This window comes from Ochotona princeps, chromosome 18 (assembly GCF_030435755.1).
Source record: "Ochotona princeps isolate mOchPri1 chromosome 18, mOchPri1.hap1, whole genome shotgun sequence".
In the NCBI taxonomy this organism is placed as follows: Eukaryota; Metazoa; Chordata; class Mammalia; order Lagomorpha; family Ochotonidae; genus Ochotona; species Ochotona princeps.
Genome location: NC_080849.1, coordinates 29,980,121 through 30,094,607, shown reverse-complemented (window position 1 = coordinate 30,094,607; position 114,487 = coordinate 29,980,121). Strand labels below are relative to the sequence as shown.

Sequence of the window (114,487 nt, the reverse complement as noted above, 5' to 3'; positions counted from 1 at the left end):
AGAAAGCTGATTTATCCAACCAAAAAATACATCATCCTCTACTGCAATTAACACACACACCCCATCAGCCCTCACCGTGTCTGTCAAATGGCTAGCAAATACCAGGTGCTCAACAAATAAACAGACCTGTATTCATCTCAGTAGACAGCTCAGGACTAGGAGACAAGTGGCAAGAGGGCATAATGAGCCACCATCCTTCATATTATTAATCTACATCAGGTACTATTAAACTGATCTGAGGTATAATTCAACATTTCACAACCTGACAACTTTTAGGGAGTTGAGTAACCCCATCAGGATTCCTCTTGGGAGAGTTCCTTCAGGATCTCTGCGGCATTCTTAGACTCACTGGGAAGGTACACACATTGGCAGATATATCGGGGTAGGGAGAGGAGTGAAAGGAATAATGATGAGAATCATCCAGAAATGGGCTGGACATTTCCAGGAAATACGTACCATTCTTTAAAAAAAAAAAGACCTGGGTGGAAATTCTCTTCCGTCTGGGGCTAGCACTGTGAGTTAAGCCGCCACTTGCGACAGTTGGAGCAAAGGATCAGTCAGAGTTCCAAGCTGCTCTGTTTCCAATTCCAGCTTTCGGTTAATGCTCTGGAAAAGCAGTGGAAGACGGCCCAAGTGCTAGACCCCCTGCCACCCGTGGGGACACTAGGATAGAGTTCCAGGCTCCTGGCTTTGGCCTGGCCCAGCCCTAGCTGTTGCAGTCATCTGGGGAGTGAACCAGCAAAAGTACCATGTCATGGTCTCTCTCCATCACCCTGCCTTTCAATTAAATACATCTTAAAACAATTCTTTTCTTCCATTCAACAGTCCCAAGTATCTCTTTGTGTTTCTTCTCCTGTAATACTGACCTAGACTGGAGAGACAGAAAGCCCACTCTCACGGAAATCCTGTCTTCTGTGCAGTCTCAGCCTCAAGTGAACTCTTTGCATTTCACCGTGACAGGCTTAAACTCGGGTGTGTGTTCTCTGATGCTGCATAAGGCCTGACCTATGCCTGAATGTTTTCATGCACTCAGTGCATTCATAAGGCTTCTCCCCAGTGTGGATTCTCTGGTGCTGCGTGAGAGCTGAGCTCTGATTGAAGCACTTGCCACATTCATTACATTCATAAGGTTTTTCTCCAGTGTGAATTCGCTGATGCTCAATAAGGATAGAGCTCCTACCAAAAGCCTTACCACATTCAAAACACTCATAGCCTTTGTCCCCAGTGTGAGTCTTCTTATGCTGAATAAGGGCCGAGTTCCGGCTGAAAGCTCTTCCACATTCACTACATTCATAAGGTTTCTCTCCCGTGTGAATTCTCCGGTGCCGAACGAGCTCTGAGCTGCCCCTGAAAGCTCTTCCACACTCACAACATTTATAGGGTTTCTCACCACTGTGGATTCTTTGATGTCTAACAAGATCTGAGCTCAAACTGAAGGCTTTGCCACATTCTTTACATGCATAAGGTCTCTCTCCAGTATGAATTCTCTGATGTCTGATCAGCTTTGAGCTCTGGCCAAAGGCTTTCCCACATTCAAAGCATGCATAGAGCTTCTCCCCAGTGTGAGTCCTCGGGTGTCTGTTTGAGTTCAGACTGAGATTCCCTTTACTCTTATTATTCTCAGTGATGCTCTGCTCCATGGGGATTTTCTGATAGAAAGTTTCCAGGCTGATTTGTTGTTCCTGAGAGGTGAATGAACTCATCTTGCTCCTTGCAGCATTTCCCAAAACTTCCTCTCCAATCTGCCCTGAAGTTTCCCCAGGAAGTCTTTCTAAAGATGTCACAGCTGCTGATGCTACACATTCAACAGTTTCTCGTTGTGTTGGCAACACTTTGTCAACCACCATCTCGTCATCTAAAAATGTGAATAAGAAATGCAGTGTCATTTATTCAGGCTGAAGTAAAGGAAATTGTTGTAGCAGACACAGAAATAAACCAAATGAAAATGTATTTATAGGCCTGGTTCAGTAGCCTAGTGGTTAAAGTCCTCACCTTGCATGTGCCAGGATCCCATAAGGGCACTGGTTCGTATCTCAGCTCCACTTCCCTTCTAGCTCCCTGCTTTTGGCCTAGGAAAGCAGTAGAGTACAGCCTAAGGCCTTGGAACCCTGCACTCATATAGGAGACCATGAGGAAGCTCCTGGCTGCTGGCTTTGGATCAGCTCAGCTCCGACCACTGCAACCACTTGGGGAATGAACCAGCAGATGGAAGATCTTTCTGTCTCTGCTTCTCTCTATAAATCTGACTTTCCAATAAAAATAAATAAATCTTTATTAAAAAAAAGGAAAAAAATGTACTTACATATTAACAGGAAAATCCTTAAACTGATTTTCTAATATAAAAAAATTTAGAGAAGTGGTCTGGATTGGTGGGAGGGATGGTGATAAAAAGCAGGCAACTGCAAACTGGCACATGAGATTCCAGGGCTGAAGCTTCTGGTCTCATGTAATGTGCCCGTCTTATTTCTAGATTTCTAGTAACACAACAAGAGCCTACCAGAGACAGATGCAGGAAGTTCAGTTGTTTGAGAGGGAGAAAGCTAAAAAACTGCTAGGTTCTCTCATCTCCCTCCAAAATTCGCTGAGCTTCCATGGATTTTACAAGCTCACAGCACTATGTAAAGCCATGGAGTCGATCACAGGGTCAGACGGGAACCACACAAAGACACTTAGTATCAAAGTCTCACATATTTTCCTTATATTTGTCTTCCTTATTGGAAAGAAGCAGGGCCACAGATGCAATGAAATAACATTTCCATCATTTAATATGGCTTTGGGGAGGTCATGTTTTTACGTAGAAATAAGTATTTCCTCCTAGTATTTTTTGAGTTCGCAACACTTCAAACAGGGCAGACTGTCACAGTGAATACCCAACAAGATAAGACAGACCTGCCCAGCTCTTTCCCCATTCCTTGCCAGATGTCACAGAAGCACACCATCATCTCAGACTAAGGCTGAACTCAAGTTCATACTGTCCTTGGACTTAGTCAGAAATTTAAATAATCAAAGGCTGTGTCTGCTCAAAGAAAATAGATTTTTAAAGATTTAGTTATTTTTACTGGGAAGTCAGATATACAGAGAGAAGGAAAGACAGAAAGAAAGATCTTCCATCTGCTAGTTCACTCCTCAAGTGGCTACAATGGCTGGAGCTGAGCTGATCCAAAACCAGGAGCTTCTTCCAGGTCTCCCATGCAGGTCCCAAGGCTTTGGGCCATTCTGCACTGCTTTCCCAGGCCACAAGCAGAGCTGGAAGGGAAGTGGAGCAGCCAGGACATGAGCCAGTGCCCATATGCAATCCTGGCACATGCAAGACACCAGGCTACTGCACTAGGCCCTCAAAAGAAAATATTTATGAAATAGTATCCTACTATATGACAGAGGTAGGAAAATAAGCACTCAACTGGTTAAAATCAGAGACATGACTAACGAAAAATTTTCTCAAGACAGTGAATATTGTCTACGGCCATACCACCCTGAACGCACCCGATCTCGTCAAGACAGTGAATATTACAAAAAATATAAAATGTTGATGTTATTGTACATGCAGAAAAGTAACAGTTGAGACCACAGAAAAAATTTAAACCTTGGATATACTAATGAGGAAAATAATATTTAATTTTTTAAAAAATTTATTTGATCAGGGAGAGAGACACAAAGAGAAAGCTCCAATCCCATTTCTCTCCCTAAGAGCCAGCAACAGGCAGGGCTGAAGCCAAAACCTGGAGCTGGGAACACAACCCAGACCTTCCACATGAACAGCACAGAGAAGCCAGCCGGCAGTCAGAGTTCCCTACATACCCCCTGCTATTCCTATCTATTCACTGACCTACTTGAGCTGAAACTATTTTAACTGAGGACATGGATTTTTTTTAAACATATTTTTATTGCATTTCATTTTTTTAAATTAATTACATTGCATTATGTGATACATTTTTTATGCACTGGGATTCCCCCCGCCCCTCCCCAAGCCCTCCCCCCACGGCGGATTGCTCCACCTTGTTGCATTTCCATAGTTCAAATTCAGTTGACATTCTTTCATTGGAGGTATTTACCAAGCATAAAGTCCAGCATCTTATTGTCCTGGTAAGTTCAATGGTTTCTTGGTGGGACCATCTTTGGTCTGAAGGTAGAGCTGGCAGAGTATCATCCCAATCAATTAAAAGCCCCAACATAATATTTCCAATCATTTACAACATTATGGCATTAACTGACATGGTATTGATTAACCAATATGTTAATAGGAAAATGCAAGGTTCTCAACCACAACCTGTGACTTCTTCATAGACATTTCAATTTTGGTTTATATTCAACCATGTTCTATACACCTTAAAATGGCTTAGATTGCTATTCAGCTGTCTCATGCCTATTTTAATTTTAGTATTTAGCAGTTTATAGCACTGAAGCATGTTTTCGCTGAACCTGGCTGTTTTTCAGGTGGTCTAACTCTATAATTCTAACAGGATATACGTCAACAGTTTAGGTGAGCATGTTTAGGAGGGGTGTGCAGAGAAATCTTCCATACCCCAGTGAGGAGTAACTACTCTTTGTGTCCCACCCAGTGAGTTATAAGTGCATCCCCACTGACCGTTTCCTGTCTGGTTCTAAGCTTTCCTTGTTGTTCTCTAGGACATGGATTTTAACTGCACATTATCAAATATGATTTTATCCTAATGCTGTGCAGATTTTCCCTCTGCTCACCTAGTCTTACTTTACAAATACAATGCTGCTTTCCTTTAGCTGCTCCAGTGGTCTGAGTGTTTGTGTCCTCCCAAAATTCATACATTGAAATCCTAACAGCCAAGGTGATGGTAACAGCAGGTGATTAGGTGGCAAAGCCCTCATGAATGGGATGAGTCCCCATATAAAATAGGCTTGTTCACCCATTCTATCTAGTGAGGACATACTGCGAAGATATCATGTTTTAAAAATACTGGCCCTCAACAAATACCAAATTGGCCAGCATCTTGATCTTGGACTTTCAGTCTCTAGAACTATAAGGAATAAGCTTGTTTATCAGATACCTGGCTTGAGGCATTTTATTAAAGCAGCCTGAACCAGGTAAGACAACTTGTAAACACCTACAGTTGTCCCCTTCTCTGATGACTGGTCTTGGCTGATGGAGGCTACCAGGGGCATTTAACTAGCAGATGAAAATCTAGCTCCATTTTTCTGTCTGCCTTTGTCTTTCAAATGAGTTAGACAAAAAAAGCACAGTAAATTTTGTCCCTTAAGATGTAAAAAGTAATCTAGCCTAAATGATTTACAAATATATCTGCCTCAAGGCAGGGGACTTGAGATAATTTTATGAAATGAGCTCTAACGTAGTTCATGCCTGGTGCAGAAGGTATTTAAGAGGTTAAGCGTGGGAACGTGGCACACATGGGAAGGCTGTCTGAGAATCTCCCAGGAGACTCGGAGGATGATCAGTACCATATCTCTGGGGAATCCCTAGGATCCAAAGTTTGGCCCTCGGGTCTATGTCCTCACACATCTTCATCCTATCACCATGACTAGATTTACCTCCTGGGGTATATTCTCATTAACCAAGCTCATGAAACTGAGCAGTAAAACCAGAATGAGAGTTAATGGGTAATGTGAGCATCACACAGATCAGACTGAACCAATATATTTACATATGGCTGAGCTTCATGGGAAGTGAAAAGCTTACTTGGCGAAGATACGATCAGAAGGGTACTTAGATCTAACAAAAGTTGAATAAGAGAACGTCACTAAGCCCGATGACCCTGGCAGGAGAATAAGCAAAGTTCATTCAGTTGTGATCCTCGGCATCTGTGACACCCATCAATGTACTGTCTCCCCCGCCCGGTCCTGCAAGGGACACTGCACACTGTGCCTTGCCAACCAGCACACTGCGTGCTTTATCAGGAGCCCCTGGAGGGCTCTGCAGGAAGAAGGCCCTGCCATGCTCCTCCCACTGATTCTCAGCATGTGAGAAACCCAGCAGTGCACACCTCGGTGAGTTTCCAAGACTTCATCTCCACCACTGGTGTCACAGCAAGCTCAGAGCCACCTCCCCTCCACACGGGGGCTTCCGTCTCCCTGCAGAGTGGCTCCTCGGCAAGTTCTGCCCCTCCGACCTTCAGTGTACACTAGTCGGTGGCTGTGGCTCCGCCCTTTCCAACCAGCCCTGGAGCCCAGCCTTGGCCAGGGATGGCAAGGTTTGCTGCCGTGTTCCTCTCTTAGGTGTTTTCCCTTCACCCTAGAGACTCCTTGGATCTATACGAAACAATGCTTTGGCTTTTTGATATACCACTTAGTAGTAAATTCCATGTCATAGTTCATGGTTCTTAATATTAAACTTTCACTGTTTAAGTCCTCCTTTAGTTGCTGTTACTGATACAACATTCATCTCCATCTTAGGAGCTACCCTGCCTCATAGGTCACAAAAAAAAAGTAGAATATTAGACCCGGTGCGGTAGCCTAGTGGCTCAAATCCTCACCTTGTATGGGCCAGCATCCCATATGGGCACTGGTTTGTATCCCAGATGCCCTCCAGATTCCCATCCAGCTCCCTCCTTGTGGCCTGAGAGAGCAGTAGGGGATGGCTCAAAGCCTTGGGACCCTGACCCACACAGGAGACCTGGAAGAAGCTCCTGGCTCCTGGCTTCAGATCAGCTTCAGCCATTGCAGCTGCTTGGAGAGTGAATCAGTGCACAGAATATCTTTATTTCTCCTTCTCTCTGCAACTCTGCCTTTCCAATAAAAAAAAAAAAATCTTTTTTTAAAAAAAAGCTGAATGTGGACCCAGCGTGGTGGCCTAGCAGCTAAAGTCCTCGCTGTGAACGCGCCGGGACCCCGTATGGGCGCTGGTTCTAATCCCAGCAGCTCCACTTCCCATCCAGCTCCCTGCTTGTGGCCTGGGAAAGCAGTCGAGGACAACCCAAAGCCTTGGGACCCTGCGCCCGCATGGGAGACCTGGAGGAGATTCGTGGTTCCTGGCTTTGGATCGGCACAGCACCGGCCGTTGCAGTCACTTGGGGAGTGAATCATCGGACAGAAGATCTTCTGATCTGTCTCTCCTCCTCTCTGTACATCTCACTTTGTAATAAAAATAAATAAATCTTTTAAAAAATAAAATAAAAGGTGAAAGATTTATAAAAAAAAGTTGAATGTTGGTCTTTGAATATTATGGATATTGGTAGACAATTCTATTAGGTAGCTTAATTCTTAATGATACTGGAATTTCAGATTTGTGGCAGAACAAATGGAGGAATATTTCTAGGTCAAGGACCGTCCCTGGGTACCCACCATTAAGTATCTGTCCTGGAGAACCACGGCCTAGACGGTAGCCCTCACCTCCACCCGCAAGCCCAGACAGCTTGGGCTCCTCACCTCTGGCTCGGCCAGCCTGGGGCTCCCCGCTGTCCAGGGCCTGCTGTGGGCTACCCAGAGGCTTCAGTGCTCCCAGGGATATCACTTCCTTCCAGGCCATTTCCTGGCCACAAGCTGCATCCTAGGAGTAATCAAGTACGGGCACTGTGATTCTGAGGATACACAAGAGGAAAACCCCTAGAGTAACAAAGCAGGAACAGAAGCAATGAGAAATTCATTTAGCTGGTTAGAAAACAGCAGGGACAAAAGCTCTAGAGACCCAACTTGCACAGAATCCTGAGAGCCAAATCACTGACCCTCAGCATTTCAACAGGCAAGGAAGCCTACTTCTCACCTGCTGCCTCGGCTCGTCCAGTTCTTTCTCCAGCTCCTCCAGCAGGGTCACGGCCTCCTCTCCACTGGCTGGCTGACGCTCGTGCACCCAGCTCTGCAGCTCCTCCGGCAGGATGGCCAGGAACTGCTCCAGCACCAGCAGCTCCAGGATCTGCTGCTTGGTGTGCACCTCGGGCCTCAGCCAGCGCTGGCAGAGCTCGCGGAGCCGGCCCAGAGCCTCCCGGGGCCCTGTGGAGTCGGAGTAAGCGAACTGCCTGAAGTGCTGGCGGAAGGTATCCTGGCTCCAGCAGTTTCCTTGAACACCAAAGTCTTGTTCCCAAACATATTTCTCTTCTTCCACCTTCACAATTCTAAATCCATCTAGTTCTTTCGGAGCATGGTAGGCCACAACTGTGGCCTCACCCGACATTGTGGGTCCAGAGTCTGAAAAGGTTGCTCAGTGGAGGCAGGCAGGAAATAGAGGCTGTTGTCCCAGCCAATTGCTTCCTCCGGAATTTCAACTCTTCAGGGTGTGCCTGAGGGGGTCAGGGCTCAGGTTACACAATGCAAGTGCTTGGATTTAAATACAGATTCTGGAAGGCCAATTGTCAGATAATGTCACACCAAAGAAAACTGACTACATACACATTTATACATGATTCAGGGTATTTTCAGGATGTGAAATAGAAAATATTAACATGAGGGCTGGTTCCGTGGTATAGTAGGCTAAGCTTTCACCTGTGGGCACTGGTTGTGTCCCCGCTACTCCACTTCCCGTACAGCTCTCTGCTTGTGGCCTGGGAAAGCAGCGGAGGATGCTCCAGGTCTTGGTTCCCCTGTACCCATGTGGGAGACCAGGAAGATCCCAGCTTCTGGCCTTAGACCAGCCCAGCTCCAGCCACTGTGGCCATGTGGGAAATGAACCAGCAGATGGAAGATCACTCTTGTTCTTGCTCTTGCTCTCTGTCTCTGCCTTCCAAATAAAAATAAATCTTTAAAATTAACATGGTCAAAATTAACCTTTTAGTACTGCTGTTAGAAAACATTTGAGATAGTAAATGGTGCTCACAGAAAGCAAGAAAAACACTGAATATATCATGATGTGTCAGAATAACAACTATGATCTTATTAAGTAGTAGCTAGATATTTAAATATTATAAAATATTCCTAACAACTCGATTAAGAACAATCACAATCATGTTCGCTTGCAGAATGAGGCTATGTCCAAATGAGATGCACAGCCAGTCAGCCACAGACCCAAGCTAGGCAACAGGGCTTCCCCAAAGAAGGAAAGTTACACTAAATCCCTACTGTGTGCCAGGCACTTGGCAAATACTATTTTCTTACAGGACTGATTGATTGACTGATTGATTTGAAAGGCAGTTACAAAGAGAGAGACAGAGGAAATGATCTTCCACCCACTGGTTCATTCCCCGAATGGCCCCAACAGTTACAGCTGCACTGGTTCAAAGCCAAGACCTGCTGGCAGCAAGAAGCTTCTCCCGTGCTTCTCACATGGGTGGAGGGGCCCAAGGATTTGGACCAGTTTTTGCTATTTTCCCAGGGATATTTATTTTGTACGAAGCTGGATCAGAAACGGAGCGGCTAGGGCTTAAACCAGCACCTATCTGGGATATTGGTTCAAGCCACAGGCAAAGGCTTAGCCTACCAGGCCATGTATTTGACTAGGTCTTGACAATTACACGTTGAGGTGGCTAGCATCCCATTTCACAGACAAGGAATCTGAGCTTCCTGAGAGTCCCATAATGCTTCCTAGGCCCTAGCTTGGACACCAGCATGGTCACCAGAAGAGCCCAACGTTCCCCAGCTCTAAAGCATTCGCCTTTGTTATCACAGACTGGGTGAATCAGCAGCTTAACCCACCGAACCACAACACACGCCCTTCCCCCAAGAGCATTTTTCTCTTTGTCAGAATATAAATTTTAGAAGGATTATTTATCTGATTAATGCTTGTCCTGTCCATCATTAGGCCATAAGCTTCATCAATCTACTGTAATTTCATCACTTAAGCCTTACAGGGCACATGGTACATGACATAGATTAAAAAAAAAAAAAAAAAAAAAAAAGTGTCACTGAAGTAAAACAAGAATTTCAAGGAGGTAGTGATCAACACCATCAAATACCTAGTAAACACCAAAAAATGTCCCCTAAGAACTTTTCCCGCCACAGAGGGGATCCAGCACACAGAAAGTGCACCAGGGGGCGCGGTGCCGTGGACTAGCCGTTGAATTCCTCACCTTGAACACACCTGGATCCCATATAGGCAGCAGTTCTAATCCAGGAAGCTCCATTTCCCACCCAGCTCCCTGCTTGTGGCCTGGGAAAACAGTCGAGAATGGCCCAAAGCCTTGGGATCCTGCACCCAGAGGAAGTTCCAGGCTCCTGGCTTCAGATCAGCAGAAAACTGACCACTGCAGTCACTTGGGGGGTGAACCATAGGATGGAAGCTCTTTCTCTCTGTATATCTGACTTTGTAATAAAAACAAATAAAACTTAAAAAAAAAAAAAAAAAGTGCACCAGCATCCCCTGCAGTGACTCAGTGGCTAGATCCTCGCCTTGTACCTGCCAGTATCCCATATAGGTACTGGTTCATATCCCAGCTGCTCCACATCCCATCCCAAGCTCCCTGCTGGTGGCCTGGGAGAGGAACAGAGAATGACCCAAAGCCTTGGAACCCTGTACCCACGTGGGAGACCCAGAAGAGGCTCTTTGCTCCTGACTTTGGGTCAGCTCAGCTATAGCCACTGCAGCCACTTGAGGAGTGAACCTGTGAATGGAAGATCTTTCTCTCTCCTTCTCTGCAAATCTGCTTCTCCAATAAAAATAAGTAAATCTTTTAAAAATCTTTTAAAAATCTTTTATAAGATTTACTTATTTTTATTGGAAAGGCGGATATGCAGAGAGGAGCAGAGACAGAGGAAGATCTTCCATCCAATGGTTCTCTCCCCAAGTGGCTGCAAAGGCTGGAGCTGAGCCAATGCAAAGCCAGGAGCAAAGAGCCTCTTCTGGGTCTCCCACGTGGGTGCAAGGTCTCAAAGCTTTGGGCCATCCTCGACTGCATTCCCAAGACACAAGCAGGGAGCTGGATGCGAAGTGAAGCTGCCAGGATTAGAACCAGTGCCCATATGGGATCCTGGCATGTTCAGGGCAAGGACTTTAGCCGCTACACTATCATGCCAGGCCCATTTAGTAAAGCTTAAAAAAAAAATTTTTTTTAACGGGGGGGTTGGAGGGAGCAACCAGCTCTGGAATCAGGGGATCTAGTTTAGAATCCGAGGAAAGCCTCTTCCTGAGTGACATCAGTCACCCTAGGGAATCTCTGAGCTTCCATTTCTGCTCCTAAAAAAAAGGAGTTAACCTGGCTTTATGGACCTGGAAGCCACATAAGCATCTGAGTAGGGGTGCTTGGTGTGTTTTCATTCTGATATTGTGATCTCTGGGATCTCAAGGACACCAGAGGGACCATGCCATCCAGAGCTAGCCAGTTCTTGGAGACAGCTAACAACTCAAGGGTAAGTGCGCCACTCCTGTGCAAACCAACCAATCCAGAACCCACACCCCTACCCGCCTCCTCCATCGGACCCTTACGCCCAGGACCAGACACCAAACAGCCAGGGACAAATCCTACACTTCACAGCCAAAGAAAGTGAGTCAAACTAACCATCCTAAACCTCCTTACCCCTTCTCAACCATCCCTTCACTTGGAAACCACAATACAGATAACTGCCCACTCTCCCCTCACTCCCAAGGCCTCCTGGTATGGGAAACGGTAACAAACCACCTTTTCAGTGGTCTGATTTCACCATCCTTGACAATTGAACCTACGTTTTAAAGGAAGTTGGCCCAGTGTAGGCATCCAGTGAGTGACACGGGGCAAGGAAAGGGTAAATTCTACATCCAAACCATGGATTCTCACACAGGGATTACAAGGTCAATTTGCCAGGGAGGGGTCAGTCAAAAAAAGCAGGAATCCCAATTTTCCTCTCAGTTCAGAGACGGGAGATTTGAGGAGAGGATCCCCGTGTTTCAGGGCTGAGCGCCCATTTCCTCCTGAGGATGCCAACGTGAGAAAGCCAACTTGTCAGCACGAGAAAGAATCCACACTTTGGGCCAGAGGTCTGGATTTGGGTTTCAGTTGTTGGAGGCGTTTTGAGGCTGCTGAGGTGCCAGACGGTCTCGGGGGACAGGCAATTCACTGGCTCTAGGTGTGTGAGAACAAGCAACACAAAGCGAACCTTCGAGACACTCCTGCGCAGCCCTGCCTGCTGCAGCCCCAGCTGACCAGAACACATCATAATGTGATGGAACAGATTAAGGCTGCTTGCTTACTCACAACAGAAAGCACAGTATCCGATGCAACTGTGTCACTCAAATATCTTTTTTTAAAAAGATTTATTTTTATTGGAAAGTCAGATGTTCAGAGGAGAGACAGAAGTCTTCACCCACTGGTTCAATCCCCCAAAAGACTGCAGTGGCCAGAGCCGAGACTGAGCTAAAGCCAGGAGCCAGGAGCTTCTTCCAGGTCTCCCATGTGGCTGCAGGGTCCCAAGGCTTTGGGCCATTCTCTACTACTTTCCCAGGCCACAAGGAGGGAGCTGGGACGTGAAGTGGACCAGCGGGGAGAAGAACCAGAGCCCATATGGGATACTAGCGCTTTCAGACAGACTAGCCAATTGAGCCATCATGCCAACCCACAATTCATTCTATACTAATAACACTACATAGCATAAATTCAGGAATTGTAACTGATGTCATCTGGGCTGTTCTGAAACTGGATGGTAGGACTGGAGTTCATCCTGTCACATGTGCACTAACCATAAAATCAAAGCATCCCTTCCAAGAGGGCCTGTGCCTTTCACACACTTATTTAACATTTACTGAGTGGGGGCCGGAGGGAAGCCACCCACTGCCCGCAGCACCAGCAATTCACACGACATTGGTTTCTGTCCCGGGGGAGCCCGGAGTCCTTGCAATCCGCACCCAGGTGGGACACCAAGAAGAAGCGCCAGGCTCCTAACCAGCTCAGCTCCAGCTGCTGCAACCATGTACTAGATGATGAATAAGACCCGGTCCTTGCCATTCTGTCGCTTAAAGATGGGGAGAGACGGCCAATAACGGGAAGCCTTCATGATCACCTAGCTAAGCTGTAAGCAGAAGTGCTCTCAGTGATGAAGGCTCTCGCCCTGCCCTCGGAGAGCCCTGCGGTGCCTCGGCTGCACCTCACCCTGCAGCGGTTCACACACCCCAGAGGAGAGCACGCGGGGTAGGGGCAGACAGCGCGCCGGAAGGACGCCTGCAGGGCTGCACGCTCCGCCCACGGCAGAGGCAGGTAGAGGGCTGCGAGCAAACGCCGGGGAGCAAGGCTGAGACCGCCAGGGGATGCTTGGGAAAGGACTGCCCAACTCACCCTGCGCTCCGCTGACTACGGCAGACCTCGGGGAAGGACCGCTTCCGCTGCAATGCCGGAAGTGGGAAAAGGGCGGATTCTAACGCTCTCCTCTAGGAAGCCTGGAGGACTGCTACTCAGTGGCAGTACAGCCTTGCTGCCCAAGCAGTTGACTGAGGATTGAAAGGGGAGAGAGAGGTACACTTAATTACATTAACGTTTATGTATATTTGTTTTATGTTTGTTTACGTTCATATGTATGCATGCATGTTTATGTCTGTATTTATCTTTACGTTTATGTTTATATAAATCAGATGCATATTATATATAAATGTATATTATACTCAGATGGGTATACAAGAGAATTAAAAATAAAATCCAAAGTTTATCATTAGGAGGTGGAAAACTTCATCACACTCCCTGTCTGCAGGCTGTGCAGGATCCTAGAGGCTCCTAGGAATCCTGGCCCAGGAGGGCAAGCTCCAGATGAGGTGTAAGACCACACTGCCATGCAGTGCCAGGCGGTGGTCAGCATTTCCCTGTGCAGTTCGCTGCTGTAGGTGAGCCTTGTCCAGCGACAAGAATGTGGAGAGCCAGGCTGGCCCAGTGTGTCCCCCGTGGGAGACAGAGCCCTGTGCAGAAAAACCCAGGCTTGGTCACCAACTCAGGAAAGAGACCAGGGTCCCCCAGGCAACAGGGAATGGGTTGAGTGAATTCAGTTGTAGGGAGTTTCAAATGCCCAGTCTAGAACCTAGAAGTCTATTAAATAGTAGTCAAGGGCCTCACATGATGGCTCAGTGGCTAAATCCTCCCTTGCAAGCACTGGGATCCCTTATGGCCACAGGTTTCTGTCCCAACTACTACACTTCCCTTCTAGCTCTCCACTTATGGCCTGCGAGAACAATAGAGAATGCCCAAAGCTTGGGACGCTGCACCCACATGGGAAACTTGCAAGAAGCTCCTGGCTCCTGAGTTCGGATCGGCTCAGCTCCAGCCGTTGAGGCCACTCGGGGAGTGAACCAGAGGACGGAAGATCTTTGTCTCTGCTTCTCTCTGTAATCTGCATCCTAAGGCAAAAGTAGAAAGCAGCCAGAAGAGATGAGAGCCGGAGAATAAGTGGTTAGAAGTGTGAATTTCCCAAGTTTTCATCTGAAAATATGATTGCTGATGGGAAAGGGCATTAGACTGCAATAGCAGGGGAGAGAAACTTGTGTTAAATAAGCAGGGAATTGTGCAGTACCAAAGTTGGGGGAGAGGGAGAGAGGTTAGAAGAGCCCCTCAGAGAAGGTATATCCATGTGATTCAGACATACTAAAAAGCAGGAGTGTACTATAAACTACCTAAACATCAAAAATGAAATACTGCAGAACAAATCTGCCCAAAGTCACGAACAAATATGCAAAACACTGGAAAGAACTAGAAAATAGTGCTGAAAGATCTCAATCAATGGAAACATATATGGTGTGCATAGATCAAAGTACTCAGTGTTGCTAAGACATCAATTCTCCCTCAGTTTGAACTATAGGTCCACTCCAGTGTCAACCAAAACCCCAGCTGGCTTTTTGTCAGAAACTGGCAAGTTGACGAGAAAATTCATATGGAAATACATTCAAACTAGAACAGCCAAAACAAAGCCAACCTCAGAGGTTTCACAGTACCAAGTTCAAGCCTTACGACAAAGCTGCTTTCATGACAGGGTGCTGTTGGCCTGGAGACCCTCAGACCAACAGGAAAAGTAAAGAGAAACAGAAACAGGCTCACCCGGTCTGGGCGACTGACACACAGCCAGAGGTCGGAAGGAAACTCAGCGCCTGAGACCGATCCGTGCTGTCCTTGTCCCTTAACGATCACAGGACACCTCAGAGTGGCACCTGTTCCAAAAGGAGATTCGTTGAGCTCCAAGTTTTGAAAGATGAAGAAGTCGAAAGAGCGTGTGCCTGGCTACACACATCTTGTAATCTCCCAGAAGGTCACACTTCTTAAAGACACCACCTCTTAACACAAGTGTCACACAAAAACCAAGCTTCCCACGCACGAGCCTTGGGAATACCAACCACAATACACAGAAACACACAACTGAACTCCGCCCCAAACCTCAGGGTCCAAACTCAAGATGGATTATAGACTTACCGTAAGACCTAAAGCACTAAGCAATTTCTAGAAGAAAAAAGAAAAAAAAAAAGAATAGTATCTCTTGCTAACTTAGATTGGCCACAAATGGTGCACACATGACAGTGAAAGCATGGTCTTGAAAAGAAAAAAATCCTGAGAACCTGAGAGTAATTCATCAAAATGTAAGGCTTCAGGTCTCCAAAACCACAGAAAAAAGAAAAACACAACATATTAGCAAAGCATGTGTCTGATAACAGGCTTGTGTTCACATAGGCAGAAGGGTCTGCACAAACATTTCCCTATAGAATGTACACATGGCATAAAAGCAAACAGAAAATGCTCAATCCACTGTTCATTAGGAATAGATGCAAATTGATGCCACTGTGAGGTGGATAGTGAATTAGTGAGCACAGAGGAAATGAAACTTTCACACTCTGCCAATGGGACTATAGAACTGCCACCAGAACCCTGAGAAAACAAGCAGTGTGGCAGTTTTGTAAAATGTTAAACACATACCCACCACCAGAGGGAAAAAAGTTTACATTCTTGAAAAACTTATAGATGAATGTTAGTCAAGTAAAAAAACACACACACACACACACACACAAACACTACAAATGTCTGTCAACTGAACAAACATCTTGGGCCTGGAGTGGTGGCCCAGTGACTAAATCCTCGCCTCCTACAGGCAGGATCCCATATGGATGCCAGTGTGTCCCAGCGGCTCCACTTCCCATCCAGCTTCCTGCTAGCAGCCTGGGAAAGCAGTCCAGGACGGCCCAAAGCCTAGGGACCTTGGGACCAGCACGTACGTGGAAGACCCAGAAGCTCCTGGCTCCTGGCTTCAGATCAGCTAAGCCACTTGGGGAATGAACCATCGGATGGAAGATCTTTCTATTTCTCCTTCTGTCTGTAAATCTGCCTTTCCAATAAAAATAAAAATAAATCTTACCAAAAAAATAGATAAACAAATTGTGGCATCTACAATACAGGGCCAGGAGGACCTATTCCCGGCCCCAGCCCTCACTTCAGGCCTGTTCTGGGACCTCTTAACCCAAGTCACTTGTCACACTGATATCCTCATTTCCCAAGCTGGTTCCGAGGATGCAGGAACATCTCGCCTTGCCTGGGGTCTCCTCCATCCTCACCTCCTCAGCCCGTCCTCACCCTGACCCTATAGGTAGGAGGACACGAGCTGCAGCGCAAGTCGGCTTCTTAGCAATAGTGCCCCAGCGCTTCCTCCATCGCCAAGCAGAGGCGAAGGGAGCCTCCCGGCAACCCCAAGGTCGCGTCCAGCAGGTAGGGCAGCGGGTCTGAGAGCGCGGCTCCGGGACCGGCTCACGACGGCCCTCGGGGCACGGAGTCCCCAGCCCAGGCAGAGGGCCCGCCAGCGCCGGCAGGGGACTCCTGGGCACTTCACTTGGCGGGGGAGGGCAGGTAAAAAAGGACAGGAAGAAAGTTAGAATGGAAGCACACCTGTGAATCTTTTCAAGCCATGCGGGGTCGGGGGAGGAGGGGACGGGGGTGTCTTATAAAGATACATAACGAAAGACACCCTGTGTGGACAGACAACCTACCTTGTCGCAGAGCGCTCTCCTGGTAAGAGTCCCGCATTCACCTCAGCAACCGGCAGCGGGGGCTGCTGGCAGGTCCCTCGCTGAGGCTCCGCTGGGGACAGCCGCGCGGGTGTCAAGGGGTTAATTCTCAGAGGCCTCCCCTCCCCCTTTCTTCCCCCCGACCCGCACTCTGCGCAGGCGCAGTGACTCGCCATAGAGCTGAGCCATCCTCCCGCGTTCCTAGAGGGGACGGCCTCCCTCACGAGCCGCGAGCGTATTTGATAGCGATCCGGAGACCGCGTCCAGGTACGGGTGATGTCCACTCGCGGAAGGCGAGGAACTCGGGTGATCTGGCCTGGCCTGGTCGGCTGGGCTTAGGGTAACACTGGACGAAGGCCAGAGACTCTGGCGTGGGCAGGTGGAGTCCGGAAGCGTGGAGGACGGCGCGCCAGTCAGCCGGCAGCCAGGATCTGTGAATGTTGGGAGAAACGAAGGAGGGAGACAAAGGTGGTGACGATCGGTGGGTTGTGTCCTGTGTGTGAGCCCCGAGGACACACTCTAAAGCGGCCTCTCCTCCGTTTTTGGGTGTCGTGCGCACACCTAATCTTGGAGGTAGCTATCTGGCCTTGGAGTGGGGTGCTCATGTCTGACTGCCGCGTGATGGATGGAAGCCCTTGAACACTATGAGATTTTTGTTTTCTTTTTTGTGTAACAGCAGAGTATGCCTCTGGTGGTCTGGTCTCAGAAATCGCCATCTCTAGTCTGCGCAGTGACGCCCTTCTACGCCCAGTGGTGCCCAGTTGCCTCCGGGTGCAGGAGGAAAGCCTCCAGAGGAAATGGTGCGCCCTGAGGTGACCAGCTGCAGCCCATGGAGATCCAGTCCAATGGCAAGCCTCAGGAAATGCGGCCTCAGTCAGGTGAGGAGCAGTGTGTTGTCCCCAGAGCCAGGTGGCACCCCTGTGCTCCTGGCAGCTGGTGACAGGATGCTGTTAGATTTGCCAAAACAGACCTTGATTATGCCAAGAGGTGCCTCCCCCACCACCCGCTGCACCGGACCCCCTCCTGCCCACGCCCTGGCTGCATTTCCAACTCTAGTTGGCAGGTCTCTCTTTGGGGAGTTAATCCATTTCTGCCTTTACCATGACCTCATTAGCAGTCTCTCTGTGCTTAGTATCTTCCCTTTAAAATCTCTTCAGGTCATCTTATCTACCGCAGGCACATGGTGAGAAGTCTGACAACCTGGGTTCTAACACTAGCTTAAGTAACTAACTCAGAATTCTGCAGTTGCTTTTATAGTTATCCATACCTCAGTGAGTATTTTGAGAATGTGTCTATTATTCCTAATGGAATCCAAAACTTAATGGTCTAAAACCTCAGACATTTTTAAATCATACTGTTTCCTACAGTTCTTTGGGTCATCCTGCTTGAGATGGTTTTTAATTGGGCAGGTTTGTATTTCCAGGTCTTATCTGGAATTTTTTTTTTTTGAAAGGCAAATTTATCGAAAGAAGGAGAGACAGAAAGATCTTCCATCCACTAGTTTACTCCACAAGTGGCCACATCCCAAACCGAGCCGATCCCAAGCCAGGAACTAAACGCTGCTTCTGTATCTCCCATGCGGGAGATACAGGACTTGGGTCACAAGGACTTGGCCCATCCTTCACTGCCTTCCCAGGCCACAGGTTGGAAGCTGGATGGGAAATGGAGCAGCTGGGACACAGATTGGCGCCCACGTGGAATCGTGGCGCTTGCAAGGGGAGGATTAGCTAGTTGAGCCATGGTGCCAGGCATATCACTGTTTATTTCTATTCACTACTTCTAGGACAATGCAAAATCTTTATAATACTAGAGGTTGCCTGAGAATTCATGGAACGTACATATTGTGAAAAATTATATATGGAGCTCAGAACTTTCTGCAGAAGACATCTTTAATTTTTCTAAGAATTCTTTGATGCTCTTGTACTTTAGTTCTTCCTCTTGCACTATTTTTGCCATTTTTTTAAAAAGATGTATTTATTTTATTACAAAGTCAGATATACAGAGAGGAGGAGAGACAGAGAGGAAGATCTTCCGTCCAATGATTCACTCCCCAAGTGAGCCGCAACGGCCAGTGTTGCGCCAATCTGAAGCCGGGAACCTGGAACCTCTTCTGGGTCTCCCACGCGGGTGCAGTGTCCCAATGCATTGAGCCGTCCTCGACTGCTTTCCCAGGCCACAAGCAGGGAGCTGGATGGGAAGTGGAGCTTCCGGGATTAGAACCGGTGCCCATATGGGATCCTGGTGTGTTCAAGGTGAGGACTTTAGCCGCTAGGCCACCACTCCGGGCCCTAACTCTCTTTTTAAAGGCATGTTCTCCTAGTAATGTAATTCTAGGTTGGCACACAATTTCTGTCAACGCTTGAAAGAGGGTGTTCCTTTTTTTTCTGAATTCTCTCATATCTGTTGAAGTCAGGAGTAACTTACCATGATCTTTTGTATTCCTGCACATCTTAAAAGCAGCTGCATTGCCTGTTTTTGTTTTGAACTACTCTTCAAGAATGTCATATGATGAGCAATCTTTGAACAGTAGTAATGTCTCCCTTGGAAGTAAAACACAATCCTGTTTGGTGCCTATTGTAACAGATTTGGGTGATCTGGGATCAAGTGACCCTGCCCTGTAACATAGCTTACTGCAAGAGTCACCCTAATGGACATGGAGTTCAGAAACCTCTGCAAATGCTGCTGTTCTGTCTTGTGTTATTACTGGGAGTAATAAAGTATCCTTTACCCTTCATTTGGGGGTCTTATGGTTTCTGCCAGTACCCATGGCAGTGTAGTTGTCTAATTTGTTACTGGATAGCATTCCAGATTTTTCAGTTACTGAAAGTTTTGGCGACAAGGATGGGATGATGACAGTACCATGGCTTCCTGAAAGAGGAAGTATGGTGGCATAACATGTAAAGCTGGCACCTGCAGCAGCAGCATTCCGTATGAGCACTGGTTTGAATCCTGGCTGTTCCACTTGGTATCCAACTCCCTGCTAATGCACCTAGGAAAGCAAAAGAACATGGCCCAAACACTTGGGCCCCCATATTCATGTAGGAGACCCAGATGAAGCACCTGGTTGTGGGGAGCCATGCAGTACCCTTGGGTGAAGTCCGATCCACACTGTGAACACAAATATCAATATCAATATCAATAGAGAGTAAAGAGGTTTACCTTCGTCAAGCCCCACGTTGGGCGCCACTTGCCGGGGACCTGCTCCGGCTGACTGAGAGCTTGCAAAGGATGCGTGGATCAGCGAGATGATAAGAAGAAGAGATAAGACACGGACCACTATGACATGATGCTCATAATGGACAACTCAGAAAAGTTGCCTTCTTTATTTATACACAAATCATCACAAACTTTTGCACAATATCCAATTGTTTCATTTTTACATCATGATCAAGAAAATGCAAAAAACAATCCTAACATATTATTTACTTTAAAGAAAACATTTTTGGCAAACCATTACTCATTGAAATCTGCAGTGACCTGGCTGAAGCCAGGAATTTCACAGTTGGCAGCACATGCAGTTACATAGTGAGAAATAGTTTACTTATACTCAAAATTAATCTTATACTCAAAATCAATTTCTATTAAACAAAAACTAAGATTGATTAAAATATTAAGAGTACAGAATTTAAAGATTATAAATGAAAGGATCTTATAAAAGCATACAACATAGGTTCTTTGCTAGATCTTATAATCAAGTCATGCATTAATTACCATCACCTTCACCTAGTGCTGATTCAATTGTTTTTTGTTCTTTTGTTAAAGGGCAGTGAAAGGTATCAAGGCAGCACAGCCAATCTACAGAGGGCCTTTACAAGAAACTTCCTTTTATCTATATAAACTGTTTTCTTTCCCTAAATATAAGTGCCAATATAAGACAAAAGTTTTTATAAACTGTTTTCTTTCCCTAAACATAAGTGCCAATATAAGATAGAGATTATAAGCCAATTTGAGGGGGGTTCACATTTGTTTCCCTTTAGAAGATGCCACATATACTTTTGCTTTCTGTGGTGAGAAACTAGAATACGTCATATCATGTGTTGTAACAGTTCGAGGTGCATGGTAAACAAACTCTTTGTACCTCCATTATTGCCATCAGTTGCAAGATATTATCAAGCCATTTCTAAAGGAAAACATTACTTATACTAGGGCAAATTCCAGGACAAAAGTGGGCACATAACAGGATGTTTGGAGACATTGTGAGCTCAATTGTACTATTGTATACTTTTAGCTGTGTGTCATAGCCTTACGTCGCTAAAGATGTTTTTATCATAACATGATTGATCAATTTGAGGTGTCATACTAGTTACAGGAATCACTTCACATTAGCAGAAAAACAACAACAACACCCTCAGGAGAATTCTATGAAACATCGGAGAGGTGATTGAGTGTCCATACAATGGGCTGAGGCAGCAATGAGGTGACCAGAGACATTCCGCCGGGCCTTGTCTCGCTGCTAGAAACTCCTCATAGCCTTGCTAACCAAAAAGCAGTGCTCATCACACACCCATGCCATCTGACCCAACTGCATGGCTCCCCACACCTGGTTCTGGGCTTTGGCGTTGCAGTCATGTGGGGAGTGAATCAGCAGATTGAAAATCTCTCTGTCCTCTCTCTATAACTCTGACAAATAAATAACTATCTACTTATTTGAAAGACAGAATTAGAGAGAGGAGGGTCTTCTATCCAGTGGTTCACACCCCAGATGACCACAACAGCCAGAGCCAGGCCACTCCAAAGCTAGGAGCTTCTTCTGGGTCTCCCAAGTGGGCACAAAGGCCCAAGCACATGGGCAGGCTTCCACTGCTTTCCTAGGTGTAAAGCAAGAACCTGGAGCTTCACCCACAACACCATAGCACCAGCTGTGAGTTTAAAGCTTTTTTTTAAATAAGGGTCTTACAGGATCCTTATCAGATATTACAGAAGTCCCTAGCAATCAATGGCAAACATGTTAACTAAATTACATGGTCAACTGAGCAATGTATAGTTCTCTAAAGTGTGTGGATAAGTAATAATTTGGAAGGTGGTTGCAGACCAAAGGCAAAATACACGTTCAGAGACAGCTGTCCAAGTTGTGCCCTGGTTGCTACAAACTCCCCAGTAAGGGAACATCTCACCAGCTAAGTGACCAGCTTCAGGTTCATCACATTGTAAGGACTAAGAATTAAGATTCATCTTGGATAGGTAGAAGTTTCCACTCCCTTTAAGTGACAGTTGGAGAAACATGTATCTATAGTGAGCACAGAGGGAATCTTTGATCAGTGTGGACAGAAGCCAGGTGAACTGTTAAGAACTTTGGCTGATTTGCTTGGGTGGGGTGTGTGATGCTTAAGGAAGATTAGAAATAGCTGTCTATCTTACTACTCAGTCCTGTGGTCTGTCATGCCATCCATAGGTCCATTTGGAGATGACAGTAGCACAGAGGAACTTAGGCATTCTGGGAGAGAGAATTTCAGACAGAAGAGTACTCCTGTGCTTAACTGTAGATGAGGCTTAACTAGCAAGCACACTCTAAGATCTCTGTATTGAGTTTATAGTGCTGTGGAAATGAGCAACTTCATATGAGAGAATTATATAAATCCTCAAGACCCAGTCCTGTCATATTGGTAAGTCCCTTAGCCTTTTTGTTAACCAAGCAAGAATTTAAGCAATGTTAGCATGACAGTGGTGTAGCAAATACTGTCTTAAATCACCACTGTGCAAAAGATAATGCTCCGGTAAGGCTCTCACAAGTTTCTCCAATTCCAGTGACTTGGGCCTGGCATCTCCTGTCAGACAGCTCTGGTTATAGTTTGAACATACCATTCTGTTAATTTTACTGCAGTGTCATCATTAAAAGCAGATCACCCTAGCTCCTGTACTTCCCATACAAAATACCTATCAACTGTCCAGATGTATTGCTTACAGAAAGGGGGGATGAATTCTTCATTGTTTACCCTCATAACAAATTTCAGAGCCATTTGTGTTACCACTTTGTGGTCTTTTGCTTGACACTACAAATTGCCTTTGTAAACCAAGAAATCAGGTTAAAATGATTTGTGAACCCAATGGGAGACCCGGAAGATGCTCCTGGCTCCTGCCTTCAGATCAACTCAGCTCTGGCTGTTGGGGCCACTTGAGGAGAGAATCTCCTCCATAAATCTGCCTAGTAAAAATAAATCTTAAAAAAAAATTGCTTTTGTTCAGTTCCAAAAGATTTGCAAATCGAGGATTTAGTTAGTAAACAAACACATGTTCAGTCAAGGAAAGGAAGACTATGTTTATAAAGGGAAAAGGAGGAAAAATGTGGTAAGGTGAAGTAACTTGTTTCCAACAATATTCAGTTGGCCTTATTACACAGGCTGTTTGGAATGAATTGAGGTTTGGCTATATCCATGATGGGTTGCTAGGGAGTATAATAAGGGAGTTACCAATAAGCAGTATGTCTTCTGTAAAGTCCCCAGATTGCAAATTATCACAATCTGAGTTCTTTTAAACTCGCTCTTTCCAAATGCATTCCTTACCTGGAATTTAAAGGTTGATGGATTTTGTGACTGTTAAGTAAGTGATGCCTGTAAAACATGAATTCTGAAGCTTAGAGACTTTTCCCTCTCTCTTAACCAAACTGCAGCTACATTAATTTTTTAACAATTATATAAATGTAGGTCATTTATTCCTTAATTGAAGAATTTTACTTTGGTGTAATGGTAATGTCTTCCTTAGAAGTAAAAAACGGTCATGTTCAGTGCCTATTGTAACAGATTTATTTTTAGAAATAGCTAATAAAATATTGGTTTTGAAATACTGAAGCGAAGTATTTGCAACAATTACTCGGAATTGCTGTCTCCACTGACTCCCCATTCCTCTGCTTTTTGATTTTATTTTTTTTTTTTTTTTCATTTTTCAGCTGGAATCACTTTTTGTCATTTTCCTGAGGATTCTAAAGGATTTCCTTAAACTCATTTCTGGAAAGAAATAGGATAGCCCTCCTTATGGGTGAGAAAATAAGCCATACTTTCCAGAATAGAATGTCAAGTTTATAACTTGACTTTTTCTTTTGGGAGCCTGTGAGTGTTTTCACACAACAACTTCAGTTATATAAAAACTCGGTATTGAAGCAATTGCTAGACTAAAGTGCTGGAATCACCACTGTTTGTGGCTTTGTTGTAAAATGTGCTTAGAACACAGTATGTGCTCATTGCTGCCCATCAGCTTAACCAGTCAGTTTAGCACCACTTATTAAAATGAACAGAGAAGATGCAAAGTAACAGAAATACTACATTTTCCTTTTGTTTATTTTTCTATGTGTACTATGATGTTAGCCCAAACAGTCAGTGCTAAATAAAGCTCAAGTTCCTTTCCTTTTTTCTTTCTTTTTTTAAAATTTCCCATAAGAGGAATTTTATTGATGGTTCTAAGTTTATTTCCTGTTTAAACATCAAATGAAATGAGCAGTCACTCTAAGATTTTATTGTCTTCATGACGAAACAGAAGATGAAGATGAGGGCTGCATCCCTTGGCCCTTTCTCTTCTTAAATCTCTTCCCAGTTTGAAATCTTCATCTCTCTTGCCAGGCAGCATTCTCGTGGATCTGCAGTGAGCTCCACACACTCAGGCCTCAGCACAATCTTCTTTGTAGTTTTAGCCTTTTTCTGGAAAACCAGCCTCATCTGGCCGCCCTAGCCATTCCGCTTCCTGCTGTAATGCAGCTTTCCCTGGGCATGGAGAGGATCTTTACCCTCTCTACTGTGCCACTTTGAGATGCTTGACATGCTTTTTAGCAAAGGTCCAGCTGTTTCCAGAGTATTCACCCTGTTTGCAGAGCACTGTTGACATGGAACAGCTTTTCTATTTTATTTGTTTGTTTGTTTTAGACTCAAACTACCTACCCTGTGTGTGTGTGTGTGTGTGTGTGTGTGTGTGTGTGTGTGGTTTTTTTTACTGAATTTTTTTTCATTTTATTTTTGATGATTTTATAGTTGATTAGGGTGGTAAGGGTTGAGGTATATTTTAATAACTTAATTCTCTGATAACTTAATTCAGTCACACTTTCCTAACCACAGGACTAGCTTTTATTATTTCCAGATCTTCTGTGACAAACACGTAGAGCATATCAAGGAAGGCATTTTATCAATGGTTAATGAGATCCATTACTTATTTTCCTATCAAGGTGATTTCCAGTGTTTAGGAGCGTTTCTGAATCGTGCTGGTATTTTATAGCTCCACACTGATGTTTCAGCTGAAACTTCTTACAGTATGGAGAACACATCCCATTTGGATTTTGTTTATTTTTCCAGATGGTGAGACTAAGCCCAAGACTGAAGAAGCAGCTTCCGAAAAGGAAATTATAGCAAAAAATGGAGGATCCGACAGCCCCAAAAAGGATATTCTCCAGGATTCTGAAGACAGAGAATTCTATGAATTTGGGGATGAAGTAAATGAAATGGATCAGAATCTCTTTGAAAGAAGGGAATACATTTGTGAAGAGTGTGGACAAAGCTTTGCTTGGACTACTGGCCTTATTAGGCATCAGAGAACCCATTGGGAGAAACCCTATGAATGTGATAAATGTGGAAAGGCCTTTCGTGTGAGCTCAGCCTTGGTTCTGCATCAGAGAATCCACACTGGAGAGAAGCCCTATCCTTGTGGCTGGTGTATGAAAAGTTTCAGTAGGAGCTCAGATCTTATTAAACATCAAAGAATCCACACTGGAGAGAAGCCTTATAAATGTGACGAATGTGGTAAAGCCTTCAGTCAGAGCTCAGATCTCATTATCCATCAGCGAATCCATACAGGAGAGAAACCCTATCAGTGTAATCATTGTAGTAAAAGCTTCAGCCAGCGCTCAGATCTGGTTAAACACCAGAGAATCCACACTGGAGAGAAGCCTTATTCATGTAACCAATGTAACAAACATTTTAGTCAGAGTTCTGATGTCATAAAACATCAAAGGATCCACACTGGGGAGAAACCATATAAATGTGATGTGTGTGAGAAGGCCTTCAGTCAGAGCTCAGATCTCATTCTACATCAGAGAATCCACACTGGAGAGAAACCATACCCATGCAATCAGTGTAGCAAAAGTTTCAGTCAAAACTCAGACCTTATTAAACATCGAAGAATCCACACTGGAGAAAAACCCTACAAATGCAATGAATGTGGGAAAGCTTTTAATCAGAGCTCAGTCCTGATTTTACATCAACGAATTCACACTGGAGAGAAACCTTATCCTTGTACTCAGTGTAGCAAGACTTTCAGTAGGCTGTCAGATCTTATTAATCACCAAAGAATTCACACTGGAGAGAAGCCCTACCCCTGTAATCAGTGCAGTAAAATGTTTAGTAGAAGATCAGATCTTGTTAAACATTACAGAATTCATACAGGTGAGAAACCCTATGAATGTGAGGAGTGTGGAAAAACCTTTAGTCAGAGTTCCAATCTTATTCTGCATCAGAGAATCCACACAGGAGAGAAACCTTATCCCTGCGGTCATTGTGCTAAAAGCTTTAGTCGCCGCTCAGATCTCGTTAAGCATCAGAGAGTCCACACTGGAGAGAAACCATACACATGTAAGCAGTGCAATAAAAGTTTTAGCCAAAGCTCAGACCTCACTAAACATCAGAGAGTGCACTCTTGACGAAAAACCCTCTCATTGTGACAGCTGTGTGAAAGCCTTCTGTCAGTTCTGACCTTATTCTTCATCAGAGAATTCACACTGGAGAAAAACCATATCCATGCACACAGTGCAGCAAATGTTTCCGTCAGAACTCAGACCTCACCAAACACCAGAGAGTTCACACTGGGGAAAAACCGTATAAATGCACTGAATGTGGAAAGGCTTTCAGCCAGTGCTCTACTCTGATCCTGCATCAGAGAACCCACACTGGAGAGAAGCCATATTCCTGTGATCACTGTAGCAAAAATTGATCTCATTCACCATCAGAAAACCCCACACTGGTGAAAGACCATGTAAATATGTGTATGGGAATGCCTTCAGCATGTGAACAGATCTTGGTGAACACCACAGAAACCACACTGGGAGGAAACCCTGCCAGTGTATTTAGTGCACCTGAAGTTTTAACCAACCCTCTGACCTTACTAACCATGAGAAGGTCCATTTTGGTGAAGCCAGCCTAAATGCAATCAATGTAGGAAAACCTTTTGTGTATACACCAACTTGATGCAGTACTGGAGACACAATATCAGAACAAATCTTACAAATGCTATTGATGAGTATGAAATAAGGTTTTAATTAATGCTCAACACGTACATTAAAAAGAAAACCCACATAGAGAACACTTCAGTTTTTGTAGTGCAAATTCTAGTTGAAGCCATACAGTACTAAAATAAAGGAAAATTGTGCAAGTGGGCTTTTGGTGTGGTATCAGGTTGCCACTTGAAACGTCTGTGTCCCATGTCAGAGTGGCTAAGTTCAAGTGCTGTCGATGCTTCCAGTCCCAACTTCCTGCTAAACAGCACTGGAGTAGCAGAAGGTGAGGGCTCACTTTTAGGTCCTTGCCACTTATGGGCCTCTTAAAATATTAAGTTCCCAGATTTAGCTTGCCCCAAACATGGCTGTTGAGAAAGATTTTGGGAGTGAACCAATGGGTGGAAGAGCTGTATCTATGTCTCTCTTTCAAGTAAATGTTTTTGTTAATGTGGGAAAGACTATACATTGTGTAAAAAACTTCAACGTGAATTAAATTTTTACTGAATATCAGTAGCAACAATGGAAGTGTCTGCCATAAAAGTAAGAAAACTCTGATCTTAGACAACCTATCAGTGTACAGTTGTAAATGTAAGAAATATATAACAATATTCCGTTTTCATTTAAAAGAAGCACTTTTAAGTTTCTCTTGCATATCTGAGTTGCCAGCATACTATCTTTTCATGTTGGAACCATCACTAAAAAATCCACAAGGGTTACTTGAGCATAAGCTCCACAATACTACAATAACCCAAAGAGTCCTGCTAAGTAACTAGTGGGAAGATAGCATATACAGTGTGGATATGCTGTAAAAAAAAAAAAAAGGATGACTCAGCCATCTGCGGCAGAACAGAGCAACACAGAATGGTCCATGACTTAAAACAAATTTTAAGAATTTTAATATATTTTAATATATTTACAGAATTTTCTATTAGGTATTTTTAGATCATGAGGTGAAAATACAAATGGGGAACTGCTGCATTTTGCCCTCATCTCCTGGAACAGAACTCCTAAAACCCTTGTGACTTACTTAGTGATAGAGTAACTATGGTGGAGAGTGTTATTTTGTTATTCATAACAAATCCATTTCAAACACCAAAATTTATGTTACTCAGTAAAAACTTTTCTTTATTGTTTCATGATCAGTTCTACAGGCTCTGGGATTTCCCGTCCCTTTCCCCAAGTTCCCTCCCCCACCCCCACTGATTTCCCCTGTAGTATTACAATGAGTGATCCTTCATGAAAAGTCCAAAGTCCATCATGTTCTTGAGTTGTTTCCCAACATTGTGGGCATGGATAGTGTCAGAGTCCACCATCCTACTGTTAGGATAACTTCAACTGTTTCACTGGGAGTCCATCTTTGTTCTGGATGTATAGAGGCATACTGCACTTTGTCTCCACATCTGAACATACCAGTGTGCTACACTTCCATTATACATCCCCTTAAATCTAGAGCCAGTGAACACAGTTCACAATAGGGAGAAAAAGACAGATTTTTATCAACATGAAATTAATGAACATGCTACAAAAATACCAATGTGTCACTAGAGTGATTTAAAATAAAATAAACCTTGTAGAAATTGATGCTACTGTATAACTCATGTGGCTCTGGAGAAATTACAGTTAAAGTTAGAACATCATTATCTATGAGGTGTAGCAAAAACAGTTTTGAAAGGCACATTTACTATCTCGGGTGTTTACAAGCAATCAAACTGGGTCCTATGGATCAATTAATGAATCACAAGAACTTACTGAGGTAAATACAAATAACTAGGAAATACAAAAGTAAAATTCACAGCAAAAGTAATTTGACACCACAAAACTGCAAATTGAAACAAGAAAGATTCATTCCCTAAGAAGATGAGCAGCACAACCGCTCAGCCATGTTAGCACTGAGCATCACCAGGGAACAATCACTTAAAATCAGTGATGAAAGAAATGGTTCCAACTTTTTTCTCTTTACATACATCATGACATTATTGGCATGGTCAAAAGTAGGGACTGTCATTTTTTTTGTTGTCTAGGTATAGTTAGAAGTTTAATTGGGAAGTCTACCTTCATTCCTTAGTAGAGATGTCTTCCGTTTATTTTCCTTGTTTCCTGGTAGTCTGACCTCCATTACACCTTTGTTTTGGAGTTATATGCGTGTGTGTTCTCCCTTTTTTGTTGTTGTTGCTGCTGCTGTTGTGTATTTTTGATGAAAGTTATCTTACATTAAAGCAAATATATGATATATGACCTTTTGGGATTAGCTTATTTCCCTTATTATAATGGTCTCCAGTTGGGCCTATTTGGCTGCAAACAATAGTATTCATTCTTTTAAATAGCTGAGTAGCATTCCATAGAGTAGATGAACCATAGTTTATCCAGTCCTTTGTTAATGGGCTTCTAGGTTGTTTCCATGTTTTTGTAATTGTTAATTGTGCTGTAATGAATATAGGGGTGCATGTTGCTTTCTCATGTTATCAGGTCCTTTTGGATATATTCCTAGAAATGGATTGCTGGGTCATATGGTAGGTGAATTTTCAGTTGCCTTGAATATTCTCCTTACTCACTTTCACAGTGGTCGAACCAACCTTCATTCCCACCAGCAGTGGAGTAGGGTTCCTTTTTGCCTCACATCCACACCAGCAGGTGTTGTTGGTCATTTTCTGTATGTGGGCCATTCTCACTGGAGTGAAGTGGAACCTCAGTGTTGTTTTTACTTTAATTTCCCTTTTTGCTAGGGAGCTTGAGCATTTCTTCATGTCTGTTAGCCATTTAGATTTGTTCCTTTGAAAAGTGTCTTCATTTCCTTTACCCATTTCTTGCCTGGGTTTTTGCTTTGTTATTATGGTTATTCTGGAGTTCTTTGTATATTCTAGATATTAACCCTTGTCTGTTGTGTAGCATGCAAAGATTCTATTGGTTGTTTTTTTTTTTACTTTGTTGGTTGTTTTCTTTGCTGTGCAAAAGCTTCTTAGTTTGATGTAGTCCCATTTATTTATGATTATACTGATGTATGTATATGCGTTATATTATGTTGTTATTGATGTAGTTCCATATTTATTATGATTTTTCTAGTAAGTCTTTTCCTGTGCATATAACTTGTAGTATATTTCCTACATTTTCTCTAAAAATTTAATGATTTCTGGGTGTAAGTTTAGATCTTTTATTGATTTATATTTGATCTTTGTGTATGGTAAAATACGGGGATTTTGTTTCTTAGTTCTAAAAGCTGCTATCTAATTGTCTCAACAGCATTTATTGAAGAGACCTTCTTTCTTCCCTGGGTTGTTTTCTGTTCTCTTATCAAAGATTAGATGGCTGTACAATCAGTGACTTTTGGCATGGCCTTAGAGAACCACCACAGGGCAGGGGGAGGGTGTGGGAGCGAGAGGGGAACTAGCTCCCAGGGGAACCACCAATGTGGTAAGCATTTTGGAACTTTTAGCTTTCCTAAATCCATTTTGACCTTGGGGTGGGGAGAGTCATAGATTAAGTTCAATCACCAGTGGCCAATCATGCATGAATAATGAAGCCTTTATAAAAATCAAAAAGGATTGTGGAGCTTTTGACATACCCAAACCTGGAGATTCCTTGAGGATGGCATGCCTGTAGAGGACATGGAAGTGCTACAGTCCCTCCCACATGCTTTGACCCATGCATGTCTTCATTGCTATGCTTGTTAACAAAGACAATCCTATTAAAGGGCCAAGATTTGCATAGACATGTCTTCAGAGATATAAAAATATCCAATAAATACATCAAAAGATACTCAGTTTTATTAGGAAAATGGAAATTAATGCAAAAAATGACATACCACATCAAACTAAATAATAAATGTTTAGTATGTGTTGGACCTGGAGTCTTCATGCACTGCAAGTGGGGTTGTGAAAAGTTGGCTGTTTGACTGCTAATGGACTTGGGGTGCTGAAAACATTCCAGAATTAGTGGTCATGCCTGTACAATTGTGTCAAATTAAAAGCCAGGGCTAGCGTATTAAGGCACAACCTATCACACCAGCATACCATATGAGCCCTGGTTTGATTCCCAGCTGCTCCACTTTCCTACCCAGCTCTTTGCTAATGTGCCTGGGAAAGCAGCAGAGGATGAAAATAAATAATTGTGCCCCTGGAACCCACAAGGGAGACTTGATTGGAGTTCCAGACTCCTGGCTTCAACCTGGTGCAACCTCAACCCCAGCCACTGAAGCCATTTGGGGAGTGAGTCAGAGGATAGAAGATGTGTCTTGCCATCTTTCTCTGTAACCATTTCTGAAATAAATATATTTTAAAAGGATACTAAAAACCACTAATTGTATCCTTTAGAAGGACATACTTAATTATGTAACTTGTCTTAGTAAAAAGAAAAAATAATACCAAGACTAAGAGATTTCAAAGTTTTAGAAGTATAATAATGATTTGCTCTGACTCCTGTGATGTAGCTGCTATTTTTAGATATGGGTGAAACAGGGTAAGCAGGTAAAAGCTATTAGCTTGAGTAACTGGAAGGAAAACCCTCGCAGTTTCTAAGATGCTGAAAATGAAGAACATGCTTGGATGGAAAATTAAATGCTTGTCTTAGGGTATGTCAGGTTTCAGATGTCTAATTAGTTGTGCCAAACCTAGTTTCTAAGTCTTTTATTTGTAGGTTCAAAATTTTCTTCTAACACTAGTCACCCTCTGACCGTCTAACATTGCCTGGCAACATCTAACCCTGTGCTTGCCTCCCACCTGACTGCTGGCCTTAGATTGATTCTGTGCTGTTGCTGTGGTGATTGCTGCTAGAGCAGCTGAATGGTGCAATCTGGTGTATGGAGTTGATATTGTGTGGTGAAAGTTCTAACCACAAAGTGAAAGGTCAATCTACAGAAAAATCTTTACTCTCTTCCACCACCATGGAAGCATGACATGCAGTGGCTAATACCCACTTTGTTCAAGAGATATGCTGTGAGAATAAGCAAACACCTAGGCATCCTTTGGGGACTCAAAGAGCTCAGTTAAACCTACGCACATTTTCTGTTTCAATGCTTCACCTCCCACTTATCCTCAGTAATCGTTTAGAGATGCATCATTTTTGTAATTTGTTAGCAATAATATTTTGTCCTAGGTTCTGTTCTCTCAAAAATTCAGAATACAGGCATCTAAACAATACCTAGCAGACAAAGCAATAGAGTCTGAAGTTCAGAAATCTGTTAGGAAATCTTTGGGGATATATAATTTTTGGGGATTATATATCTAAGGACATACAAATAGATGAGATGAACAGTGAATATAGGTAGAAAAAAGAAATATTAAGTTGCTCAATCAAATGGTATTAATTGTAAGAAAAGTGCTAAATTATTTTCCTTACCCTGTAACTTTGCATTTCCTCCAGGAATTATCGCTTCACATGTTTCCAGGATTATGATGTCAAGGGTATTAAACTGAGAATAGTCAGGGCAGGCACAGACAGCAGCACCAGCATGTGCATCCTAAAACTGGGTGTGAGGCAGGCTGGACCACAACATTCGCCAGCTCATACAAGGCCAAGATGGAGGGGTAGGCTATGCTGGGCAAGGGCCTAGCACCTGCTGCTATGTGTGAAATCTGGGTCTGGGAGTGGGCCAAATGGGAGAATGTGGGCAACTCTACTAGTGGGTTATAGCTCCTGTTGGTGATCACGTGGCTTATGCCTGGAGGTTGGGCAAGCTGGGCAAGGTAGTTCCAACAACTGGCAAATGTGTGGGTTAGTTGTGGACTAGGCAGGGCAAAGCAAATCTAAGCTCACCAGCAAGTGCAGAAACCAGGCTGGAGTGTAGGTTATGCCAGGCTAGTTATCACACCTATCAGTTTGCATGAGCCAGGGATGGGACCAGACTGAGCAGGGCCAGGTTGCAGCCCCCACCAGTGAGGGTTGGGACTAGGGGCAGGCTGGGTCAGGCCAGGCTACAGAGTTAAAGGCAAAGGCCAGGACAGGTAAGGGACTATGCCAAGCTGGGTCAGAGCAACCACTGCCACATGCAAGATCTGGCTCTGGGAACAGGCCTATTTGGGGAGCTAAGGAGATGCCCTGACTGGGTTGTCGTTCCCACTGGTGAGCGCGGGGGCTGGAGTAGGGGCTGCAGTCTCATCTGGACATGGCTGCAGTGTCCCTCAGCATGGGTATGGACTGGGCCTGGGCTAGACTTACACACCCACTGGTGCTCGCAAGAACCAGGGTAGGTGTTGTGATGGGCTAGGCTAAGTCTCTGTCCCTGCTGAGCCACGTGTGAGCTGTGCCTGGGTATGGACCAGGTTTGGCTGAACTGTAACACCCAAGAGTAGGGCCCAGCGGCGTGGCCTAGCGGCTAAAGTCCTCGCCTTGAAAGCCCCGGGATCCCATATGGGCGCCGGTTCTAATCCCGGAAGCTCCACTTCCCATCCAGCTCCCTGCTTGTGGCCTGGGAAAGCAGTCGAGGATGGCCCAATGCATTGGGACACTGCACCCGTGTGGGAGACCCGGAGGAGGTTCCAGGTTCCCGGCTTCGGATCGGCATGCACCGGCCCATTGCGGCTCACTTGGGGAGTGAATCATTGGATGGAAGATCTTCCTCTCTGTCTCTCCTCCTCTCTGTATATCTGGCTGTAATAAAATGAATACATCTTTAAAAAAAAAAAAAACACCCAAGAGTAAAAACAAGAATGGGTAAAAGCCAGGCAGCAAAAGGCCACTGTTCCTGCTAGAACAGGTGTACTGAGTAGGGATGGCTCATGGACCCATCAGTGTGTGTGAGATCTGTCAATGGGAGAGGTTCTGATGGAGGAGCTTGGCAACTCCTCTGTCAGGACACATCTGCTGCATGTGATCGCAAGAACCATGATAAGGAGCAGCCTAGCCCAGGCCAGGGAATGGTAACCAGCAGCATACATTTGACGCAGGTCGGGGGCGAGACAGGTTGGGCCAGTTCATATCACCTGCTGGCAAATCTGAGCACCAGAATGGAGTATGGGTTGGGCCAGGTTGGGTCACAACACAAGCCAGTTCACATGAGGATCAGCTGGGCTGGGTGAGGCTGTAGCCTCCACCAGTGTGAGCTGGAATTAGGGTGGGCTGGACTCGGCCAGGCTACAGCACCCACGGGCAAGGTGAAGCAGGTCATGCCAGATTGGGCTGTAGCATCCAACCAGCACACATGAGGCTCAGGAGTGAAGGGGGAAAAGCCAGTAGAGGGGGGTGCATGGGGCTCCCCTGCTGGACCACTACTCCCACTGGAGAGCCCGAGAGCTGAGATGGGGACAGACCTGGCCAGGCAAGGCTACAACACCTGTTGGCCTCATGTGAGCTGGATCAGAGGAAAGCCAGGCTGGGTTGACTGTACCTACTGGTGCATGCAAACATCAGAATGAGTGTGGGTTGGTTGGGCTTTGCCACAGCACCAGCTGGCAGATGCTGGCACAGGGCACACATTTTCCCAAGTTAAACTGCAGAAGCACCTGGAGAGCACAAGATCAAGAGTGGGAGTAGGCCCAGTAGGGAAACATTGTGCACTTCCCTCTTGGGTTGCCACTCCAACTGGTGAGCATGAGAACCACAACTGGGACAAGCATGGTTAGAGTGGCACCTGCCAGCAGGTATGTGGGCTGGTTAGTAGGCCTGGTTTGGTTAAACTAAGCTTCAATGCCCACTGATATGTAAGAGAGCTGAATGGGATGTGGGACAGACTGGACCAGCCTGCTGTACATACTGGCAAGTACAGGAACCCGGACAGGGGGCGGGCATGGGGGGTGGGTTATTATGGGTCGCTCCAACTAGGCTGCAGCTCCCACTGGTGTATATGAAGGCCAAGCATGTGGTGGACAGGATCGGGCTGGGCTGCAACACCTTTTAGTTTGTGTACAAGACAGGGCTGGAAATAGAACTGACCCAGCAACTGCAACCACCAATATGTGAATAAGCTGTTGGGGTGACAAACTGCCAGACCCTGTATTGGCAAGCACACAAAAGAATCAGGTCTGGGATCACCTCAAATGAAGTTTCTCTAGGGATCCCCCCCCCAACTGAATTGCTGGACTCAGAACCTCAACCATGGAGAGAATTGCAGGTTCCACGGCCTGACTGTGGAGTGCATGTGTCAGAGCTGGGCCTTGTTAGTGACTTGCAGCAGTGGACAGCATATCTAAGTACACCTGGAGAATATGACAGGACACTGGAGCCTGCATAGGATACCTGGTACCACAACAGAGGACAGAACAAACTGATCAACTACCTCAGCCAAGTGTTGGCAGTGAATATCTGGACAGAGACTCTTAACATGGACTATGTAAACCAGTGGATTATGGGGAGATCTCACTGTACTTGGAGTGGTGAGATCAGCAGTAATTCTGAATTCTTGAATTACCAAAACCTCATGAGCAGGACCCTCAGAGCATGTCCCACATCGGGGACCCCGGGGTGGTGTTGGGTGGCTGCCCTCCATCCCAGGGTTCAGATGCATCTGGGAGGCTGGATGTGGTTTCTCTGATTGTTTTCCCTCTTCCCTCATATATTTGAAGGGGAAAAAAATGTGGAAATGATAATCTCATTTAAGTTCCTGTAGCTTCTGAACTTTTTCACTCTGTGCAAAAATCATTAAAAATAAAAATAATTTAAAAATTAGTTTTAGAATTTGGCCATTTTAGTAGGTTTGTGCAATAATCTCATGCTTGTTTGAATTTCCTTAACGTACTATGTGGATCTTTTCAAATGCTTGTCATCTGTGTAATAGATTTTCTTCATTGAGGTATCTATCAAGGTCCTTGACACATTTTAAACATCAGGTTGCCGCTAATTGTCTTTAGAGTTCTTTTTGTATTTCTAATGAGTCCTTTACCAGTTCTATTTATGCGTTATCTTTTTATTCTCTTGAAAACCATCTTTGTTCAGTTTTGGTTTTAATGAATTCCAGTTTAATTCTTTTATGAATTTTGCCTTCACAGAATACCTAAGTTATTTTCAAACTTTCAAGTCATCTCAATTTTTTTGGTTATATTCTCAGAGTTTCATAGTTTTGTGTCATTTTTAGGTCTGATTCTTTTTTTTTTAAGATTTATTTTTTATTGGAAAGTCAGATATACAGAAAAGAAGAGAGAGAGGAAGCTCTTCCATCCGATGATTCACTCCCCAAGTGGCCACAATGGCCGGTGCTGTGCCAATCTGAAGCCAAGAGCCAGGAACCTTGTTCAAGGCGAGGACTTTAGCTGTTAGGCCACCGCACTGTGCCCCACCTGATTCATTTTTAATATTATTGTGAAAGTTAAGACTGTGTCTAGATTCTTTTTCCTGGAGATGTCCAGCTGTTCCAACACGATTTCTTGAAAACATCTTTTTTTTGTCCCTATCACATTCATTCCTTTACCAAAGCTCAGTTGACTGTGTTATGTCTGTTTTTGGACTAGTTTGGTCACTGATGTGTTCTTGAAGTTCAACAATTCCAATTCTCCAGCTTGTTCTTTATGTTAGCTATTCTGAGACATCTGCTTTTACATTCTAAATTTTACAATCACTTTATCAATGTTCATAGAAGAATCTGTTGCAATTTTGACTAGGATTGCAATGATTGAATTGATCAAAAATGTTAGGAATGGGGCCCGGCGGCGTGGCCTAGCGGCTAGAGTCCTCGCCTTGAAAGCCCCGGGATCCCATATGGGTGCCGGTTCTAATCCCGGAAGCTCCACTTCCCATCCAGCTCCCTGCTTGTGGCCTGGGAAAGCAGTTGAGGACGGCCCAATGCACTGGGACACTGCACCCGTATGGGAGACCCGGAGGAGGTTCCAGGTTCCCGGCTTCGGATCAGCGCGCACTGGCCCGTTGTGGCTCACTTGGGGAGTGAAACATCGGATGGAAGATCTTCCTCTCTGTCTCTCCTCCTCTCTGTATATCTGGCTGTAATAAAATGAGTAAATCTTAAAAAAAAAAAAATTAGGAATGGAGGGCAGGTCTCACCAGTTTAAAAGCCAATTCTGAGTCCCAATCTAATCAATCGAGAGGAAGGATGGAAATAAAACTACCTAAGAACTAACTGTGAAAAGCACTGTAGGGCCCGGCGGCGTGGCCTAGTGGCTGAAGTTCTATCCTTGAACGCACCGGGATCCCATATGGGCGCCGGTTCTAATCCCAGCAGCTCCACTTCCCATCCAGCTCCCTGCTTGTGGCCTGGGAAAGCAGTCGAGGACGGCCCAATGCATTGGGACCCTGCACCTGCATGGAAGACCCGGAAGAGGTTCCAGGTTCCAGGTTCCCACAGCACCGGCCGTTGCGGCTCACTTGGGGAGTGAATCATTGGATGGAAGATCTTCCTCTCTGTATATCTGACTCTGTAATGAAATGAATAAATCTTAAAAAAAAAAAAAAAAAAAAAAGGAAAGCACTGTAGGTCCTTTAATATCAATGCTGAGTCACTGCTGGAATGTGAAGTATGTGTGTGGCACAGGGAGACTGAAGTAACAAATGGCAGAGGTTGACAGGTCAATTCTAGAAGGCCATGCTAATTTTATTAATGTATATAGTGCATTTAGTGTTTTAAGTCTAGAATCTAAAATGACAAAGGTTTTCTACAGATCAATAAGAAAATACAAATAATCTATGTTTAACCAGACAGAAACCCAATTCAATTATTTTAAACAAGAAAGGGACTTTATTGGCTCACAAAACTTTAAAGTCCGGAGGTAGGGCAGGCTTTAGGCACAGCTGGATTGAGGGCCTCCAGGAAAAAAAAAAAAATCAGAACTTAGATCTTTTTCCACTTGTGTTAGCCTCCGAGTTTCTCCTCAATTCAAGCTTACATGGTTCTTGGTTCCTGGGATCTCCGTAAAGCAGCTTCTTTCAAGTAGTGCCACAAGTTCTGTTGAGGACGCTCATTAGCCTGGCTAGTCACGTGCCCATTCTTCAACTGCTGCGGCTTGAAAGCCGTACAACTTAGGAGACTGTACCTGCTCACGTGCTCACCTAAGCCACAAGGATTGGGTTCCCAACAACAACTAAAGGTTGTTTTCAGACAATGGAGAAAAACATATTGGACAAAAGGAACAACAGATATCTATATATAATCTAACAGAAAAGTTGGCAAAGATACAGTCAACCCATGGTAAACCTGTAAATGACCATACACATGAAAACCCCAAGCTCACCATTAGTCAAGGAAATGTAGAATAAGGAAGGATTCTTTCTTCTTTTATACCCAACAGATGAAAAAGTGTAAGTAAAGCTACGAGGGGGAATGAGCACTTTCTGAACAGTAAGTGAAAATAACAGTTAAAGGCAGTGAACCGTAGCACTTCAACATACACAGCAGCAAATGAGCAAAGACACCTGGTCTGAAATTTATGCTGTCAGTGTGACAGGAAAAAGGGAGCGGGCGTATTTAAGTTAAAACACTGGAATTTTCTACCCGACTCAGCCATCAAGATAAACATATCTAATGATCTCAGAATCTGTTTGCATCCTTCCCCCCAAAAAAGAATAAGCCATAGGACCATTCAAATGTAAGGTCTTACTTATGTAGAAATCATTTGTAATTGTATGCTGCAAACATATGGGAAAGGAACTAGATAGGCCACATAGTAAACTGTGGCAAGTGGAACACAACCGGAAGCATGGAGAAGTCTGCTTTTATACTTGTGCATCAAATAATGTTTTATGTAATGAAATGTAGTCATCATTTCATAATTTAAATATAGCAAATGGCAAAAGCCCACTCACAACACGAAATGTAAATTATAAGAGGTAGGAAAAATGTTCCTCCTAATAACCAATGAGAATAAAACAGATTCTTTCAGACAGGCAAAAACCTCTTAAGGATTCAGCCTTGGTAGCGAGCGTGGGAAAGCAGGCACTCTTACTATCTGTCCAGTTGTAAATCAGTACAGTCGTTTTGGCGGCATTTTTCAAGTCTCAAATGTACATTCTCTGACCTAGCTAATCCTTTTCCAGCTATGTATCCTACACAGATACCCACAGAGCAAAATATGTGTATGTTAACCATGTTTTTATTCATAAAAAACTAATTACCCATCAATACGGTTTGCTTAAATATAGTCATACAATGGAACAGTACACAGCTAGCGAAAACACCCACTGTGTGGGAGGCAAACCTCAGTGCAGCACTTGTAAAATGGATATACATACCTACCTCCTATGATCACTGAGTATTAAGAATGAATCCATGGTAAAAACACTTCAGTGCCTGTGCAACAGTAACATATTTTTGCTTATAATATGTGCACATTTAGGGCCTGGTAAGGTAGCCTAGCGGATAAAGTTCTCGCTTTTCATGCGCCGGGATCCCATATGGGTGCAGATTTTGGTCCCAGTGCCCATGCAGCTTCCCATCCAGCTCCCTGCTCTGGCCTGGGAAAGCAGTGGAGGACGGCCTAAAGCCTTGGGACCCTGCACCCACATGGGAGACCAGAAAGAGGCTCCTGGCTTGGGATCAGTGCAGATCCAGTTGTTGTGGCCACTTGGGGAGTGAATCAACGGATGGAAAATCTTCCTGTCTCTCCTCTCTATATATCTTTCTAATAAAAATAAAATAAGTCTGGGGCCCAGTACAATAGCATTGCGGCTAAAGTCCTTGCCTTGAACATGCCAGGATCTCATGAGTGCCAGTTCTAATCTCAGCAGCCCTGCTTCCCATCCAGCTCCCTGCTTGTGGCCTGGGAAAGCAGTGGAGGATGGCTCAAAGCCTTGGGACCCTGCACCTGTGTGGGAGACCCGGAAGAAGATCCTGGCTCCTGGCTTCAGATTGGCTCAGCTTCAGCCTTTGCGGCCACTTGGGGAGTGAATCATTGGAGGGAAGATCCTCCTGTCTCTCTTCCTCTCTGTATATGACTGTCCAATCAAAATTCAAAAAAAAATTTTTTTTTAATCTTTAAATATATATATATATATATATATATATATATATATATATATATATATATATGTACACACATACTTGTAATCTTTGAATGCTGACTTGAGCCTACAAGGGAACGATTATTTAAAAATACACATATAGGGCCCGGTGGCGTGGCCTAGCGGCTTAAGTCCTCACCTTGAAAGCCCCGGGATCCCATATGGGCGCCGGTTCTAATCCCAGCAGCTCCACTTCCCATCCAGCTCCCTGCTTGTGGCCTGGGAAAGCAGGAGAGGATGGCCCAAAACTTTGGGACCCTGCACCCGCGTGGGAGACCCGGAAGAGATTCCTGGTCCCGGCATTGGATTGGCGCGTACCGGCCCATTGCAGCTCACTTGGGGAGTGAAACATCGGATGGAAGATCTTCCTCTCTGTCTCTCTTCCTCTCTGTATATCCGGCTTTCCAATAATAATAAATCTTTAAAAAAAAAAAATACATATATATGTGCACATCTAGATCTGGAAGAACAAACCAAATTATCATTGTCTGGTAAGACTCTTTCCATAACCTACACAGCATTACACAAGTGCTCATTTGGTGACCACAGAAGGGTCGTGGTTATACCATGGCATGGCAACTCCCCGCTACCAATTCACGAGAGGCTGGAACTCCCCAAAACTATGAATTATCTGAATGGGTACAAATGAATGTCTGGGAATCACAGATAACTAAGCAATTATTTTTTCAATTTTTACGGTGGAGACTTATCCTAACAGGTGATCAGTAAACACCCCATCACTTCCTTTGCCTGTGTTCCACCATCCAGTTTTCGAGGTGGGGGTCTAGTTCCTTTCCTCACAGTCTTGCCTAAGCCGAAGAATTCTTTCTGAACAATGTGCACCTATCAGCACTGCAAAGACAAAAAAAAGAGAGAGACTTGCCAACTTTTGTGTTTTTTCTATGTTCTCACATTACCAAATATCTTTGGCATTTATGACAACTTAATAACATGGATATCTTGTTATATAAAGATAGATCTTACGTAACATGAAATCCCACCCAGAGGGTACTCCTTTCTTACCCACTTGGATATAAAAATTCTGTCATCCCAGGAGTCTTCCAAATATGCCACCTTAAAACCTACTTGGAAAGAAGTCAGTCATACATAAATAATCAACCCAAGATCATTTAACCTTATGCAAAGGAGTTTATAGCTTTATTGGACACTGACTTGTTTTCTCTCAGCCACAAGAGGAAAAAACCCAAACAAAAAGTCCCTACATTTCTTGTATAACTTAAAATACATACCACAACTACATATTTATACTTCAATATATCTTAATCTATAAAGCACATTTCTTATAATTATCAGAAAATCTATAAACAAGCTCCCTTCTGCCTCACATCTCCGCCACTGGCCTTGCAGTTATTACTATGCTTTATTTAATAGGCTCATGCACCTCCCACCTTCCATTTTTCAATTGGATCCAAGTACCAGATATAACCAATATCTCTGGAACTATGTAGTATTTGTATTCACATGGCTCATTTCCCACACATGGCCCATTATATATATATATATAGATAGATATGTAAAAACCTTTTCTCATACTCTATATTTTACCTTCCAGAGTTTTCCACTAAACAGTAGAACCACAGTACTTGGGATTACCAGCCAAGAGGCAAATAACCCTACTACTACGAAGTACTTCAAAGTACATTTTTTAAAAAATGTGTTAAGACTGAAAATTTAAAAAAAATTGTTCAATCAATTCTGGCAGTTAATAAACTAGTTGTTAATAGTCTAGTTTATTTCTTATATGGGACAGTCAATTTAACTTAACATGTAGGCACAACCTCAATGCTACTTGAGTTTGGTTAGTTGTCTTAAAATTTACAAACTTCCGAACTACTTAAGGAGAACTACCTTGGCCTCACCTCTGAAAAAAGTGTGGGAGAGTTGGCGGTGAGCTCTGTAAGTGGCGCCCATCCCACCTCAATGCAACCTACTGATGCGAGAACTTTAGCTCTGGAAATCTCCGAAGAGACCTTCCCCAGTCAGACAGGGAGAAGAGGCTACTCATGCCCTACAGCTCTGCACCAAACACTGTTAAATGGAAGAAACACCTCCTAAGTGGGATTACAGTAACTAGCACAGTGCCTTGTCGGTAGGAAATATAAGTAAATGCATGCCCGCTTTTAACCTGGTGTGCAAAGAAATGAAAACAGTAAACCTGATTATTTGTTGCCCACCTGTCAATGAATTTTATGCTTAACAAAGAAGGAAAAATAGCCCAGACTGTTACCTTTCTATTTGCCCTTCACACTATATTCGTTACAAATTCTTCACAAGTGTTACACTTCTATCTTTCTAATTTCACAATTATTTAACTACCTTTTAGTAATACCTAGAGAAATATTTATCTTCATTAATTAGATGCCTCCAAATTACAAATGAAGTGAGTTTTCCTACAGGTGAATGACTACATTTAGATAAAAACCAGTCAAAGTATTTGCAGTATCTTCCCCAATCTAGATGTCCCAAACACTTTTTGATGTTTTATCAACATCGTTTCTTACCTGAGATCTTAAGGCTCATTTTATTTTGAAGTTTTTAGTCATCTTTTATCTTCTATTTTCTTAAATGCATATTCAAATTATGTAAAAGGAAACAGGGTAAATTCTTAAAAGACAGTTTAAAAGGTAAGTTTCAGATGGATTTCAGATTTTTTTAGTTCTTCTATGCTGCTTGCTTATCAATGTAGAAGGGAATGTATCCTTACAAAAAACATTTCAACGATCAACACAACCTACTGTCTAAAAAAGAAAACTTTGAAGAAAGGGACAGAGCATCAGGCAGTTCATTATCTGCAGAAGAAAACATAAGCATCATGTGGAAAATTTAGTTATTAACACCTGAATTAGACTTAATTTCAGTTTCTAGGCAAGTATGACACCATTTCATTAAGATAAAATAGTAATGGTGAGTAAAGATTTTTAACATTTCCAAGCAGATTTTCTGACAGTCAATAAGGAAAAAAACTATTAGGTAATATTTCACGTTTTAAATTTTTGTCTTCATTTCTGAAGAAAAAGACCTGAGTGCTGATTTTTATTTTTTTAATTTCTTAAACTTTCACAACATTCAGAAGTTTTTCTGCATTGTGTCTTCTCTGATGTCGAAAAAGATTTGAGCTTTGACTATATGACTTCCCACACTGAACACATTCGTAAGGTTTCTCCCCAGTATGGATTCTCTGATGGTTAATAAGCCCAGAATTCTGGCTAAAGGCTTTCCCACATTCCAGACATTTGTACGGTTTTTCACCAGTATGGACCCTCTGGTGCTGCACGAGGATGGAGCTTCGGCTGAAGGCTTTCCCACACTCAACACATCCGTAAGGTTTCTCCCCGCTGTGGATTCTTTGATGCAGAATGAGGGCTGAGCCCTGACTGAAATGTTTTCCACATTCATCACATATATGCTGTTTTTTTCGAGAGGGATTTCTCTTTCTTTCAAACCTGCCCTTTGGGAAACAAGCTTCTCCATATTTAAAAATCTGAGGGACACCTATATTCAGAGTGCCAGGAACTTCATTTGACTCTGCTGCCGAAGGGATCTCCTGCTTGGGAGCGAGTGCTCCATTTTCAGTCCTAGCATCATCATCTGAAACAAACAGAAAATGTGAATATCACTCGTATCCTAGTTCAGGGAAAAAGAACCGTTTAAAAAAATGAACTAAAAATATGTTAGGAACACCTACAACAGCGTTGTGAAAAATCTTTGTTAAAGTTGCCTACCATCAACACAGGAAAAAATGAAATGACTAATTATGAGGTTAGTGAGATAACAGCATACTGGTATAAAAGGTTGTAGATAAAACATAAGCAAGATTATAAACAGAAAGATCTGGACCAAACTTTCTAAGAAAAAAATAGGAAACAGCTGTAATGTTCTTTTGGATTGATAAAGGGAGAAAATACTGATGTAAATGGTAAGGAATCTGCCAGAAAATTGCTATTTCTGAAATGAGTAAAATAAGGCAGGAAACAGTCAACATCAGACTATAAACTGAACATCCATACCAGAAAGAACTAAAGCAAAGCTGGAAGCATTCTTTAACTCAAGACATATCACGAACATACTCTGAGTAAGAAAGATTTTCTATAAAATGCAACCTGCTCTATTTGGAATGTTGTAACACTGAGAAAAAAAGTATTACATGGAAAAAAAGTATTCAATGGAAAAAGAAGCCTGAACTATCAACATGTGGTACCACTACCCACCTAAACTAAGAGGTAAGAATCAAGTCTCACTGAAACATTTCCTGCAGTCTCAAGTCTTAACAAATACAGGCATAGTTCACAAGGCAATCACCAGCACTCAGGAAAGTGACAGAGTAAATGATTAACAAAATGATAATTAGGGAAGAAAGCTAATGGAAGGGGGGTGGATTTGTGAAGCCTGGCAACGTGAGATGTGTGGATGAAGGCTGAGCGGAACAAAGGGCATACTTTTCCAAAGGGTGGCAAAGATGAGACTGATGAAATGAGGCTCATGCAAACATGTAATGTTCACCCTGAAATTAAGCTAAGGGACCCAAACGCAGTCCCAGGTTCCCCTTTGGCCTGGCCCAGTCTGGCCACTGCGGACGGAAGCCAGCAGCCTGAAGAGTTCTTTCCTTGCTTTTCCCTCTTTCTGTACTATTCTGCCACCCAAACACTCAAAAAAAAAAAAAAAAAAAAAAAGCTGAAAATAGCTACAAATTTAGAGAATCTCCAGTGATATACAATACACCAAGAGGAGAGGCTTCAAGTCAGCTCATTATACCAGTAGGATCAGACAGAATTCTGAAAGTAAAAGACTAAAACAGAAGATAAATAAGCAATGATATATGCAAAATATAGAGAGGAACCTGGTCTATCTACATACATGCTTTCTCAAAACAAGGCAGATGCTAGCCAACACGGCAAGGCCTGCAAAGAGTCTGAATGGGAAGAAAAGGCTAAAGATGCTAATCTCTAAGAAACGAAAGATACTGGGCCCGGCGGCGTGGCCTAGCGGCTAAAGTCCTTGCCTTGAACACACCAGGATCCCATATGGGTGCCGGTTCTAATCCCGGAAGCTCCACTTCCCATCCAACTCCCTGCTTGTGGCCTGGGAAAGCAGTCGAGGACGGCCCAAAGCTTTGGGACACTGCACCCGCGTGGGAGACCCGGAAGAGGTTCTTGGTTCCCGGCTTCGGATCGGCGCAGCAGTGGCCGTTGCGGTCACTTGGGGAGTGAATCATCGGACGGAAGATCTTCCTCTCTGTCTCTCCTCCTCTCTGTATATCTGGCTGTAATAAAATGAATAAATCTTAAAAAAAAAAAAAGAAATATTCATTTGCTTATTAAGTTTGCAGTAATGCTTGGTTCGCAGAAAAATGATGGAGAAAGGCAGTAAAGTTTTGCTTGTTTCAGTTTGTTGTTCTTACATTACAAAAAAACAAAAGAAGCGAAAAAGGGGCCAGCGTGGTGGCACAGCACACGAATCCTCCACCTCCAGCATTGGCACCCACATATGGGCACTAGCAAAGTCCCAGCTGCTCCACTTCCAATCCAGCTCCCTGCTAACAGCCTGGCAAAGCAGTGGGATATGGTCTAAAGCCTTGGACTCCTATGCCTACATGGGAGACCTGGAAGAAACTTGTAGCTTCCAGCTTCAGATCAACCCAGCCCTTGCAGCCATCTGAATGAACCAGCAGACAGATCTCCCTGTCTCTCCCAACTCTTCCAAGCAAAAATAAATCTTACAAATTAAGGTAAGCAAATGAACCGCTGTGTCTAGGGACTTAGGTTAAGAGAACCCTGCCCCGCAGCAGCACCGCAATGAGAACCAGCACACAGCACTGGCAGCCTCTCACCACAGTGCCTGAGGGAATGCAGCTCCCAGGACGCCCACTTGAGCTGGTTCTCCACTGCGTCGAGCTCAGAGCTGGGTAATCCTGGAGCTTCTTCTGGAGACACTACTTCCTCTGCCAGCACTTCCCGCCTGCGCCGCCGAAGAGAAACCTGCAGGGAAGATTCGGTTCAGCTGAAAAGGAACCTTGATGAGAACAAGAACAAAACACATGTAAGAGAAACCACGCAAAACCTAGGCAGGTAATTTAAAGCTTGTGGGGAAAAGAGGTTGGCATTTAGTCCAGTGGTACAGATCCCACACCCCTGTTCTAACTACCTGTGCCAGCTCTGCTCTTCACCTCAGCTTCCTGCTAACGTGTACCCTCCGAGGCTGCAAGTGACCACGGCTCCAGTTGGGACCCTGCCACCCAGGTGAGGGAACCGCACTGAGCCCTGGGCTCCCAGCCCCCACCGCAAGCATTCAGTTAAGTGAACAGCTGGATGGGGGCTCTGGGTCTCTCTCTGTCTCTTACACACTTTTTAATGGAAAATATAATTAAAAGGCACTTGTTACTTCAGTGCAAAACTCTTTGAAATCCATTCAGTCAAATTCCCATGAACTTTTTGATGACCCCTCATACACATAGATTGCAAAATTGTTTGGCACCAACATAAAACTATCATTTTCCATTCTGAAATATCTTCTTATTGCAAAACAGCACAATGACAGGAAGCAGCAGGGGGAGGGGAGAAGGCATCAACCTAAGTCTAACTTAGTTGAAAAGAATCAATTTAGCAGATTCGCCTACTACTATGCCAGCACTTCTAACCCAGTGACGTGGCCTGAGGCTCACCGGCTGCCCAGGGTCATCGAGTTCACTCTCCAACTCCTCCAGCACCGTCACTGCCTCCTCCCCATTCTCAGGATGATGCTCTCGAACCCACGTCTGGAGCTCCTTGGGCAGGATGGCCACAAACTGCTCCAGCACGACCAGCTCCAAGATCTGTTCTTTCGTGTGCGTCTCTGGCCTAAGCCACAAGCGGCAAAGCTCTCGGAGCTGGCTCACGGCTTCACGGGGCCCTGGGGAATCCTGGTATCCAAACTGCCGGAATCGCTGTCGGAAAACCTCGGGCTCAGGGAGATGGCCCCAGGGGATGCTCGAGCCCTCTTCACCAGCGGGATCCTCCTCCAACTTCACTCGCAGAATTTTTTCCTCTTCATCTGGGTTTTGGATGATAAGTATGGCGTCTTCTTCCACGGACTGTGCTGACATTCTGATTTACAATACTTTAAGAAAAGACAATCAAGGCAAGAGATGAGCCTCAGGAAAATACTCGCTCTTCTTCACAGGCACCCCTGAAGCACAAGAAAAAAAAGATACAAATGACCAAAAAGCCTAAGAATCTGGACTTACAAGGGAAGTAAACGATGTTTGCTCTTTTATTGGATTAACATTTTAATCAGTAACTTACACCAGGAGCCTGAAACTACAGCTCATGGCCAAAACCAGCCTACCTCTGTAATAACACTTGCACCAAGGGTATTTTTCATATTTTAAAATATTTCATCATATGAAAATGACAGGAAATTAAAATGCCCATGTCCAGAGTAATTTTATTTGTTCATGATTCACATTACAACAGTAGAGCTGGCAGAACCAAGTAATTTCAACAGAAAAGAGAACAGGCCTGAACGACCTAATGGTTACTATCTGGCCCTGCACAGAAAAAGCTACAAGTTCAACAAGCCCTATTCCAATAACCAAATGAACGAAAGCAAGCAACCAGCACAGTGCTTAAGACACCGACATCTGCTGCTGGATGTGACGCTCACTCCGGACTCCAGCTTCCTGCAAACGCAGGCCCCGGGAGGCAGGAGGCAGCAGGCAGCAGCGAGGGTTCCTGTAACAGGCTCCTGATCCTCCCCTGGGAGGCCAGGACCAAGCTCCTGCTCAAGCCTAGCTCCAGTCCAGCTGCTGTGCACATCTGGGGTGGGAACTGCTGGACGGGAGGTCTGCTGCCACCTATCTTTTTGAAAAGAAACTGCAGTAAAGGCTCTTGCCAGGATTCCCCTTGCTTCTTTCCTCTTGACCGCCCCTAGCGCTTCACCGCATCCACTCCAAACTCTTACACCAAACTTTTAGCGACAAACTCATACGGAAATAAAAGAAGTGACTCAACCTTCCTCACCGTGGCCCCAGAACACTGTATTTGCAAGTCAGGACTTAGATCAACCCAATCAATGACCACTTGTTTCTCAGAAGGCATTTCCAGAACTCCTTTGACTTAAAATACACATGAAAACACATTCACTTGCTCCTAACAGATCACAGCATTTTAAAATCAATTAATATTGAAAAGCATTTTGTACAGTATGAAGGTATTACATCATAAATATGTATGAATTTATAATGGTGGGCATTAATCACGACAAATCCCACTAAGAAAAAGCATTTTCGTTGCCGCCTTAAGTTTTTGCAGTCGTCCAGAATCTTGTCCTTACACGGAGGGAAAGTTCTGCCCTATCTCTACTCCTCAGTATTCGCACAGTTCCAACGGTGCCTGAATGTGCCATGCAGCGCCTCTGCATTTACTGAGAACCCCAGCAATCTGAAAAGCACTAACTTAAATACATTCTATTGTAATTGGATCAAGGGGACAACAGGAATCAACGAACACCTTACTAGGTAATACACAGGAGCATAATTAAACTCCCTAAGCAGCGGTGGCCTTATAAACAGCATCGGGCCAGCAGTGTCATTCGCTCCCGTTCCAGAACCTTACTGTATCAATCGCTCAAACAACTGTGTACCAAAGACATGTCTTTTCCTCTGGTCTTACGTCCCAGCGTCAGGAAGCAGAGCGCCGAGAGCGCCTGGGCCGGATGGCAGGTCCTAAGTGATCTCCCCACCTTACAGACACACACAGCGTGCCCTACTCCTGCCCCGACGTCCTCCAGACCCCTCTCGAGGCAGCGGATTTCAGAGAACTACACACAGCCCGCCCCGGACAGCAGCCCCGTGTCTGCGGCCTTTCCGCCCGCTGCGACGGGACTACAACTCCCGACGACGCCCGCGCGAGACGCGCCCAGTCCCCGCCTCAGCCCGAAAAGGCTCCCAGAACCCTCCGCGACATGCCAGGGCCTCGAAATAGAACAAAATGGGCGGTGGGGGAGGGGTCGAGGAGGGTCGCGGAGGACACCGGGGATGGAGGACTCTTCGCGCCCGTCGGAACCCTGATGCCGCTTCCCGACTCCCCCTTCCCGCCCCTGAGCTCCCGGGCTCGGCGAGCGCGGCCTTTCCCCCGCCCGCACCTCCCAGGAAGCGGAGGAAAGCTCTGCGTAGCGGAAGGGCCGCAGACAGTAGCTCGGCGCTCCCCTCCCCAGCCCCGTCCTCCGACTCCGGCCCAGACCTCTGGCTCAGGAACCGCAGTAGCTTCGCAGTCCGCGGCCGACGCAGAAACGCCGCTCCCGACCTGTTTTCCCAGAAACCCCGAGCGCGAACTGCTTCCGGTCTGCAGGCCCGAGGAGGCGGAGAAAGGCCAAACCCCGCGTTGCCATGGAGACGGGCCCTGCGCGGGGGCGGGGCGGGTGTGCTGACAATGGGCGCTTTGAAGCTGCGCTTGGCCCTGAGCCTCCGCTCCGAGAGAGCCGGGAAGAAAAGAGCTCGACCCTTAAGGTCGGCCTTAGTTGCACAAACCGTTTCACATGCATTACCTCCTGTGTACGCAGTAATGCCGAGAAGTGATAGAAGCCAATAGTTATGAAAGCTTGACTACACTGTGCCCGCTGCTGTCCCTGTCATTCTATGTACCGTAGTGTTCATTTTTCATGGTACCTCGCTGGTAAACAAGAATTGAAACCAATACCAGGGCCTGTCCCCTCTGGCTCTCACCAGCCCTGCCACCAAGCGTTGTTATGGCCAGGGTATTTCAGGGAAATCAATATAAGGTTAAGAGCCCTGGCGGTGGTGTCGCAGTGCGATGGCAGAACGTGTAATCATCTTCTAACTCCAAGCGGGCTGTTTTACACCAGAAAATAGCGTGCATGTGATAACAATGTCAACCAGATCGCCTTTGTAAAGGTCCTGTTACTTCGAGGACGTTGCCTGCCAGTAGACTGCATCCCCAACTCTGAACTCTAGGGTCGCGGTCTCGTGGCCCCAAAAGCCCGGGGTCTCCCTGACTGCCTTGTCTCCTCAGGGGAGCCTTCTCCCCTCCAGCCCCTGCCCCGGCCATGTCCCATGTCGCTGTAAGGGGCTCTCCTGGCTGCGTACCGGCTTGGTGTGTAAGGGCCGTGAGGACAGGGCCCCTGTCTGTCCTGTTCAGCACGCTGTCCCCACCTAGTCCCGGGATGCCGTCTGCCTTACATGGAGAGCGCTCAGTATCTGTTTCTGGAACATTTAGGGATGTGTGGCCTGCTGGCTGCCTTGCTGCCCACGCTAGCTCCCAGGTCGGACATCGGAAACCTCCCCCAGGACCCTTGCTGTTTCAGGCCTTCCAGAAGCATCTCAGGGCCCTTCAGCCTTTCATGTCCCTCTGTCAAGTGCCGCTCACTGGATTCATGGACTGGAGAGCAAGTGGTACAGCGCTGCTCTTCACCGTGACCAGAGCACGTCTTTGCCTGCCCCCTGCTGAAGCTTTTTAATTCTTTGGAGACGACCAGAGACCCAGCCTTTTCATGCCCCTGTTTGGCTGCTGTTCCAACACTTCCCCCTTCCCTAAAGGGCTAGTTCAAGGAGTTTTTGTTTTGGTTGGTTTTACGTTTGAAGTTTTTGCATCTAATTAACGTTGGGGGGGAAAAGGCAAACAAATACTTGAAGAAGTTAAAAATGTTTGAAAAGTTTGCAAAACCTTTGGCCTGTGATTCCCTGTTCTGTTCTCACTATTCTTTCTAAAATAGTAAATGTAATCCACAATGTGACAGTCCTCATTAATTTGCGCTTTTTTTCAAGATTTATTTATTTTATTGGGAAGGCAGATGTACAGAGAGAAGGAGAGACAAAGAGGAAGATCTTCCATCCAATGGTTCACTCCCCAAGTAGCCGCAACGGCCAGTGCTGCGCCGATCCAAAGCCAGGAGCCAGGAACTTCTTTCTGGATCTCCCAAGTGGGTGCAGGGTCCCAAGGCTTTGGGGCATCCTTGACTGCTTTCCCAGGCCACAAGCAGGGAGCAGGATGGGAAGTGGAGCTGCTGGGATTAGAACCGGCACTCATATGGGATCCCCGGGCATTCAAGGCAAGGACCTTAACGATTACGCTATCGTGCTGGGCCCATTAATTTGCTTTTTTTAATGATGTATTTTATTTATTTGAAAGAGTTATAGAGACCAAGGGGAAGACACAGAGTGAGTGGGCTCCATCTACTGGTTCACTCTACAGATAGCCTCAATGGCCAGGGCTGGGCCATGCAGAATGCAGGGTCAGGAAGTGGTTCCGGGTCTCCCGTGTGGGTGGAAGGAACCCAGGTGCTTGGTCCGCCTTGCACTGCTTTCCTGGGAAACACTACAGGAGCTAAATAAGAAGCAGAGCAGGCGGGAATTGAACCTCTATGTGGGACCCCAGCACTGCAGGCAGCAGCTTTATCCCTATGCCACAACGACTTCAATGTATTCTTTATAAGGTAGGGACAAACAACACCCACTTTGAAACATTCTGAATCCCTACTAGGTGGGCATTTTCCTGAATGTTGGCCCTTCTTGTCATATTAAATGGAGACCCTCGTGATTCTGTTGGCAACCTCAGGGTAGGGAACAAGTGTCACCGCATTCACTAGGTCAGACCTGAACAGCAGCTGACCTGAGTCTTAACAAAACACCTTGCAATCCCCCTGGGACATGAGAACATGGGGGGCTTACAAGCAGCTACTAACAGGCCCTGTTTTCCAAGGAGGCTTACAGGAGGCACTTGTTCATTGCTTCCTGGGTTCTGGTGAGGCTTTCGGTCCCCCTCCCCTGGGACCACAGTTGTAGACCACAGAAAGACCTAACTGCAGTATGGCTGTAACCCTGAGAGTTGGCAATTCTTGTTGCAGTCATCTGACCACATTGTTTTGGTGTCATTTTGGTGTGTGACAAAAGCACACGCATGAGTAGCCGGCATCTGGCTATGTCCTTTTTTTTTTTTAAGATTTATTTTTATTGGGAAGGCAGATTTATGGAGAGAAGGAGCTGCAGATAGAAAGATCTTCCATCCTCTGGTTCACTCCCCAAGTGGCCACAACGACCAGAGCTGAGCTGATCCACAGTCAAGTGCCTGGAGCCTCCTTTGGGTCTCCCACATGGGTGCAGGGTGCCAAGGCTTTGGGCCATCCTCTACTGCCTTCCAAGTCCACAAGCAGGGAGCTAGATGGGAAATGAACACCTCAAACATGGAACCAGCACCCATATCGGATTCTGGCACGTGCAAGGCAAGGATTTAGATGCTGGTCATTGCATTGAGCCCACTTATGTATTTCAATCTTGCATTGTTACCAAAATTATATACCCATTAATGAATGGTCAAACAATGGATATCTACCTCTCCAGAGAGCTTGATACATATAAAATGAAGATCTAATTATCTTAACTTTGCCTTCTAGTTAGAGGCAGACCATGCAGATTTACCGCACTTCAATAAGGTAGCTAGCTGAGAGGGAAGGCAGGCACCCAAGACAGAGGAGTGAGGTGAGAACAGTTTGCATACTGCAGAAAAGCGCAGACCTTCAGATGTGAGGTTACCAAACCCCACCCGTGAGCCACCTTTCCTAGCATTCTCAAGCTTTCAGATCCAAAGTATCTCCCTTTAGGCACTTTGCATATAGTATTATAACATTTCTATTCTAGCAAATAGGTGTAATGCCCCAGGAATCTGTGTTGCCAGGAACTGAAAACAAAGCCCTGGTAGATGTTGGCATCTTCCACATAAAGCTCTCCCCTTTCAACTGCTAACATAACCAGATCTGTGGGATTTGGAAAGGAAGGCAACAACATTATTACCTGGCTATGGGTAATATGGGCTATGGGTAATTCTTTTTTTTTTAATTTCATTTGTCTAATTTATTGACATAAAGTTGCTCATAATATTTTCAAAATCTTATTATTATAAAAGAGTTACAGAAAGGGAGAGGGAGAGACAGAGAATCTTCCATCCACTAATTCACTCTCCAAATGGCTACAACTGCCAGGGCTGAGCGAGGTTGAACCTGGGGTCCAGGAGCTTCTTCTGAGTCTCCCACATAGGTGCAGGGGCACAAGCTGGGCCATCTTCCACTGCTTTAACAATCGCATTAGTAGGTGGCTGGATCAGAAATGGAGCATCAGGGACACAAATCGGTGCCCATATGGGTTACTGGCACTGCAGGCAAAGACTTCACTTACTGTACCACAGCACCAGCTCCTTCAGTGGTATTTTAAAACTTTAATTTCCAGTTCATTTCAGTATATATTTGTAAGTTGATTTTTGTGTGCTAGCTTTTGCTGCAGACTGAATGCTCATGTCTCCCCAACATCCTTGTGTTGAAACCCTAATGTAATGGAATTAGAGGGTGGAACTTTGGAAAGATAATTTGATCATGAAGTATATGGAACTAATGGGGTATCCAAGACAGTTGATGATGATGATGATGATGTGTGTGTGTGATATGAGGATACAGTGAAAGGAATCCCTCTACAAAATAGGAAGAGGCCTTCACCAGAGACTGAATTAAGTGGAAATTGACCTTGAACTTCCAACCTAGACTGAGTAAGGCAACTTCATATCCTGCAATCTTGTTAAAAACCCATTATTACCCACTAGGGTCTCTGTCGGTAGATTCAGAGCGATTTCTTGTGCTGACAGTCATGTCATCTGCAAATATGGAAATTCTGGTTTTAAACTTCCAATTTGTACAGTGCTTCCTGTACGATTTTGAAGGGGCCTATAAAGAGTCAGCGTCCTTTCTTTCATCCTCATCTTAGGAGGCAAAGTATTCATTCTCCCAAGATCAAGAATGATAGCAACGCCAGTTCTTAAATGGATGTTGTTTATCCATTTGAGGAGCTTCCCTTATCACAATTAGTTGTTGAATTTTGTCAAATACTTTTTCTACATGAACTAATGCAATCATGTGTTTATTTCTCTTTTTATGGATTATCTAGATTGATTCTTGAATACTGAGTCAACCTTACAGTCCTAGGGATAAAGCCAACTTTGTCCTAGTATTTCATTCTTTTTATGGATTGCTGAATTTAGTTCGCTGATATTTTCTGGAGAATTTTTGTGCCTACGCATGTGAAGCTTTTTGGACCATGGTTTTCTTAAGTCATCCTTCTTTGTTTTCAGATTCTTTTGTCACTGTTTCTTCTATCATCTTGATTCTTTTGAATCTAATTGGTAAATGATTTATTTTTCTTGTATTTTTTTAGTAATGAAACTTCCATTAGATTTATTATACATTCTACTTCTCTATTGCTTCCTTTTTATTATTATTATTGTAAAGGCAGATTTATGGAGATAAGGAGAAAGATCTTCCATCTACTGGTTCACTCCCCAAATGGTCTCAATAGCCAAAACTGAACTGATCTGAAGCCAGGAGCCAGGAGCTCCTTCTGAGTCTCCCACATGGGCACAGGGTCCCAAGGCACTGGGCCGTCCTCTAATGCTTTCCCAGGCCACAAGCAGGGAGCTGGATGGGACGTGGGGCCACCGGGATTAGAACCGGCGCCCATATGGGATCTCTGTGTGTTTAAGGCAAGGACTTCAGCAGCTAGGCCACCACAACAGGTCCTCTGGGTAAATTTTTTGAAAGATTTATTTATTTTTATTGCAAAGTCAGATATACAGAGAGGAGGAGAGACAGAGAGGAAGATCTTCCGTCTCATGATTCACTCCCCAAGTGACTGTAACAGCTGATGCTGTGCCAATCTGAAGCCAGGAGCCAGGAACTTTTTCCAGGTCTCCCATGCAGGTGCAGGGTCCAAAGTCTTTGGGCTGTCCTCGACTGCTTTCCCAGGCCACAAGCAGGGCACTGGATGGGAAGCGGGGCTGCCGGGATTAGAATCTCTGCCCAATGGGATCCTGGCGTGTTCAAGGCAAGGACTTTAGCAGCTAGGCCACCACACTTGGCCCACCTCTGGTTGGTTTTAAAATTCAAAGGAGAATGTTGATTTTTGTTTGTTGGAATACGCAGTTATGCTTGTTGGCAGATCTGCACTGCAAAGACTGTGGTTCTAGTGTTAAGGTTTTCAAATTTTTCCCCATGCATCTTGGGTCTATCCTTCAGGTGTGCCACCCAGTGAGTGGGCAGGCCAGGGCCTGAGCAGAGGGCTACCCGATAACTCCACGCTCAGTGCTGTGCTCTGCTCTTCAGGGCCAGCCTAATGCATACACAGTTTGCAGGCAACTCAGACAGTTCGTGTACACCTGCAGGGGATCGCACTTGACCCCTATTCCCTTTGCGCGTTAATGCTTGCTGGCTCCCTGGAGCTTCCTTACTGATCTTTCAGCTTTAAAGCTGGGGTTTAGTTTCTCCACTGTACTATTAACTTCTCCAAAGGCATCTGCCTCCTGGTCCAAGCAGCAAGAGGACAAGATAATAAAAAGCCATGGGAGACTTTTTACAGTATGCTCCTAGCAGTAAAGCAGTTCTTATCAGAGCGAAGGGCTGCCCTTCCTCTCGGTTACAGGAGCTTTCTGTTACTATTGCTGCCACTGGGCTGCTGTTGCTGATGCTACCATAGTATCATCTGGAGGCTGGAGTAGCTCAAAAGGAAATGAAGGGAAAGCTATATGGGATTTCTCCCATTCTCTTGGACTCTGTGGAGCCCTCCTTCCTGCTCCCAGGGCCAGAAACAGACCACTTGTCATATAGCACTATGTGCACTGCTAGGTTTCAGATGAATTTACTCAAGCATAGGAGATAATAGGAAGAAAAAGACAACTCAGTGAATCGTTCATACTCTCTGGGATTTATCTTTGCCTTAGTGGGTGTTAGACGGCAGAGAAAGCTTACTTCTCCTTACCTGGAACCAAAGCCTCTCTAATTTTTGTTTTTAATTACTCCTTCTGCTGAAGTTTCTCTTTTGTTTTCCCCATAACTTTTTTTTAAAAGGATTTATTTTATTTTTATTGAAAAGTCAGATATACAGAGAGAAAACAGAGAGGAAGATCTTCCATCCACTGATTCACTCCCCAAGCGGCTGCAATGGCTGGAGCTGAGCCAATCCGAAGTCAGGAGCCTTCAGCCCCCTCCAGGTCTCCCACACGGGTTCAGGGTTCCAAGGCTTTGGGCCATCCTCGACTGTTTTCCCAGGACACAAGCAGGGAGCAGGATGGGAAGTGGGGCTGCCTGGATTAAATCTCTGCCCAATGGAATCCTGGCGCATGCAAGACAAGGACTTTATCCACTAGGCTACCGTGTCGGGCTCTCCCATAACTTTTTAAGGTGACAATGAGATAACTTATTTCTAACACTTCCCACCCCCTTCTAATTTACATGTTCAGTTCTGCTTACCTTTTTATGTGTTGCTTCATGGTGCACCACCCAGTCACAGTAACATATTGGTAGGAAGTATCATCTCCACCCTGGGCTTTATTTTTTAGAAGGAAGCAAACTTGTCCCAGAAGCAGGCTTTTTCCATCACATTCAGTTGCCTGGCTTAGTGATGTGGCCATTCCAAGAGCCAAGCCGCTTACAGAAGACTAAGATTCATGGGCCATGGATGGTTGATTTGCTATTGTTGCAGTCTAAGAATTTTTTGTGCAGAGTACTTTGAAAACGTTATAGAAATGGAATTAGAAAATAAGTTTAACTTTGGTGCAGAAAATTTTTAAAACCACGATTTTTATGAGGGAGTCTTGAAAAAGTTCATGGAAAGCACATACGAAAAAAATTTTGTGGATTTCAAATTTGGGGGAACCATAATAAGCTCACATGTGATTTCATTTGTCATGAATTTTTTACATTAGCATTTTGTGATATCATGTTATGGTATCCTCATATCCTTTTCAGAGATGTGGTTTTCAATACTGCTAATCACTAGCAAGGCAAACATCAGAATTAGAAGTAAACGGCATGTTATTTTTACATCACTGGAAATAAGAGTTCTAAGTCAAACCACTGAAACTCGAAGACCATCTTACCTGGTAATATTGTAAGCACAAATCAAATGAAATTCTAAAAACAACATCCAATTTCATTTGGAATACTTCCTTTTTCTCTGGAAATTAACCAGTCTAATGGCGGTGCTAATACCTGTGCATTTCTTTCAATATTAGCTCAATGCAGAGTAATTCTTTTAGAAAAACTAGCACTGTCCCTTAGAATGATGTGAGTGTAAATAAATCAAAGCACACAGAAACACTCCTTAAATATTCATTATATGCAATTCAAATAGCTTACTGGTGGAGCTCAGATTATTCACAGTGATACAGAATGCCAACATACAACGTTTATGGCAGCAGCTAAAGACACTTCCCTCAGAATATCTGACTTTGATTCTGCCCTGTAAGAGACTAAGAAATTCTTTCCATTAGTAAGCACTAATCCACAATACATATGCCTCTCAGCATCCAGTACATGCCTCAGATGGTTTAATACATGGATCATTCCTTTCTTTGGTTACAAAAAGAATAAGCCACAAAGACTCACATGTTTTTTAACTGGATGTATAAAAAGCTGGAGTTTTTAAAACTCCAGATGTAATATTTGTACTCACTTCTCCCTTATAATATTTATCAGTTAAGTAGAACACAGAAATTCCACATTTGTTTCTGGAATTGCTTTACACACTAGATACAGGTGGATTTTCTCAGAATGAAATATTTATCCTTTACGGGGAACCCCGCTAGACAAATACATTGTCTATGAGCCACTTCTTCCCTTCCTCTGATGACTTCCACCTCTGCCACTAGCCTCCTTTGGAGGTGACTGTACCATGACGACAAACACAGTAATAACAGGTTCTAGCAAAAATCCCTGGAAAGAGGACATTTTGTTGTACCTGTCAGAATAATTTTAGTGACATACAGGTCTGACTGAACCTGTGGTCATACTTTTAACAATTCATATCCTACAGTGAGAATCTGGATGTAAAACCTACAGACCATAATGGTTATGTCAACAACGGCTTATAACTGACTGTGGCAGACCCTTCAACTTGAACTTTAGTGATCTTTTCATGTGTACAACAGCATCAGAATCGAAAGTCTCATGACGCCTGACCCGTATTCAGGGCTGGCTTAAGCACAATGGGAATGTGAGGACCACTTAGCTATGGTTACCATGGTTAAGGACCTCCTTTTCTAGGTGTGCTGTCCCGCACTTGACAGTTACACACTGCACCTGCCGATCTTATGTGTTCCATTGGTCTTGAATCATTAAGTTTATACAAGTACCCACAGAACAGCCCTGTTTATTATGAAAACATTCCTTATGTTTAGGTTATCATCCCTTAAATACATGTAGGAAGTTCTTAATGCTTCTGTTATTTTAAAATCATATTATAAAGACTTTTCCCAACATATAAAATTGTCCTGAGCCATGAGCAGGCTTCTTGTGAGCTTTTATGAGATTATGTCCCTTTTTCAACAGCTTCCTGACAATAACCCTGGACATTCAGCCTTGGGCTTGAGGTACAGTGTCGTGGGATCCTCAGCCTTCCTCTTCATATTCTGAATCTGCTAAAGGAGACAAGTGGGGGTTTTATTTAAGTACTTAAATGTTTAACCTTTGTAATTTTGGGAGGCAGTATCTGTTTTCACATTACATATCTTCTCTCTCTAGGAATATATAGTTGATTATTTCTACTAATGATGGACACAGTAGCTATGCCTGAGAATGTCGGGGATGCTTATGGGTAGAAACCTGGTATAAGCTTTGAGAGGTGAACTGACACCACACTGCTAAGTAGAATGGCAAATGATGCTGACAAGAAATAGTCTACATTTTCTTCTCCAGCTTTTATGACCCTTAAAAGAAAACCTCAGGATTGCTAGCGCCTCATGTCTTCTCTAATTCTGAGAAAGCTTTAGCTAAGTGCTTCGGTTCCCTGGTGGCACAGACGAGACCTCTCCTTAGTGTGTCGCTTCCTGTGTCTGAGAAGGTTTGAGCTCTGACTGAAGGCTTTGCCACACTCATGACACTGGAAGGGTTTTTCCCCAGTGTGAGTTCTTTGATGCTGGATCAGAACTGCACTTCGGCTGAAAGCTTTTGCACACTTGTCACATGTGTAGGGTTTCTCTCCACTGTGGATTCTCTGATGTAAAATAAGGGCTGAGCTCTGGCTGAAGACTTTGCCACATTCATTGCACTTGTGTTGTTTTTTTCGAGAGGGGTTTTTTGGTTTGCTTTCAAATCCACCATTTTGCTCACTGCTTTCTCCACCCGCAGGACTCCGGAAGGCAGTCACAGGGAGACTGTTAGAAACATCACAGTACGGTTCTCGGCCTGAAGGAATGGTCTTTTGCCTTGAAGCCGTTTTCACACTTACAGTTGCGGTGTCTTCACCTGAAATAATAAATAAAAAAACAATGTCACCATCCCGTAATGGAGTGCTGCCTCACGTTCCAATTGCTATGCTTCTGATCCAACTCCCCGCTAATGTGCCAGGCAAGGCAGCAGACGGCCCAAGTGCTCACTTAGGCCCCTATTACCCTCATGGGGGACCTGAAAGAAGCTCCTGACTTCAGACCAGCCCAGCTCTGGCCATTGCTATCTGGGGAGTGAACCAGCAGATGGAAGATCTTTCTCTCTCTAACTCTGCCTTCCAGATAAACAAATAAATCTTTAAAAAAAAAAAAAGCACAGCAGTTCTGGACATGACTGAGGAAATAACTTGTCTAGGACTGACTATAACTACTGGGGATATTGTTCTATCTAAAGAAATGACAGAAATGAAGGGACCCACAGAGGGACTAACGACAAGTGATCCTGTGGCCCTCTCAAGGCATAGTCAGGGAGATGACATAGAACAGTTAGTAATTAAATATGATATCAAGAAAATTATAGGCTTTTCAAAAAGGATTTTACATTTAAAATTTAAACTATTTAAACAGTTACCAAACAAGGAAATAAAACTAATTCTATCATTTGTTCATATATGACAATTAATCATTTATCAGTCAGTATTGGTTTAAATATAAACTATATAGTAAAGATTCCCATTTATTTTCAAAGATCTTCTTTTATTTGAAAAGTAGAGAAAGAGAGGGAGAAGGAAAGAAAGATTGCTCTGAAGTGTTGGTTCACTCGCCAAATGCCTGCAGCAGTCTGGGCTGTGCCAGGCCAGGCTGAAGCTGGGAGCCAGGAATGCATTTCCGATCTCCCATATCAATGGCAGGAACTAAATTACTTGAGCCATCACCTCTGTCTCTCAGGGTCAGAAGCCAAAGCCGGATGGAATTTGGTACTCTAACGAAGGACGCAGACGTTGCAACCACTAGGCAAAATGCTTGTTACTCAAATTCACTGGAAACATTTTTAATTTTATTTGAAAGGCAGAGAGAAAGACAGTGGTTGACTCCCTTCATGCCTGCAACAGCCCACACTGGGCAAGGCTGAGGCAAGGATGAGGCAAGGATCACCCCATCCAGGTCTCCCAGGAAGGTGGCAAAGACTCAAGCATTTGAGCCATCACAGGTGTTCTCCTATGCTGGCAGGCGTGTACTGGCAAGCTTCTGGAATCAGGAATGGAGCTGGCACTTGATACCAGGCACTCTGCCAAGGGATGTGGTAGCTTAACCACTGTTTAAATGTCTGTTCTCTAAAATCCATTTTTTGATAGCTCATAGTCTAAAGTGATTTAATGCTGAATCACTAGGATCAAAATCCTGGTGACAGTTAGTACTTGATAAGCACTAAAACAATAGAACCTTTTCTAAGATGTATCTCAGCTGGAGCCAGCACTGTGGCTTAGTGGGTTAAGCTGTTACCTGTACCGCTGGCATCCCATATGGGCACCAGTTTGAGTCCCAGATACTTTACTTCTAATCCAGCTTCCTGCTAATGTACCTGGGAAAGCAGCAGAGGATGGCCTAAGTTTTGGGGCCCCTGCACCCATGTGGAAGACCCAGAAGCAGCTCCTGGCTCCTGGGTTTGGCCAGGCCCAGCCCTGGTTGTTGCTGCCAGTTAGGAAGTGAACCAGTGAGTTGAAGATCTTTCTTTCTCAGCCTGCCTTTCAAATAAAATGAAATAAATCTTTTAGGAAAATGTATTTCAGTGCCACATTGTGTTGTAGTCTTGAAAAATGGTTGTTACACTATCATAAAATTCTGATTCTGTCTGCCCTGTATTACAAGATCCTGGGCCTTTGGATTTGTTACAATTTTCTCTTTTAAAAACAGTTGGGACTCTGGGAATACCTGCAACTGCATCGTGGTTCTTGTCAATAGCAGCACTCCCAAACCAGACTTGAAGGCTCATCACTTTGGTAGTCACCAGCTGGTGAGCCGAGATGGTTTCCTTCCACACGCCAAAACACGTCTAAACTGGAGGTGTTAAATTCTTGGTACAAGCCTCATGGGAGTAGGTATTTGTCAAGAGTTTTATGCGTATCTCTCAGTTTCTGTGCTTGTCTTTCCTATAGCTTCTTATCAGCATATTTGTGGAAAAACTCGGACCTTGATAGGCTAACCAGCCAGCCCTGAAACTGAGAATTGGTGCTACGCAGAACAAAGATCTTTGCAAGTGAGGTTTCCTTCTTAAGTGCTGCTCCCATCTCATCCTGGATGATCATCTAGGATAAGGGGCTCAAATATCACTTCATCAGGGAGACCTTCACCACTCTACACATGAGATCCTGTCCCTAGCTTCCGATTGTCTGGTTTTCATTTTTTTATTTTCCCCAGCACATATTTCTTAGTATCTGCAGTCAGACAGATGGTTATGCCAGCCATTTTGCAGTGCTTTTATAAAAGCTGAGACAGCAACAGAGGCCAACTCAGGTATGAAGGAATAGGAAACCATATTCAAAGCACGTCAGCCAGGAAAAGTCATCGCAGCAACAAAGTGAGTCGTTTTGCTGTGGGGTCCCCACAGTCACTGAGCAGTTCCATGGAAAATGACAGGGCAGAGCTGTGGTCTCCAGTCTATACTTGGATCCCCGCAGAACAGAATGCGGAACAGAAGAGGCACGCCTGAGGCCGGGCCAGAGGCCTGTGGCTGGGGCAGTCCGCTGCTGCCTCAGTGTGGGTGTGTTTTCTGTTTATGTATTGGGACTCCACACAAGACTTTATTAGAGGAAAAATGTTTGAAAACCCTGATGGGGATGGTGTCAAGATTTTAAAACAGCTGAAGACTTTGTAAGAATCGATATCAAAGAAACACAGTTAGTCAGAGTGGAATTTCCCAGAGTCAGGAGGAGGTGAGAGGGGACATGGTGAGTCCCGTGCTGGGCTTAGACCCCTCTCCCACAGGACCTGAACTGTGCACCTCACCATTTTGTCTGAAGGACTGCACTTCCCATGGGGCCCATGGGAGCTCCTGCCTCCCAGACTCACAGCTGGCCACTTGGGAACTGCAGAGGGGCTTCCCAAGGCACCGGCTCCTCTCCACTCAGGTCCTTCCTTTGTCCAAAAAGTAAGACCTGGAAAAAAAGATAACAAAGGCTGAAGAAGGGAACTTGAGGGTACTATCACAAAGAGGACACTGTATAGAAAACATCCTGGATGCAGGAAACAGAAGGCAGAGTACCTGGGGGCACCCAGAGCTATGGTTACCAACCTATACCTTCAGGGCCCGGCGGTGTGGCCTAGCGGCTAAAGTCCTCGCCTTGAAAGCACCGGGATCCCATATGGGCGCCGGTTCTAATCCCGGCAGCTCCACTTCCCATCCAGCTCCCTGCTTGTGGCCTGGGAAGGCAGTTGAGGATGGCCCAATGCATTGGGACACTGCACCCGCGTGGGAGACCCGGAGGAGGTTCCAGGTTCCCCGCTTCGGATTGGTGCGCACTGGCCCGTTGCGGCTCATTTGTGGAGTGAGTCATCGGAGGGAAGATCTTCCTCTCTGTCTCTCCTCCTCTCTGTATATCTGGCTGTAATAAAATGAATAAATCTTTTTTAAAAAAAATCAAACCAACCTATACCTTCAGCTGCTCCAAGTGGGAATGCAATTCAGGAAGCTTCCCCCTTGCTGGTACATCCCTGCTCTTGACCTGGCCCGGCTGGTTATTCATCACCCACGGACACCTTCTTACCTGCTCTGTCTGCCTGTCAAACTCTCTCTCCACTTCCTCCAGCAGGGTCACGGCCTCCTCTCCACTGGCTGGCTGACGCTCGTGCACCCAGCTCTGCAGCTCCTCCGGCAGGATGGCCAGGAACTGCTCCAGCACCAGCAGCTCCAGGATCTGCTGCTTGGTGTGCACCTCGGGCCTCAGCCAGCGCTGGCAGAGCTCGCGGAGCCGGTCCAGAGCCTCCCGGGGCCCTGTGGAGTCGGAGTAAGCGAACTGCCTGAAGTGCTGGCGGAAGGTGTCTGGGCTGTAGCTGCTGCTGCTGCGGGGAAGTCCAGAGTCGGGCTCACAGGCCAGCTCTTCCTCTTCCATCTTCACCACCGGAACTCCATCGGGCTCTTGGGAAGTCTGCAGGGGGAGGACTGTCGACTCTTTCCCTTTTGCAGACATTTTGACGGGCACAAGACTGCTAATCTCTAACCCACAAGGTGGTGGCGCTCTCCTGATGGACACTCCTTAAACACAGTGAAACAAATGGAAAGAAGATAAAGGACCAAAGCTTCTTAGAACAAAACGACTAAGAACAACATATGGCTGTAGAGAAAGAACCAGTATTAATCTAAACATACATCACCCTTTCTTTTTTAAAATTGTTATTTTAATTATGTTTACATAGCTGATCCGGGTGGGAAGGATCAAGGATCAGGGGAAAGTGGGCAAGACTATTGTTTACACGTGTTCTTTTTGTCTCTGGGGAAGGAGGATACAATCGGACAGACCATGCCCAGACCAAACCACCCCTTCGAGGACAGCTTCCTCTAAGAGAACCAGAAAGCTAGGGCTCAAGTGATTTCCAATTTATTCTGCAAACCACACCCATGAGGCTAACTAAACAGGAGCCAGAAGCTCTCAGAGAACAGAGAGGAGGGGAGCCCGAGGAAAGCCACCACCATGGAGCAGGTTAAAGAACCATTTAGCTCGGGCCCGGCAGCGTAGCCTAGCGGCTAAAGTCCTCGCCTTGAAAGCCCCGGGATCTACTCAGCTATTAAAAAAAACAAAATGCAGTTCTTTGTGGCCAAATGGGCCAAACTGGAAACCATAATGCTAAGGGAAATGAGCCAATCCCAAAGGGTTAGATACCACAAGTTCGCCTTAATTTAAGAAGATATGATGTTATGCATAACATGTCATGTTATGGATGTTATGTCATATGTAGTATATAAACTAAAATGGAAATGTGAATGGGGTGGTCACAGAATGTGGTTAAGAAATCGCATTTATGGGCCCGGCGGCGTGGCCTAGCGGCTAAAGTCCTCACCTTGAAAGCCCCGGGATCCCATATGGGCGCCGGTTCTAATCCCGGCAGCTCCACTTCCCATCCAGCTCCCTGCTTGTGGCCTGGGAAAGCAGTTGAGGACGGCCCAATGCATTGGGACCCTGCACCCGCGTGGGAGACCCGGAAGAGGTTCCAGGTTCCCGGCTTCGGATCGGCGCGCATCGGCCCGTTGCGGCTCACTTGGGGAGTGAAATATCGGACGGAAGATCTTCCTCTCTGTCTCTCCTCCTCTGTGTATATCTGGCTGTAATAAAAAATGAATAAAATCTTTAAAAAAAAAAAAAAAAAAAAAAAGAAATCGCATTTATTTTTAACATGTTGCTGCTCAATACTATGTCAATTAATTCCATAACGATGTTAATTATTGCTGATAATATGTTAGTGCTTTTATTTGATCGGCATGATACTCTGCTGGCTCTGCCCTCAGACCAGAGAGGGTCTCCCCAATAAGTAGTTGGACTTGACTGGACTATAAGATGCTGGACTCTATGCTTGGCATATGCTTGCTAAGAGGGAATCTCAACTGAACTTGAACTATGGTTACGCAACAGGGTGGTGGAACCCACCATGGGGGGGAGGGTGTGAGGAAGTAGGGGGAGAATCCCAGTTCCTATGAAATTACAACACAATGTAATTAATGAATAAATTTAATAATAAATAAATAAATAAATAAATAAATAAATAAATAAAAAGAAAGCCCCGGGATCCCATATGGGTGCTGGTTCTAATCCCGGCAGCTCCACTTCCCATCCAGCTCCCTGCTTGTGGCCTGGGAAAGCAGCTGAGGACGGCCCAAGGTTTTGGGACCCTGCACCCACTTGGGAGACCCGGAAGAGTTTCCTGGCTCCCAGCTTCGGATCGGCACTCACCGGCCTGTTGCGGCTCACTTGGGGAGTGAATCATCGGAGGGAAGATCTTCCTCTCTGTCTCTCCTCCTCTCTGTATATCCGGCTTTCCAATAATAATAAAATCTTTAAAAAAAAAAAAAAAAAAAAGAACCATTTAGCTCTATCTAGTTGGCCACAAAGCAGGCAAAGAAATACCCTCGTGAGAGAAGTACTTTTGTGAAGAATTTTTTTCAATTTTCACTGTTCAAATTGTATTATTGGATATTAAAGGAATAATTCAAAACCAAAAGCAGTGGCATATTTCTCCATCTTAATGATTCCTAATTTTATTTATTTATTTATTTTTGGAAAGTCAGATTCACAAAGAGAAGGAGAGACAAAGATCTTCTGTCCAGTGGTTCACTCCCCAAGTGGCCACAATGCCCAGAGCTGAGCCAATCCGAAGCCAGGAGCCAGGAGCTTCCACCAGGTCTCCTACGTGGGGCAGGGTCCCAAGGCTTTGGGCCGTCCTCTAATGCCTTCCCAGGCCACAAGCAGGAAGCTGTATGGGAAGAGGAGCAGCCGGGACACAAACCGGCACCTCTGTGGCACCCTGGCGCTGCGCCAGGCCCCAGTGATTCCTGTTTTTCCACTTCCTTCTACTTCAATCTGTAATACCTACACTTGAGTCATTTTGGGGTGGTTTCTGATTTTCACTATTACAACACCGCTGGATGACACATTTGCATGAATGACACTTGTTTTCTCCTTCAGGCATGTTTTAAGGTCTCTGTTTAATGGGGTCAAAGGAGACTGGCCAGTTCTATCTTGTTATATGCTATCAATTTAATTGCAAAAAAAAAAAAAAAAAAAAGAGGGAGTTGAGGGCCTGTGGCTGGCATCCGATCTGCCCACTTCTTCCAGTCCTGGCTGCTACTGCTCTGATCCAGCTCCCTGCTAATGCTCCTGGGGAAACAACAGAAGACAGTCCTAGTGCATGGGCCCCTGACACCCATGGGGAAACCCAGATGGAGCTCCAGACTCCTGGATTGGCCTGGTCAGACCCCAGCTGTTGTAGCCATTTAGAGAGTGAACCACCAAACGGAAGACGTCTCTTCCTCTCAAATTCTGCTTTTCAAATAAATAAGTACATTTAAAAAAAATCACAAAAAAGACTATCAATTCACAATGTTTCTTTTTAAAGATTTATTTATTTTTATTGCAAAGTCAGATATACAGAGAAAAGGAGAGACAGAGAGAAAGATCTTCTGTCCGATGATTCACTCCCCAAGTGACCACAACGGCTGATGCTGTGCCGATCCGAAGTCAGGAGCCAGGAGCTCCTCCGGGTCTCCCATGTGGGTCAGGGTCCCAAAGTCTTGGCCCGTCCTTGACTGCTTTCCCAGGCCACAAGCAGGGAGCTGGATGGGGAGTGGGGCCACCGGGATTAGAACCGGAGACCATATGGGATCCCGGTGCGTTTAAGGCAAGGACTTTAGCCACTAGGCCAATACGCCAGGCCCAAATTCACAATGCTAACAGCAACACAGTGATGTGTCAGGGGAATGACATACCCACCAATTAGTTTATTAGTATTCCCTGTTAATCACTTACCTTAGTAGCACGTATCATATGTATCACTAGTAACGATGGCAACCAAACATTTAAAATTGGGCCATGGTACGTAATATATTTGTACAAGTTCAACAAACGATAATTTTAAACGCTCATCTCTGACCTAAGTTTTCCTTGTTATGCAGCTTGCCATCGGATACTTTCTCTCTTCACCAGGCACTGTTCCAGGCACTGTTGATACCGGGTAAACAGCATGAAGTCTGTGCCTTCAGAACACTCACATTACCGAGTGACACCATCTTAGCCAGCCACACGCTATGATGCGAACAGCAGGAAGCACATATAAAATTCATGTGGTATCAAGCACTATTCTAAACATTAGTAAGAGCCCATGTAGGTCTTCATAAAAGCCATGGGGTTTATTCTTTTCCCCATATTGCGATAATGAATCCTTGCCAACACGGTGGTCACCATGGTGGCCAACAACAGGGCGGGCAGGGCTGCAGCCAGTCCAGGCTGTAGGGCGAGAGGCCAGAGACAGGTGAGACCTCTCTGCCGACCCCTGTTCAGTGCCCTGCCTGCTCAAAGCAGGCCAGACACACACTGGGGACCACCTGAGAACCCGGAATTTCTGCTGGAGCCCACGGCATGCCTGGAAGACATGGGAGGGAGTCTGAAGCCAAAGCAGCCTTCTGGACACCAGCAGCACAAACTGTGGGACCCCATACCTGCGCTCCCGCTACCCGGCACGTCCCCCAGAAATGAAAGAGGTCTCCAGCACGTAGCTGAGAAGAGGCCCGAGCTTTTCACCAGCCCTCCTGCTCCGGAGGCAGGCTGCTCTCTAGGGTGGCCGAGGCCTCCGCGAGCCGGCGGGTCTAGGGACGGGCCTTGGCCAGCGGAGGGGACAGGTGGAGCGGGTCACCGGGGTGCCGAGGTCCAAGGTCGTCCCCCGCACCCTTGTTCCATCCCCACAGGCCGCCACTTTTGCCGACGGCCTAGGGGCCTGAACGAGACCTGGATTCTCACCTTCCAGTCTGGAAGGACGGACCCTGCGCAGTCCCAGGAAAAGTGAACGGCCGGAAGTCGCTTCCGGTCCTGGCGGGGACTGGGAGGTGAGGGGGGGGGGGGGTAGGAGGCCCGCGCGCAGGAGCGGTTGCCAAGGAGACGCGCCGCGGCGAAGGGGAGGGCCTGGGGTCAGCCCTCTGCAGACGGGAACCCGGCCACTGGGTGCCGTGGTTCAATTCGCCAGCCTTGATACTTTTCAAAAGTGCTTTTACATACAGTATTTCGTTAATTTTCTTTAACCCCATAAAGTTACTCCATCTCACATAAGTTAAAAAAAGGTCACTTGCCCACCATGGCAAGAGGGAAGACGGGTGCACTTCCTACCTTGGGTACAGTTTCTCTTTGATACCAGCGTGCCAGATATTGGCATTTAAAGGAACATGTGTGGCATACTCCAACCCCACGTTCTTTCACAGGGTTGCCTGAAGACCCCACATACAGATATTGTCATCCGTACATACGCTTGTATTTCCTCAGATAGTGTTTATTAACTTGAAAGGGAGAGAGAGAAAGAAACAGGGATCATATACTGGTTCCATATACTGGTTCACTCTCCAGTGCGTGCAAGGGCAGGAGCTGAACCTGTCCTAAACCGGGGCCTGGACCTGAGTGTGTGTCTTGGCCTCTCCCACCTGGAAGCAGGGGCCCAGTTATTTGACTTAGTCCACTGCTTTCCCAGGTGGATTGGCTAGGCAATGGAATACAAAACAAAGTTGCTGGAACTCAAACCCACATTCCAATATGGAGGAGAGGACTCTGTTGGTATTTTAGTTGATCTAATATTTTAAATTGAATTAATTCTCACTATGACAATTTTAGTTTCATACTTTTTTTTTTTAAATCTAGGGGTGGGTGCTTGGCCTACAGTAGTGAAGACACCAATTAGGATGTCCACACGCCACCTCTGAGTGCTGGGTTAGAGTCCTGGCTCTGCTCCTGTTTCTAGCTTGCTGCCAGTGCCTGCCCTGAGAGGCGCCCGCAGTAGAGACACACTGGCTCCCAGTACCGTCTGGCCACTGCACAGCCACTGTAGCACTGGGGAGTGAACCTATGAATGGAAGCCTCTCTGGCTCTATCTCTCTGCCTCTCAAACATAGAAATCATTCATTGAAACCTGCCTTCCTCACATAGCTTAGAAAATGCAAACACCTAGGAATACTGGTCCTGCATTTCCTTAGGACAGATACTTAGGACAAAATTTCATATGCCTGCTTTGGGCTGAGCATGTTTTCCGGGTTTGTCCAAGTCCTCACCTACTTTCAACTTCCATCAGCTACCTAGTTCCTACAGGTAGTTGGACTTTGTCTTTCATCAGATTCTCAAAGATGTCTATGACCCAGATCACTTGTGCAACTTCAATGTGTTTACCAATCCCTCAGGTGTCTTGTTTAAATGAACATTCTATCCAAAAGGCTTTAAGTAGAATGGAGTTTTATATTTCTTTTTCTATTGCAAAGTCAGATATACAGAGAGGAGGAGAGAGAGGAAGATCTTCTATCCGATGGTTCATTCCCCAAGTGCCCACAACAACTGGAGCTGAGCTGATCCAAAGCAAGGGACCAGGAGTTTCTTCTGGGTCTCCCACACAGTGCAGGATCCCAAGGCATTGGGCTGACCTCGACTGCTTTCCCAGGCCACAAGCAGGGAGCTGGATAGGAAGCAGGGCCACTGGGATTAGAACCAGTGCCCATATGGGATCCCGGCATGTGCAAGGCAAGAACTTTAGCCACTAGGCTACTGTGTCAGGCCCGAGTTTTTATATTTCTAACATTTTCCCAGATAATGATAATGCTTTCAGCAGCAGCAAGCCTCTAGGAGCTAGCTCATGGCATCTGTCTACCAAGAAACCATCACTTTATGTATTCCCAAGATTACCTTATTGGAGAGTCAAATGAAGCTGCCAGAAAGATTCTTTGAATATCACCCAAGTTACATCACTGTCCTATTGGTAAGTGAAGCCTCTTTCCTCATCTTTAATATGGCTTCTTTGGTGTTTAATAGTGAGTATGTTCACAGTGAGTCAACAGTGAGTATGTACCAATTAAAACTTATTTTAATGATTGCCCAGATGTGGGTGAGGTTTTTAATTGCCAACGTGGCATATGTCTCTGAGGTGTCAGCCAAAAGCACTTAATAAGCAACCTGAAAATGATTCCATATCCCTGGGGTATGGGGAATAAACATGAACTCAGAAGTGTCCTGAAATTCCTGTCTTTGCGGCTGCAGTTGGTGATGTTGTACATTTCTTTCTTTCTTTCTTTCTTTTTTAATAGCAATGCTTGTGTTTTATCAAGTTGGAGAAAAATACAGGATAAGAAGAGTTACCATTAGTAATGAAACAGAGAGATAAACTGAGCTGTGGCAAGAAAAATTTTCCACTTATCCAACTAATATTTGGTATATTACAAACCAATGCTAGTTCTGTTGTATATGCATTTTAGCATAAAAGTGGTTAAGTCAGCCTTCTGAATTGCTTCTGTATTACTGCTTTTAAGAAAAATGCCTGGCCCCGGTGGCATGGCCTAATGGCTAAAGTCCTCGCCTTGAACGCCCCAGGATCCCATATGGGCGCCGGTTCTAATCCCAGCAGCTCCACTTCCCATCCAGCTCCCTGCTTGTGGCCTGGGAAAGCAGTCGAGGACGGCCCAAAGCTTTGGGACACTGCACCCATGTTGGAGACCTGGAAGAGGTTCCAGGTTCCCGGCTTTGGATCGTCGCAGCAGCGGCCGTTGCGGTCACTTGGGGAGTGAACCATTGGATGGAAGATCTTCCTCTCTGTCTCTCCTCCTCTCTGTATATCTGACTTTGTAATAAAAATAAATAAATCTTTTAAAAATGCCATAGTTTTGATGCCTTTATAGGCCTTAACTGACTATTTTTATGATTTAAACACCCAGTTATTAGGTCACCATACAGACGAAAAAACACACACACATAAATACATTGTTATGTTTGGGGTTTCTCTGATTATGAACATACAGGACAGTTTTACTATCAAGTAAGGTGGACATGGTGAGGCTTTCCCATTTCTTCTTCACTTCAGCTCTTCTGATGGTTGATGAACAAATGGAATCTTTCAAAAATTATACTATGAAGTAGGTTCTCGTTAAGTATTCTCTTTCAGTAGATAATTACTGACATTAGTGAGTGCTTAGGATATGGGTGGAGTAATATGTCTTAGGAGGTGTGGGTCTTAAGAATAGGCTATCCACAAACCACTTTCAGAGAACTTCTCCCCAGGATGTCACCTGATGACCAGTATGGGCTGACAGCCTATAAAGCTTGCAGGGCCTGGATTCCAGATGGAGTTTCTCTCCTGGGGATGCAGACGCAATGTTGTGCTCTCACTAAAGGCCTTCGCACAAACATCACTGTCACAGGGTGTCTCCATCTATTTTCTGTTGCTACAACTATTTGAATTCAGCTATTTATAAAGAATAGAGGTTTATTTGCCATATGGTTCTGAATTCTGAGAAGTCCATGGCTAAAGGAGCAGCCATTATGAGGTCCTTCTCACTACCACTATCTCAGACAGGCTGTCAGGTTGGCAAGAGCACCTGAAATCTAGAAGGCCAGAGGAAGCAGGTGTTTTATAACCTGCTCTTGTAATAATTAACACACTCCCATGAGAACAATGCTAAACCCCCAAGAACACCTCACCTCCATGAACCAATCACTGTAAAAGCTCCATCATTGTGTTCCTAATGTGTAAAGATAATAGAAAACTGTTCATGCCATAGCACCATGTTTTTCCCAGTCTGTGTTCACTTCTGTTCAAAAGGCTTTTCCACCTTCAACCTGGCCTTGTTTCCACAGTGGCATCACCAATTTGTGAGGCTTTTTGTTTGTTTGCTTGTTTCCTGTATGAGTTTTCTGGTAAAGAATAAAGACTGAGATTTGGGCTAAAGGTTCCATCACATGGGTAACAGGAACGCAGGGCTGTTTCCTATGAGGTGCTCTCCTCTGATTTCATTCTAACCTGCCTTCAAAGGAGTTCTTGACCTGGAACTGATGGAGTTAGAATTGACAAACAGTAATAAACCAGCAAACTCTGTTTCCCTGGATACTTGCGCCATTTTATGGATATTAAGACTAATGAGGGGGTTATGAGAACCCTGATTTTTAAAAAGATTTACTTATTTTCATTGGAAATGCAGATTTACAGAGAGAGTGAGATACAGAGATAAAGATTTTCCATCCGCTGGTTCACCCCTCAAATGGTTGCAAAGGCAGGAGCTGAGCCAATCTGAACCTAGGAAACAGGAGCTTCTTCTGGGTCTCTTACGCAGATGCAGGGCCCAAGGCTTTGGGCCATCCTCCGCTGCTTTCTCAGGCTATAAGCAGGGAGCTGAACCCTGCTTTATGACCAATTGGTCAGAAGCACAGGTACTACAGCTTAGGGCTGATGAATGGCACCTGAAGTGAGGGGGCATTCTTGGGGCCCAAGCTCTCTACTTGTGAACTCTGACCCTGTCTCTAGAAGGTGTCAAAATTGAATTGGAGGACATTTAACTGGTGTCTGCTGCTCAGGTGTTTGCTTGTGTCTGGGGGAAAACCCACATACACTTAGTCATAGAAGTCTTTGGTTCCACTTGTTGGGTGCAAGTCTAGTTGAAGTTACATAGGATTGTTATATAAGTGTACTAAAACATGGATGCTATTATTATTTTTTTTCCAGAAAAAATCCCTAGAACTGAATGTCAGGAAATTCATAGGTTAAAGGGACTGGTCCTCAATGTACCCAATACAAAGGATGAACATTGACACAGTTTGAATAAATCTTTTTTAAAAAAAATCTCAAGGAATAAGCTCATAAGATTCTTGACATGTAACAAGCATTCTGCAGGATACTAAAAGAAAGATGATCTTTTCAATAAATAATGCTGGATCAAGTAGGTATCTATACACAAACACAACAAAACAAAAATTAACCCTTTCCCCATACCACACACAAAAATAATTTCGAACTTAACAGTGGACTTACTTATAAAAAAGAAAAATAAAGAATTTTGAGCCCCTGTTGTGGCACAGGGGATTAATCTACCTTGTTATGCTGGCATCTCATATTAGAGTGCCACTAAGATTTCCAACTGCTCTGCTTCAATCTAACCCCATAAAAAGTGCCTGGGAAGGCAGCAGAAGATGAGCCATATGTCTGGACCCCTGTGGGAGTTACTGGCTCCTGCTTTAGCCTGGCCCACCCTAGGCCACTGTGGTCATTTGGGGAGCAAACCAGAGAATGAAAAATTTGTGTGTGTGTCCCTCCTTGCATGTCGTTTTTTTTTTTCAATAGATTTTTCTGACACTATTCAGAGGACTTTATATCTTTAGCAGAGGGTTCAGGCAGTACTTTTAATAAGCACCTTGAAACCTAGGCAAAAACTGAGCCAATGTGGTGTTTCCAAGGAGCAAAAATACATGGTATTATTGGAGAGAAAAATTATAAAAGCCTAGTTCATCTAAGAAACTATTTACAAAATATAATATGGTAAAGACTGATTGTTATGATGGGATTTGGAGGATGAGGAGGAGGTAAGGAAAAAATGAAATCTCCATTTTCCAAGGTAGTGAAACACGTGTAGTATACTTTGTCCCGCTCTCCAGAAGAGGGCGCAAGAGGAATGGGATTTTCAACTTGATTTTGAACATCAAGTAGGCCTCTGACTACCTCCTGCAGACAATCTACTTTTATTTGGGGAGAGCGGACAATCATTAATATCGAATTGTTGGGCTCAGAAAACAATACACCAAAGAACGACAAGGATGTGTTGAGGACTTTGAACAAGGACAAAGGAAGCGCTCGGGAGCAAAGCCTCTGTCTGACCCACTCTGTCTTCCTTCCCACTTCCTCCTGCAGAGACAGTCACAGACCCCAGACCCCGAGAACTAGATCCACTCCCATCTCTGTTGTTCACTGAACTTGAAAACACTAATTTCAGAGGGATTCTGCCCCACACCTGGGAGAAAGGAACAGAAAGAGGCGGAGAATCTGGACAGACAGGCCTTGTTGGGCCTTTCCGCCCCACCTTCAGCCCCTCCCTGGTGTATTACCATGGTGTATTATCTGGTATATTACCTGTTCATTCTTCATAGCACCCAAGCATAAAAATAGTTTTCCCTGGGTCTTTGGGTTTTCGTTTCTGAATGCCCCCATTTCACATAGATTTTGCTCTGCGTGGCCCTTGTTAACCTGCTGTTTGTTATTAGCAGCTCTGGCTGTAACTTTTATGACAGCTGAGGAAAGATATCAACTCTTTCTGCCCCCAAGTAAAAAACCTTCTTGGAAGTCAAGGACACAGCACAACACAAACCGCTCACAGTCTGATGGGGCCACAGAGGTCAAGAACACCACACTGGGAGGACATAATGGGCCCCAGGAGTCCCTCGGCAGATAATGGCTGGGGGTGTTCCTGGGGACAGGCTGCACTGGGGAGGGCTGACCCAAGAAGGGGTATGCACCTGGAAGCAAGAGCCAGGATTCCTTTGGATGAAGCAGACTGCACATGGGGAACTCAATCAGTCCAGCCACAACTGGGGGGCTGGGAGGAGAACACAGCAAGTAAGTAGCACACTAGACTTGTGGAGGGAGAAATGAAAAATACAAAAACTTCCTTAGCCAAGACTGCCTGGCAAACACTGGACAGATTCTGAGGTCTCTTAAATCTTCTTGAACTTCCTAAACACCCCTTTTGAATGCAACCTATCTCTTGTCTCTGGCAGCTTGCTCTGGTCCCACCCATCTGAAACAGCAGGTGCAGGCTGCCTCTGACCCAGGTCTCTCGGGTGTCAGCTGGAGCACCATGGTTTCCAGCCTTCTTTCCTCGCTTGAGCTTGTTGTCCAAGCTTAGAGCAGTCATCTTGCTTGGCCTCACCATAGGATCTCAGACCTCCTAGCTGGGAGCTCACCTTATCTAGCACCTGGAAGCTGATTAACCTCTGCATCTGTTTTTCCTTTTTGGGACTTGTCTCCACACTCTACCTTTGGGATTTCCATCAAACACCACAAGTATATTCTGAGTAATGGTTCTGCTGATCTTAAGGAGTGGGAAAGTGGGTGTAGGCGCTCTTGCAGGCCCTCACCTGGTTCTCATAAAGGGCAAGGAAGCTAGCTGGACTGGAAGGGCATGTGATCCTAACTCTACTTGTCAGTCAGAACACCCACTTTCCCAGGAAGCCTTGTTTTAAGTAGGGACCTGGGAAAAATCACCATGTAAAAATAGGGACTAACCTCCACATGGAATTTTATGGATATATCATAAAACTCCCAGTGACTACACTACCTCATAAAAGGGGGTGTGGGGGTACTTACCCCTCTGAACTGGAAGTCCAAAACCAAAGGAAGTGCTGAACTGCTCTTTCTCCTCCCTCACCCTTTTCTTCCACTGGCCCACTCCATTCCTCACCTATGTCCATGTATATGTGTTTGCTTTCTCATTTTTAAAATAAACATTATCATTTTGAGCACTATATATGTACCTGTACTTAGGATGTTTCATAGTCTAGTTGCTAAAGTCTTCACCTTGCATGTACTGGGATCCCATATGGGCACCAGTTTGTGTACCAGATGCCTGGATTCCCATACAGCTTCCTGCTTGTGGCCTGGGAAAGCAGTTGAGGATGGCCCAAAGCCTTGGGACCCTACACCCACATGGGAGACCTGGAAGAAGCTCCGGGTTCCTGGTTTTGGATAGGCTTAGCTCCAGCTATTACAGACACTTGGGGAGTGAGCCAATGGACAGAAGAGCTTCCTCTCTGTCTCTTCTCATCTCTGTATTTCTGCCTTTCCAATAAAATTAAATCTTTGAAAAAAAGAATGTTTCACTATGTAGCAGGCAAGGATCTGGAATAAAAAGCAGACCCGACAGTACTGGCACAGTGGAGTAGCAAGTTAAGCCTCTGCCTTCAGGGCCTGCATCCCATATGAGCACTGGTTTGAGTCCCAGCTGCTCTACTTCCAATCCAGTTTCTGCCTTACAGTCTGGAAAAGTATTGGAGAACGACCTAAATCCTTGGGCTCCTGCACCCATGTGGGAGACCCAGAAAAGCTCCTGGTCTCAGATTAGCTCAGCTTTGGCCATTTTGGCCATTTGGGGAATGAAACAGTAGACGGAAGATTTCTCTGTCTCTCCTTCTTTTTCTAACTTTGCCTTTCCAACCTCTTTCTGCAATAATGATACTGGGCTCAAAATAGGCAGAGAATTGGCGGGGGGTGGGGTGGGGGGAATGAGCTAGAAGATTTTCCCACAATTTCTGTCTCTAGCTTTGTGCTTCAACTCCACCCTACATGCCAATCCAGTTTCCTAATTTCCCATGATACTCCCAAGTCTTTCCTACACCAGAAGGAAGATGCCATAACGAGCTTGTTTACAAGGAGTTCCACATGGAGGTGCTATAAAATCTTCACAGAGGATCTCACTGAACTCAACCCCACTTAAATTTCACTTGAGCTGCATATTTAATTAGGACACCATCCCCTACACTATAAAGGTGATCATTGTATGTGGGGATGGCCCTTTTCCTCTTATCTTTTTGGGGTTTTTGTTTTTAATAATGTTTTAAATAATGTTAATATAAAGTGAGCAGATTTCATAGATTTTTGTAGCTGCAACTCTAAGAAGACAATTATACTTCCCTTCCTTTCAATGCTGTTCCTGGGCAGCTCTCTGAGATTGCTCTGATGCCTGAATGCATTCTTTCAATTTAACTAAATCCTTCTCCCATTTACTACCCTGGTTTCTGCATATGCTGGCCTGTGTTGGCCCATCTGACATCCCATCTGGCTCTCATGCATAGAGATGGGTACTGCAGCATATCTCAGCCAAACCCACCCCCAGACCCAGCCCACATGTATGTGCTACTGCCTCATACAGCCTGCCCTTCAGCCATTCTGGCCCTTGCAAGTCCCAGCAAGTACTGGGGCCTAGACCAGTCTGGAACACCCCCAAATCCAGCCTTTGTGTATGTCAATAGGTGCTGCATCCTTGCCCAGCAAGATCCCCCCTGCTCCCTTTGTCCCCACTCTGCATCCCTGGCTCTTGAACTCATCAATGGGAGCTTCAGCCCAACAAGAGAGGCCCCAGAGTTTCCCTACCAGGCTCTGTGACCATGGATTTTGCACATGCTGGAAAGTGCTTCAACCCAGCCTGGCATGGCCTGCCCCCAGTCTTAGCTTTTGCAAATGAGTGTTGCAGCCTAGCTCAGCCTGGAATGTTCCACACCCTATCCTGGCTCTCACATGTGCCAGTGGGAACTGTGGCCTGGCCCAGCTTGGTCTGCCTCTAGACCCAGTCCACACATATGCTGGCCAGTATTGCAACCTTGCCTGCCCTGGCCTGCCCCGAGTCCTGGCTATTCATATTCCCCAGCAGGAGCTACAGCCTAGCAGGGGAGTTCTCCAAGTTTCCCTACCAGGTCTGCTTCCATCCCCAGATCTCACTCATGCCCATGGGTACTGCAGCCCTGCTTGGCATGGTCTACCTACAGTCCTGATCTTTGCATGTGCCAGCATGTGCTATAGCCTGGACCAGCCCATGCTCCTCCAAGCCTGGCTTCTGCAAGTGTCAGGTGAGTCCCCAGGTCCAGCCTGGCTCAGCCTATCTCCACCCCTAGCTCTCACACAAACCAGTAGGTGCTGCTGTTCCACAGAAGCAAACCCACAAATCCCTTACAGAAACAGCCCCTACACCCACCTCTAGAGATTACATCTTGATACAGGAAGCCAGAGAGGGAGACAGTGAGGGAGGGGTCAGACGTGATCCTTATACCAACATTCTCTTGGGAAAGAGCAAGATGCCCCCTGAGAATAGCTTAATCTCTTCTCGAGGGCAATGCCTCCAGTGGCCCATGGACTTTCCTCTAAATATTCCAAAATCTCCACCTTGGAGACCTAGCATCCAATACATACATCCTTGGGGTTGGGGTTGAGGTAGGATGATAAAACCTTCTAGCCATGGCAATATGACATGGACTGCTTGGGAGAGCAAATGGGAACGTGTCAGGGAATGTGGTAAGCCTGCCTGGCAGGGCTGTGCCCATCTGAGATTTCTGGAAGGAAAGACAGATGTTCTTGTCTCTTCTGGTGTGACACATGGATGGTTCTGGTTCACCACACCAGGTTTCTTCCCTGTGAAGAAAAAGGGTGCAAGCTACCAAAAGGTACAAGGAGGCTTCGGTAGTCCAATGAGGAAGGAAAGGAGACCCTAGCCTGGGAGACCATGCCCTGGGGATGGATGCTGGGTCAGGGATTCTGAAATCCTGAGGAGACAGTGGGGACAGACAGTAAGCTTTTGAGGTGGGTATCTTTACTGGTGGTAGCAAGATGTGGGTCTCAGGACTCGAGGTGTTGAGTGAGAGGACAGTTGCTGAGATGATGAAGAACCAAGATGATGTGGTGGCTTGTCTGCTGTTTTGAGGGTCAGGAGAAGGTCAGGCAGGTGCAAAAGTCTCCACAGAAAGGGGAAGGTGAGTGAGGGTGAGCTTAGTCAGAGTCCTGGGCATCAAGCCTTCAGAAAGCTCAATTCAAAGGGGCAGGGAACGGATTCAAGAGATTTGGGTGACTGGATGCTGCAGGATGCCCACCCCTTAGATTGGTCTCTTTCTCTCTCGCTCTCTCTCACACACAGACTAAGCCGACCCAGGCTGGACTGTCACTTGGCCGGGCCGGACTGACTCCCTTTCTGTCTCCATGTCACTGTGGCTCTCCAAGGCCTCCTGGGAAAGGCACGTGTGTGGACTGAGGTCTTTTCCCACAGCCCTCTCTCCTCTCCTTCCTTCCTTCAGAGTAGAGAACTCCGTGCTTGGTGTGACTTGAGGGTTCTTCAGCAGCATTTCATGACTGGCAGACATGGAGTGAGTGGCCACAGCCCTGCCCAGCAGTCTGCAGGAACCCCCAGACAAACCTCACTTTACAAATACTTTGCCAGATGCCTGCAGGGGCTGGCCCTGCCTATGAGAAGCCTCCAGCCCATCTGAAGAAAGAAGCCTTTGTGAGTCCCCAAGTCACAGTAAAATGAGGTTTGCACCTAAGGGACAGCAAGGGGTGGAGGACGACTTCCTGGGAAGGCAGCTTCTAGCTCAGCTGAGAAGGAGTACAGGAAGGGAGGTGTCCATGCTGAGACTGGCAATGGGACAAACTGTGGTTGGCAGGTCCTGGTGCTGAGACCCAGCCTGTCTTCCCTGGCCCCTCTGGATCACAAGCACAAAAGCAAAGCAAACTGAGCAGCTCTCTACCCCCAGACGGCAGCTTCAACATGTTAAAGATGATCACATGCCCCTTGGAAATTTGACACAAGTCTTAATGTTTCACTTTGAGATTACTCTGAACTTGTACAAAGTGTCAGATGAGAAAATAAGTTATATGTGGGAATCTCTTGACTTGCATATTTTACACGTCCAGTGTTGATATACCAGTGCCACTGATTTGTTAGTTTCGGTGCCACACCTAGAAGTGACAGATGTGTCCTCGGTGTCCCCATTATCTTCCAGTCAACCTAGCTGACCTCCCCAGCAAACCTGTCAGGGTCTGCTCCAAGACCAGGCACATCAAGTCTCTTTCTTCTTCACCTCTAAGCCTCCATCCAGGGCAGGGACCATCCTCTACTCAGGAAGTCTTGACAAGAGAGCCCAAGGACAGGCAGAGAACCATGAAGGAAAGAAGCTGGGACTGCAGCTTCAGACACTACCAGGGCAAGTGTGGAGAGACCTGAAGGGCGATCACAGGAACTGGTGAGAGAGGCTCTGGGAGTCTGGGGGTGGGGTGTAGAAGCCAGATTGCCATCAGGCCAGGTGGCAGGGCTTAGCGAGAGCAAGTGCAGACAACCCTTTCAAGGGCAAGGAGAGATGGGGCAATGACAGAGCAGGTGTTTTGTGATGGGTGAGGCTGGAGCTTGACAAAAAGCCCACTTTCTGTTTAAATGCTCATTGGTGATAGCTAAAGTCAGGGTGATGTCTAGTCTGGCAGGTGATGTCTAGTCTGGCAGAAACTTATTCCGATGTTTGCCTCTGACAAGATGATTGATGGCCTCTAGACACATATACACCAGTGGTTCTCAAAGTCCCACTCCAAGGGAGTCTGTGCCACAAATAGCCTCTGGAGCATTTAGAAGCCTACAAGCTGAGGCAAGATAAAAAAAAAAAAAATCAGAGAAACAAGTATCTTCGTGTAGGTGCAGATGGTTTTTAGAATACTACAAACACCTAAAAATCAACAATGCTGGGTTTATGGGCACACACTGGTGGTGGCAGGATGGATGGGATGATCCATGACAGTCACAGTACACCAGATGACGAAGGACATCTTCAGCATTTCATAAACACAGGAGATAACAGCAACTGGATACTGGCATTTGCTGGTGACATAGGAGATTAACAGTGCAAGCTACCAGGAAAATATTTCAGGATGATCAAAATCTTCATTGAAATGTAATAAAATGCCACCATGCAGCTACCCAAAAAAAAGCTACAATGAAAATTGAATAGAATGAATTTAACCGCTAAACTAAAGCAGTTAATTACATTTTCTTAGTAGTTCATTACATTTTAAAGGGGCAGCAGACTTCTGTTCCTACCTAACACACAGTAACACAGGCCTTATTTGCCCTAACATCTGGAACAAGCAAAGAAAGAAAATGGGACAAAATAAATGGGACAATGATGTCCAAGATACTACACATTAGGGAACAAAGAACAGTGGTCTTCAGGATAAGAGAAACAAATGATTGCCCCAGTTTACTGCTTTGAGAGTTTTCAAGCAATGGTTCAGGGGACTCAAGTAACGCAACATCCAATTACATGCTGCCTACAAGCAGCTCATTTCAAATATGAAGACAGAATGAAAATTGGTGTTTGCATGGGAGTCTGGGAGGATAGAAAGTGATAGAAAGTGACTGGCTAATGAGGACAGTTTTCTTTTGGGGTGAAGAAAATATTGTGGAACTAAACAGACACAGTGATTGTGCAACACTAAATTATGAAATGCCACAGGTCTGTGTGTTTTTAAACGGCTGTTTTTGTTAAGTGGGTTTCACCTGAAAAAAAAAAAAAAGAAAAAAGAAAACTAATCAGACTTCGGAATGAAACAACATAAAAAATAATCAACAAAAAGCAGTAGACTCACAGGAGATCTACAGAATACAGTTAGAAGATTCTGACCTTAAAATAGTTATCCTTGTTATGTTCACTGAGAAATGAAGATGAGGGAACTGTGTATACACACAGGGAAACTGTGTATACACACACACACAAACACCTCACACATGCAAAATGTAGAAATGTAAATACAGATATCAAAATTAGCACCTTGGTGGATGGGTTTCAAAGAATAGACAGTTTTAGAGAGAATTCATAGGCGTCTGTGGACCAAAGACTTATTAGACAATATCTAAAAGATAGTATTGATAGATGAAAAAACAGAAAGCACAAAAGGAGAGGTGAGAAAGAAGTTACAGAAAGGAGCCAGAGATGGACAGCAGAGCGAAGTGACATAGGCAGAATTTGAAGAGTTAATAGTTGAGACTTTTGAAAAACCGAACAGGGCCCGGCAGTGTGGCCTAGCGGCTTAAGTCCTCGCCTTGGAAGCCCCGGGATCCCATATGGGCACCAGTTCTAATCCCAGCAGCTCCACTTCCCATCCAGCGCCCTGCTTGTGGCCTGGGAAAGCAGTCGAGGACGGCCCAAAGCTTTGGGACCCTGCACCTGTGTGGGAGACCCGGAAGAGGTTCCAGGTTCCCGGCTTCGGATTGGCGCGCACCAGCCGTTGCGGCTCACTTGGGGAGTGAATCATTGGACGGAAGATCTTCCTCTCTGTCTCTCCTCCTCTCTGTATATCTGACTTTGTAATAAAGTGAATAAATCTTTAAAAAAAAAAAAAAAGAAAAACCGAACAAAGATACTCAGGCATAAATTCACAGCTGACTTCTAGGCAGAAACAATGGAATCTGAAAGACAGTCGGATGTTTCCAAAACACTAAAGAAAATAAAGCTATTCAATGAATGGTGTAGTCCATATGACAGAACATTCACTGAGGACAGGAGAGATAACAAGAGGGTCATTGGCGATGGCTCACTACCCAGCAGGCTACTACAGCTAATTACCAAGTGGGGTTTCCCAGGTGCGTGGCTGGGAAGTCCCTAGGTCTACTGGTGGAACACGAACTCAGTGAAGCTGGATCCCATTACTAGGAGTGGATAAATTTCCTTCTAGCAGTGATAGGAAATTTTGAAACTTAAGGTTATTTATTTTTTTATTTAGCGATCTCATCCTTGCCTTGTTTCTTGGTAAGATATCACTGGTAAAAGGCATCCTCACATTTTCCTGGTACAGGTATAAATCATGCTATCTCTGGGTACTTTACCTCAAGTGAAATGAAATTTAGATAAATGCCAGGCTCAGTCTGCACTGTACTTTCATTCCCTTGAGAGAAAACATTATTGGATTTTCATTTTTAAAGAATCTAATTGCACTAAATCTCATTTCCTCGTTCGTTTTCTCCTCTGGAGCCAGAATGAGACTTTAGATTAGGGAAGGAACAGAAAATAAGGAAGCTCCCCTCCAAGCTGTGTTCACCAGAATGACCTTTTGGTTTATTTTCTCTCTCAGCACCATGATCTTTTCATCAAAACCTTCCCCGTTCTGTCTGCCTATCCATTCATGTCATCTTCAGCCATGGCACCTTCACATCAACTGCACCTTGCCTTGGCTACGTCCGCCCATCCCTGGGCGCGACTCCTGAAGCTTGCTTGTCCAGATTCTGACTGTGATAGGCCTGGACTGTGTCCTTACATCACTCACGAATCTTAAACACTCTGTGGTGCTCTTCACATGTTTTAAGTTACATCAAATCACATCACGCATTTAGGCTCTCATAACTTGACTGACGAAACTGAAATTCTAATTTTTCTAATCTTCCCTTTCATTTGCATCACTTGGCATTTCTGATTGTGATATTATCTGCTTCCTGAAAGACACTTCAATTTTCACTTCTGCTGACTTAAAATTTATGCTGTAAATTTAATTCAGTGTTCAGCTTCTAATTGCTGTCACATGCTACTTTCTAAGCATACATAAAAGTGTCACAAAAGTTCATGAGAAATGAATTTTAAAATAAATTTAATTTGGTGCAAAAATTTGGAAGTTCATGCTTTTTTTCCCGTTATGTACATTTTTTTCCCTGAACTTTTTGAAGATTTCTTTACTCCTCAAGACACAAAGGATTGTACTAATGTCAGGTTGTTGTACACCGCCTGGCGAGTGAACCATCGGGCGGAAAATCTTCCTCTCAGTCTCTCCTCTCTGCATATCTACCTTTCCAATAAAAACAAAATAAATCTTAAAAAAGAAATGAATACTATTATTCGTAAAGCTATGCCTTTACAGCATTTCTAATGCTGATGGGCTTTGTGTCCCCAGCTAGTGAGAGCTGCAACTGTTTCCAAGTACCCATACATGACAAGCCTGAAGGATACTGAACTTTAATGTACTGAGTTTCTCCTGGTGCAGGATGAAAAATTCTACATAAAAATATCTCATTTTAGGGCCTGGCGCAATAGTGTAGCAGTTAAAGTCCTCGCCATGAACGTGCCAGGATCCCATATGGGCACTGGTTCTAATTCAGGTGGCCCCGCTTCCCATCTATCTCCCTGCTTGTAGCCTGGGAAAGCAGTCGAGGGTGGCCCAAAGTCTTGGGACCCTGCACCCATGTGGGAGACTTGGAAGAAGCTCCGGGTTCCTGGCTTCGGACTAGTTCAGCTCCAGCCATTTCAGCCACTTGGGGAGTGAATCATTGGATGGAAGATCTTCATATCTGACTTTTCAAGATAAAAAATAAATCTTTTTAAAAATCTGTATTTTTAAAAAACATTTATTTATTTATTTATTTTTGCAAAGTCAGATATACATAGAGGAGCAGAAACAGAGAGGAAGATCTTCCGTCCGATGATTCACTCCCTAAGCAGCCGTGACAGCCAGAGCTTAGCCGATCTGAACCCAGGAGCCTGGAGCCTCCTCTGGGTCTCCCACGCAGGTGCAGGGTCCCAAGGCTTTAGGCCATCCTCGACTGCTTTCCCAGGCCACAAGCAGGGAGCTGGATGGGAAGCAGGGCCGCAGGGATTAGAACCAGTGCCCATATGGGATCCTGGTGCATGCAAGGCGAGGACTTCAGCCACTAGCCTACGATGCTGGGCTCTTGCTTTGTGTAGTTTAAAGCTCCATATTAGGGACAAAAAGATTTAGGATGAGCATGTCCTTTGGATTAGTTCATTCTGTGGCATTATCTCTTGTAATATTCTTTATTCTATTCTGAAATCTATTTTGGTGTTGACACAGCTGGTATATCTTTTTTTTTTAAAGATTTATTTATTTTATTACAAAGTCAGATATACAGAGAGGAGGAGAGACAGAGAGGAAGATCTTCCGTCCAATGATTCACTCCCCAAGTGAGCCACAATGGCCAGTGCGCGCCGATCCGAAGCCGAGAGCCAGGAACCTCCTCCGGGTCTCCCACACAGGTGCAGGGTCCCAAAGCTTTGGGCCGTCCTCGACTGCTTTCCCAGGCCACAAGCAGGGCGCTGGATGGGAAGTGGAGCTGCTGGGATTAGAACTGGTGCCCATATGGGATCCTGGGGCGTTCAAGGTGAGGACTTTAGCTGCTAGGCCACACTGCCGGGCCCGCTGGTATATCTTTTTGCATTGCTTTAATTTACAGTGTACCTTTACATTTAAGCTGCATTTCTTGTAGGCAGCATATCATTGGGTCTTGAATTTCCATCCATTCTGATAACCTGGGCATTCATATTTAATGTGGTTATGGATGTGGTTTTGTTTAACTGTCGCATCTTGGCATGTTTTTATTTGCTCCATCTGTTCTTTGTTCCTCCTTTACTTTTCCCCTTTGTAGTTATTTCTTCATATTATCATAATTACTTCATATTATCTAATTTGTTGCCTTACTAGTTTCTATTATTTATCATGTTATTTTAGTGCTTGATTTAAACTACATATTGTTAATGTTATCAAGTGATTGCATTCTGTCTTATTTATATATATGACAAGAACCTTATAACAAGGCACTTTCATCTGTCCCCTCCAGGATATGCTGTTACATATTTTACTTCTAAACCTTGTACTATATGAGTTTTTTTTTTCCTTAAACAGTAAATTATTTTGTAATGTGATTTGAAGAATTTTAGAAGTCTATATATTTACCCACAAAATATCTGCTTTGGTGCTTTTCATGTCTTGGAGTAAATACCGTCTCCTATGTGGCATCACTGTGCCTGAAGGACTTCCGGCAACGTGTCTTGGAGTATCATCTACAGGGAATGGACTGCTACAGCTTTTGTTTATCTGGAAAATGCTTTATTTTGCTCTTCTTATTAAAAAAATATATATTTTTGGTGAGTAGACTTTTAGGCTGACAGATTTGCCCCCTGGTAATTGCAGATATTGCCAGCCCATCTTTCAGCTTAGATTATTTTTTTCCCCAATGAGAAATCTGTTGTCAGTTTTGTCTCCAGGTACTGTGTCCTTTCTTCAGCTTCTGGCTACTTTTAGGATTTTCCCTCTGTCACCAGATGAGAAATTTGATCATAACACTCTGTGGTGTGACTTCTTTACTTTTTTGTGCTTGAGTTTTACTGAGCTGCTTATGTCTGTGAGGCTGTAATTTCCATCCTGTTTAGACCATTTGGGGCCATTCTCTCTACATTTCTTTTTTCCTGGCTACCAGCTCTATTCCCTCTCTTTCTGAGACTTCAATGATCACTTAAAATGAACCCAGAGTTTACTGATGCTCTAATTGTTAAACTCTTTTTTCTCTCTGTGACTCCTGCACAGTTTCTACTGCTCTATCTTCAAGTATTTACTTTGGAGTTTATAGTCTACATCTTTAACTTATTACAAACTATCTTCAGGCAATGTTGAATCACTTCATATGTAAGAACTTCATAATACTTTCCCAACATTTATGTTGTTATGCATGTTTCTATACATGCATAACACATGTTAACACTTTTCTTAACAGTCATTGAAGAGGTTTATGTATCTTAAGAGTTATTTATTCATCTGAAAGGCAGAATTACAGAGAGAGGGAGAGATCTTGTCTCTGTGGTTCATTACCCAAAAGGCTACCAGTGCTGAGGTTGGACCAGGTCAAAGCCAGAAGCCTGGAACTCCCCTCAGGTCTCCCAAGCAGCCATCTTCTGCTGCTTTCCCAGGCACATTGGCCAGGGAGCTGGCTAGGAAGTGGAATAGCTATCACTTGAACAGGTGCCCATATGGGATGCCTGCATTGCAGGTGGTGGTTTAACTCAGTGTGCCACAATGCTAGCTCTGAAGATTTAAACAGGAGGAAAACACGTATGTATATGTATGCCCCTGTTCGTCACCACCATTTCTAGCTTGTTTTTTTTTTTTAAGATTTATTTATTAGTGTGAAAGGCAAAGTTAGAGGAGAGAGAGAGAGAGAGAGAATATCTCTCACCTACTGATTGACTTTGCAAATGAACTGACCTGAACTGACAAACTTGCAAAGATGCAATTTCTGGAATGTTGGTGTCCCAGACAGCCCTTCCTGCACCACAATGTCAGCCCCCATAACACTCTATATTCTTCAGTCAAAAACCAGATTCCCCTGATATCATTTTCCCTTTACCTGTTTTTTGTACTTTTTATAGTGATAAAATGATAAAGAACCCTTGAGCTTCTGTATGTCAGGAAAACTTACGTTTTGTTCTCGTTTTTGAAAGATACTTTCTCTGGATACAGAACCCAAGGTTGATCATTTTTTTTCACTGTTTTAAAGACTTTGCTCCGTGTCCTCTCGCTTCTCTTGTTTCCAATGGGAAATCTATTGCTTTTACATTTGAGTCTTCATGTTTTCCCTATGGCTGTGTTTGAGATTTTTTGTTGACTTTGAGAATTTGATTGTTATGTGTCTTGGTATAATTTTGCTCATGTTTCTAATTCATATGGTTCATTAGATTTCTTGAATCCTTGCAAAAATGTTGGAAAACATTTAACTATCATGTTCTCAAAAATATTAACCTCCTATTCTCCTGTCTTCCTTCATACTCAGCCACCACAGTTTTCATCTTTAAAAGTCTGATATATGTATTTTTTTAAAATTTCACATGCCTTTTCTTAACTTTTTGGAAAATTCATGATAGTGGTTTAATAACTGTCCTAATGTTTCTTTCTGCGTATCAGGTTCAGCTTCTATTGGTTCATTATTCTTCTCATTGCAAATCATATTTTCCTGCTTGTTTTATTGCGTGATGATCCTTATTTTGATGCCAAATAATGTGAATTTCATCTTGTTGTTATTGTTGTTCTTTTTCTTCATGTTTGTTCTGGTATAGTTAATTTGATCCTTCCAAGTTTTCTGTTTATGATCCCAGGGAGTCTGGAAACTGCTTAGTCTGGGGCTAAGCATTTCCCATTATGGATGCGAAGCTTCCTTGAGAATCTTACCCCATGCTCTGCACTTGTGAGTTCTTCCTGCGTGGTAGGTGGGAGCAGGCACTGGCCCCGACAAGGCAGTAATACCAGCCAGGAGTCCTTAAACCATCCCGATAGTTTTTCACTTTGACCATCTGCAAGTGTCTGAGATTCTGTCTTGGGCTCCTTAGTCTCACTGGGACTCTCTGCTCTGGCTCTCACTTGGAGACACTTCTGGAGTCCGCTGCATTCTCTCCAGCAGTGCTACAGCCTGGGAACTCTCAAGGCAGTAAGGTGGAGCATCCCTAGGGGGTCACTTCATTTCTCTCTCATCTCTGGCAATTAATCTTTATAATAGTCTGATGTCCAATGTCTTAAAGTTCATCATTGCAAATATTTTATCTCCGTTTGAGACAGGAGATAATCTGGTTTTTGTCATCCCAGCTTGAGTGTAGGCAGAGGCCTCTTCCTGTTTTCTTGAGATTTTAAATAATCTCTGTAAATTTCTCATACATCCTTGACTAGGCTCTTTGGTATTTCCCTTGTCTCTGTTTTCTCTGTTCCCTTTTCTGGAGTAATTGTTATCTGAATGCAGAAATTCCTAGACTAATCCCTTAATTCTATAATTTTTCCCTGTTTTTCATTTATGGCTCTACTTTCTCAAAGACTTCCTCTGTTTTATCTTTTAACTCTCCTGTTGAATTTTTAGTGTCTGCTGTTTTATTTTTAATTTCCAAAAGATCGTTTTCTATTAGGTGCTTCTTTTTATATCCCTTATTATTATTTAATGGGTTAATATCTCATCCAGTGAGAATCTTTATTGTTAAACATTTTATTCTGCCTTTCACATTACCTTAGTTTCAAAAGTCTCCTTTTCTAATTGTTTTTTGAGTTCTATATATCATGTTAAAGGCTTTCTTCTGTTGCAATGTGATCCATGGTTTCTCATTGATACTCAGGGGTAAACATTTACAGATTGAAAGCTCTTGCCTAGTTACACAACAGTAAATTTTATATTTGCAATAAACTTGGCCAAATTGTGAACTCACCTTTACAGCCCTTAATCCAAACTGTTTTGTATTCATTTCTCTTCTTGCTAGAATTCTTAGAGAATATATTTCTAAGGATATCTCCATATCACTCTAAAATTAAATGCTAATATTCTTTTTCTAAAAAAGATTTATTTATTTTTATTGGAAAGGCAGATATACAGAGAGGAGAGACTGAGAGGAAGATCTTCCGTCCGATGATTCACTCCCCAAGTGACTGCAATGACTGGTGCTGCACCAATTTGAAGCCAGGAGCCAGGAACTTCCTCCAGGTCTCCCACACGGGTGCAGGAACCCAAGGCTTTGGGCCATCCTCAACTGCTTTCCCAGGCCACAAGCAGGAAGCTGGATGGGAAGTGGAGCTGCCAGGATTAGAACTGGCGCCCATATGGGATCCCAGCGTGTTCAAGGCGAGGACTTTAGCTGCTAGGCCACGGTGCCAGGTCCTAAATGCTAATATTCTTATTCAATTCTCTTGTTCTAGAAAATACATTTATAAACGTAATCCCATCATCCTCTCCATTAGTACTTTCTATTGACAAAGTCTGATGGCTGTCTTGTTTGGGGCTGCCTGTAGTCTCCCTGGAGTGCCATATTTTCTCTTTTCAATTATCCCTAATGAAATCAAGATATAAGATCTCTTTTCTAGAGAAGAATGATGACTCTATGCTATTAAGCCCTGCCTACGGGCAGGGTTGTAACTCCCATTACGAGATTGGTGAGGCCAGTAACTGACCCCTTTGCAATAGAATCTGCACCTGAAGGAAACATCCAATCATGAAATAATGGAAAACTCAGAATCATTCATCAGTTTGTTCTTGGAGAACTTATTATGAAGCATTAAACTGCCAGAGGCAAGGACAATAGGGGAAGGGAATGGAGCCCTGCCTAGGGTGGGTTCCAGGTACATTCAGTCTCCAACTAACAGGAGCAGAGAGGTGTGCCTTCGTGTCCTTTCCCTGTCCCTCAAGCCTTTCACGGGGTTTGTGTTGGTAAAGCAGGAGCACGGGCACATTGGGTCTCAGTAGTGACACAATATTCTTGCATTGCCGATGGCACACAGTGATGCTGCAGGAATGAGAGGTCTTTGGGGCTGAAGGGATGGAGGAACACAATATTAGACAGTCTATAGTGTATGAATGCCAATAAAAGCTCACTTTTCTGAGCTCTGAAGACAGAAGAAGGGTCCTCAAGCCAAGGAATAGGGTACCAAATAGAAGTTGGCAACAAACTTTGCTTACAACCAGCAAGAAAATGGAAACCTCAGTCCTACAATCCCAAGGAACTAATTCTGCAAACAACTGGAATTAGCCAAAAATGAATCCTCCCTTAGAATCTCCAGAAAGCTGTTTGAATTTAGCTCAGTGAGACCCAAGCAGGCCTCTGACTTCCAGAACTATCAGACCTCATAACTGTGCTGTTTCAAGCCAGAAAGTGTGTGATGATCTAGGGTGGCAGCAACATAAACTACTGTCACATCTTACAAGAATGTCAAGGACAGTGAGCAAACTGATAGGACTACAAGCAGAAGTGAGCCTGATGTACATCATCCTGGACAACACCTGAGCACAAGAGACACGCATGTACCAGATGTCACCCAGTTATGGGCCTCACAGATTACAGGACACACTCTTCACAGATACTAAGATGTGGGTTTTAAAAATGATGACATTCTGTGTAAGCTCCAGGACCAAACAAAGCCCTGAAAAGGAGAAGCAAATCATGCCAGGGATAATTTGAGTGATTCTGGGCCCTGAGAACAGTCCATCCACCTGCCCCCAGCACTTCCTCATTCCCATTTTCCCTCCTCCAAATGTCAAAGCTCCGAGCACCTTTTCACCTAGCAGAGGAAGTTAGTACACTGCACCTACTGTGTGTATTAGGTTTAATATATTTTCTTCCAATATCTCAAGAACATGACTAAAATCAAGGACCTTCGGGCCAGCATTGTGGAGTAGAGATAAAGATGTTAACTTCAATGCCAGCATCTCATATGACTGCCTGTTCAAGACCAGCTGCTCCACTTTTGATCCAGCGTCCTGCTAATGTGCTTGGGAAAGCAGTGGAAGATGGCTCAAGTCCTTGGGTCTCTGTCATCCACATAGAAGATCTAGAAGAATCTCCTGGCTCCTAACTTTGGTCTGGACTAGCCCTGGCTGTTGTGGCCATCTGGAGAGTTAACCAGAGGATAAAAGATCTCTCCCTCTATGTCTCTTCCTGTCTGTAATTCTCACTTTCAAATAAAACAAATAAGTCTTAAAAAATAAAAAAAATAAACAAACATGGACTTAGAATCACAGCCAGTCTCTTTGGCACAAGTGAAGCTAGTAGAGTCTTGTAAACTAAATTGTGAGAAAAAATTTTTTGAAAAACCTATTATATTGCGTAGAGCAAAGCAGCTATTTATGAAGGTGGACATTTTAAGTTTTCGTCCATCTCCATGTTTTCCAACATATTATGGAAATATTCAAACATACACAAAAAATACAGAGATTAACATCATGAGATTCCATTTACTCATTGTCCAACTCTAACAACTACCAGTGAAAATATGGTTTTCATCTGTCTTCCCCAGTGTGGCTGTTGCATGGAAGTGTTCTCAACCAAATCTCACACAGTATGTGATTTCATCTATAGATACTTGAATGGAAATGTTCACCATACAAGGGTATTTAAAAAAATTATTCCCATGGCGTTACCACACCCAACAAAACAACAAATAACTAGAGGGGGACCGTCAGACATGAGACTGTACACTGTTAGAGGAGAAAGGCTACCAGGGAAGTGCTCACCCCTCAACTAGTCTACTGTTGCTGTAACAAACTGCCACAAACTCAGCAGCTTACAACAATGTATGTTACAGATTTGGAGGTCCAAAGTCCAAAGCCCGTCCCAGTGGGTTAAAGGCAAGGTGGCAGAAAGTCAGCTTCCTTCTGGAGGTTCCTGGGGATAGTCTCTTTCCCTGGCTTCTCCAGCCTCTACAGTTTGCACATACTCTTTGGTTCAGGGTCCCTTCCTCCATATGCATAGCCAGAAACCTGGCATCCCCCTGCTTGCCCTGCTTGTTTGGGTAACTTGATCTTCCTTCTCTGCCCTTTCTCCGTCTGCCTTCCTCTTTAACTTGCAGTGTAGGGGCCACATGGAAAAACCCAGAAAAGTTTCCCTATTTCAGGGTCAGCTCACTAAGCAACCTTCATTTCATTGGCAACCTTCACTCTGGTTCACCAGAAAAATTGACACAAGGTTCTAAGGAATTATGGTGTGAACATCTTGAGAGGGTGCTGTCTGTCCCTTCCTCAATTACCCAGAATTTTAGGCACAGGGTTGGGGGAGCAGGAGAAAACAAGAGGATCTGGAAAGCCAAGAGAGGAGGTATTTGAGTTTACCTAAAAATCTTCAGGGGAAAGTCTCGCAATATTCATGTAAATGAAGCACAAGATACATAGAATATTGGGAAACTCTTTTGTATGCTCTGCCAGCCTAGGCCATATTCAGTGTTAGGAGAATAGACATAAACTCTTCCTTTTTTTCTAAGCAGATTTAGTCATCATGCCACATGGAGGGAAATGATGGGAAAAGGCACTGTGGAATTTTATTAAGTTACAGGAAAGTTACCTCAAGTGAAAGCAGGAAGCCTGGGGCTCAGTCAATAAGGAGGCTGGCACGCAGTGCTGAGGGGGCTTTTGCAGCAAAGGCCCAGAGGCCCAGAGAGGGGGTGGGGCTGGTTAGCATGAATAGAGGGGCCCCAGGATCCCTTCTGGGGGGTCAGTTTACCTGAGGCCACATTGACTCAGGTATGAATCATACCTATTCAGGACAAACTGAAGAATAATGTTGAGCAAGGTGTTTTATGACTTCAATTTAATTCCTCTTTGAAATATTAGAGAATGTCCGAGTCAGTTTATTCACATTTATTAGGGGTGTATGCAGGAGGGAGAAACTAAAGACGGTCTCTTGGGCTTCATTTCCAGACACAAACTGCCTTTCTGCAAACCCGGGTTTATCTCCAAGCCTTTCTTGTTTAAGCAGAGCTGACTGCCAGAAACTGCTGCTACACACACACTCTCATGGTAATCTACACTTACTGCTGGGCGCCTCTTCTGCATTCGTTCAAACCTCATGATGAGGGAGATAATTTGGAAACTACTTCTAAATACCAACACTTTGCTCTTTCTCACGTATTTTCTGTTTCTTTGACTTATTCTACTAATGTGGTGTTATCTTCACATTCAGTTTTCTTACACAGTAATGCCTTGCTATTCGTATTTCTTGGAGTGTGCCTGTATATGTTCATACATGCTCTTTTATTTGCATATGTACATAAAGGAACCAGCCGAGCAAATACTGTACTACTTCCATGCTAAATAGATTATAGTGAATCTGGGTAAGATACTTGAACACAGGGCAAATTACAGTATGTAAAATGCTAGAACAGGATCATAACTGTTTTATCTGAATTTTCATTTAAAGCAGACAACAGTGGTTACAACACTGACTGTGCTCCTTGCAGTCTTCCTTCCACTTTAAAAGAAAGACTAGTTCCCCCTTTGCTCGCTGCAGGCTGTGTTCTTCAAGCCATCACCACCAGTGGGGCCACAGACACAAGTTTTCTCACTTAAGGACTTGGGAATCCTCTTGCTGGACATGTGGCCACTGCCTCCCCTGCCTTGGGCACTGGCTGGTATTCATCTTGCTGGGATTCTAATTCTATGAAGAATAGCTTTGAGGCAGAGATTCATGGGAGGACGTGGGTGCTAATGACTCCATGAGGTTCCAGTTGATTTCACCAGGAGCCTGTCCTCCAGTTTCAGGGCTGTTTCTGGAACTGTGATTTTAGAGACGTGAGGAAGGACCCCTCTGGACACCTAAGGGGAAGAGAAAAGGAAGTGCCATGTGCCTGTGCTCAGCTCTCATGCATCACAAAGCCTCTGTTCTTTCTCATCTGTGTGTGTATGTGAAGGAGAGTTGCCAACATTTTAATGGTTTCTTTTGAAAGGAAAAATAACACAAGGAAGAGTGGGTTGGGAGGTAGAGGTAGAGAGAGACAGAGGCAAATCAATCAGTTCATCCTTCTTTGGGGAAAACATTAGGTAGCCTCAGCCCTGCTGAAGGAAGGCCAGGCCACACTGAAATCCAGAGAATTTGAAGTGGCAGCGTTTGTAGTGGCTTGCAGATTTCCACTGGTGATTTCTGTAAAGTCAAAGAGATAATTACATAGAAATGGATCCAATTATTTCTCCCTCCCGTCTGAAAGGATGTAGCTGGTAATGAGAATCATATGTCTCAACTTCAGCTTCTTCTATTTCCAAGCAAGTTGTTCCACAAGAGAAATTCTTTCTTTTCAGCAAAACTCAGTGAACCACAGTTCTCCCTCCTCCTTGGCTACCGTGGTTTTTCACTGGTTCTTACAAGTCCGAGCATTGGCACTAGGTCAAAGTGTTCTCATTTCTCTTCCTATCTTCTCTTTTAAAAGTCATGTCAGGATGATCTTTGTATTTCAGAGAGACACTGATGAGAGGAGTCTTAATCAAGGAAGATGATTTGTGAGAAATGACAGGCTGGGTATCTGAGCCATTGATACTTGGGATATTGTTGGGCTGTGGGAGGAAGACGAAAAGATGACTGAGTGGCTAGGGTAGACCAGTCTTTGAGAGACTTTGACTCATTGGGTGAAGGAAGCTCAGCTAATGTGCCCTGAAAATGCCCCTGAAAATGGTACAGCCTGTACAGGAACAGAATACTATGAGAACCAGAAACAGACAGATTATACAATTGTGATTTCTTCCCAGATGTACGCAATGGCCTAGGTTGATTATACTTAGGCAAATGTTACACCGCTGGGAGAAGAGCAGCTAATAGCGGGCCTGGTTAATGCCAAATTTGTGTTAACTACACCAGTGTGCCGCAGTCGCCAATTCTATTTTTTTTAAAGATATGTGAGGGACATACATCAGCACTTCAACAGACAGGGTCTGGGGACTGGTGCAGGAGTATGTACAGGCCCCGAGTAGACCAGGCCATGCTGCAGCATCTGATGGCAAAGACAAAGCTGGCGATGGGTTATGCTGGACTGGGCTAGAGCAACCACTGGCATGTGTTGTGGGCTAAGGAGCTGATTAGCACTCATTAAGCTGAGCACTACAGGAAATGGGCTTGCGGCTAAAAGCACCTGGTCTAATGGGACTCATTGGCATCCTATTGTTTGGTTAAAGCGCTTGGGGGAAAGAGTATATAAGGAGTAATAAAGAGAGGCTTGAGAGAAATTTCCGCCATCACTGGTCTCCTGTCAGTGCTTCAGCCACAGACCCTTGCCATGTCCACATTACTGGCTCTGCTGGCCGGTGCAGGCACGCACAAGATCTATGGCTGGGAGTGAGCTTGGTTGGGGAGCCTTCTGGGCTGCAAGTCACACTGGTGAGCATGAGAACTAGAATTGGGACAGTGAAATGGGCTGGACATGATGGCAGTGATACTTTGGACTGGGTCAGGGATGTGCCAGACTGGACTAGGATCCAGCACCCACTAATGCTCACAAGAGCCAGGGTAGGTGTAGGACAGGCTGGGCTGTCTCTGCACCTACTGAATCACACAAGAACTGGATCTGGGGGTGGACCAGGTGTGGCTGGGCTGTAGCACCCAACAGTAAGAGCCAGAATAGGTGTGAACTGGTCTGGCAAGGTCATTGTTCCAGCCAGAACAGGAGGTAAGCCAAGTCAGGCCGGGCCAAGGACCTACTGGTGTAAGATCTGTCACTGGGAGGTGACCTGATAGAGCAGCTTGGGGAACTCTGTTAGGATGCAGTTCCCACTGGTGAGATCAAGAACCAAGGCTTGGAGCAACACAGGACAAACTAGGTTACAGTATCAGCCGGCATATATGTGGGTCAGGTCTGGGAGTGGTCCAAGCTTGGCCAGTTCATAAAACCCATTGGCAGATGTGAGAACCAGGACAGGATTTGGGACAGACTGGGCTGGGCTGCAATACCAGCCAGTTCACATTAGGCTAGGCCTGAGCGCTGAATGGACTGAGTGAGGCTGCAGCACCTGCCAGCTTAAGCTGGCACAGGGGGCAGGCTGGGCCAAGCCAGACTGTAGTACCTGCTGGTGGATGCAGAGGTGAGGCAAGCCATGCCAGTCTGGGCTTCAGCTCCCACCAGCACAAGTGAGACCTCCCCTATTAGGCCACTGTTCCTGCTGGTGAGCATGAGAGCTAGGAATGGGCCTGGGGGCACACCAGGCTAGGCAGGGCTACACAATCCATCAGCTTGCATGTTGAGCTGGGTTAGGGGGAGAGCTAGGCTCAGCTAAGTGATCATATCCATTGGTACATGCACAAGCCAGAGTAAGTACATGCTGGTTGGGTTTTTCCTCCAGGTCATCCACGTGGGTGTAGGGTCCAAGGCCTTGGATCATCCTCTACTGCCTTTGCAGGCTATAAACAGAGCAGGATTGGAGGTGGGAAAGCCAGGACTTGAATTGGCACCCATATGGGACGTTGACGCTGCAGGCAGAAGACTGTCTGCAAAGCCACCACACCAACCCTATTTTCAACACTTTGATGTGACTAAGTGAAGATGCTGTTTTCCACTTGTTGTTTATTACAATTCTTGGATTTATAAATTAATGTTTTTCATCAAATTGGGAAAGTTTCAGCAATTATATATTCAACAATTTTTCCCCACTCATTTTCTCTTTCTTCTGGACCTTTCATTATGTAGCTGATATGCTTAACGTTATACCACTGGTCTTCGAGGGTTTGTTCACTTTTCTTCAATCTTTCTTCTCTGTTCTTTTGATTGAATAACATTGTTTCAGATTCACTGATTGTTTCATATAGTATCACTTTTCATTTTTTATTTTTTTAAACATTTTTTTTAATTGGAAAAAGATTTACAAAGACACAGGGACTGGTTCGCTGGTTCGCTCCCCAAATGGCTGCAACAGCCAGAGCTGAGCCAACCCTAAGCTAATGAGCTGGGAGCTTCTTCTGGGTCTCCCATGTGGGTATAGGGTCCCAAGGTTTGGGTCATCCTCCACTGCTTCCCAAGGCCATAAGCAGGGAACTAGATGGGAAGTGCAGCAGCCGTGACACAAATTAGCACCCATATGGAATGTTGATGCTTATAGGTGCAGAATTAGCCAGCTGAGTCATTGTACCATCCCCACATATAATCTCTTTTTAATTTTGTCATTGTAACTTTTTACTCCAGAATTTTAATTTGGTTGTTTTTTAAAAACATCATTTATCTACTGATATTCCTACTTGTTGAGTCATTTTCATATGTCCTTAAAATTCCTGAAACATGGATTTATTCAACTTTTTCAGCATATTTAAAATAACAGCTTTGAAGTCTGTTTAACCTAATGTCTAAGTCCCTCAAAGTCAGTCTTCACCACCTCTTCTCCCCAAATAAGAATCACATATTCCTGTTTTTAGCACCAACTCAAAAACTTTTGTTGAAAACTGAGCATTTCGGGCCTGGCGGCGTGGCCTAGTGGCTAAAGTCCTCACCTCGAAAGCCCCGGGATCCCACATGGGCACCGGTTCTGATCCCGGCAGCTCCACTTCCCATCCAGCTCCCTGCTTGTGGCCTGGGAAAGCAGTTGAGGACGGCCCAAAGCTTTGGGACCCTGCACCCGCGTGGGAGACCCAGAAGAGGTTTCAGGTTCCCGGCTTCAGATCGGTGCGCACCTGCAGTTGCACTCACTTGGGGAGTGAATCATCGGACGGAAGATCTTCCTCTCTGTCTCTCCTCCTCTGTGTATATCTGGCTGTAATAAAAATGAATAAATCTTAAAAAAAAAAAAAGAAGCTGAGCATTTCAGAAAATATAACAACTCTAGAATCAGTTTTCTTTTTATTCTCTGCAAGTCTTGCTTGATGCTTTTTATTTGTCTGTTACTTTCCCAGACACTCTCTTCAGAAACTGCAATTCTGCAAGGTGCAGTTGTCGAATTTTCAGTTCATTTATTTATTTTTAAAAGTTTTATTGGGGGCCCGGCGCCATGGCCTAGCGGCTAAAGCCCTCGCCTTGAAGGTGCCAGGATCCCATATGGGCGCTGGTTCTAATCCCGGCAGCTCCACTTCCCATCCAGCTCCCTGCTTGTGGCCGGGGAGGGCAGTCGAGGACGGCCCAAGCCATGGGACCCTGCATCCACATGGGACACCTGGAGGACTGGAGGAGGTTCCTGGCTCCTGGCTTCGGATTGGCACAGCATCGACAGTTGTGGTCACTTGGGGAGTGAATCATCAGACGGAAGATCTTCCTCTCTCTCTCTCCGCCTCTCTGTATATCTGACTTTGTAATAAAAATAAATAATAAATATATCTTTTAAAAAAAGTTTTATTGGAAATTCAGATATACAGAGAGGAGGAGAGACAGAGAAGATCTTCCACCCATTGTTTCACTCCCCAAATGGCTGCAATGGCTGGAACCGTGCCAATCTGAAGCCAGGAACCCAGAGCTTCTTCTGGGTCTTCCATGCAGGTACAGGGACCCAAGGCTTTGGGCAGTCCTCGACTGCTTTCCCAGGCCTCAGGCAGGGAGCTGGATGGGGAGCAGAGCTGCTGGGATTAGAACTGCTGCCCATATGGGATCCCAGCACACGAAAGGTTAGGACTTTAGCTGCTAGGCTACCGTGCCGGGCCCTCTCTACTTAGTTTTTGAAAAGTTACAATTTGTACCTTTGGAGCAGGGACTGGCTTCTTAGATGCAGTCTCTGAGCCTTCATAGCTTAATGGTCCCTCAGTAAAGGATCAAAGGTTGTGGTAAATGACCATGCTCTACTTATGCAGGTGTTTTAGTTGGGGAATGTGTTAAAATTTGAAACATTTTCAACTCTGTCCCAGTTGTTACTGTGCTGTTATGCCCTCTTTGATTTTCATGGTGTATGTGCCTAGGCTCCCAGACAGTTAGAGATATAAGGAAGACTTATCAAGTCCTCAATGCTATCTTATTTCTAGGGCGTTCCTGTGGAATTTCAGGTTAATTTTTTTTAAAAAATGATTTATTTCTTTTTTATTATCATGAAGTCAGATATACAGAGAGGAGAAGAGACAGAGAGGAAGATCTTTCATCTGATGGTTCACTCCCCAAGTGACCACAATGGCTGGAGCTGAGCCAATTTGAAGCCAGGAGCCAGGAGCTCGTCCAGGTCTCCCACGCAGTGCAGGGTCCCAAAGCTCTGGGCCGTCTTCAACTGCCTTCCCATGCCACAAGCAGGGAGCTGGATGGGAAGCAGGGCCACCAGGATTAGAACCGGTGACCACATGGGATCCCAGATGTGCAAGGTAAGGACTTCAACTGCCATGCTACTGTGCCGGGCCCCATACTGGGTTTCTTTCTTTTCTTTTCTTTCTTTTTTTTAAAGATTTATTTATTACAAAGTCAGATATACAGAGAGGAAGAGAGATAGAAAGGAAGATCTTCTGTCCGATGATTCATTCCCCAAGTGACCGCAACGACTGGTGCTGTGCAGATCCAGAACCAGGAGCCAGGAACTTCCTCCAGGTCTCCCACATGGGTACAGGATCCCAATGCATTGGGCTGTCCTCGACTGCTTTCCCAGGCCACAAGCAGGGAGCTGGATGGGAAGTGGAGCTGCCGGGATCAGAACCGGTGCACAATGGGTTTCAATATTAACTCCACATCATGTGAAGGCTGGTCCTGTCCTGGTGACTGGGGTGAGGTGCAGGGTGAAGGCCATCCAAGAAGGAGCTCCGTAAATCCCCACTACTGTTACCTCAATCCTCATACTGTTATGTGAATATTTGTTTCTTAATATTTTGTTGGCTTGTAGTCACTTTCCAGAGCCCCGAGTTGATTGTTTTTTAGCCAAGTATGTCCAGTTTCACAGCTCTTTGAGGGGAATAAGTTTGCTGACCTCTTCATTCCTTGTTGTCCAAAATACATGTATATATCTGAAGAAATACATTCCTATTGTTCTTAGCATGATCTCTGTTAATCTAGACATAAATGAGTATTAATAAGTAAAGCTACATTTAGGACAGTATAGCTTTGATGGTTTATGATTAAAACAACAAAAGCCCCACCCTTTTCAAAAGGCATTTTGAAATTATTCTTAAGATTTCAAGTCTTTCATTTGAAAATTCTACTTGTCTGAAAAGCAACAGTCTCATACTTTCAAAGCAGGAAATAATTTCAAGTATTTAATTTAGAAACAAGCATATAAATGAACTGCAGCCGAAATTCCAAATTCATCCCTGCCCTTTGTTTGGTATCAAGGCATAATAAAGTATTTTGCTGGTATCCTGTGAGAAAGTGAGGGACATCTGAGGTTGTTTTATATATTTTCCATCTCACTCAGAAAGGTTCAGCTGCAGTGTCTAGGGTGCCATGCGAGTGTGGGAGCCTGTCTGAAGAAGATAATTGTGCCCGTTTCTAGATCCCGGCCAGACCACTTTCCCTGGATTCTGCCCAGTCCATTCCTTTAGTAGTTGGCTCTGATGAGAACACAAGAGGGACTACAGGAGGACATTCAGCTCTGGTCTCAGCTCACATGGTCCCTGAGACCTTCCAGGATGCTAGCTGGCAAACGGCCATCTCTGAAGAAGGTCAAGAGCCAAGCTAGAGGATGGCTTTCCTGTGAGGACCACCACACACTTGCTTCTGGCAAATTTTGAGGCCATTCAGCTTTCCCATTTTTGTGAAATTCTATTTCCTTCTCGTTTCTAGATGCTGCAGTTTCCATCACTGACTAACCCAGCTTCTCCTATCTCACTCTCCCCTAAAGTGGCCCTCCGAGTTTTATCTTTGGCTCTTTATGGCAGAGAACATCAAACAACCTGCACCTCACTGAGTCCCAGTTGCTGCCCCTTTCACCTCCGCTTCACTTTCAGATTGCCCCCTGACTTCTCACCTTCAGCCTGCCACATCTGCCCCTGGAAGATCCAGAGTTTTCCTAGTACTCCTTAGTCTGGGATCTAGACGGCTTTCTCCTGCCTACTTAAGCCAGTCCAGGTCTTCTGTTGGCTTTCTGGTCTTCCATGATCTGGACTGTTCTTAACTACTCCTCTTGTTTCGCAACTAGAAGGTGTGCTGATGGGCAGGGGGTGAGGAAATAAATGCAGATCTGTCACTAGGGCCTGCATGACCATCACGGCTACAATGCCAAGAAAAGTACCAGTCTTCAGGAGCTTAAAGACAATTCAACATAAAGATAAATAAAAGATAATTTTTCTGCCACAGAGGCATTCAGAAGAAAGCATGTTTGTAAAGGGATTGGTGGGAGCAACTCAGTCTGCAGACCCCGGAGAGGGCATGAGCTCAGATGGACTTCTGTGATACAGTATCGGCACCTTGATCCCCCAGAAAAAAGGCTGCCTTGTTCTGTCTCCACTGCTTGATTCCAGCCACGACATGGTTACAGGCTGAATCGTGTCCCCTGAAAGATCTCTCAAAGTCCCCGTCCTTTGAACCTCAGAATGTGACATTATTTGGAAGCAGTTCTTGTCGATAGGATTATTAAGAATAGATCGTTAGGGTAGTCCCTAATGCTATGTGACTGGTGTCCTTGTCAGAAGCGACACAGAGACAAAGAGACACTGGGAAGACGGTGTGTGAAGATACAGGCAGAGACCGTGGGAGATACACTGCCCTCAGTAAAGAAACGCCTGCAATTATTGGGATGGGGATACAAGAGGAGGGACAAGAAAGGCTTTGGGAAGGGTATCCCTGCCAGGACCCTGATTTGGACCATTGGCCTCCAGAACTGTGAAAGAATGACTCTGGTACTTTAAGCCCTTTGATTGGTGGCATCTTGTTTTGTCAGCTCTAGACAACTGGTAAATACTTTACACATACATGGGTACTTCAAAAAGTTCATGGAATGGAATGGAATGTTTATTTTGGCATACCTTGTAGGTTAGAGGTTTTGAAAAATAGGCACATCGGCTAAACTTGTACTTCAAATTTCCTACATTTTCTCACATTCCCATGCTCACTGTAGAGTCACAGCCATTTCCTGGTCTCTAGTAAGGAACTGGGCGGTCTTGGCCCCACTAGACTCCGTAAGACAAGTGACAGCAGTGTGAGGCTGGTGGCCTGGATGCAAAGTGCTGTCCCTGGGAATGGCAGATCAGGCACGGCTGGCTGGTGGCAATGGTGCCTAGTCATCACATCTCTGGGCCCTGTCTTGCCTCTTACCCCGTTCTGGGACTTTGCACAAGCACTCTAACCCGCTCGCTCTTCCACTTTGTCCCTCAGCTTAAGTGACCCTTTCTGACTTCAGAAAGCACTATGTCCCTCCCGTCTCCCACCCCATTCCTTGATTCTGTCATCATGTTCACAATGATTTCTTAGCGTTTGACTTGCCTGCTCCCTTGTCCTGGAGCTTTCAGAGTGTGACAGCCACCTCCTCCTCTATCCCTTAAGGCACTCCTGACGCTGAGCACCAGTTCCCAACACAGCGAAAGCTCAGAACTCTCACAGGATGGATTTCTACTTGCAAAGGCTAAGTGACACACACACACTAGGCACACTCCTGAGGGCATTCACACTATCCTAGCCACTTTCAGACTGGCAGCCCACTAGCCTAAGTAGGTTGCAGCTGAAGATTCTGGTCCTTGGGTGATTCCTCTCCTCCACTTTCATGACCTTCATCCTCCACTGCCCTGCTGTGCTCCATGGTCATCAGCATAGACTCTCAGCTTTAGCGATCAAGGCTTATTCCTGAAACTCTCACACACATTACCAAAGCTCTAGACACATCCAGGCCTGGGAGACTGTACACAGCCTGCACCGAAGTGACTGTAGTCTCCTCACTGTCTCCCCACGTCCGCTCCGGCCTCTACATTGTACTCCTCCACTCAGCAGCCAGAAGGGCCTGTTGAAATGGAGGTTGGCCCACGTCAATCTATTGCTCAGAGTCAACTGTAAAAGGCCTTGGACCTTCTCAGAACTTCTTTAGGCCCCAGACAACCTCTCCCGTTTATCTCCTGGGCTCAGCATACTGACCACCATGTGTCCTTGAGCCTGTAGTGCTCTGGCCTCTGCTGGAGTCTCTCCAGGAAAATCTATGAATGCCTTTTTGACCTCTTCCAAGTTTTAGTTCAAATTTCACCTTTTTTATTTGCCTACTTTGGCCACCTTATCTTTCTAATTGAACTAAGATAATTGTAGCTCCACATGCAATTGTAAGAACACAGAAAAGTTCCCTGCACCCTTTACCCAGTTTCTTCCAACAGTACAACCAGGAAACTGAGCTGGTTCACCCAGATAGATAACAACCATTTCTATGGCCCAAGGACCCTTTGTGTTGCCCATTTATAACCATATACACTTCCCTCATTTCCCACTTCCTCCATAAGTTACGATAAGCCCTCTTCTGTTCACTGTTTTTATGATTTTGTCCTTTATAAGAATGCTATATAAATGGAACCATGTAGAATGTAACCTTTGGATATTCAATGTTTTCATTCACAATAATTACCAGAAGGTTCATCAGGCTTTTGTGTGTATCAATAGTTTATTCTTTTTTGTACCACAGTGTATTGAGTCATTCTCTCATCAAAAGACAGCAAGGCTGTTTCCTGTTTGGGGCTGCTACAAATAGAGCTGCTATGAAAATCCATATGTAGGTTTTCAAGGGAACACAAGTTTCCATTTCTCTGGCTATTTTATCTGGAACTGTAACCTGCACACCTCCTACCCACCAGCACCCCAAACATCAGACACCTTGTCCCTTAGCTACCTTTCAGGAGAACTGGTGCAGACGACAACCCTGATCAGCATTCTTTAACAGGGCAACACTTCCTCAGGATCACCAGGGCACGCCAAGGCCAGTAGGCCCGCAAGCCGCGTAATGTGCTGCCTACGGCCAGATGGAGCCCCTGTGCACCAACTCCCCAGAAGCAGCAGCCCACTGGGTTTACAAGAGTTACATTGCACTCAAAAGCCAAATCAGCACTATCCCTGCATTATACTTAGGACTGCGGGAAAGCTTAACTCAGAGACTCTCCTGATTTACGAGCTGACCAAGCAGAGCTGTAGTCCAACTAGAACTAGGTCTCCCCATCAGTTTCCAGGCACCCACCAGTCCCGGGGGAGGGAGTCGTTTTACAAATGAGCAGAAAGGACTCTAGTTAGAGACATTTCAAGAGCCCCAGAGGCAGGAGAATTAAGACAGGCCTGTATTTCATGCTCAAAAGTGAAAACCAAATAAACAAAGCTCCCTGTCAGGGCATGGGGCCAGCTCAGCTGTGAGTGGATGGAGAAAGCATTCCTGAGCTCTGTGGAAGCCCCTGGAAAGAATCCAGAAGTTTATGCACTTGGGCTGCCCGGGGGGCGGGGGGAGGTGGTAGTGGTTACTATTACCACAAAATCATTTATTTCTTAAGATACTGTTTTTTTGTTTTTCCTTTGAGCTTCGCTTGACATTTGTACTCACTGGGTGAATACTGGAAGAAATTATGTCGTAAAATAATGTCTTGGCCTGACTTAAAATGAGAATGTTTATAACATTCTCACTAGCACCAGATGATGTCAGTCTTACTATTGTGCTGCCTTTTCAGAAACATACTAGACTGAAGAAAACCTTGTTGATGATTTAAAATGAGCCAAGGTTCAGAGAGGCTTTTTCCTCCATAAATACACCTCCTGTCTACAACATGGGCCTCACCGTGCAGCCCTGGGGTACTAAGCCTAATTTGGTGTGGTGGCTGTAGAGGGTTCAGCAACGATGGATGCTGGGGACTCCCATGTCCCAGGCTATGAAGAGGAAAGCAGCGACTGGCAGGCAAGCTTGCTGGCGTATGGCTGTGTACAGTATCTAGGGCCGTTCTCCGAAAGGCCCTGTGGGATTTGAAGACCAAAGTGCTTTCACTCCTGTTTCCTACTTTCCTTCCCTCTTCTTTTACCTCTCACCTTTTATCCTTCCATTTCCTTTCCTTTCTCCTCTTATCCTAAGCTAAACCAACAAAGTTAATTAGGTCTCAGCCCTGAAGCTCCAGCCTCCGTCATGGAGGTGGAGCAGCAGGTTCAATGTAATAAACTGTTGTCCTCAGCAAAGAGCCCAAATCTCAACCCACAGGCCCTCAGTACTGGCAACAGAAGGAAGAAGGTATCTGGGCACCCAGGAGTGGCTTGTGCCAAGGTGCAGCTCTGAGTTACTTTCCAAGCCATCCCAACCTGCCCTTGCCCAGGTTCTTTCCATACCAAGAGTCATATGAAACCTGTCCTGGCAGCCCTGGGCTCTCTCAGCACCGCATTGCAGCACAGCAACTAAAGGGGACACTCACTCTTGTCTCTAACAGCGCCTTGGGGTGGAGGGTGAGGGTCTGAGGAAGAAGATTCTACTGCGGGATTCCAATGTGGAGAAGATTAGCAGCTTGTGGGAGGAAATCAGAATCTACTTTCAAGAAATCTCCAAAGACTAAACTAAAACTACATGGTGAGCAGTGCATGCATAGATGGGAGAAAGGTAGGTGCCTTTTCAAATCCATAGCCTCAAGTCAGGTAACCAAAATGGGGCCCATGGTCCTCAGAATCCACCAGAGGTGCTAGAATCTGAATTCATGAGCCAGGCCATTCTGCTCCTCTATTAGTCTGCTCTGGCTGCTGTGACAAAGTATCACCACAGGGTGCCTTAAACAACAGAAACATTTCTGGAGGCAAAAACATCCAAGATGAAAGATGGAGCAGATTGGTTTATGATGAGGGATCCAGGGCTGGTTTCCTGACTTGTTGACAACTGTCTTCTTATGTCCTCATGTGACTTCCCTTGGTTCCAGTGCACGGCAGAAGGGGACAGAGGTACAGGGACAGAGTTTTCTGGTGTTTCTTCTAAGGACACTAATTCTATCACATCAGCACTCTGCCTTTATGACCTTACTTAGCCTTAATCGGGGTGTGACTTCTTCCCTAGTGGAAGAAGGCCAGGGATTCCCCAGGTTTCACCAGTTTGTTAGGATCTGCCCAAGGAAGCACTCTGAGCAATGGCTTACTGCTATGTGTGGGGCAAGGGGACATAAATGAGCTACAGCACCTCAAGTGCCCAGCTGAAAATGTGGGCAGTAAGTTCCCACCAAATCAAGCTGATGTGCAAAAGAAGTGGTAGCTGTCTGTTGGCCCTCAGTCTTGACAGCAGAGAACAGGAAGGAGGTAGAGTCAGTCACAGGGGACTGCACAGCCCATGGGTCTCTATGTGAGAAAACCAGGCCCCTTTCTTTACCTATGCCGTGGTTGTAATGCCACAAACATTGTACATTGCATGTGGCTGTGGCACTTGCACGAGCCCCTGTACATGGAGCCCTCGGAACAGGGTGAGGAGTCTTGAGGGGCAGAGGCATTAAGGAGCCAGGGCTCCTCATCTTGTCAGGGCACCAGTGGGGAAGCTTGCTCTAGCTGGCAGCCTTTGCTGCCATATTTCTAGCACTATGACTTACTGATTTCTGTCCCTACACATACACTCTGAAAGAGCCCCCATATGCCTGGTGAATAAAGTGGGAGTCAGGCTGCTGCCCTTGCTTCTGCTAGGCAAACAGCAAAGTAGAATGCAGGCAGGAAGCTCAGGGCAGCTTGGACGGTGCAGCTGTCATGGGCCAGAAGGAGGGCCACCTGCCTCAGGAAAGGCGATATGTGGGGGGTGTGTATTGGAAACAAAGGCTGTGACCATGAGTCATTTTATCAGTCAGCTATGACCCTGGGAGGCTGGAAATGTGTCTCAAACTGACGGTAAGATCCAGCATCGGTTTCACTGTTCTCAAAGGACTACACGGCCTGGGTCTAGGACAATGCCATTAAATGTGGATGGCACAGGAGTTATGGTGTCTGTGATCTGTCAGAGAGACTGTGGGAGCCATGGAGTATCAGTAGTGACACACACACACTGTGGCAGCTATCAAGGCAGCAGATCCCTAGAGCTCACAGCTGCGTATGAATGAGACGGGGTTGGGTGGGGGTGATACAGTAACATTGATCCCTCTTGCTCCTCTAGGAGGGGAACCTAACAAGAAGCCTAAACAGAGACCCATAACCTTCACTCTTCTAAAGATACCAAGCTTTGAGCCAGCTCTCCTAGCCATGGGGGTGGAATGCCTACTTCCACTTCAGGTATGAGGCACCAAGAGCACTCTGTTGAAAGGATCTATGGAGCTGGATGCTGATAGTCGGTGTCAGGAGTCGCTCACGTACTATTGGCAGCCCTAATTTGTGTTATTTGAAGCACACTAAGTCCTTAGTTACCTAAACTGGTCATGAAATATGCTGGTCTCAACAGGATGATATTAGGAAATGTTCGTTTCACCCATTCTGCAGTCATCTGTTGAGACCCCAGTCTGTGCCTGGGTGAAGGGCCAGCACTAGAGCAAACCAGACCTGAATTCCCACCCAATGAAACGTGTACTTAAGTGGGAGGAGACAGGCAATGAACCACCAACAGAGTGAGGAAGTAAAATTACACTGTGTGGATAATAATAAAAAGAAGTAAACAAAAAATTACACTGTGTGCCAGAGGGTTGGCTACAAGCCATGGAAAAAGTGAAAGAAGGGCAGTGGTGGGGAAGGTGGGGCAGGTTACAACTGTGAAAGAAGGGCAGGCGTGAGCTGAGTGGATATTTGGGGTAAGAACTTTCCAAGCAGAAACAAGAGCCAATGCAAAGACCTTGAGAAAGGTAGGTGCCGCTCATGGCTAGTCTTCCCAGCAAAGAAAAATGGAAAGAGGACGGCTATCTATAGGGTCTTCCGCCTTGTGATATTCAGGAAGTTCACTTACCTACTAGTTGCACAAGCCCCAGGCCTGCTCATGTTCATGTAGCCATCACCATGTGCAGGCAAGCTTTATCACAGTGGCAAAAGCCCATGATCAACCTCTGGCTGACTCTGTCTCCAGTTACACTCCTCGAGGTTGCCTGCATCTCCGCAGTCCAGGCTAGCCCCTAAAATCATATTCTTCAGAATCTAGAGAAATCAACTGTCCTGGACCCCTTGTCCCTCACAGGGCATTAGGCTCCATGACAGCTTAGATAAATTCAAGATCTGTCCCACGATTTTAAGGTAAATCTGTCACAACAAAATGTACTCCTTACTGCGTTTGGATTGCCCAATGGACACATTTTATCTTTCTGCAAATGGCACAGCCCTAATTACCAGTATGTGCTAACATGCTTCGGTCACTCTCTGGAATGCCCTCTTTCACAGGTAAGCAAAGGAGATACACAGTTAGATGTATATCTTAAAACATACCTGCTCCCAGAGGCCTTTGCTTTCAGCTTGGCTTCTTGTTTTTGTCACCTGATTTGTGTTCAAAAAAGCAAATGGAAGACTGCACCCTCTGCCCCAAAGAATAACAATATTCAATGAAACTTATCACTATTCAAAGAGGCTATCTAAGGCCAACAACATGGCACGGTAGGTTCAACTGTTGCTTACAATCCCAGCATCCCATTGAAGAGAAAAATGTCGAGTCCCAGCTGCTCTGTTTCCAACTCAGCTTCTTGCCAATGCTTCTGGGAAGGCAGCCAAAGATGACCAAAACACTTCAGCCCCTGCCACTCATGTAGGACAGCCAGATGGGGTCTCTGGCTCCTGGCTTTGGCTTGGTCCAGCCGTGGCTGTTGCAGTCATTTGGGGAGTAAATCAACGGATGGAAAATCTCTCTTTCTCTCTCCTTCCCTCCCTCCCCATGCTCTCCTCTTTGCCACCCTGCTTTTCAAACTCATTAATGATTCTTTTTTCAAGAAGCTATCTTTTCTGATCAAGGTTTCTCCCCTAGTCTATCTTCCCCACTGTTACCAAAGCCCTCTAGCATACTTTATACACATGTGACACAGTCACTGGCTTCATCCTGGCACAGACTCTCCCTCTAAGCAGACTGTTATCTCTCAGGGAAGTAGCAGAACACCACAGATCTCTGTATGGATCCTCTGCAGTACCAAGGAGTGACCATTCATCAGGTTTCAACAAACTTGCTGAACTCATCGGAAACAGCTTCTCAAATTCCTGCCAGAACAGCTCAATGCTTCATCACTTCCAGAGCTTCAGAAAGGCCTCACTGAAAACAATTTTGAAGTCCCACAGCCAAGATGAACAGGCTAAAATCTTTACATGGTATTTGCCCAAACATGTAGCAATGCTGTAAAAGCAAACACCAACAGGATTTCAGCTGCTTGCATGTCCTGTTTCTTGCTCAGACTCTGGGTCCATTGGGGTCAGCTGGAAGCTTCCTGCTTTGCTCTGTATCACTCTAATGCAGCAATGCAGACTGACATACATGCCCCCTTTCAACCCCGACCAGTCTGCATTAGTTTCCCATCATGCTGTAACAAATCAGTACAACTTAGACAGTTTAAAATAACATACACTCATTATCTTAGAGCTCTAGAGGTCCAAATTGGAAATGGGTCTCACTGGCTAGTCAACTTGTCATACTGCTGTCTTTCTAGGACCTTTAGGGGAGATCCCATTTCTCTGCCCTTTCCACCCCTAGAGGGCTTTTGCTTTCCTTTTCTCAAGGTCCCTCCCCTCCATCTTCAGAGCCAGCAACAGAGAATCTTCAAATCTCCCTCTCATCTCTGCAATCAAAACCTTATCTCTGATCTTTCTGCTTCCTTCTATGAAGACCCATGTGATGATAAGGATCCACTTGGGTACTCCAAGATAATCTGGTCTCAAAATCCTTGACTTAGGTCACAACTGTCATCTGCTTTTTGCCAGAAAAGGTAACATGTTTACAGGTTCTAGGGATTAAGATGGAGGAAACCAATATTAAAAAAAAAACCTACTTATTTATTTGAAAGACAAAGATACAGAGAAAGACACACACACACACACACACAGGTCTTTCCCCTACTGCTCATTCCCTAATGGCTGTAATGACCAGAGCTAAGTCACACCAAAACCAGGAGCTTCACCAGGTCTGCCACATGGGTGTATGGGCCAAAGTATTTGGAACATCTTCTGCTGCTTTTCCCAGGACATTAGCAGAGAATTGGGTTGAAAGTGGAGCAGTTGGGACACCAATAGGTGTCCATATGGAATGCCAGTGTCATAGGCAGCAACTTTACCCACTATGCTATGCTACAACAGACTCAGTGTGGGTATTAAGCATCTCACATAGAGAGAAGTGACAGCATTCCAATCACATGCAAAGCTAAAGTACTCTTCTCAGAAGCAGCACCTTCATTCCCTTCCCATTTCACTGGCCAGCCAAGCCTCATGCCACATGTAATTCTGGTGGGCATGAAGAACAATCTCTCCACACAGACAGAATGAGGGAAATAAGAATAAACACTTTGCACTCTGCTTCAAGAGTAGGCTGAAGACGAATGCAAAAAGCCTCCACTATCATGGTAACAAGATAAATCTAGGAAAAAAAAACCATACTGTCCTGGGGCTGATATTGTGGCACAGTAAATTAATTGGTCTCTTGCGATGCTGGCATCAGCATGCTGGTTCAAGTGTCAGCTGTTCTCTTTCTGATCCAGCATTCCTGCTAATGCATCAGGAAAGGCAGTCCAAGATGCCACAGGTACTTGAGCCCCTACCACCATTAGGAGATCTGGCTCTTGTGCCCACTGGGGAGTGAATAAGCCAAGCGCACATAAATCTCTTTTTCTCTTTCTCTGCCTTTTAAATAAATAATTTTTTAAAAAATCACATTTTTCTGTTTGGCCAGTGAACGGCAGATGGAAGGAAGCCCACTGAATCCCAGGTTGGGATGATCCCTTCATGGTTGAACCAAAAGCCCTAGACAAGACAAGCATCTGGTCTGGTACAGGAAGGTAGAAGAACAGGTCTGCAGTAGACGATCACATAAATGGAAGCACCAAAGTTTTCAATGACAGGCTATGATTAGGCAAAAGAAGACAGATCTACAGACCCAAGAAGCTGAGTAAGTCATAAGCAGAATGAATGCAGTAGTACTTTCCTCCTTGAAAATATCTTGCAAATATTAATACAACAAATAGACAAATATGACAAAATAGATACTTTGGGATAAAGAAATAGAAAGACTCATTTCTAATAGATTCACAATGAAGTGCTAAACAAAATCCTTCAGGCTGACAGGAAATGGTATCTGACTGAGCAAGTCAACAGGAAGAAAAACACAAATTCCAAATATCAAGAATAAGAGGTGGTTATCACTACTAGTCCTTATGAGTTCTGGTTAGAGTCCTGGCTGCTCCAATTTTTTTTTTTTAAGATTTATTTGTCTTGGGCCCGGCGGCGTGGCCTAGCGGCTTAAGTCCTCACCTTGAGCACCCGGGATCCCATATGGGCCCCGGTTCTAATCCCGGCAGCTCCACTTCCCATCCAGCTCCCTGCTTGTGGCCTGGGAAAGCAGTTGAGGGCAGCCCAATGCATTGGGACACTGCACCCGCGTGGGAGACCCTAAAGAGGTTCTAGGTTCCCGGCTTCGGATCGGCGTGCACTGGTCATTGTGGCTCACTTGGGGAGTGAATCATAGGATGGAAGATCTTCCTCTCTGTCTCTCCTCCTCTGTGTATATCTGGCTGTAATAAAAATGAATAAATCTTTAAAAAAAAAAAGATTTATTTGTCTTTATTGGAAAGTCAGACCTACAGAAATATCTTCTATCCACTGATTCACTCCCCATGTGGCCGCCACAGCCATAGCTGAACCGATCTGAATCCAGGATGAAGGAGCCTCCTCTGGGTCTCACGCAAGTGCAGGGTCCACACTTAATCTAATCAAACTCCCTGCTAATAAACGTGCCTGGGAAGACAGCAGAGGATGGCCTGAGTTCTTGGACCCCTGTTACCCACATGGGAAAAAAGGATGTGGTACTTGGGTCAGTTTCAGCCTGGCCCACCACTGGCTATTGAGTCATTTAGGTAGTAAGCCCATGAATGAATCCCTCTATCTCCTCTTTCTCCCTCTCCGTGTGTGTGTGTGTGTGGCCTCTCTCTCTCTGAAACACTGCTATTCAAATAAATAAACTTAAAAAAGAAAGAAAGAAAAAAACCACCAGTAAAGGTGAGAGCTTATTAACATGACTCCAAGGTTGACCATTAGGTTTTATCACAGTCTACGGAGAGTGTTGCATTTTAGGTTAGTGGGATGAGGAACAGGTGAATTATGTCACAACCAATCGGATGAGGCAGGCAAGTTTTTAACTACAGGGAAAATGATGGATTATGGCAGCCATTTATGTCAGGACTGAAAATGAAGGCCATGGAGGCAGCTACATTAAAAAATCTGATAACACTTAGGCCCCAGTGTGGTAGCCCAGTGGCTAAATTCCTCACCTTGCATGCACTAGGATCCCATGTGGGCACTGGTTCTAATCTCAGTGGTCCCACTTCCCATCTAGTTCCCTGCTTGTGGCCTAGGAAAGCAGTCAATGACAGCCCAAAGCTGGGACTCTACACTTACGTGGAGAACCAGATGTTTCCTAGCTCCTGTCTTTAGATTAGCTCAGCAACAGTTGTTGTGATTACTTGGGGAACCAGTGGATGCAAGATCTTTCTCTCTGTCTCTTTCTCTCTGTAAATCTGACTTTCCAATAAAAATAAGTAAATCTTTTTTAAAAATTGAAGGTACAGCTCCTTGCAAAGAAAACTTCAGATATGGATGGCTTCACATAAATTTTTATCAAACTCACAATGAAGATTTTATAACAACTGTGTACATATTTTCAGAGAATAGAAGAAGAAAGAGCTTACCAATTTTATAAATTTTTGATGCCACAACTCTAATACCAAAACCAGACAAAAACATTGCCAGGAAAGGAGGCCACAGACCAACATCCCTCATGAATAGACACAAGAATTCTCTAGAAAATCTTAGCAAATTGATCTCAGCATTTTTTAAAAGAAGGATAACACAACAAGACCAATTGAAGTTTTCCCAGGAATGCAAGACTTTTTTATGATTTCAACATTAATCTACCAATATATTTCACATTATAATAATAAAAGACAAAACTATAATCATTTCCATAGTTGTACCTGAAAAAAATTTAATACTTCGTCATGATAGAAGTTCTTAACACACTGAGAATAGAAAGAATACTGCTCAACATTGTAAAGGACATTTCAAGAAATACAAAACAAATACTGAAAAATTTACCTTAAGATGAGAATGAAGCAAGAACACCCCTTTCATCACTTCTTTAAAACCACTCACTAGGGGCTTGGCAGCGTGGCCTACTGGCTAAGGTCCTCGCCTTGATCCCATATGGCCACTGGTTCTAATCCCGCACCTCCACTTCCTCTCTATCTCTCCTCCTCTCAGTATATCTGACTTTGTAATAAAAATAAAATAAATATTAAAAAAAAAAAACCACTCACTAGAATAATAGAGCCAAAAAAAAAAAAAAAAAGGTGATGCGAAGGTGTAAAAACAGGAAAAAATAAAACTTCCTAGGATGAATGAATGGGTTTTATAAAGTTCATGTATAAATACTAGTTGTATTTCTATATGCTATCAACAAATAAAAGGAAAATTAAATTTTAAAAATATCATTTGACTACAAAGATTCAATAGAGGGAATTCTTTGGTGGACTGTCACAATAGCTTTACGGTGGTGATTATGCATGCTCTGTAAATTAAATTAAGAAGATAATTCCATTACAATGCTATCAAAAACAAGAACATACTTAGGAATAAACTTAATCATGTGGGGAAAAGACTGGTACGCTATAAATTACAGAAACATTGCTGAAAGAATTGAAAGAAGATGTAAACAAATAGAAGGATATTCCATTTTCCTGGGTTGGACTGTGAGACTTAACATTAGTAATGTGATAATACTACCCAAAGCAACTTATAGCCTGAAAGCAACTCCCATTGAATATCAAAGGCATTCCAAAATTAAAAGAACTGTTAAGAGATCCAAATAGCCAAAATAAGCTTGAAAGAACAAAGTTGGAGAACTCAAGTTCATACTTCGTGATTTCAAAACTTATTAAAAATCTGTAGTAGTCAGAACAGTGTGGTACTGGCATGAGAACAGATACAGACCAATGGAATAGAACAGTAAGCTCAGAAATAAATTTGACTTGTGACCAGAGTGCAAAGACAACTTAATGGAGAAAGTATAACATTCTAACAAATGCTGAGCAAAAAAAAAAAAAAAAAAAAAGGGTATCTATGTGTGAAAGAATTGAGAACCATATCTAATGTCACATACAAAAATTAAGAAGAAATGAATTTCAGATTGAAGCATAAAAGATAATACTACAAAACTGGGCCAGGCATGGTAACCTAGCTGCTAAAGTTCTTGCATTGGAAGCACTGGGATCCCATATGGGCACCAGTTCTAATCCCGGCAGGCCCACTTCCCATCCTGCTCCCTGCTTGTGGCCTGGGAAAGCAATTGAGGATGGCCCGAAGCGTTGGGACCCTGCACCTGAGTGAGAGACATGGAAGAAGCTCCAGATTCCCGGCTTCAGATCGACTCAGCTGTGGGCAGTGAATCAACGATTGGAAGATCTGTCTCTCCTCTCTGAAAATTAGACTTTTCAAAAAAAAAATTAATTTAAAAAATAGGAATACACCAAACATAGAGTCCAGCATCTTATTGTCCAGTCAAGTTCTGCAACAAGGTGAAGGAATCCACCATGGTGGGAGGGTTTGGAGAGGGGTGGGGAGAATCCAACTACCTATGAAACTGTGTCACATAATACAATGTAATTAATGAATAAAAAAAAATAAATTAAAAAAAATAAAAAAATAAAAAAAAAATAGGAATACTACCCAGAGACTGAAAGAATAACTTACAGAAGAAAATATATGCAAATCAGACACAAAGCATCTAGTATCCTGCATATTTAAAAAGTTTACAAACTAATAATTTAAGGACAAACAACCCAATTCTAAAGTGGCCAATGGACTGGAACAAACATTTCCCTAACAGATATTACCCAGTCCACAAGCACATGAAACGATGTTTGATGCCATTAATCATTAGAGACATGCAAATCAAAGCCATAATGAGAAACCACTTCAAACCCATTAGCATGGCTATAATAAAAATAAAACCAAAATAAACAAGTGCTAGTAAATTTATAGAAAAATTGGAACCTTCATACATTGCTGATGGAATGCAAATTGGTACACTGCTGTGGAATACAATTTATTGATTCTTGAAAAAACTGAACATAGAATTTTCATATGACTCAGGAATTCCATTCCTAGAAACAGACTCATAAGAAATGAAAACAAGTATTCAAACAAAAACTTGAGCAAAAATGTTCACAGAAGCTTTATTTATAATAGCCAACTAGTGGCAACAACTCAAGTGTACACTGATGAGCAAATAAAATATGGTTTATCTATACCATGAATATTATTTTATCATATACAGGACTGAAGTACTAATATAGAACGAAGTATGGATAAGCCTTAAAAACTATATGTCTGGGCCCGGTGGCGTGGCCTAGCGGCTAAAGTCCTCACCTTGAACGCCCCGGGATCCCATATGGGAGCCGGTTCTAATCC

The 114,487-nt window shown here is 44.7% G+C and overlaps 4 protein-coding genes across 7 annotated transcripts; 1 reads left to right on the top strand and 3 right to left on the bottom strand.

Moving 5' to 3' along the window:
• Nucleotides 1–962: 962 nt before the first annotated feature.
• ZSCAN30 (zinc finger and SCAN domain containing 30) lies at nucleotides 963–16,900 on the bottom strand. Of its 3 annotated transcripts, none has more exons than XM_004579698.2 (4): nucleotides 16,763–16,900; nucleotides 7,688–8,201; nucleotides 7,354–7,474; nucleotides 963–1,855 (listed from the first exon to the last, which is right to left on the bottom strand). In XM_004579698.2, the coding sequence occupies exons 2-4, from the start codon at nucleotides 8,093–8,095 to the stop codon at nucleotides 963–965; spliced, it is 1,422 nt and encodes a 473-aa protein (XP_004579755.2). In that variant the 5' UTR covers nucleotides 8,096–8,201; nucleotides 16,763–16,900. The 3 variants fall into 3 exon arrangements, with proteins under 3 accessions (XP_004579755.2, XP_058532736.1, XP_058532735.1); XM_058676753.1 differs by having other exon boundaries at nucleotides 7,688–7,914; nucleotides 16,763–16,857; XM_058676752.1 differs by lacking the exon at nucleotides 16,763–16,900 and adding an exon at nucleotides 13,095–13,141.
• A 105-nt stretch (nucleotides 16,901–17,005) lies between these two features.
• On the top strand, nucleotides 17,006–27,097 carry LOC101534200 (zinc finger protein 271-like). Its single transcript, XM_058676749.1, is given in 4 exon segments — nucleotides 17,006–17,658; nucleotides 25,054–26,390; nucleotides 26,392–26,432; nucleotides 26,434–27,097. Coding segments are annotated over 4 exon segments (1,677 nt in total). The 5' UTR covers nucleotides 17,006–17,609; the 3' UTR covers nucleotides 26,684–27,097.
• A 15,787-nt stretch (nucleotides 27,098–42,884) lies between these two features.
• Nucleotides 42,885–49,213, bottom strand: LOC101517294 (zinc finger protein 24). Of its 2 annotated transcripts, none has more exons than XM_004579548.4 (4): nucleotides 49,073–49,213; nucleotides 46,516–47,018; nucleotides 45,685–45,832; nucleotides 42,885–43,445 (listed from the first exon to the last, which is right to left on the bottom strand). In XM_004579548.4, the coding sequence occupies exons 2-4, from the start codon at nucleotides 46,933–46,935 to the stop codon at nucleotides 42,907–42,909; spliced, it is 1,107 nt and encodes a 368-aa protein (XP_004579605.1). In that variant the 5' UTR covers nucleotides 46,936–47,018; nucleotides 49,073–49,213; the 3' UTR covers nucleotides 42,885–42,906. The 2 variants fall into 2 exon arrangements, with proteins under 2 accessions (XP_004579605.1, XP_058532737.1); XM_058676754.1 differs by having other exon boundaries at nucleotides 46,516–46,999; nucleotides 49,073–49,193.
• Nucleotides 49,214–58,454: 9,241 nt separating this feature from the next.
• On the bottom strand, nucleotides 58,455–67,619 carry LOC131482487 (zinc finger protein 396-like). Its single transcript, XM_058676755.1, is given in 5 exon segments — nucleotides 58,455–59,123; nucleotides 62,051–62,111; nucleotides 62,113–62,199; nucleotides 62,809–63,296; nucleotides 67,546–67,619. Coding segments are annotated over 4 exon segments (1,050 nt in total). The 5' UTR covers nucleotides 63,232–63,296; nucleotides 67,546–67,619; the 3' UTR covers nucleotides 58,455–58,644.
• Nucleotides 67,620–114,487: the final 46,868 nt, after the last annotated feature.

Bases quoted from the DNA above. Each gene is read 5' to 3' on its own strand.
- ZSCAN30 (XM_004579698.2), bottom strand. From the start codon at position 8,095: ATGTCGGGTGAGGCCACAGTTGTGGCCTACCATGCTCCGAAAGAACTA. The intron at 7,475-7,687 runs GTGAGAAGTAGG...GATTACTCCTAG, and splicing joins TGGACGAGCCGAGGCAGCAG to GATGCAGCTTGTGGCCAGGA. The intron at 1,856-7,353 runs GTGAGGAGCCCA...TCACATTTTTAG, and splicing joins CCAGGCTGGCCGAGCCAGAG to ATGACGAGATGGTGGTTGAC.
- LOC101517294 (XM_004579548.4), bottom strand. From the start codon at position 46,935: ATGTCAGCACAGTCCGTGGAAGAAGACGCCATACTTATCATCCAAAAC. The intron at 45,833-46,515 runs GTGAGCCTCAGG...TCTTCCCTGCAG, and splicing joins TCGATGACCCTGGGCAGCCG to GTTTCTCTTCGGCGGCGCAG. The intron at 43,446-45,684 runs GTGAGAGGCTGC...TGTTTGTTTCAG, and splicing joins GCATTCCCTCAGGCACTGTG to ATGATGATGCTAGGACTGAA.